Genomic DNA, 144,179 nt, shown 5'->3' on the forward strand with positions numbered 1-144,179 from the left:
CATTGAGATAATTTGCTGTTGATGTCAGTTGTACTCCCTGTTTTAGATAATTGATATTAATCCTTTTGCCAACTAACTGAGGCGTTTTGATTATTGAAGTATGAATAAAATCTGCATCCCCATCCATCTCCAGGGTAATTGCTACTCATCCTAAAGGGCTGAAGTTATTCAGTTCACAACTTTGTATTTTCTACTACCTTCATGTCCGTCTATTTCATTACGAGCCTCCACAACAACGTTTTGCTCTGTTCAGCTAACAATGAAGAATAGAACTGAATAAGATACTTACACTAGCTCTAATGACTTTTCTCTGTAAATGCTTTCACTTGAAATAATTAGAACCAAATTGACAAATTACTTTGCTTAACCAGATTAAATATGTAGGTTTACATCTGTTTGTTTTTCATGGACCAATGATAACTTTCCAACTTTGTCCTATTCCTGTTGTCTTTGCACTATGGGAATTTATAACATGTCTTTTTCTTCTCATAATTTTCTTACATGCCATTTTAAAATAAAACATTAACGCATTACTTTATCCAAATTACTACATTTATTTTTTACTCCCACGGTTGATTTTCTACTTTTTCAATCCTCAATAATTATGGGATCCATTCAACCATACCTTTACAAGGCTCAGTGTACGGAAGAGGAAATGTATGCGAGAGAAATTCACAGAAAAGATAGTGAATCCAGTGAAAGTCGTGATGATTGCTCGCAGGAACTTGATCCTCGTCGTATGGAAGACATTTCCACTTGGTGTACATGCCATTGATGTGTGGTAATGCCAACTTTGGTGGAGAAATGTTGTTGAGAAAGCTCTAGCTGCTAGCCCACCGTAGCTGATGGAGAACCTCCACAATGCGTGAACCAGCAGCAAGAATTCAGGGCAGCCTACCTGGCAAGATCCATGTTGAGAATGCTGATAGTGCAGATGCACAAACTTATAGAAACTGCTCGCCCTCAAGCTCCTAGTAAGGAGTTGTTGCCCTGATTCATGGAATTATTTGTGTGCAAAATAGGGATTTGCGTGCCATACTTCCCGCAAATCCCTGTTTTTGACAAATGGGGATTTGTGGGCAGACTGGCACGCAAATTCTTGTTTTATACACAAATAATTCCATGAATCATGGCTTGAGTCTGTTTGTTTTTATCTGTGCCAACCTTCCAATATAGCCTTTTGTGTTGTTCTTCTAGACCATTGTGATATTATGAGTTCACTCAGAATATATTTTGATATATTGAAAAATATGTTGTTCTTTGTTTATGCTAAACTATTACAAGATAGGCCAAAAAAGAGAATTGCAATTATTGGATTGATTCAACAAAACAATTTCTCATCTTTTACACAGATGATACAGGCTTGTGGCCTATCAAGTCTTTTCATTGTGAATACGCAGAAGACTGAGATTTTGCGTTTGATGTGTCATACCTGCCTGTGTCGTTTGAACTATTCGTGAACAATTTCCAAGTGCCTCCGGACAATACAATGGATTTTTACAGACAGTAACACTGCTGGATCATGAAGTGCAATTTTTATTAAAACATTTACTTTCAATAAAATATATTTATTTAATAATGTTGCATTGTTTACTTTCTAATTATTTCCCATTTGTGTATTTCATTTCAAGCTTTTAGTTTTCCTTGCAAATTTCAAGTTTGTCTCCTATGTTTCACAGCAACATAAAACAAGGCCCAAACCCTAAAGTTAAAACACAAAATACTCAGTACTTGCACTATAAGGGGGATTGCATTTCTTATTCTTATTATTTCTTCACATGGTAATTCTTAGTTTCAAGTACTCTAAATTTCATTCGATTCTATTTAGGAATAAACAAGTCTTTTATTAAATGTTAACAAGCATCACACTTTGAGAGTCATAGGAAATAAGAGCAATGAAGTAATACGAAGATAAGTGAATGGAAGTGTTTGTCCAAGTCACTGATGCCACAAAATCTACTAATAACAATGGTATGATATACCAGCAGAATAAACAAAGGTTATTGCTACTGCCCTGAATACGTTTCCAATATCAATCACACTTGATCATAATCTATTCAAACACTTCTCCCATATCAATGCACTGTTATAATTTTTTCAGTGCCTTTTCCTTTGGTTTGGGTTTAGGGTCAGCTGGTTCAACCAAGTGCAAGTCAATGTACAACTCAACCAGATCTTGCATCCATCCAGAATTGTCCACCTAGTACCTGGTGTCTACATACTTGCTTTTAAAGACCCTTCCCTTGTATCAACCTATCTGTGTGTCCTTTGACAAAGTGCCATGCCTATTGCACTCGCTACATCCACATCCATCATCCACCTTTATCAACAGCAGTTCTGACTTGGGTCAGGTGCTTGCAATGGGGCTGGGTGGATAGGACCAAACAGGGTGCCGAATACCATACACAAATCAAAGGTGTCTGACCTCTAGGGTCCAATGGCCACATAGCCACCCAGACCTGGTGTCTCCATCTTGCCCTTTGAAGACCCTGTCCCTGCAATCAACATATCTGTGTATCCTTATACAAAGTATCGGGCATATTATGCTTGCTACGTCCAAATCCATCCTCCCTCATTATCAAAGGTAGTTCTCGCTTGGGCCATGCTCTCTCAATGGAGGCGGATGGAAGGAAACGCACAAGGTACCAAATACCATGTACAACTGAAAGGGGTCTTTTGCATGGGGACCATTGGCCACATGGCCACCTCAGACACAATGTCTCCACCCTGCTCTTTGAAGACCACATCTCTGCAATCAACATATCTGTGTGTCCTTTGATAAGGTGCCTGGTCTATTGCGCTCACTACATTCACATCTATCCCCATCCCTTATCAAAGGCAGTTCACGCCTGGGCCATGCACTCTTAATGGAGGTGGATGTCATGGGAATGCACAAGGTGCCGAATACTGTGTACAGCTGAAACATATCTGGCCTCTAGGGACCAATGTCCACATGGCCATTCAGACTCAGTGTCTCTTTGAAGAACCTGTGCAATCAACATATCAGTTTGTCCTTTGACAAGGTGCTGGGCCTATCGCGCTCGCTACGTCTACATCCACCCCCACCCTTATCAAAGGCACTTCTCACTTGGTTCATGCACTCTCAATGTGGGTGGGTGGATAGGAATGCACAAGGTGCCAAATACCATGTAAAACTCAAAGGGGTCTGGCCTCTCGGGACTAATATCCACATAGCCACCCAGACCTTGTGTCTCCATACGCCCCTTTGAAGACCCTGCCCCTGCAATCATGATATCTGTGTGTCCTTTCACAAGATGCCGGGCCTATTCCGCTTGCTACGTACACATTCACCCCTGCCCTTAACAAAGGCAGTTCTCACTTGGACCATGCTCTCATAATAGTTGCTTTTAGGTGCCCGCATTCTTCTTTGAAATGTGACATCATCCATCCTTCACCTCTATCAATCTATACAGGTTTCCAGTATCCGAGATCGACAGCAGAGCCAAGGATATCTTTGAGGATGTGAGGGGCCATCGATTCCAGACCTGCAGCATGCACTTCTCGTAAGATATGTACAAACCATGCAAGTTCACCAAAAAGTGTTGCTGCAGACTCACTCGCAAGTTACTTCCTAATGCTGTTAAAACTGTGTTTCATCATACACAGAGTCGGTGAGTAGTAAACATAAATCATTTATGTATTTTTATATATACACACACATATATATATTTATACATATATATATATATATATTACATGGCCACGGTAGTGGCCATGTAGTTATGGTTAAGTTGGTGTTTCCATAGGAAGAGCACTTTTTGGGCGGCTTATAACTTCGCTCTCCCTAGACGAATCCTCACCAAACTTTGCAAAAAGAAGTATGTGGGTCACTCTGAATTATTTTGCAAAGTTTTGTGAGGATTCGTCCATGAGGGGCAAAGTTATAGGGGGGGTCCCAAAACTTTTTTTTTCCCCATAGACTGAATGGGAACAAAATTTTGCTCGCGTCTACAGCCCAAACTGCTGGACGGATTTTCACATGCAACGTGTTCGCTGATTGGATGGCGTGGAGCGTGAAGTGCGTCAGATTTTCGGTAGCGCCCGCCATCTTGGATTCGCGGTTGTTCCGCGGACAGCGCAGTGAAACTTTGTTCAAAATTTGTGTTTAGTAGAGTGTGTTGGTGTGTAGGAGTGTTTGGGGAGGGTGGGAGTGTATGAGATAGAATGAAAGTTGTGTTTTTTTATGTGTTAGACGTTCTTTTTGTGTTCGATTTGTCTGCGGACATCACGGGTGTTCTGAAATGTTCTAAATAAACTGAATGGGGGTGTTCTGAGGACTCAATATGTGTCCATTTTGTTCGCAAGCAAACTGAAACTGTTCTAAGAACACTCGCAGTGTCCTGAAATGTTCGCAAATAAACAAAATGGGGGTGTCCTGAGGACGCTGTCCGTATTGTTCGTTGTCAAGTTGAATATGTTCTAAGAACACTCGCGGTGTCCTGAAATGTTCGCAAATACACAAAATGGCGGTGTTCTGAAGACGTTGTCGAACACTCGGTGTGTCCTGAAATGTTCACAAATATGAATGGGGGTTGTGGCTGGCAAGTTGAATGTGTTCTAAGAACACTTGCGGTGTCCTGAAATGTTCGCAAATAAACAAAATGGGGGTGTTCTGAAGACGTTTCTAAGAACACTCACGGTGTCCGGGGAATGTTCTTAGGGGGTGTCCTGAGGACGCTGTCCGTATTATTCTCTGTCAAGTTGAATGTGTTCTAAGAACACTCGCGGTGTCCTGAAATGTTCGCAAATACACAAAATGGGGGTGTTCTGAAGACGTTGTCGAACACTCGCTGTGTCCTGAAATGTTCGCAAATATGAATGGGGGTTGTGGCTGGCAAGTTGAATGTGTTCTAAGAACTCTTGCGGTGTCCTGAAATGTTCACAAATAAACAAAATGGGGGTGTCCTGAGGACGCTGTCCGTATTGTTCTCTGTCAAGTTGAATGTGTTCTAAGAACACTCGCGGTGTCCTGAAATGTTCGCAAATAAACAAGATGGTGGTGTTCTGAAGACGCTTCTAAGAACACTCGCGGTGTCCTGAAATGTTCGCAAATAAACAAAATGGGGGTGTCCTGAGGACGCTGTCCGTATTGTTCTCTGTCAAGTTGAATGTGTTCTAAGAGCACTCGCGGTGTCCTGAAATGTTCGCAAATAAACAAAATGGGGGTGTTCTGAAGACGTTTCTAAGAACACTTGCGGTGTCCTGGAATGTTCGTACGGGGTGTCCTGAAGGCGTAGTCTGTATTGTTCGCTGGCAAGTTGAATGTGTTCTAAGAACACTCGCGGTGTCCTGAAATGTTCGCAAATAAACAAAATGGGGGTGTCCTGAGGACGCTGTCCGTATTGCTCTTTGTCAAGTTGAATGTGTTCTAAGAACTCTCGCGTTGTTCTGAAATGTTCGTAGGGGGTGTCCTGAAGATGCTGTTCATATTGTTCGATGGCAAGTTGAATGTGTTCTTAGAACACTCATGGTGTCCTGAAATGTTCACAAATAAACGAAATGGGGGTGTTCTGAGGACACTGTCCGTATTGTTCGTTGTCAAGTTGAAAGTGTTCTAAGAACTATCGCGTTGTACTGAAATGTTCGTAGGGGGTGTCCTGAAAACGCTGTCCGTATTCTTCGCTGGCAAGTTGAAAGTGTTCTAAGAACACTCATAATGTCCGCGGACATTAAAAGTTTCCATAGACCATAGTTGAAATGTTTGACTCTATGGATGTGATATGCTGCGGTGGTCGTTGCCAGGGCATAGAGTCTTGGGTGCATGACTCTATGCCCTGGCAACAACCACCGCAGCATATCACATTCATATTTGCTTATAACTTTGGGTGAAAAACAAATGTATAAGGAACAAAGGTATTAGATACTATGGATGTGATATGCTGCTATGGTTCTCCTTATTATTGTATACTTACTGTTTGGTCTAGTAACCGGAGTACATGTATTTCTAAAGAAAATAGCATGTTAGTATTAGTATTTTGTAATGACTTATTACATTGTATAATCAACATCATTTTTTTTTGGACCCTCATATTTAGTAGATTACAAATCAGAAGACCTTGGTCCCGGAAGCGTGCTTTGCTTTATTAGGTGTAAATCCGTCCAGTAGTTTTTAATAAAATGACAAAAATGTAAGTGAAAAAAATTAGTGATATCTGTGTTCGCTTTACGGACACACTTCCCTGTTCGCTCCACAGGACGGTGATTGGGCAAGCAGCTTGCGTGATGTCCGCGGACATCTGACGTGCTCTCTCATTGGATGCGGTGAAAGCGTGCAGTGCGTCTGGCTTCAGAGACGCCCGCCATCTTTGTTCCTCGCCGCCTGCCCAGTAAGTCTTGTGTCTGTCTCCTGTTCCCCCCACCCGCTCATGCCCCGTGTGTCCTTCTTGTCCCCCCCACCCCTACTCATGCTCCGTGTCTCCCCTGTTCCTCCAGCCCCCCGCTCACGCCATCGGCACACGGTGGCCAGCGGAGGGCCGAGGAGCGGGATCTGCCGCCTGCACACGAACGCCATGTGTCTCTCTCCCCACCACCCCCACTCATGCCCCGTGTGTCTCTCTCCCCTTCCCCAATGCCCACTCATGCCCCGTGTGTCTCTCTCCCTCCCCCCATCCCCGCTCATGCCCCGTGTGTCTCTCTCCCTCCCCCGACCCCAGCTCATGCCCCGTGTGTCTCTCTCCCTCCCGCCACCCCCGCTCATGTCCCGTGTGTCTCTCTCCCCTTCCCCCCAGCCCCGCTCATGCCCCGTGTGTCTCTCTCCCCTTCCCCCCACCCCCCGCTCATGCCCCATGTGTCTCTCTCCCTCCCCCCCACTCCCGCTCATGCCCCATGTGTCTCTCTTACTCCCCCCCACCCCCGCTCATGCCCCGTGTGTCTCTCCCCCTCCCGCCCCCCCTCTCATGCCCCGTGTCTCACTCCCCTTCCCCCCACCCCCCGCTCATGCCCCGTGTGTCTCTCTCCCTCCCCCCCACCCCCGCTCATGCCTCGTGTTTCTCTCTCCCTCCCCCCACCCCCTCTCATGCCCCGTGTGTCTCTCTCCCCTTCACCCCGCTCATGCCCCGTGTGTCTCTCTCCCCCCCACCCCCGCTCATGCCCCGTGTGTCTCTCTCCCCTTCCCCCCACCCCCTGCTCATGCCACGTGTGTCTCTCTCCCCTTCCCCCCCACCCCCGCTCATGCCCCGTGTGTCTCTCTCCCTCCTCCCACCCCCACTCATGCCCCGTGTGTCTCTCCCCCTCCTGCTCACCCCCCGCTCATGCCCTGTGTGTCTCTCCCCCTCCCACCCAGCCCCCACTCATGCCCCGTGTGTCTCTCCCCCTCCCGCCCACCCCCCGCTCATGCCCCGTGTGTCTCTCTCCCCACCCCACCCCTGCTCATGCCCCGTGTGTCTCTCTCCCTCCCCTCCACCCCCGTCATGCTCTGTGTCTCTCTCCCCTTCCCCCACCCCCCGCTCATGCCTCGTGTGTCTCTCTATCTCCCGCCCACCCCCGCTCTTGCCCCGTGTCTTTCCCCCTCCCACCCACCCCCGCTCTTGCCCCGTATCTTTCCCCCTCCCATCCACCCCTGCTCTTGCCCTGTGTCTTTCCCCCTCCTGCCCAACCCCGCTCTTGCCCTGTGTCTTTCCCCCTCCCACCCACCCCCGCTCTAGCCCCGTGTCTTTCCCCCTCCCGCCCATCCCCGCTCTTGCCCCATGTCTTTCCCCCTCCTGCCCACCCCCACTCTTAACCCGTGTCTTTCCCCCTCCCGCCCACCCCTGCTCTTGCCCCGTGTCTTTCCTGCTCCCGCCCACCCCTGCACTTGCCCCGTGTCCTTCCCCCTCCCGCCCACCCCCACTCTTGCCCCGTGTCTTTCCCCCTCCTGCCCACCCTCGCTCTTGCCCCGTGTCTTTCCCCCTCCTGCCCACCCCCGCTCTTGCCCCGTGTCTTTCCCCCTCCCGCCCACCCCCGCTCTTGCCCCCTCCTGCCCATCCCCGCTCTTGCCCCGTGTTTTCCCCCTACCACCCACCCCTGCTCTTGCCCTGTGTCTTCCCACTCCCGCCCACCCCCGCTCTTGCCCTGTGTCTTCCCCCTCCCGCCCACCCCCGCTCTTGCCCCGTGTCTTCCCCCCCCAGCCACCCCCGCTCTTGCCCCCTGTCTTTCCCCCTCCCGCCCACCCCCGCTCTTGCCCCGTGTCTTTCCCCCTCCCACTCACCCCCGCTCTTGCCCCATGTCTTTCCCCCTCTTGCCCACCCCCGCTCTTGCCCAGTGTCTTTCCCCCTCCCGCCCACCCCCGCTCTTGCCCCATGTCTTTCCCCCTCCTGCCCACCCCCGCTCTTGCGCAGTGTCTTTCAAACTCCCGCCCATCCCCGCTCTTGCCCTGTGTCTTTCCCCCTCCCGCCCACCCTTGCTCTTGCCCCGTGTCTTTCCCCCACCCGCTCACCCCCGCTCTTGCCCCGTGTCTTCCCCCTCTCACCCACCTCTGGTCTTGCCCCGTGTCTTCCCCCTCCCGCCCACCCCCGCTCTTGCCCCGTATCTTCCCCCTACCGCCCACCTCCGCTCTTGCCCTGTGTCTTCCCCCTCCCACCCACCCCTGCTCTTGCCCTGTGTCTTCCCCCTCCCGCCCACCCCCGCTCTTGCCCCGTGTCTTCCCCCCTCCCACCCACCCCCGCTCTTGCCCCCTGTCTTTCCCCCTCCCGCCCACCCCCACTCTTGCCCCGTGTCTTTCCCCCTCCCACCCGCCCCTGCTCTTGCCCCATGTCTTTCCCCCTCCTGCCCACCCCCGCTCTTGCCCAGTGTCTTTCCCCCTCCCGCCCACCCCCGCTCTTGCCCCATGTCTTTCCCCCTCCCGCCCACCCGTGCTCTTGCCCCGTGTCTTTCCCCCTCCCGCCCACCCCCGCTCTTGCCCTGTGTCTTTCCCCCTCCCGACCACCCCCACTCTTGCCCCATGTCTTTCCCCCTCCCGCCCACCCCCGCTCTTGCCCCGTGTCTCTCCCCCTCCCGCCCACCCCCCGCTCATGCCCTTTGTGTCTCTCCCCTTCCCCCCACCCCCGATCATGCCCCGTGTGTCTCTCCCCCTCCCGCCCACCCCCCGCTCATGCCCCGTTTGTCTCTCCCCCTCCCACCCACCCCCCGCTCATGCCCCGGGTGTCTCTCCCCTCCTGCCCACCCCCCGCTCATGCCCCGTGTGTCTCTCTCCCTCCCCCCACCCCTCGCTCATGCCCTGTGTGTCTCTCTCCCTTCCCCCACCCCCGCTCATGCCCCGTGTGTCTCTCTCCCCTTCCCCCCACCCCCCGCTCATGCCCCGTGTCTGTCTTCTGTTCCCCCCGCTCATGCCCCGTGTCTGTCTCCTGTTCTCCCCACCCCCCGCTCATGCCCCGTATCTGTCTCCTGTTCCCCTCATGTGCCATGTCTGTCTCCTGTTGCCCCCCACTACCCCCGCTCATGCCCCGTGTCTGTCTCCTGTTCTCCCCACCCCCCGCTCATGCCCCGTGTCTGTGTCCTGTTCCCCCACCCCCCGCTCATGCCCCGTGTCTATCTCCTGTTGCCCCCCACCCCCTGCTCATGCCCCGTGTCTCTCCTGTTCCCCCCACCCGCTCATGCCCCGTGTCTCTCTCTTGTTGCCCCCACCTCTCCGCTCATGCCCTGTGTCTGTCTCCAGTGTCTGTTCTCCCCACCCCCCGCTCATGCCCCATGTCTGTTGTTAATCCCCCACATCCCCGCTCATGCCCCGTGTCTGTCTCCTGTTCCCCCCACCTCTCGCTCATGCCCCATGTCTGTCTCCTGTTCCCCCCACCCCCCGCTCATGCCCTGTGTCTCTCCTGTTGCCCCCACCACCGCTTATGCCCCGTGTCTCCCCTGTTGCCCCCACCCCCCACTCATGCCCCGTGTCTGTCTCCTGTTCTCCCCACCCCCCGCTCATGCCCCGTGTCTGTGTCCTGTTCCCCCACCCCCCGCTCATGCCCCGTGTCTATCTCCTGTTGCCCCCCACACCCCCCGCTCATGCCCCGTGTCTGTCTCCTGTTCTCCCCACCCCCCGCTCATGCCCCGTGTCTGTGTCCTGTTCCCCCACCCCCGCTCATGCCCCGTGTCTATCTCCTGTTGCCCCCCACCCCCCGCTCATGCCCCGTGTCTGTCTGCTGTTGCCCCCCGCCCATGCCCCGTGTCTGTCTCCTGTTCTCCCCACCCCCTGCTCATGCTCCGTGTCTGTCTCCTGTTGCCCCCCACCCCCTGCTCATGCCCCGTGTCTGTCTCCTGTTGCCCCCCACCCCCTGCTCATGCCCCGTGTCTGTCTCCTGTTGCCCCCAACCCCCGCTCATGCCCCGTGTCTGTCTCCTGTTGCCCCCCCGCTCATGCCCCGTGTCTGTCTCCTGTTCCCCCCACCCGCTCATGCTCCGTGTCTCTCTCCTGTTGCCACCCGCTCATGCCCCGTGTCTGTGTCCTGTTCCCCCACCCCCCGCTCATGCCTCGTGTCTATCTCCTGTTGCCCCCCACCCCCCGCTCATGCCCCGTGTCTGTCTCCTGTTCTCCCCACCCCCCGCTCATGCTCCGTGTCTGTCTCCTGTTCCCCTCACCCCCGCTCATGCCCCGTGTCTGTCTCCTGTTGCCCCCCACCCATGCCCCGTGTCTGTCTCCTGTTCTCCCCACCCCCTGCTCATGCTCCGTGTCTGTCTCCTGTTGCCCCCCACCCCCTGCTCATGCCCCGTGTCTGTCTCCTGTTGCCCCCCCACCCCCTGCTCATGCCCTGTGTCTGTCTCCTGTTGCCCCCAACCCCCACTCATGCCCTGTGTCTGTCTACTGTTGCCCCCCACCCCCTGCTCATGCCCCGTGTCTGTCTCTGTTGTTCCCCCCACCCCCCGCTCATGCCCCGTGTCTGTCTCCTGTTGTCCCCCACCCCCGGCTCATGCCCCGTGTCTTTCTCCTGTTGTCCCCCGCTCATGCCCTGTGTCTGTCTCCTGTTCCCCCCACCCGCTCATGCTCCGTGTCTCTCTCCTGTTGCCCCCCGCTCATGCCCCGTGTCTGTCTCCTGTACCCCCCAGCCCCCGCTCATGCCCCTTGTCTCTCTCTTGTTGCCTCCCATCCCATGCTCATGCCCCGTGTCTGTCTCCTGTACCCCCCACCCCCGCTCATGCCCCGTGTCTCTCTCCTGTTGCCCCCCACGCCCCCTGCTCATGCCCCGTGTCTGTCTTCTGTTCCCCCCACCCCCCGCTCATGCCCCGTGTCTGTCTCCTGTTAACCCCACCCTGCGGTCATGCCCCGTGTCTGTCTCCTGTTGCCCCCACCCATGCCCTGTGTCTGTCTCCTGTACCCCCCACTCCGCGCTCATGTCCCGTGTCTCTCTCCTGTTGCCCCCCACCCCTCTGCTCATGCCCCGTGTCTGTCTCCTGTTGCCCCCCACCCCCCCGCTCATGCCCCCTGTCTGTCTCCTGTTCTCCCCACCCCCGCTCATGCCCTGTATCTGTCTCCTGTTCTCCCCATCCGCCGCTCATGCCCCGTGTCTGTCTCCTGTTCTCCCCACCCCCCCGTTCATGCCCCGTGTCTGTCTCCTGTTCTCCCCACCCCCGCTCATGCCCTGTGTCTCTCTCCTGTTGGCCCCACCCCCGCTCATGCCCCGTGTCTGTCACCTGTTGCCTCCCACCCCCCCGCTCATGCCCCGTGTCTCCCTCGTTTTCCCCTCACCCCCCGCTCATGCCCCGTGTCTCTCTCCTGTTGCTCCCCACCCCCCCGCTCATGCCCCGTGTCTGTCTTCTGTTCCCCCCACCCCCCGGTCATGCCCCGTGTCTGTCTCCTGTTAACCCTACCCATGCCCTGTGTCTGTCTCCTGTACCCCCCACTCCGCGCTCATGCCCCGTGTCTCTCTCCTGTTGCCCCCCGCTCATGCCCCGTGTCTGTCTCCTGTTGCCCCCCACCCCCCTGCTCATGCCCCGTGTCTGTCTCCTGTTCTCCCCCATCCCCCGCTCATGCCCCGTGTCTGTCTACTGTTCTCCCCACCCCCCTGCTCATGCCCCGTGTCTGTCTCCTGTTCTCCCCACCCCCCGCTCATGCCCCGTGTCTCTCTCCTGTTGGCCCCACCCCCCGCTCATGCCCCGTGTCTGTCTCCTGTTGCCCCCCATCCCTCCTCTCATGCCCCGTGTCTCCCTCGGTTACCCCCCAACCCCCCGTTCATGCCCTGTGTCTCCCTCGTGTCCCCCCACCCCCGCTCATGCCCCTTGTCTCTCTCCTTTCCCCCCTACCTCCGCTCATGTCCCGTGTGTGCCCTGTACCCCCGGCTCATGCCCCGTGTCTCCCTCGTGTTCCTCTCCACCCCCCGCTCATACCCTGTGTCTCCCTCAAGTTCCTCCCCACCCGCTGCTCATGCCCCGTGTCTCTCTCGTGTTTCCCCCACTACCGCTCATGCCCCGTGTTTCCTTCCTTTTCCCCCCCACCCCCTGCTCATGCCCCGTTTGTACCCTGTTCCCTCTCACCCCCCGCTCATGCCCATGTGTCTCCCCTGTTCCCCCCCACCCCCGCTCATGCCCTGTATCTGTCTCCTGTTCTCCCCCATCCCCCGCTCATGCCCCGTGTCTGTCTCCTGTTCTCCCCACCCCCCCACTCATGCCCCGTTTCTGTCTCCTGTTCTCCCCACCCCCCGCTCATGCCCCGTGTCTCTCTCCTGTTGGCCCCAGCCCCTGCTCATGCCCCTGTCTGTCTCCTGTTGCCTCCCACCCCCCGCTCATGCCCCGTGTCTCCCTCGTTTTCCCCCCACCCCCCGCTCATGCCCCGTGTTTCCCTCGTGTTACCCCCCGCTCATGCCCCGTGTCTCCCTCGTGTTCCCCCCACGCCCCGCTCATGCCCCGTGTCTCTCTCCTGTTGCCCCCCATGCCCCGTGTCTGTCTTCTGTTCCCCCCACCCCCCGCTCATGCCCCGTGTCTGTCTCCTGTTAACCCCACCCTGCGGTCATGCCCCGTGCCTGTCTCCTGTTGCCCCCACCCATGCCCCGTGTCTGTCTCCTGTACCCCCCACTCCGCGCTCATGCCCCGTGTCTCTCTCCTGTTTCCCCCCAACCCCCCGCTCATGCCCCATGTCTGTCTCCTGTTGCCCCCCCGCTCATGCCCCGTGTCTGTCTCCTGTTCTCCCCCATCCCCCGCTCATGCCCCGTGTCTGTCTCCTGTTGCCCCCATCCCCCCGCTCATGCCCCGTGTCTCCCTCGTTTTCCCCCCACCCCCCGCTCATGCCCCGTGTTTCCCTCGTGTTACCCCCACCCCCCGCTCATGCCCCGTGTCTCCCTCGTGTTCCTCTCCACCCCCCACTCATACCCTGTGTCTCCCTCAAGTTCCTCCCCACCCGCTGCTCATGCCCCGTGTCTCTCTCGTGTTTCCCCCATTACGGCTCATGCCCCTTGTTTCCTTCCTTTTCCCCCCCATCCCCTGCTCATGCCCCGTTTGTACCCTGTTCCCTCTCACCCCAAGCTCATGCCCATGTGTCTCACCTGTTCCCCCCACCCCCGCTCATGCCCTGTTGTGTTCTTTATACACCCCGCCTTCCCTTTCCATGGTGGCCATCTTGGTAAAAGATTTTCCTTCCTACTGCGGCGTCCCGGTGTAGGAAGGAAAATCTTTTTGTTTTTTTTACCACCCGGCGTTCCCACTTTGAGGACATAAGATGTTAGTGGTCTTCATCTATTGAAAAGGATGTTATGGTGACGTTGCACTAATAAAAACCTTTAAAACTTAGTTAAAAAAAATGTTACAGGGACGTTATGGTTAAGTTGCACTAATAAAAACCTATGAAATTCAATGAAAAAACTTTGTTAAAGGGACGTTATGGTTAAGTTGCGCTACTAAAAACCTATGAAATTCAGTGAAAAAACTTTGTCAAAGGGATGTTATGGTTCCAAGTAAAACCGAAAAACCCTTGAAATTCACCAGTTATGGTAAGCTAAGCAACCATAACTCGCGCCACCACCGTGCACTGCTAAGACTAACACCCAGGACATCAAAGATGACATCACAAATATCATTGATGACATCACTGATGACATCACATGTCTGGCTCACTCTTTTTTCTTTTGCTGACATATCTAGGCCACATGGTTTTCTTCAGTAACAGTCAGAAACTAAAAATGTTATTTTATTTGTAGACGTATCCTTCAAGTAGGTTCTTACAGTAATTCCCTTAGAGTCCAGTCACATCATATGAAACATATACATACGGGAAGACACAAGCTTGAAAGACAGCAATCCTTTTTGTGCATAAAGATAATCAATAGACTTATGAGCACTTTCTGATAGTTCTGTTCTTTTTTTTTATGACTGTACTTTCCCTGTATATGGTCATATTTGTATACATTGTACTCACACTACTTTCCTTAGGGTCCAATCACATCAAGTGATACATATACCTAGGGTAAATAGCAGCTTTGAAACAGAGCAATCATTTATTTGCATGAAAATAATTAGTTAAATTATGAATTGTTTCTGCTACTACTTGTGCTTTTTTGCTAACTTCACTTTCCCTGTATATACCCATATTGGTATGTGTTCTTGTGTCTTTGTGTTTTGTCTATAGTAATGTTATTATGTAATACATTTGTTTTATTAGCTACTTATTACATATTTCACAGTACACAAAAATCTATTAAGAAAACAATTATCATTTCATTATTCAACATATTAACATTACGAATATTATACCTTCATCTTGTACACTGCACACAATGTTATGTTTCTGTATGAGTAGCTTGGTATACTAGATAGAACCCCATAATAGAATGCTATTTATATCAATGCATCGTTCAATGCACTAATTAGGGTATGATATTTATTGCAATGATCCTTGACACTTGTTTCGCAACATTATAATAAGAATCCCTTGTACACATATTTCATGAAAAGTACATACACAAGTGATGTCATCAGTGATGTCATCAATGACATTTGTGATGTCATCTTTGATGTCCTGGGTGTTAGTCTTAGCAGTGCACGGTGGTGGCACGAGTTATGGTTGCTTAGCTTACCATAACTGGCGAATTTCAAGGGTTTTTCGGTTTTACTTGGAACCATAACATCCGTTTGACAAAGTTTTTTCATGAAATTTCATAGGTTTTTAGTAGCGCAACTTAACCATAACGTCCCTTTAACAAAGTTTTTTCACTGAATAAATATATATACATATATATTTATATATTACACAGCCACGGTAGTGGCGTGTACTTATGGTTAAGTTGCTGTTTCCATAGGAAGAGCACTTTTTGTTTTTGGGCAGCTTATAACTCTGCTCCCCCTGGACGAATCCTCACCAAACTTTGCAAAAAACGTATATGGGACACTCCGAATTTTTTTTGTAAAGTTTGGTGAGAAATTGTCCAGGGGGAGCGGAGGGGGGTCCCAAGACGTCTTTTTTTCCCATAGACTGAATGGGGGAAAAACTTTGCACATGGCTACAGGTGAAAGCGCTGGACGGATTTTGACAAAATCTGCGGCAGGTACAGGGGCTTGTCCAGAAAGCGTGCTTTTGTAAATTTTGTCACCATACGTTTATTTATAATTATGAAAAAGTACGTCTGAAATAATAAGTGATATCTATGTTCGCTCCGCGGTCACACTGCCCTGTACTGTCGACGAACAAGAAACCGATTGGCTAAGGGGTTGCCGTCATGACCGCGTATATGCAACGTCTCTGCCCATTGGCTGCTGCGAGACGTGTTCTGCGTCAGATGGTTTGTATGCGCCTGACATCTTGGATCCGCGGAAAGCGGAGCAACAACCAGCATACACATGTTTTTTTCATTACCCTATTTTGCTGTGTCACAGAGGATTGGGAAAGATTCACACAGTAAGAAATGGGTGATCTATGCATTTGTTCTTCGGCCGTCATGATGTAATTTCCATGGACACCTTGTACGTACAATAAATGTAGGGGGTAATAACTGTAGCACTTCAGTCCATATAGTGGGCAGGAAATTTGTAACACTTCAGTCCATGTAGTGGACAGGAAATGTGTAACTCTTGAAAGCACACGGGTATAGGTAGGCAACATTGAAATTGACAACATGCCGTGAACGCATTATTTTTCCCAATGGCTATTATTATATTCATTAGTACGCCGCAATGGGTGGCACATGCTACGGTGGTAGTGGCCAGGGGCTACAGTCTTAACATATGGGTGATTATTGCACTTGTTCTGGGGGTCGGTCGTCCTGATGTAATGTGTATGGACATCTTGTACGCACAGTACACTTATACCTACTTAATGGCGTATGCCCTATGGCCTCCTTGTACGCACAGAAAAGGAGGGGTCCAATAAGGCCAGTATTTGAGGGCATGCACTGCATGGGGGGGTTGTTACATTTGTAAGGACACGTGTGGTCTTAGGGAACATTGAAATTGCCTACATGCTGTGAATACAATACTGTTTCCAATGCCTATTATTATATTCATTAGTACGCTGCCATGGTTGGCACATGCTACGGTGTTTGTGGCCAGGGCCTAGAGTCTTGGATGCAGGGCCGTCGGCCGAAGGCCGAAGGCCTTACTTCCAAGACTCTAGGCCCTGGCCACAACCACCGCTGCATGTGGCACCCATGCATACACCCCTTGTGTTGCATTTTCATTGGCAAGTTGTGGGGAGTGCGTGCAGTGTTGGGTGCATGGCCAAAGGCCATACACCCAAGAACAAAGAGGTGGTTGTGGGGAGATCCTGCACTCTTGGGTGCAGGGCCGAAGGCCATGCACCCAATAATACACTAATACATACTTTATGACGTAAGTTCTGTGGCCTCCTTGTACGCACAGAAAATGAGGGGTCCAATAAGGCCAGTATTTCAGCCCGTACAGTGCACGGGGGAGTTGTTAGATTTGTAAGGACACATACATTACTGTTTCCAATGGCTATTATTATATTCATTAGTATGCTGCCATGGTTGGCACATGCTACGGAGGTTGTGGCCAGGGTCTAGAGACTTGGATGTATGGCCGTCGGCCGAAGGCCGAAGGCCTTACTTCCAAGACTGTAGGCCCTGGCCACAACCACCGCCGCATGTGGCACCCATGCATACACCCCTTGTGTTGCATTTTCATTGGCAAGTTGTGGGGAGTGCGTGCAGTGTTGGGTGCATGGCCGAAGGCCATGCATCCAAGAACAAAGAGGTGGTTGTGGGGAGATTCTGCACTCTTGGGTGCAGAGCCGAAGGCCATGCACCCAATAGTACACTTATACCTACTTTATGACATATGTCCTGTGGCCTCCTTTTACGCACAGAAAATAAGGGGTCCAATAAGGCCAGTATTTCAGCCCGTGCAGTGCACGGGGGAGTTGTTAGATTTGTAAGGACATGTGTGGTGTTAGGGAACATTGAAATTGACAACATGCAATGAATGCATTATTTTTTGTAATGGTTATCATTATATTCATTAGTACGCCACCATGGGTGGCACATGCTACGGTGGTTGTGGCCAGGGTCTAGAGACTTGGATGTATGGCCGTCGGCCGAAGGCCGAAGGCCTTACTTCCAAGACTGTAGGCCCTGGCCACAACCACCGCCGCATGTGGCACCCATGCATACACCCCTTGTGTTGCATTTTCATTGGCAAGTTGTGGGGAGTGCGTGCAGTGTTGGGTGCATGGCCGAAGGCCATGCATCCAAGAACAAAGAGGTGGTTGTGGGGAGATTCTGCACTCTTGGGTGCAGAGCCGAAGGCCATGCACCCAATAGTACACTTATACCTACTTTATGACATATGTCCTGTGGCCTCCTTTTACGCACAGAAAATGAGGGGTCCAATAAGGCCAGTATTTCAGCCCGTGCAGTGCACGGGGGAGTTGTTAGATTTGTAAGGACATGTGTGGTGTTAGGGAACATTGAAATTGACAACATGCAATGAATGCATTATTTTTTGTAATGGTTATCATTATATTCATTAGTACGCCACCATGGGTGGCACATGTGGCGGTGGTTGTGGCCAGGGCCTAGAGTCTTGGATGCATGGCCTTCGGCCAAAGGCCGAAGGCCTTACTTACAAGACTGTAGGCCCTGGCCACAACCACCGCCACATGTGCCACCCATGCACAGACCCGTAGTGTTGCATTTTGATTGGCAAGTTGTGGGGAGTGCGTGCAGTCTTGGGTGCATGGCCAAAGGCCATGCAACCAAGAACAATGTGGTAAGTACTAGACTTGGAAGACACTGCACACCCATCCCATGTAAGATCTACAGACATATACCTAGGAGGGAAGCCTCTGGGGAGAGGTACTGAAGGATAACACACCCATAGAATAACCCCCACTACCACACATCACCAAGGTGGTTGCAGGGAGACCCTGCAGTCTTGGGTGCATGGCTAAAGCCCATGCATGCACGACTGAAGTCATAAGCAGTGGAGTTACAAGTTAATATGGGTGTGGTGGATTGTGGTCGTTGTTTTGATGCCCTAGTTTCTTCACTTCATGGCTGCAGTCGATGGTCCGAAAAGTAAATTTATAACCAGCTAATTTACAAGGACCATGTTTTACATATGCAGCGATGGTTGTGAATAGGAACTGTACTCCTTGAAACTTTGTTGTAAGGCGTAGGTGGTAGGTTACTCACCGCAGACGAAAGGCCAGCCTACAGGCACTGCAGCATATTACTACCATAGATTAGACGAGTAGATTCCGATGTGTAGAAAATGCCTCCCAATATACTTACTCCTTACTTTGTTCAGAATCCATACACTTTTTTTAAATTGGTTTTCGTACTTGGCGGAATTATCACTTTTTCCATTTCTGTGATGAAAGAAAAAGGTGTGTTAATGTTTTCAGTTTTTCCACATTTAACACATTGCATAATAGACAGTAGACTTTTTTTGAGACCCTCATATTTAGTTTACAAACCAGTGTACTGTGCATTGCACTCAGTTTCTGTGTTTGCTTTTCTAATCCTTGGGTCTGGGGAAAAAAATCCTTGTCGGATTAAAAAAAAACTTAATTTCTTATGCAACTAAGTACTTCATTTTTTCCTTTCAGTGTTTCTTCATTTTTCTGATCAATGTTATGTTTGTTGCCTTCCTGCCCATTTTTAACAACAGTTAGATACCTGTAGGCGTATTCTAACTGTGCATTTGTTCCTACAGATTTTTGATACTCATTCATTTGTGTCGTTGTTACATCCTGTTTCCTTCATCTTTCCATTAATGTTTTCTTTGTTGCCTTCCTGTCGATTTTTAACAACACCTATATACCTATAGGCATATTCTACCTGTGCATTTGTTTCCAACGATCTCTGATAATCATTTATTTGTGTCATTCTTCCATCCTGTTGGGTAGTTAGATACCTGTAGGCGTATTCTAACTGTGCATTTGTTCCTACAGATTTGTGATACTCATTCATTTGAGTCGTTGACATATCCTGTTTCCTGTATCTTTGCCATTAATGTTTTCTTTGTTGCCTTCCTGCCGATTTTTAACAACAGTTAGATACGTATAGGCGTAGTCTGCCTGTGCATTTGTTTCCGACAATCTGTGATAATCATTTATTTGTGTCATTCTTCCATCCTGTTGGGTAGTTAGATACCTGTTGGCGTATTCTAACTGTTGTAGTCTTTCACTTACTTTGTTGACAATTTTGAAGTACACATTATTTCGTAAATTTTGGCTTCAAGAACATTAAATACGCATTTGTTAGGTTAGCTGGCAACATCTGCTTTAGATTAATGGTGCTATCATTACAGTCAAACCATCCAGAATTCTTTTTAATGTATTCAGTGTAGTGACCTGCATTGGTTGTAGCAAGTGCATGGTAGATTATTCGTACTGTTGTAAAGGTTTTCTTTCCAAGTGACACTTTAACTTGTATAAATCTAGTTAGTTTGCAGTTGTTTTTGGTGCCATCTGCATTATAACATAGCAGCATAAGTATTATGTAGGCACTATGTGATTGTATCAGTAAGGTAGAGCGATTGTCTGAATTGCAAATAATACATTATCTGCCATGGTTTGCATTTTGTACAAGTTGCTGAAATGGAATGCTCTCACAATTTGGTATGGAAATATACACAAATCGCTCATTTGGGATTTCTTTCTGTATCACTTTGTTACAGAGAGTGCATGTATGGATCCACATGTATGACATTTGGAAGATTTTGTTTACAGGTATGCTTTTGTTTTCCAATACTAATAGTATGTACATTAGAAATTCTTGTGGATTTTCTTGTGAGTTCATAGTGAATCTCACCATTCCAGCACAGTCGTCCAATTGTTGCCTTTACTCCATGAACACTGTATGTGTTGTCAGGATTGCTTGTTGCATTTCTATGCAGCACTAACATTTGTAAACACAATTAGTCTGTGCTGTGCAGGTAAATATTGTTAATAATTGGTGGCAATTGAAATATAATATTCATTGCTACATTTGCATAGCAACTTACCCCACTTTCATTTGTAAATTTGAATGGCCCAGCAAGTTCTGTATCTGAGTGCATTTTTTGTTTTTTCTGTTGCTTCTTTGCCGACGTGCCTGGTTTACATTCCCTAATAGGTTCTTCTATGTTTGGGGCAATTGATGAAACTTTAGCTTCTTTTCTTTTTTTTGCAGAATTTCCTGTTGCATTCTGTTGCATTTCGGTTTCATTTACTTTTCTTTTACCACATTTCACTTTATCTGGAACAGGATATTGTTTCAGATGAGGGGTGAACAGTGAACGCAATCTATTGGATTCTAGAATGGAAGGAATATCAGCTTTGACTTTACTTGAATCAAAGTTTATTAGCAATAGACTGTCAAGTGTACGTAAGCGTGCTAATGCTACATAGCTCATGCCTTCCTTAAACACTCTCTTTCCTATATTTATCAATGCTTTCTCTAGGGTAAGACCTTGGGATTTACGAATGGTAACTGCATATGCAAGAGTTAGAGAAAATTGCTCTCTACGTACATACATGTCTTTGAAGAGAAGAAATCGAGCCATTGAGCGCCCTATCCTTTTCACTTCTGAAGCTTTATCAAAGCGAATATTTACAAACTGAATGCTGCTATCACGTGGGTATGATTGAAAGCCAACAACTGTGCCCAGTGATCCATTAACTAGCCCTTGCTCTGTGTCAAGGTTACGTTTAAGCATTACTCTACAATTTAATGATAATTTCAATACTTTTTCCAACCCAGCTGTGTTGGAGATTGAATTGTCTAAACTATTTAGTCTTGTTGTGGCTTGCTCACACATGGGTACTTTCAAACCATGTATGTCTAGTTTGTCTGTGGCGCTAATTTCTATTATTGCTTGCATTTCTTTCTTTAACATTGTTTCATTGAATTTGAACAGCTTGCAAGAGTTGGCATTAAGGCCATACAATTGACATTTTTGCGCGCTATTTGTTCCATAACATCAGTTACACATGCATTATCGCCATAAAGTGCATGTTTATACTGCTTTTTCAATACAGCTTGTGCTTCTTGCGATAATACACCAACTCTAATACTTTTTAAGATGTTGGCATAAGTGAGATCTGCAGATTGCCGCATGTTCTCAGTTAATTCTCTGTATTGGAAATGTTGCCAAAGGTTAACATTACCTATGCTACCAACAGTTTTCCGGCAGAGTTTGTGGCCTAAGGTTTTAAAAATCGGTTCACCTTTTACTGGTGTCAATTGTAGAAGATCTCCGAAAACGATAATGTGTTTCCCTGCAAAGAGTTCTTCGTTATTACTTTTAAGTACTTCTTGCAATCTGAGATGAATCAAAGCCAACATTAGATTGGAGACCATGCTCACTTCATCTATTAGTAGCATTTTCATTTGTTTCAATACTCTAATTCCATTGCAGCTTCTGCAGAAAGTTTGTAGTAGTCTAATTTATTTTGATGCTCCAGTAGTAATCGGTGTAAAGTCACACCGCCTATGTTGTAGGCAGGTAAACCTGTGGGGGCTGTTACAACAGCTGACAGTCTGTTGTTTGTCAATTGTTGAAGGAACTTGCTGATAAATTTGATTAAGAATGTTATCCCTGATCCAGCTTCACCACTAACATACAGCAGTATAGGTTTGTAATTTTGGCAGGTACATTTTTCGTGTTGTATGCCATGTACAATTTGTTTTGTTACCTCTTCAAAAATGGTGCGCTGATCGTTATTAAATTTTCCTTGTTGTACAGTTAAGTCCTCTGCATCTTCTTGATACTGATACATGGTGTTGTCTACTTCTGCCATAGCAACTTTAGCCTCATTTGATATTAGTGGTTCGTGGCTTCCTGTTACAGAAGGTTGACTACTGTCGGAAGAGTCTTTATCTAGTTGGGCCTGAATTTCTTCTTCCTGTTGCTGCTCATTGTGTAACATTGTTTTGTACTGCGTAAAGTTAACATCGGTGATAGTGCTTTCATTTTCTTTGAAAGCATCTTCATATCACTCATAATTATCTAGTATGTCTTCCTCTTTTCTCTATGGTTTGAAAAGTTGTAACAGAGACACGTAATATAGTTCTTTCTGTTGAGGAGTTTTTAATGACAATTTCACATGATTAATTAAGCTTTGTTTGTTAAGTTTCACTAAGCTCCCTTCACAATCGCTCACTCTATATCTATGTTTGCTTTCATCGGGTTTTACATTATTTTTGTATGCAAAGTTTTGAGCTATATGGTATAGACACGTGCTTTCCAGAGTGGTACTCCTGTTCGGATAGTATGTGTCCAGTAAATTGTTTTTTAGAATGTCTTGGCTGTTGGGATCATTTCTGGCAATTGTTTCTATGTCCTCATATGATTTTAGCACTCTTTCTCTAGATTTTGCAGGACCAAGACTGAGCCATACTATGTTGTCTGATTTTCCATACAAGCAGTGCCGGTTAAACGATCTGCTGCTTCATAGGCCCCACATTCTCTATGAGAGAGCATTTTTATGCCTAGGCTGTACAATTTCTGTGATAATGTTTTGTCTGATGCTAGGTCATTCCAGAGGTCTTGAAGCTCTGTTTTTTCTGCTTTTGTTAAGTAGGCTGTAACATATTGTGCAGCAGCAGTTGAATTGTCTGCAATGTACTGCACATCTATGTTTGCATTCCATAATAGGGCAATGATTGCATTGTAATCATTGATATATTTTGATTCTTCCCTTCTTTTTATGTAATACGTGTTTTTAGGTGATTTACCTTCAATACTATGTCGAACTGAAGACATGAAGTTGTTTACTTCACCTGTTTCTATAACTGGTCTAGGGAAACCAAAGCAGGATTTGGTGTAGTATTTATCTTTGTTTTTGTATTTACGGAGACAATATTTGCCACATTTGTGTCTTTGAAATTTTAAAATCTGCCCATGCAGCTCACTATGTGTCTGTTGTGAAGGGATTTCACATGTGACATATTTTTGGATAAACTGCAAAACAGTGCTATCACTGTCATGCCCAAATTTCGGTGCACCTTTGATCCATAACAGCATGTGAATATGTGGTGCTCCTCTCGCTTGATATTCTTTTCTCCAAACAAAGTGTTGCACTTCTCCAAGGGGAGGAACAGTTTTATTGCAAATAAAGTGCAGCATTGCAATGAAATGATGGTGGAAATATATTGAGACATTAACTGGATCTAGAGAGCAATGTTCTCCAGGTGTTAATATATCTATGTTGTTTTTGTTGCTGTCTGTTATGCATAGGAACTCATGTAAATCTTCCCATGCATATTCTGCACAACTTAGCGTAACAAACCAAGTTGGTAGTCCAAGGTTTCTGATCATGCAACGCACGTCCCCGTGCCATCTAAACCAGTATTACTTTGTACCACGCATGTTTGCAAACAAATTTGTTATACTTGATTGTAAAACCTCATCTTTTTCTTGTACTTTTTGTATTAACTCCCTAGCTGACATATTTTGAAAGTGCGTTCCAGATGTAAGAATGTGTGCAACTCCATAACATAGTGTTGCTAATTCACTTTCATAGAGTAGGTGGAATATGTAATCCACATTTTGTCTAAATCTCAGATCTTGCGAATACATCCATAATGAGTGGTTTTCTGATGCCACAATCTGAGTGGGTCTATCATCGTATCTCCCACCTTTGCCAGTAGGAATAGAAAAGCACGTGCTTCTATACTTTTTTCCCAAATACTCATTGGTGACCCTTTGGTTTGTCGCATTTGGTAAGTTTCTAGTGCATCATCTATACTTTCATTGGAATGCAATGGATGAATTGTGTAATGGTCCAAAAGAGTGGATACTCTAGCTGGTTCCAAAAGTTTGAATTGTCCAGTTTCTGATGGCTCTTGAATTATTTCAGTTGTTTGCCTTAAGCTTTCATCAATATTTATTTCCTTGTAGTACTGATTGTTGTCTTTTAGATATTGCAATGCTTGTGTAACTTTGTGTAAGTCTACTAATTGTTGCCAAATTTTTTTGTCCTTTCTTGGTACTCCATTTACCCAGACTATTAAAGAATACTCTATTGAACGTTCCACTCCTAGAGTGTGCACATTTTCCGTTAGAACTATTGGCAAGTAAACTACTTTGCCACGAATGCCTTTCACCAATTCAGAGGAAGGTAAATTTGCTGTTTTGGATGAAGGTGTATAATTGCTTGAAATGGGTGAACTGTTTGAATTATTATGCTCTCATACAAATTGAGCTGTTGCAGGATCTTTGGTAATGGAAACAAGTCCAAATTATTTGTATTGCACGTGAAGGAGTGTGGTTGTTGTTTAATTTTGCAGTACAGTAACTGCAACACATTAGGCGTTCAGTTATTTCATATTTGCTTTCAGCTAAAAGGTACAGAGCTAATTCAAACCATTTAGAGTCTTCATTTTTTTCTATTTTGTATGCTATGTCCACATTTGTTGTGTTCCTTTTGTAAAACGTTCTGCGGCAACATACACACACATGGTTTGGCACTTCAGCCGATGACCTTTTACATTTTAGTATTTCTTTTCTGTTTGTGTGTAATAGAAGGTTGCTGTGTGCAGAATTGTCGCTAATATGCTCTAAAACTGTTGCATTTTCTACGTGGCTCTCACTTCCAAAATACCTTTTCTGAATACGGTCCATTTCTTCTTGTAAGTATTTGGATGTACCATGCAGAAGAGTGGTATTTAAATTGCCTAATTCTGAAGCTGGACTTTTTGCACAATATATTTTATACACTAAATGTCTTACTTTGGAATGATGTACTGATATTCTTTTGATATCATGGAAGGTACTTTTGCAAATAGGCCCAGAAATGCAGGCTAATGAATGGCCTTTTAGTCCTGTGTGTTTCCGCACTACACAAATATCCATATTTTGCAGCACTTTCATTTTACTTTTGTCTTTACCTTTTACATATTGATTGAGGAACAGACGTAAAGATCTGAAAGCTTTGTTTGGAATGGCACACATTGATGTGCACTGCCATTTGTATACTGGACGGTGTGGTTCTGCTGAATCGAGAGGTAATTCTTTTCAGAAGATAGTTTTGTAAGCAGTCTTTCCTGTTCCATGATGGTAGTATTGATTTTCTCATACCCTCGTCCCCTGCTATGGATGGCAATTGTGTTTGTTTGATTTTGTTTGTATGCTTCTTCATTAAAATATGGCTCTGTGGTTGTTATGTGACTCCATTCACCACCACAAACATGCAAAAAATTATTTTTGTTCACATTCCGTTTATTGCTGAGTTTCATTTGTAGTTTAGTACTTAGTTTTGTTAGTACTTTCATCCTTTTTAACACTAATATGAACAACTTCCTTTTGAGAAGGATTGCACTGTCCACAAGTGCTTGTAGAATTAACTTTCTACGGTACGTTTTACGGGGTGAGGATGATTTTGGTCCTCTTCTTAGTAGATTTTTGCTATAATTCTTTTTTAACTAGGGGTTCTTCTTACACTATCAGGATTCTTAGGAACATTGTTAGCTGTACTGGCAGCCGCTTTTTTGACAACATTTCTGTGTTTTGTGACACTTTTTGATGGAGGAGGTACAGTTTCAGTAGTTGAGACTTCTTTTATTATGTTACCCAACTGCATTAGGTGGTTTGTACCAAGATTTTCCACTAACTCTACAACAGGTGGATGCTTACATTGGGCACCTTTATTTTTATTTGCTCTAATTCTGCGTTCCTTTCTACAGAGCTGCTTTTTGGTAGGCATTCTTTGGTGTCTGTTGAGAAAAAAAAGTATACTTTGGTCTGTTGTCCAATGTATGTGTGCTGTGTGCATGTGTGTATAAGTGCGATGGGGAAGCTCTTTGGCATGGTGTGTCAAGGCACAGTGTCCTCTAACTATCATTTGGTAAGGCTACTTTACTGTTTGTATACTAGTACAATGTGCTTTAGATGAGAGTACAAAGTGCCCTACTTGTGACGAGAACCATTATTAATAACCGAAATGCCAAAAACTTGCTACCACAACTTATATTCACAATCTAACCTTCTAAGGATTTCCTATGTTATTTCAGTACCAAACACACAGGGATTTGTCAGCCATTCCACCTGTTATTCTTTGTTCAATAAATGGATATTTGTAGGTAGAAAGGTTTACAAATGAATGCTTCGTTTGGTGCCCAAAATAAACAAATAACCCACGCAGCCTCTTTAAGGAGTAGTTACAATATGAAGGTTGTACTGGACTTACTTTTTGTGCAAGATGACCAGGTTTCTTCAGATATGTCGTCTGCAGTGTAGATGCTGTTGATTCTCAGGAGAGTAGTCTTTACTGTGAATTAAAAAAACAATATAAATTACTTTGTGTGTTTGCAGCTGTCATGATACTGCAGACTTTACTTGTACTTCTTTCGTCAGAGGATTCAACTTTCATATTTCAACCCAGTCCACATGCACATTTCACTTCTCTCTGTGCAGTCTTTGCATACTACTTTCAATATGGTACTTGAAAGTCTTTCAAAATAACTACATTTTTTAAGGGTTTGCAAATGTCTTGTTCTTTAAAAATTGTAGTATGCATAGGAGAGAGGTTTGTAAGCGATAGGGCAAAGTAGTAGATGGGCAAACATTTTGTACTTCTTAATGAAAAGCACCAAATGTCCAAAAATCGGGAGACCCTCCGAAGGACATGTCAGCACCACAATCGGTAGAGATTACTATTCTCATACGATCACATTGCAAGTAGCATTACTGTTGGCAGTACAGAGTACAGAACTCTGACATTTTCACATAGAAAATTGAGGTCTGCCCTAAATTATACTTCACAACTCACATGCTTTTGGCGGGTGTCATCCGCCTTGTAAAGGGCAGACTCACCCGGCAAGCCTCCTGCACGGCCCTTCATTCCAATGGGCATCTCACCCGCCAAAAACAAAACCGGCTGATTTCACCCGCCTTTCAGACAAAAATGGTTGAGAGCTATGCCTAAATAGGCATGCTTGCAACGTATGTACAGGTTATGCAGAAGACAGTAAGCAGTCGTGCAAAACATTCCTGTACTCTATACTGATGCATGTGGACATGCATGGAGCTGTACGTAGAAATTTGCAATCCTTGGACAGTAGCTTGAGAAGTAGGTGCTTTGCAATGGTATGCCATTTCCATTAAGAATCATCAACAGTAATTTTGAAGTGTGCAATGTTGATGACGGAGTTAAAATTAGCGATGTTCTCTATGATTGGTGGATGATTGTGCGCCCGCTTAGTTGTGTCCAATGAGGGACTCGCTTTGGTACCGCTGTAGAAAGGGTGGAAGGACTGGGTAAGAGTTACTTGCCGCACGTAGGCAACGCTTGTCCGCTGGTAGGACGTGCCACGTACAGGTTTCTACAGCAAATCCTGCATGGAAAGACGACTGTAGGCATCAGCCAATCAGATGTTCACATTACTCTTTTGTGTCGAATGACGGTGCGCACACTGAAAATGGCAGAGGTGCAGAGGCTCAGGGTTTTGCTGCTTGGAGACATTATTGTGCAAGGCTTCCAACACTATGCCGAGAGTAGGCATGTGGCACACCATTTTGATGTGCGAGGAGTGGAGGTGGTGTGGAGCGCTGACACTTATGCCAATGCTGCAGTAATTCTGCAAGTTTGCAGAGACATGCGTAGAATGACCACTCCTCATGTGGTAATTTTGCACTGCGGTGCTTGCCAATTTGGATACCTGACTTCACGTATTTTGTTTGTTAGCAGATTTGGCACAGTTGGTTGAAGCACTCATGACCATCTTCCCAACATCAAAAGTTATTTTTTCTGCTTTACTCCCGAGACTACAATGGAACAACACGTCTGTTTTCTGTCCAGATCAAAGCATCGGGAGGTGCACCATCAATTGCGGCATGCGTGCAATCATGCTACGAGTTGGTATGTTTTTTTGTAGCCATGATAACATTGCTCCAAGCAATGTGCATTACTTTGAAGGAGATGGTGTTGCGCTATCCTCTTTGGGAAATGCGACGTTCTTTTGGAACATAAGGCTTGCTTTAGAGAAGGCTCTGTAATGTTTGCAAGAGTAAAGCAAGGACAAAAAAATACAAAAAAATACATAAAATACCACATGTCTGTACAATATGTGGACAAAAATAAAAATAACTGCTCTTTTCAGAGCCTACCTTAAAGGGGAAAAAGGGGAATAGTACTTTAATGTACCGTCGTCACGCTCTAATCTTGTACATGTCTGCGAACATGGCGGTAGTTAGCAGCCAGCACATATCACCACCAGGAATTGAAGGGTGGAGCCGCATGTAAATGAGTATGAGCGGAGCTAGGGATTGGTCCATAAAGTTCAGTAGGTGTGTTTTGACCGACGTACTTTAGTAAGACCGTCTTCTCCCTCACAGGACACCACACAGCCATGGCTTTGCATGCTCGAAAACAGATTATCTGGATTGTGGGAGACTCATGGATACATTGGTTGAAGGTGCATGCAGAAAGCTGCAGTTTATCTACAAATCTCAGATTTCCACATGCAGAAGTGCACTGGCATGGCGTGCGTGGCATGAGATGGCTGGACTTGGTTCCTCTTTGTGTTACTTTACAGACAGAGCGTCCTCCAGATATACTCATCATTCATTGTGGAGGAAACAGTTTAGGCCATGTATCTGGAATTTCTTTACAATTTGCCATGAAGGAAGGACTTGCGAAGCTCATGGACATGTTTCCAAATTGTCAAATACTTTTTTCCCGTATTGCCCAAACACAAATATGGTTGCGTTCTTCTGCATTTGGTCCACAAATGGAGAAAACGAGACGCAATGTGAATAAAGCTGTGTGTGCCTTTTTAAGAGATGTTGGCATGTCCTCTTTCCACAATGAAAGCATTTTCTTTCGTAGCCGTTTCATTTTCCGCAGAGATGGAGTCCATCTCACATATGCTGGCAATCAGATGTTTCTTCACAATTTACAAAATGCATTGCGCCCTCTTTTTCAATCACACTAACCTATCTGACAATCCGTTTTCCCCAATCCACTGTTTTTGACCCATGCAACACACCACCAAAAGGCTCTTTTCAGAGCCGCCACTTACTCCCAACGTACACTTTACTGAGTTTGCTCCGCTTGCACCCTGCCTTTTTCCCCTCTAGGACTGTCCGCAAACTTTTGCTGAACTCTGCAGGGGTCTGCGGCCATCACTTCATAGTTCTATTGTTACACTGAGAAAGGCGGCTCTAAAAAGAGCCTTTTCTGTAATTTGTGTTGTTTTTACGTTTGTTGATTAACAGCACTCAACACACTAAGAGAAGAGGCGATAGGAGGGTAAGGAAGGGACACCAGCCACGGGGATAAGAAAGGGCAACTAAACAGAGAAATATTAAGGGTGATCTTTATTTAGGTAAGGAGCAAATCTTCTGGTTGCTCGGTGACTGCAGCCTCAAAAGCACTTTGAAAACTCTCCCCCCTGCAGAGTACTGCGTCACAATACGTGCACACTACTGTCACCTTTGAAAGGTAAGGGTCCACAGCATTGCAAATGGCTTGTGAAGCAGCTGGAGGGAGGCGCTCCCCCGCAGGAGTGTCTCTTGTGGTGGGAGGATCGGATTCTGAGGATGCTGTGGAGGAACTCAAACGACTACGCTCTTCACATGGCACCACCTTGCGAATGTCCGCAGTGTGGAACGAAGTGGGGTGTCGCTTCATGGTTGTCGTACCAAAACTGTACGCACCAAATATCCCGCGACTCAACACCACATTGCACTGGTTACACTTCACCAGGTTTGCACGTGCTTTTGGTACGTTCCCATAAACGGAAAACAACCGCCACACCCACGACTCCCGCCGAGTGCTCCTAGTGTGGAGTTCCTCCACTTCATTCTCTTCCTCCTCTTCTTCCGCAATCTCTACATCCTCACCCATATATCTCTCTGCAGGCCCTTGGTGAGGTGGTGATGGTGGCGGGTTTGGGGATGGTGCAGAGGCTAATAACCCAACAGCAGCCATGGAGGCCATACCGATTAGTTTCCTTTTGGTCACTACAGCAGTAAATGCAACCTCAATCTGCTATAGCTAGAAGGACAATGAAGATGCGCTCGGGGGTGTGGCCTTTTGTAGGGGTGCAGGGGTGTGCCTCGTGACCGTCTTCATCCCTACAAAGTGGTACACACATTTTACACAGCAACTCCTGAGGTGGCCTATTGTTTGGAATGTGTGAAATTACATTTGTACACTCCACAATACTTTGCCTTGTGTCTACAAGTTCATTTTTGTTGCGGAAGCACACAAACCACGGAAACTAGTCCCCACGCTCAGCGTAGGTGCGGTCAAAAGATGACATCCTGAACACATCCGCCCCCGTAATGAAAGTCCCCTGGACAGCAAATGCAAAGAATCAAACATGCGCATGCGCACAAGTGTCCTACGGACAGTGTTCAGGTTCTGAAAGTACTTCAAAGTGCGACACAAGTGAGACGGACAGTTAGGAACTGGCACAATGTTCGCAATCCTTACGTTTGGACTGCGAATGGGCATGCATGCTATGTTCACTGTACGGACAGTTCCAGTATCCTTAGGACAACTCCATTTTGTTTGCCTACGAACTTGCCGGCCACCGTGCCTGTTCTACGGATGGCACCATTTTGACTGCGCCCAATACAGACCGCTATACTGTCCTTCACACACTCCCTTTTTACTCATTTACACCCATTCCAGACATCTTGTGTGTTCTACGACCATGTATTATCTTGTTTCCAAGCGGTACGCCGATGTAGTATATCCTTTGGACACCCCTTTCTGTTTATGTACACACATTTTGAAAAGATGGTGCAGTCACACATCACATCCGTCTTGCTTCGCATTAGACAGCACCCACATTCCATTGCTTGCGGATAGGTCGAACAGGCGCGCTGTTCGCGAACATTTTACGTCTTTTTTTTAAAAAATTCTACACACACATTCTTTCTCTAGAACTCCTGCAAAAAACATTTCAAACACACACACACATCAATCTAAAGAAATAGCGGGGGAAGCGGACACGGAAACAAATATGGGGGAATTAGGATTCAACACAGGCTGGTTGTGAGGAAAAGATTTGTGAGGGGAAGAAGGGATGGATATTTTGTCAAAACGTCTATTTTCCTGTTCAAGGTTTGGGGATGGTTCACTAGGGAATGGAGAAGCAGGGCAGGTGGTTTTCTTTTCCTAACTTCAGGTTTCCATATTTACTTATTACTACTTATAATATCTTTATGTCCTTATTCTATGTTGCACAATTTTTCTGTAAGACATTAGTACATTTTCAGCTATCCCCCGCCTCTTTGGGTAATGTTGATGCTGCCCAACCCTGTCTGCAAACAGCTGCTCAGTCCGTCCCTTTCCAATATCATTAAGGAGGGGGTTCTGTATGTTCTATGTTAAATCTATGTCAGGTACGTACATTGTACTACATATTTTTCAAAATCATATGATTACAGTGTATATTCTGCTGAACGACTTCATTGCCACAATTTCATGCTTAAGTTCTACCTTCCAAAAGCCTTTGCAATTCCCTACAAAAAAAAACTTTGTTACGGGGATGTTATGGTTAAGTTGCCCACCCAAAAACCAGTTAAATTCATTACAAAAAAAACGTTGTTGAGGGGACGTTATGGTTAAGTTGTCCTAACAAAAACCTGTACACTTCACTAAAAAAAAACTTTCCACCTCCCCTTTATGCTTCAAATTAAAACCGAAAAACCCCTGAAATTCGACAGTTATGGTAAACTAAGCCCTCAACCCTGCCACCACCCCTGCGCACTGCTAACACTAACACCCAGACCATGCAAAATGTCATCTCAAATGTCAATGATGACATCAATGACGACATCACTTGTTTAGCCCCTTTCTTTTCCTTCCCTGCCATGCATATATATGTGCATTCATTAAAAAGATATCACTAAAGGAATGTTATACTTCACAGTGCAACGAAACACCACTGCACATTCCCCCATTATAGTAAACTAAGCAACCATAACTCACACCATCTACGTGCATTGCTAACACTAACACCCAGGACATCAAAGATGACATCACAAATATCATTGATGACATCACTCATGACATCACATGTGAAAATAATATTCCTAAAAAATCCCTACCTACAAGGGGTTCCATCTATTATGTTGGTAACAAGAGGTCAGGGGTGATTGTGTAATGTTACACATGTAATAAGTAGCTCACAAATCTAGACTTAATACACACTTGTGCTACAACAAACAATACATATGACGACCCAATGCATATAACTGAGCGGAACATACAGGGAAACTGAAGAAGGGTAGAAAGAACTAGCAGCATCCCACAGTTTATCTTCCTGTATACAAATTAATTGTGTGTTTGAGGCGTGCTATTGCCCCATGCATGTGCATGTCGAATTTCAGGGGTTTTTCGCTTTTAATTTGAAGCATAAAGGGGAGGTGGAAAGTTTTTTTTAGTGAAGTGTACAGGTTTTTGTTAGGGCACCTTAATATATATATATATTTACAGGCCGATTCATGGAATAATTAGCGCGGCGCAAGTGGGCAAAAACGTGCGAATCGCAGTGGAATAGCGAAAATCGCAGTGCAAGTGCGTAAATCGCACGAAAAGCAGTGCACGTCGATTCATGGAAGGCCGTGCGCGAGAAAACCAGCGGATGTGCGATAAAAAAGTGCGCGGCGCACGTTGGCGCACAGGCCATCTAACAGCGTGCGCCAGGCCACAGCGAAAATCGCACAGGCCACAGCGAAATTCGCACATAGCGCGGCGCACGCAACAAAAGTAGGCGGAACACGGGCGTAACACTCGGAATGGGGAACAACTTGCCAAAACGTGGGCGTCACGGGGGAAGTACAGGGCACAAGTGCGCGGAACGCCCACACGCTCGCCTACAACACGTATTCATGGAATAGAATAGGTGAAAAAAGCGCATGCTCAAACAGGCACAAACACGACCGCCACAAGAAAGCAGGCGGTAGCGTCTCTGCGGCTGTAAGAAATGTGCGCCAAAAGGTGCGCCAACAAATAGCACCTATATACTGCCATGATGAATGTCCCATACTGTGGCCCTCCAGGAAAAATGATGTGCAAAGGGGTACCCACAAACACGGACACCCGCTGACAAAAAATAAGTGTGCGTGTATACCGGGGTGCGCGGGAAGTCTCACACGCGATTTGCAGGGTACGTGCATCACAGGGGTTCGCGTGAAGTTATTCACGCGATCGGGCCTGGGGGAGCGGGCTACGTGTATTTCAGGGGTTCGCGTGAAGTTTCTCACGCGATCGGGCCTGGGGGAGCGTGCTACGTGTATTTCAGGGGTTCGCGTGAAGTTTCACACGCGATCGGGCCTGGGGGAGCGGGCTACGTGTATTACAGGGGTTCGCGTGAAGTTCCTCACGCGATCGGGCCTGGGGGAGCGTGCTACGTGTTTTTCAGGGGTTCGCGTGAAGTTTCACACGCGATCGGGCCTGGGGGAGCGGGCTACGTGTATTACAGGGGTTCGCGTGAAGTTCCTCACGCGATCGTGCCTGGAGGAGCGGGCTTCGTGTATTACAGGGGTTCGCGTGAAGTTCCTCACGCGATCGGGCCTGGGGGAGCGGGCTACGTGTATTCCAGGGGTGCGCGGGAAGTTCCACGCGAGAATAGCCTGGGTGCGTGTATTTGAGGGGTGCGCGGGAAGTTCCACACGCGAATAGCCTGGGCGCGTGTATTTCAGGGGTGCGCGGGAAGTTCCACACGGGAATAGCCTGGGCGCGTGTATTTCAGGGGTGCGCGGGGAGTTCCACACGCGAATAGCCTGGGTGCGTGTATTTCAGGGGTGCGCGGGAAGTTCCACACGCGAATAGCCTGGGCGCGTGTATTTCAGGGGTGCGCGGGAAGTTCCACACGCGAATAGCCTGTGCGCGTGTATTTCAGGGGTGCGCGGGAAGTTCCAAACGCGAATAGCCTGGGGGCGTGTGTATTTCAGGGGTGCGCGGGGAGTTCCACACGCGAATAGCCTGGGTGCGTGTATTTCAGGGGTGCGCGGGAAGTTCCACACGCGAATAGCCTGGGCGCGTGTATTTCAGGGGTGCGCGGGAAGTTCCACACGCGAATAGCCTGGGCGCGTGTATTTCAGGGGTGCGCGGGAAGTTCCACACGCGAATAGCCTGGGCGCGTGTATTTCAGGGGTGCGCGGGAAGTTTTACACGCGAATAGCCTGGGTGCGTGTATTTCAGGGGTGCGCGGGAAGTTCCACACGCGAATAGCCTGGGCGCGTGTATTTCAGGGGTGCCCGGGAAGTTTTACACACGAATAGCCTGGGCGCGTGTATTTCAGGGGTGCGCTGGAAGTTCCACAAGCGAATAGCCTGGGCGCGTGTATTTCAGGGGTGCGCGGGAAGTTTTACACGCGATTTCTGCATGGTACGTGTATTTCAGGGGTGCCGGGGAGTCCCACATGTGATTTGACAGTGTGGGTCCTCCCAGGTGTACCCTGTACACCCTCCACGGCCCCTGCAGGCAGCCCACAAAACAGGGGACTACCCTGCACACCTGCTCATGTCCCCCTGCACCCCCACCCCCCAGCAGTGCAGGGGCAGCCTCCACCAGGCCCCCACCCATGTCTCCCACCACCCCCCAGCAGTGCAGGGGCACCCTCCACCAGGCCCCCACTCATGTCCCCTATCACCCCCACCCCCCCGCCACCAGGGGCACCCTCCACCAGGCCCCCATCCATGTCTCCCACCACCCCCACCCCCCAGCAGTGCAGGGGCAGCCTCCACCAGGCCCCCACCCATGTCTCCCACCACCCCCACCCCCCAGCAGTGCAGGGGCAGCCTCCACCAGGCCCCCACTCATGTCCCCTATCACCCCCACCCCCCCGCCACCAGGGGCACTCTCCACCAGGCCCCCACTCATGTCTCCCACCACCCCCACCCCCCAGCAGTGCAGGGGCAGCCTCCACCAGGCCCCCACTCATGTCTCCCACCACCCCCACCCCCCTGCCACCATGGGCAGCCCCCACCAGGCCCCCACTCATGTCTCCCACCACCCCCACCCCCCAGCAGTGCAGGGGCAGCCTCCACCAGGCCCCCACTCATGTCTCCCACCACCCCCACCCCCCCGCCACCAGGGGCACCCTCCACCAGGCCCCCATCCATGTCTCCCACCACCCCACCCCCCAGCAGTGCAGGGGCAGCCTCCACCAGGCCCCCACTCATGTCTCCCACCACCCCCACCCCCCAGCCACCAGGGTCACCCTCCACCAGGCCCCCACTCATGTCCCCTATCACCCCCACCCCCCCGCCACCAGGGTCACCCTCCACCAGGCCCCCATCCATGTCTCCCACCACCCCCACACCCCAGCAGTGCAGGGGCAGCCTCCACCAGGCCCCCACTCATGTCTCCCACCACCCCCACCCCCTGCCACCATGGGCAGCCCCCACCAGGCCCCCACTCCTGTCTCCCACCACCCCCACCCCCCAGCAGTGCAGGGTCAACCTCCACCAGGCCCCCACTCATGTCCTCTATCACCCCCACCCCCCCGCCACCAGGGGCACCCTCCACCAGGCCCCCATCCATGTCTCCCACCACCTCCACCCCCCAGCAGTGCAGGGGCAGCCTCCACCAGGCCCCCACTCATGTCTCCCACCACCCCCACCCCCCAGCAGTGCAGGGGCAGCCTCCACCAGGCCCCCACTCATGTCTCCCACCACCCCCACACCCCAGCAGTGCAGGGGCACCCTCCACCAGGCACCCACCCATGTCTCCCACCACCCCCAGCCCCCTGCCACCATGGGCAGCCCCCACCAGGCCCCCACTCATGTCTCCCACTACCCCCACCCCCATGCCACCATGGGCAGCCCCCACCAGGCCCCCACTCATGTCTCCCACCACCCCCACCCCCCAGCAGTGCAGGGGCAGCCTCCACCAGGCCCCCACTCATGTCTCCCACCACCCCCACCCCCCAGCAGTGCAGGGGCACCCTCCACCAGGCCCCCACTCATGTCCCCTATCACCCCCACCCTCCCGCCACCAGGGGCACCCTCCACCAGGCCCCCATCCATGTCTCCCACCACCCCCACCCCCAGCAGTGCAGGGGCAGCCTCCACCAGGCCCCCACTCATGTCTCCCACCACCCCCACCCCCCAGCCACCAGGGTCACCCTCCACCAGGCCCCCACTCATGTCCCCTATCACCCCCACCCCCCCGCCACCAGGGTCACCCTCCACGAGGCCCCCATCCATGTCTCCCACCACCCCCACCCCCCAGCAGTGCAGGGGCAGCCTCCACCAGGCCCCCACTCATGTCCCCTATCACCCCCACCCCCCCCCGCCACCAGGGTCACCCTCCACCAGGCCCCCACTCATGTCTCCCACCACCCCCCTGCCACCATGTGCAGCCCCCACCAGGTCCTCACAATCCCCAATCATGTGCGTAATGGTCAGCCTCCACAGCCAAAAAGCCCTACCAAGTAACCCATTCACCCACATGGAAATGAAAACACATGTTACACCCCCAATGTTCATGAAGCAAATGAACCCATGTCCGTCACACACATATTTTCCAATTGAATGGGAAAACACACAACATGACATGCATGAAAGCAATGAGATGAAACCACACAGTGAACAATGGAAAAAAAAATGTATTGGACAAAAATACGAATGCTAAAGAAAGAAAACTAACTACAATGTAAATGTGAAAAAATAAGCTGCATGTCCGCATAAAAACACAAAAGTAGAAAACCAAATCCCAAAAATTTTGTCCAAAGTGAAATGTAAAAACTCTCCATGCAACAAAGAACTATGTACAAAAATAACAAGGGTCCATCATCACAACTGAACTAAGGAAACCTCCTAAACAACCTACCTAAATATCAACTATATACAAAAAGTGGAGCAGTGTCCGTCGACTCCAAATCATAAGAAAAAACAAAGGAAACCTAAAACTAAAGAACTATATACAAAGGCGGCGGGCAAGTCCAGCGGCTCACTCTGTGGTGTTCCGGGCCAGGGCATCATCGAACTCCTGTTCGATGTCCCGGAGGCGGTCCAGTTCCATGGCCCGAGGGTCCGCAGGGACGACGCCGTGTCCTCCTCCAACCCCCTGCGGATTGCCTCGAGGCACTCGGCCCGCCTCAGGGCCCTCCGCATGGAGTTCTCCGCCCTGACCATTGTGAGCCGCGCCTCTTCCGCCCGCCGCCGCTCCGCACCTATGGCGTGGCCCAACCGCTGCCACACGGAAGACACTCTCAGTCCTGGGTCCTCCTGCCCTCCGGCCGATGCCTGCCCCTCCGATGTCGAAGGCCCCAAGCCTTCATGGCTCCCACCATGTTGCTGCTGCTGCTCTGCCTCTGCCCGTGCACTGCCTCCTGCTGCCTGCACATCCTCCGCCGGCTGGGGTGCAGTTGTTGATGTGGCCACCCCTGCTGGACGTCCGACTCCCGACTGTGGCAGGGATGCCTCCTCCACCAGCCTGGCCGCACTGTCAGAGGCAGCTCCACAGGGCACCCAGGTGACTGATGGGTGGGAAGATGGCACAGAGGACGACTGGCGCGTAGGGGGTCCAGTTGAGGAGGGGGTCCAGTTGAGGAGGGGGTCGGAACAAGCCCCATCAGACGGAGGAATCCGGTCTGGGTGACCAGTCCCAGCAGGCTGACGTGGTCAACGAGCCATTCGAGATGACGTGCAGTCTCTCCATGAAAAGACTGCAGGTCACCTCGCATGGCCCATTGACGCAACGCTACACCAGCCAGGACAGGCTCAACCCGGACCTGGATAGCCACGTCCGCAGGCAGAGGAAGGCCAGTTGACGTCAGCTCATCCCCTGCCTGGAAACGGGTCTGGACGTAGGCATCCCTGCTGGTGCAAGATGATGCAGGGACAGGATCGGGGACAGGATTGCACACAGGCACCTCCGCGGCGGCCTGTGCTGCCTCCTGTCCTTGGTCCTGGACTGCACCACTAGCACCAGTGGGATCCCCACCTCCAGACCCCGTCTCTGGTGCTTGCACAGCCTCCTCCTCCACCAGACCCCCCACCAACCTGGATGACTCCGTGCCATCTTCCCCTGTTGGGCCCTGTGGGGTCCCAGCTGCCCCTTCTGCTGCCGAGGAGTCCAACTCCAACCTCCGCCTCTTGGACCTCCCCCCGGCAGCTGCGGCCTGGGACGCGGCACCGGACTCCTCACTCCCCGACGAGATGACAACACGGGAGGGGAGCCGGGCCTTGCGTCTCCGGCTGGTGGTCGGATCCCCGCCGCTGTGCTCCACAGCACCTTCTCCGCCCTCTTCATCAGTTGACGCTGCAGACAGGGAGAAACAAAACACAGGCATCAGGGCACTGTACAATGGACACATACACACATGACAGTTGCACATGAGTGGCATTGGCAAACCTCAGACATGTCATCACAATCCCCAACACACATGTCATTGCAACTCGCACACATGAGCCATACCACAGCCATATCGCAACTGCCACCACCATCCATACACATACAACAGCATGAGCAGCCAAAGGTGACCCAGACATCACATGCAACACAGGAAGTGCACCACACATGTACACACACCACCACACTTGCATGCATGTGTACACCTCTGCCAAGTGTCGCACTGTTCAGACGGGCATCCATGTCACATCTGCCAATCAGGCTTACACATACCGCAGTCACATGCCTCCATGTTGCATCACTGTTGCACCCTTGTCAAATACACACACATGCACATGTACACAGTGCTCATACATGCAGCCCAAAACAACATACATGCGTGACATCACGGACATGTCTACTTACATACACATACATACAAACATGTGTGCACGCACAACTGCATTAGCCATGCAAGCCTACACACACAAGCACCATCCATGTCTCACACATTACAGCCCTCGCATGTGTCAGCACCACGGTCATGTACACCCCCACCCATACTCGACCCCATACAAACAGATGTGCAACCTGCACAATACCGAATAATCACCACACGCACTGCTCACAATCAGGATGCATGTACACTCACCGCTCGACTCCAGACGGGTCTGCTTCTCCAGGACCTGGACGTGGAGCGCTGGGTATATGCGTTCCAGGACCCCCATCTGTTCCTCCGACAAGTGGCCCCGGCGCCCCTTGGCATCCGCTGCCTTCAAGAGGCGCCGGGCCTTGTTCAGGGTCCTGGACCTGAAGTCCTCCCAGCGCTTCCTGACATGTTGTAAGTCCCGGACTGCCACCCCCTCCGCGTTGATGGCAGTCACGATGTCAGTCCAGATCCGAGTCCGTCCTTCCTTGTCGGCACGGGAACTTCCGAAGAGGGCATCATACTGCCCCAGGACATGCTCCACCAGGACACCAACTTCGGTGGCACTGAAGCTGGTGCCCCTCTGGCTCTCTGGCCGGGGGTTGTCAGTGGTCCCAGATGGTGTTTGCCCCGACATGACAACCCCAGAGGCAGGAGTGGGTGGGCAACTGGGTCCTGGGGCTGGGCTGTGGAGCGATGGAATCCCAGTCGGGAGTCTTCGGTTCCAGCAGGGGTGGTCACAGCAACAGCACCCCTGGCTGATGTGCAGGCAGCAAATGGCAGTGCACGTGGGCAGCAGGCAGTCAGGCAGCAGCAGATGGTAGGTGGGAGCGTGCTCGGGGCTCTGGGGGGCAGTAGTTCGGCCTTCTGGGCAGGAGCGTGGTCTTCCGTGTGCTTACGCGTGGCCAGCTTGGTACGGAGTGATTTGGCACGTGAAAATCCTGCACGTCAGCGTGAAAATCGAGGAAAGGCCATTAGCGCGTAAGCGCGTCAGCACGCATACGCGATTCTATTGGACCAAAGGCCCTCAGCGCGTAAGCGCGTCTGTGACGTGACCCGCACGGGTGTTTCCCACACAGCACGTGATGACAGAGCACACGTGGAAAGACTGCACGTCAGAGTCTCATCGCGTGTGATTGGTGGAAATGGCCCTACACGCAGAAGTGACAAAGCGTGTAATTGGTGGAAATGGCCCTACACGCAGAAGTGACAAAGCGTGTAATTGGTGGAAATGTCCCTACACGCAGAAGTGACAAAGCGTGTAATTGGTGGAAATGGCCCTAGCGCGTACACGCCGCGTAAGTGACGCTGGACGTGTGGCCCTGTATAAAAGGTATGTGTAGAACACGTTTTCCTTGTACGTGCTTTTCGTGGAGAGCGAGTGGGTGAATTCTGTACTTCTTGTCATTTCACACGCGATTTTCTTCACAGCGTTTCAAGTTCGTATTCCCTGTTACCTCTGACAGCTTTTTCTCTTTTTTCACTTTTACTGGTTTACCTGGGCCTGTTCCCTCAAACAGTGTTCCCTTCTACTGTTGTCCTGTCTCCTCAGACAGCGTACAAATCTTCTTTTGGCGGGGGTGTTGCCAACCAAACGTGCTCCTTTTACACGCTCGTTTACCAGGCAGACGGTGAGTCACGCACGTATCTAACATCTGTGCTTGCCCCGTGTGTAGCCTACCCCTTCAGAGGTCATTCTAGGCTGCGTGTGACACGCATACGTTCATTCTTGTGTTACTGGGTGCCACAGCGTAGTGCAGGTTTTACTTTCTGCACACGTGGTCTAGGAGGGGTTGCGTGCACGTCATCTCCCTTTTTTAGGGCTCCTGTGCGTAGCGTGACCCGTCATCTTTCCCCAGGGGTTACAATCAGCCTTGCAAGAGAACTAGGGTACAATTACCATCTGGTACCCAACCCCTTTGACCCCCTATTGGCCAGGACAATAGTTTCCAGCCACTCCCATACGCACATTTACATCAGTGCCATGGCTGGGCGGCGAGGATTCCGTAAGGGTGGCAAAGGTGGAAGAGCCACAAGTGGTGGCCGTGGTGGATCCGGTAGGGGACGTGGTCGTTACTTGCAGGGTGAGCCTGTCCCCCCATGTGTGGAGGACCAGTCAAGGGCACCCATAATCCCCCCCCCTCCCGTTGAGGCTGATGTGGCTGACACCATCCATGCTCAGCCCTTGTTGGACCAGCCCATTGTGGCACCAGATCTGGCTGACTCCATGGCTGACTTCCAGGTCAGCAGGCCTATGACACGTGCGCTGGTGCACGTTGATGTCACCATGCAACGTGCATCTGGGCCAGCAAGGTCATCTGCTGCACCAAGGAGGCAGGGCGGAGAGGCTGCAGGGGCAGCTGCGGCTCCATCCACCCCAGCCCTCACACACCCAGCCAGGACAGTGTCGGTCCTAGTCCATGCTGCTGACATTCCCCCTGACACCATCACACTAGAGCCAATGCCTGCACCAACTCCCATGCTGTGTGTGCAATCCCACACTCCTGATGCAGAGTCCACCAGGGCTCCTGCCCCTAGTGTCCAGAGCGGCGCAGGACACTCAGGATCACCACCACTTTCCAAGCGGAAGAGGAAGAGTGCTCGTCCGGCACAGGCTGATGCCCCAGACACGGCTACACAGTCCGGCCCATCCAGGAAGCCCAGCTTCACGGATGACGAACTGAATGCACTTGTCGAGTATGTGTCCGGACATGACAACGAGATGGTCATTGTAGCAGGATCCAAGACCACACCTGCACAACGCCAGGCACACTGGCAGACCGTTGCGGACATCGTAAGTGCCCTTGGAATCGTGAGGCGCACAGCCAATGATTGCTATAAGCGCTGGAATGACCTAAAGCGCAGGGCAAAGAGTAAGCTGGCCTCAAGTCATGCCGCAACTCTAGTGACTGGAGGTGGGTCTCCAGTAGTAGACATGGAACTCACTCCACATGGGTGCAGTCGATGGCACCTAGCACTTTGGGGAATCGTGCCACACCGTAAAAATCCAAGGCGGCAGCATGCCTTTCTGCAGGTGTTCTGGGCAGGTATATGTGCCTGCGGACTGATGGGCGTGCAGTCATGATGTTCAAGACCTGGTGTAGGCAGCGTGACTGGGTGGCCTGTGACACCCCACCCACTATGGCACTTGTCCGCTGAAATGATCCAGTGGCTAAGAAGTGCAGTACATTGAGGACCTTCTCCAGGGGGCTGAGTGCTTGGGAGCACAGGGTGGGTGATGTGAGGTCATCCTCCCACTCACTCACCAGGTCCAGTATAATGTGTGGTGGAAACCTGTACCTCCCATACACCTGGTCATCAGGCATCCCGAAAAGGCTGGTTCTGGGTGTGAATATTCTGCCCCTGAATATCCTTCTCCTCCTCCTTTGGTAGCCCACTGCCACTGCTGCTAGGAACGGTATGTTCATCCTGGCGTCTGAGCTTGTTTATTGTTAAAGTGCGGAAATTTATGCTTTGCGCGTGTTCTAGGCGAGCGTGTGACCCGCGCACCCCTGGAATCCAGTTCCCATTCCAATAGCGTGTGGAAATTCACACGCACCACGGGATACAGGTTCGCTGACGTACTTGCGTGTGTAAGTGCCCGCGCACCCATGAAATACACGTACATAGTCCAATCGCGTGTACGCGCACTTTTGTCCAATTACACGCGATGACACTCTGACGTGCAGTATTTCCACGTGTGCCCCGTCATCACGTGCTGAGTGGGGAACACCCGTGCGGGTCACGTCACAGACGCGCTTACGCGCTGAGGGACTCTGGTCCAATAGAATCGCGTATGTGTGCTGACGCGCTTACGCGCTAAGGGCCTTTCCTCGGATTTCACGCTGACGTGCAGGATTTTCACGTGCCAAATCACTCCGTATCAAGCTGGCCACGCGAAAACACACGGAAGACCACGCTCCTGCCCAGAAGGCCGAGTTACTGCCCCCCAGTGCCCCGAGCAGCCTCCCACGTGCCATCTGCTGCTGCCTGCCTGCCTGCTGCCACCGTGCCCTGCCATTTGGTGCCTGCACATCAGCCATCTGCAGGGGTCCAGTTGCTGTGTCCACCCCTGCTGGAACTGAAGACTCCCGACTGGGATTACATCGCTCCACAGCCCAGCCCCAGGACCCAGTTGCCCACCCACACCTGCCTCTGGGGTTGCCATGTCGGGCACTTCCACATCTGGCACCAGTGGCAACCCCAGGCCAGAGGGGCAGAGGGGCACCAGCTTCACTGCCACCGAAGTTGGTGTCCTGGTGGAGCATGTCCTGGGGCAGTATGATGCCCTCTTTGGATCGTCCCGCGCCAGCAAGGAAGGACGGGAGAGGATCTGGGCCGACTGTGTGGTTGCCATCAACGCGCAGGGGGTGGCAACCCGCGACGTCCTGAAGATCAAGAAGCGCTGGGAGGACTTGAGGTCCAGGACCCTTGTGAAGGCCCGGCGCCTCGTGGAGGGGGGCCGGGGCCGCATGAGTTCCATCCAGATGAGGGTCCTGGAACGCGTACGCCCAGCACTCCACGCCCAGATCCTTGAGAGGGAGGCCCGTCTGGAGTTGATCGGTAAGTGTCCAAGCATTACTGTGTGAGACAGGGCATGTTGCGGTGTGCTGGTTCTATGATACTTGCCTGTATGTGTGCCATAGGCCATGTATGCATGTATGTGTGCAGGGACATCATGGTAATGCATGTGCGACCAGTGATGTGTGACCCACATGGTTGTTGCATGTGTTCAAATGCCGCATGGGGAGCCCTATGCAGATTTTGAACATGAGAGCATGCCAGTCTCTGTACCTGGACATGGGTGGGGGTGAGGGATGGGTGCTGATGCCAGGTACATATATGGTAGCCATGTCTGTGTGCCTGACCTGCGTGTCTGTGACTTGTGCATGCCATGGATGCATGACACATGTGTGTGACAATGCACAGATTCAGTGAAGCAGCCAAATTACCCTTGTATCCGCTGTGTTTGGTGTGTTTGGGGCCAGATGGATGTGACTGAGGTGAAGTGTGTGCATGTGATAGGCATGAGCCATGATGCATGTGAGTTACATATCATTGAATGTTTCAAGAGTCCATTGGACATGCATGGAAATGTCCATGGCATGCACCATGCCTGTTACTGTGTGTGTTTTGCATGGACTGACCCATGTGTTGTGGAGGGACATGATGGAAGTGTACTTTGACAGTGGTGCTCATCTGCTATTGCTTCCTGTCTAGGGGACCATTGTACAGTGCCCTGATGCTTGTGTTCTTTGTCTCCCTCTACGCAGCGGCTAGTGAAGAAGAGGGCGGAGATGGCGCTGTGGAGCAAGGCGGCGGGGATGCCCCCACGGCTGCAGCGGAAGGGGTGGGTGAGCCCCCACAGGGGCCTGCTACGGTGGGAGACGGTGAGGAGCCATCCAGGTTGGTGGTTTGCACAGAGGAGGAGGAGGCCGCCACTGGGGCACACATGGGACCTGGTGGGGGCATCCCTGCTGGTGCAAGTGGTGCAGTCCAGGGCCAGGGGCAGGAGGCAGCACAGGTCACCGTGGAGGGGCCTGTGCATGTCGCTGTCCCTGACCCTGTGAGTGCACGACCATGCACCAGCAGGGATGCCCCGTCCCAGGCCCGTCCGCAGGTAGAGGGGATGTCCATGTCACCTGACTCCCCTCCACCTGCGGACGTGGGAACCCCTGGCCGTGTGGAGAAGGTCCTGATTGGGGTCGCGATGCGCACGGCTGTGATTCGTGATGCCGTGCGTGCTTCCCGGGAGGACGACGCACGTCATCACGAAGTGCACCGTGCCGACGTGGCCCAATTGGGATCGGCCATGTTCGGGGGTTTTCTGCATGTGTTGTCCAATCTGGCGGCCGTCTCCTCCTCTGTGCAGGCTATACACCAGTCGTTCTCCTTGCCGTCTTCCGGCCCAGATGCCACCAGGGCCCCCTGTGGACCTGCCCCGACCAATGCAGCCAGCTCGGTGGGGATCCCATCCCTGCCACAGTTGGGAGTCGGAGGTCCAGCAGGGGTGGACAACACAGCAACTGGACCCCAGCAGGTGGAATATGTGACAGCATCATCAGGCAGGGCACGTGCACGACGGCGTCGGTGGTTTCCATCAGCCTGGATGCCGTCGTGCTGGCAGAGGCAGTGGCGTCGGAGGCAGCAGCAGGCTCGACGTGGGAGGCATCATGGCTCGGGGCCTTCAAGATCAGAGGGGCAGGCATCGGCCGGAGGGCAGGGCAACCCTGGGATGGTGGTGTCTTCCGTGTGGGAGCAGTTGGTCCAGCGGATAGGTGCGGAGCGGCAGCGGGCGGAAGAGGAGCGGCTCACCATGGTCAGGGCGGAGTTCTCCATGCGTCGGGCGTTGAGGCGGGCTGAGTGCCTCGAGGAAGCTCGCAGGGAGTTTGAGCTGGACATGGGGTTATCCCTGCGAGACCTCGGGGCCAGGACAGAGTCCCGCCTCCAGGACATCGACATGGAGTTCGATGATGCCCTGGCCAGCAACATCACCGAGTGAGCCGCAGGACTTGCCCGCTGCCTTTGTATATAGTTATTTAGTTAGTTAGTGTTAGGTTTCCTTTATTAATTTTTGTTTTTTTGGACCGCTCGGACAATGCCCACTTTTCTGTATATATTATTTTCATTAGGTAGTAGTAGGTTTCATTTATGGTGTTGGGCTCATGGACCCTGGAATTTACGTGTATATAGTTTGCTTTTTGAAGAAACATTTTTTTCATTAATTATTGTGTTCACCATGAGGAAATGGTTTTTCATTATTTTACTTCCACATGATTTTGCTTTGGACAACATTTGTTTTTGGATTACTTTGTTTTTTTTATTTTTACATTTGTTCTCGGACATGGACCATTTATTTTGTTATCCCCATTGTTGTATGTTTGATTTTTTTACTTATTTTTCATCTTTAATACATGTTCTTTTTAACTTTCACTTGTGGTATTTTCTCATTGGTTTCATACATGTCATGATATGGGTTTTGACATTGACTTGCACCCATTGTGTATGTGTGTGACGGACATGTGTTCATTTACAGACTTGCCATTGGGGTTGTATCATGTTATTGCATTCACTATGTGGGTGGATGCAATCCTTGCCTGGGTGTTTGTGCTGGGTATGCTGCCATTTACTGCCATGATTGAGTATCGTCAGGACCTGGGGGCAGGGGGACATGTGTGGCTGCCTGGTGGAGGCTGCCCCTGCACTGCTGGGGTGTGGGGGTGGTGGAAGACATGAGCGGGGGCCTGGTGGAGGGTGACCCTGCACTGCTGGGGTGTGGGGGTGGTGGGTGACATGAGTGGGGGCCTGGTGGAGGCTGCCCCTGCACTGCTGGGGTGTGGGGGTGGTGGGAGACATGAGTGGGGGCCTGGTGGAGGGTGCCCCTGGTGGCTGAGGGGTGGGGGTGGTGGGTGACATGAGTGGGGGCCTGGTGGAGGCTGCCCCTGCACTGCTGGGGTGTGGGGGTGGTGGGAGACATGAGCGGGGGCCTGGTGGAGGGTGACCCTGCACTGCTGGGGTGTGGGGGTGGTGGGTGACATGAGTGGGGGCCTGGTGGAGGCTGCCCCTGCACTGCTGGGGTGTGGGGGTGGTGGGAGACATGAGTGGGGGCCTGGTGGAGGGTGCCCCTGGTGGCTGGGGTGTGGGGGTGGTGGGAGACATGAGTGGGGGCCTGGTGGAGGGTGCCCCTGGTGGCTGGAGGGTGGGGGTGGTGGGTGACATGAGTGGGGGCCTGGTGGAGGGTGACCCTGGTGGCTGTTGGGTGGGGGTGGTGGGAGACATGAGTTGGACATGGGTGGGGGCCTGCTGGCAGGTGCCCCACAGTGCTGGGGGGTGGGGGGGGGTGGGGGACATGAGTTGGACATGGGTCGGGGCCTGCTGGCAGGTGCCCCACAGTGCTGGGGGGTGGGGGTGCAAGGGGACATGAGTTGGTGTTCATTAGTTCAAGGAGACATGTGCCTTTGCTGGGGGGCATGCCCATGTTGGGTGGGCTGCCTGCGGGACATGACCAGGGATGCAGGGTAGTCCCCTGTGGTGTGGGCTGCCTGCAGGGGCCGTGGAGGGTGTACAGGGTACACCTGGGAGGACCCACACTGTAAAATCACATGTGGGACTCCCCGGCACCCCTGAAATACATGTACCGTGCAGAAATCGCGTGTAAAACTTCCCGCGCACCCCTGAAATACACGCGCCCAGGCTATTCGCGTGTGGAACTTCCCGCGCACCCCTGAAATACACGCGCCCAGGCTATTCGCGTGTAAAACTTCCCGGGCACCCCTGAAATACACGCGCCCAGGCTATTCGCGTGTGGAACTTCCCGCGCACCCCTGAAATACACGCGCCCAGGCTATTAGCGTGTAAAACTTCCCGCGCACCCCTGAAATACACGCGCCCAGGCTATTCGCGTGTGGAACTTCCCGCGCACCCCTGAAATACACGCGCCCAGGCTATTCGCGTGTGGAACTTCCCGCGCACCCCTGAAATACACGCGCCCAGGCTATTCGCGTGTGGAACTTCCCGCGCACCCCTGAAATACACGCACCCAGGCTATTCGCATGTGGAACTCCCCGCGCACCCCTGAAATACACGCGCCCCCAGGCTATTCGCGTGTGGAACTTCCCGCGCACCCCTGAAATACACGCGCACAGGCTATTCGCGTGTGGAACTTCCCGCGCACCCCTGAAATACACGCGCCCAGGCTATTCGCGTGTGGAACTTCCCGCGCACCCCTGAAATACACGCGCCCAGGCTATTCACGCGTGGAACTTCCCGCGCACCCCTGGAATACACGTAGCCCGCTCCCCCAGGCCCGATCGCGTGTGAAACTTCACGCGAACCCCTGAAATACACGTAGTACGCTCCCCCAGGCCCGATTGCGTGAGGAACTTCACGCGAACCCCTGTAATACACGTAGCCCGCTCCCCCAGGCCCGATCGCGTGTGAAACTTCACGCGAACCCCTAAAATACACGTAGCATGCTCCCCCAGGCCCGATCGCGTGAGAAACTTCACGCGAACCCCTGAAATACACATAGCCCGCTCCCCCAGGCCCGATCGCGTGAATAACTTCACGCAAACCCCTGTGATGCACGTACCCTGCAAATTGCGTGTGAGACTTCCCGCGCACCCCGGTATACACGCACACGTATTTTTTGTCAGCGGGTGTCCGTGTTTGTGGGTACCCCTTTGCACGTCATTTTTTCTGGAGGGCCACAGTATGGGACATTCATCATGGCAGTATATAGGTGCTATTTGTTGGCGCACCTTTTGGCGCACATTTCTTACAGCCGCAGAGACGCTACCGCCTGCTTTCTTGTGGCGGTCGTGTTTGTGCCTGTGCGCTGGTTTGAGCATGCGCTTTTTTCACCTATTCTATTCCATGAATACGTGTTGTAGGCGAGCGTGTGGGCGTTCCGCGCACTTGTGCCCTGTACTTCCCCCGTGACGCCCACGTTTTGGCAAGTTGTTCCCCATTCCGAGTGTTACGCCCGTGTTCCGCCTACTTTTGTTGCGTGCGCCGCGCTATGTGCGAATTTCGCTGTGGCCTGTGCGATTTTCGCTGTGGCCTGGCGCACGCTGTTAGATGGCCTGTGCGCCAACGTGCGCCGCGCACTTTTTTATCGCACATCCGCTGGTTTTCTCGCGCACGGCCTTCCATGAATCGACGTGCGCTGCTTTTCGTGCGATTTTCGCACTTGCACTGCGATTTTCGCTATTCCACTGCGATTCGCACGTTTTTGCCCACTTGCGCCGCGCTAATTATTCCATGAATCGGCCTGTGTGTAGTTATGGTTAAGTTGCTGTTTCCATAGGAAGAGCACTTTTTGGGCGGCTTATAACTCCGCTGTCCATGGACGAATCCTCACGAAACTTTGCAAAATAAGTATATGGCCCACTCTGCAAAGTTTGGTGAGGTTTGGTCCAGGGGGGGAATAGTCGTAGGTGGTGTCCCAAAACGTCTTTTTTACCATAGACTGAATGGGGGAAAAACTCGCCTAGAGGCCAAAACGCTGGATGGATTTTCACCAAGTTTGCGGCAGGGGTTTGGTCCCGAAAGCGTACTTTTATAAATTTGGTGACACTCCGTCCAGTAGTTTCCTTTTAAACGACTGAAAAGTATGTCTCTAATAATTAGTGATATCTATGTCCGCTCCGCGGTCACACTTCCCTGTTCGCTCCGCGGACAGGATACCAATTGGCTAAGGGGCTGACGTCTTGACCGCGGACACGCGAAGTCTCCGCCGATTGGCTGAAGTGAGCCGTGATTTGTGTTAGGTTGTTAGGATGCGCCCGACATCTTGGATCCGCCGACAGCGCGGTGGCGACCAGAGACGAAATGCTGTTTCCGAAACTGTGTTCATGATGTATTCCCTATGCCCGCCTTGTCTGGAATGCTTGTAAGTACTGAAAATTAGGGGTCTAATAAGGATAGTACTTCAGTCCGTGCTGTGCGTAGGCACCTTGAAAGTATTCTAAGGACACGCGTGGTGTCAGCGAACATTAAGATTGAGTACATGCTGTACTTAACATTTTAATTAGTATGAGGGGGCTCCTCATTTATATGCCACCAGGGGGGTAATATGCTACGGTGGTTGTGGCCAGGGCCTACAGTCTTGGTTGCATGGCCAAAGGCCATGCACCCAAGATGAAATTGATAGGTAGAGAAACTATAAGGCACTATGGGTGCGATATGCTGCGGTAGTTGTGGCCAGCACCTAGAGTCTTGGGTGCATGGTCGAAGGCCGTGCACCCAAGAACTAAGTTAAAAGCAGAGTTATTAGCCACAATGGTTTTCATACACTATACACCCACACCTTCAACTATTTATTCCCTTACACCCAAGCCTCTAGCCTCTGGGCACAACCACTTCAGCATATCACAGCTATAGATACACCAGGCCATGCACCAAACAACAAAGTTATAAGCACTGCAATTATTTGTCACTGCACACCTATACATTAAAATATGTATGGACAAACACCCAAGACTCTAGGGCCTGGCAACAACCACTCCAGCATATCACAGCTATGCATACACCCGTATTTTCGACCATCAAGGAGGTGGTTGTAGAAGGACGTAGAGTCTTGGATGCATGGTCGAAAGCCATGCACCTAAGACCAAACTTGTAAGTAGTGCAGTTAAAAGCCACAATTGGTGTGATATGCTGTGGTGGTTGTGGCCAGGACCTAGAGTCTTGGGTGCATGGCCAAAGGCCATGCCCCCAAAAACAAACCAATAAGCACTGTAGTTATAGGCCACTATGGTTTTGACATATTGCACACCCATACATTGCAATATCTATGGCATTACACCCAAGACTGTAGGATCTGGACACAACGACTACAGCATATTACTCAGCCACGGTAGTGGCTGTGCAGTTACGGTTAAGTTGCTGCTTCCATAGAAAGAGCACTTTTTGGGCGGCTTCCATGTCCACAGACATGTGGCCCCTTTACTGATTGGTTGTGGAACAGCGTGAAGTGCATGAGATTCTGTCGCTGCGGCCGCCATCTTTCGTTCGTGTTTTGGTGTACACAGACATCGCTCCTAACACATACAATCGCAGCCAGCTTTGCACTTGTTACACTTATGCAACACTGTTTCGGAAGGTGAGCGTTACTGAGGCTGGGATGGGCTGTGGCAGCAGTAAGTCCAAAAAGGGGTGTTTTCATGTCACCAAAGTCATACGGTACAGTGGCAGTAGATGCTCAATATACGGCGAAGAATCACTCTGTCTGTTTTGCAACGCTTTAACAATACTATTACTGTGAGACTGGCGTCCTACATTTTAAAATCTGAGACAGCCACCTGCGCTATTTGCTGCCAACAGTGGTTCACCACGTGTATGGGAGTAGCGATTCTCATGAATGGATTCTAATATGTTGTTGTAAAGTGAGAATGTATTTGCATTCTGAGTGAAGGTCACTTGATTTGCTTTTTTTGGTTTCCAGCACAGTAGGGCCATGCATCCAACTGTACCCATAAGGGTCCATTGTTTTTTTACCTTGAGCTTGAGCGAAAAAACAGTAAGAATGAGGGAGTGAAAGTTTGCAACACATACCATTTGATAAGGTTATGTTTCAAAAACATCTGTAAGGCACCTGAAATATCACTTCACTAAGAATCATTGAGCCAACAACATTGCTGGCTGACTTCACCTAAACCAATGGAGGCGGTACATATCATATAAGTTGAATTTTGACGACTGCACACCGCACTGAGTTTGAATTTTTATATTACCAGGCCATTATTTTTGACAATATTACTGATGTATTACCTTTCTATGCAGTTGTTATTTTTCCCCCCTTACCGAGAGTGCAGATTGTCCGCGTTCTCAGGCTATGCGTTCATTCACCCTTGTTGAACGCTAATATTTTCCCTTTAAAATGTCATGTTTGGCCATAGCAGTAGCTGTATCACTTTGCACGTTCTGTTGGTCTTTTCTGAAATCACAAGGTGGCATTTGCAAATGCTTGCACATTACTTTTGCCTTGGTAGCTGCAATAGTATCTTTGTGTATAGTTGTCATTTATTTAAAGTTATAGAAAGTGCAAATTGTTGACGTTTGTAGCCTGTCACTAGTTATACCCATGTTGAAACCTACTATTTACTTAAAACATTTTGTATGGCAACTTCGATTTGTCTCTTAGTTCCTATGTTCTTTTTGTCTATTTTTAAATTGTTTGGTAAAGGTTGGTTATTGATACATGTTTTCTTTACACTTTCCCGACCAGCTGCTTCCTTCCATACTGTGCATGTCATGGTTTCCAGTTTCTGAGTGATGGCTTCTTCAGCCACCAAATGCAGTTGCTGGTGACCGGGTGCCTGTCGTAATAATTCTGTGGGATGATTGCGCCGGCCCACTCTGTCCGTACGCTGAAGTGTCTACTAGGAGTAACATAACATCTTTTACGGTGTTGTAGCGAAAAGGTCATGGCGACGTTTTGACAATCATTGCGGAAACGCATAATTTTTGTTTGGAAAAAAAACAACATGTGCTTCACCATTAATATTTTCGATGACGACCGAAGAAATAAATTTATTATGTGATTGACAATGGGATTACTCCGATGTTCGTGCACAGTTTATTGTGAAATAAAAGTACTTTAGAAATTCAAAAATGTTACTCTTTCTTTTAAAAGCAAGTTTATTAGTTCAAAATGTCACATGCTACATTGTACATTCCTGTGTGTTAATTTTCAGGTGCTGCGTCACGGCACGTTGGTGCTTATGAGCGCATTTGGCTATGCTGGTGAGGATCGTCAATGAGAAAGGTACTGCATATCACTAGGGTCTTTTATGTAAGGGTCAAGGGCAGCCATTATATTTTATTGACGTCAGGCCCACTTATGTTAGGCAACTGCAGCAATGGCGAACATTACAACAGGATGAACACGCTCTGCTGTCAGATTTAGTATGTTTGTCAAAGAGGAAAAATGAGGTAAGGTACACTGCAAATGTTTGTGCTACATCAACGTTTCTGCAAACATACATGGTTGCATCCTCTGTACAATCTCATCTTCTGACCTTTCCACCTGGGCACCTTATGAAAATATGTGTACGAAGGTGAGTTCTAATGCTCATGGTTTCAATGTTTCTGCCATGATTGCGATTGAGGCCACAGAGTTTGTTGGGATTTTTTTCCACACGTAATATGACAATTCATTTGGGCAGTTATTTGACAGTTTTGGGGAAAAAAACTTGGTGCATTTACTGAAAATGTGTCTACGGCAGATTGGTAACGCCCGAAAAGACTGGTGTTGCAGATGTTGCAGTGTTTTGGTGTTTGACAAGTGTCGCTCTTTCAATAAAAAACAATGTTACAACTTCAATGGCTGAGGGGTAGGCTGTACCTATGGGTAGTGGCCACAGTGTCGGGGTCATGGTATAAGGTCCTGATGTGCGCAATGTGGCTACTGGCCATGACCAGAACGGAGAAAAGATAGCATTACAGTGGCAATGTCCACCTGGGACTGGCTTTGTGGTAAATTGTTGCACATAACCATACATTTCAATGGGAATAAAAATGTGCTCATGGCAATATGGTCACACAGTTTCCAATTTTTTTGTAGACTGCAATGGAAAGCGAAGAAGGACTATGTATGCAACACCCGCTTCCCTTTCTATGGTGGCCATCTTGGAAGAGGATTTTATTTCTTCAAGACACAAAATCATCTGTTTCAATACCACGGGTTACTGCTTTGGAAATGTACATAGCAAATGGCTTGCATCCCCCATTTTAGTAGTGGAAGGGGGGGTTAATGATCCAGAGACCTCGTAATGCACTTTCGGTTCCATTGCCCTCATAACTTGTCCTGCTGGCACTTTATCCACCGTTCCAGTCCCTGAAATGGAGGATGAACACTACAATATTCCCATTAGCATAACAAAAACTATAAATGGAACTGTTTGAAAATATTATTGCGTCTATGTACTTTACTACGACATATAAAACAGATGCAATGCATGTGTTTTTTTTTTCATTCCTTTTTGTGACTGAATGGTGGGTCCCCAAGGAACATTTCTTTTGTGTATGTATGGCGTTTGCTTGGAAGGATAGCTAAAACCGAAAGTTGCGGACGGAACTGAGGAAAGAGGCAGCAAACAGTAATATGGAGGGGTAGGTGGAAGGTGGAAAATGTAGTGGGTGTGTTATTTGTGAGTTGGGGCCAGTGTTTCTACAGCTGCTTCTTCACAGCACTACTGGTGTTTTTTGGGGAGGAAGGATGGCTTTAGCTAATGTCATTTTAAGATGAATAACAGTTTTATTAAAAGTCTGTGCTGTGTACTACGTTGTTATAAGCTGTGTACGATTAGGTGTTGGAATTGTGCACGGAAAATGTTGTGCTTGCATGTTCACACCAGCACAAAATGTACCTCCACACTGTCTACAAGGCACATATCTTATTGTGAATTGTATGTGGGTTTTCGGACACGTCACCATGCCGTTCGCCAGCATATGATCATGTGGTATTCTTCGGAAGGTGTGCAGTGAAAGCAAATGTTTGTAACTGGTATGGTTACGTGTCACTACTAGAAACCTATTGAATTTACTAGAAGAATTTTGTACAAGGCACAATATGGGTCAGTTGCCCTACTAAAAACCTATGAAATTCAGTAAAAAAAAACTTTGTTAAAGGGACGTTATGGTTCTAGGTAAAATCGAAAATACCCTGAAATTCGCCAGTTATGGTAGGCTAAGCAACCATACCTGCCCGCACCACTGTGCACTGCTATCACTAACACCCAGGACATGACAGATGGCATCACAAATGTCATTGATGACATCACTGATGATATCACATGTGAAAGGCCCTTTGTTTTTGTTCACTTCCATATATATATATATGTATATCAGTAAAAAAAAAACTTTGTTAAAGGGATTTTATGGTTCAAAGTCAAACCAAAAAACCCTTGACATTCGCATCACAACTTAAAGGTATGGTGGTATTAGAAGAAAAAGGCTACTAGCTTACCACAGAGAAACTCGAGATGGAGTCAATCAATGAGGAAAGTGCAGAAACAACAATGGTGTGGCTAAAATAACAAAAGGGAATGCTAGTGTAGGATACTCTCAGAAGGCCAGAAGACTTCAAGGCAACCAGGTAGAACAGGGACGTGACTTCCTTGGATTTTGACTCCTAAGCCGGGTTCTCCCAGAACCCCGGCCTCCTCAACTTGAGGGTTCTCTACTTTATGATACACCCCCCTGCTGTTATAGGTTAGACCGACAGAAGGGTTGATCACACAAAAGAGCGTGGAACACGTGCACCGCCAACCAATGCTGTAAGAAGGTAAAAAACAGATTAATATCAAATGACCAGTAAACTTGAATAAACTGTCACCAATAGTGCTCCGTAATATCTTAGGCTGTTGGCGTAAATGGTGTGTGGCTGGGGACCTAAAGAAAACCAAGAGGACCTGATTACCCCCCTAAATCTGGTACTGGTATGGTGGTATTAGAAGAAAAAGGCTACTAGCTTACCACAGAGAAACTCGAGAAGGAGTCAATCAATGAGGAAAGTCCAGATACAACAATGGTGTGGATAAAATAACAAAAGGGAGTGTTAGTGTAGGATACTCTCCCGGGTGGCATGAGGGTCGCACTAGTCACGGGTTGGTGCACTGTACTGCAGAGCGTTTGTGGTGCACGTGCTGTATTTCTGGATGTTTTGCAAGTAGAGTTCCCAGGAGGGTCGTGGATGGATGTTGAGTTGCAACTGGCCTGAATAGTAGCATGCTGAGTTATATGTGTCAAATACACGTGAACCCCTGAATTGATGTATCCCAGTTTACGGATTGAATTCAGTTTGGTTAGAGATTTTAAATGTTACCTCCGTAGTGTAATAAGGCAGTTCTTAAGTGCAGCAGTACGCAACAAATGAGGGGTACGGCTCCTGCAATGAAGCATAAGGAAGAGGACAGCCCTCTGAAGTAGACTGTGGAATGCGTACCCCTGGGATGAGCGCTAGGAAGCAGGAGTCCTTTGGAAGCAGGAAGTTCTTCAGAAGGAAGAACTTCGGGGAAGCTGCTGACGGAAAACAGCGATTCGAGGGAAGCAGGAGAAGTCTGTGTAACGTTCCGAGTTGTCTTTAGCTGGTCATAAGCAAGGTACAGGGATTAGGCAATAGCAAGTCGGAAAAGGGTAGCCGGGGTCAGAAATCTCATAGAATGAAAATGTGGCAAAGTAACGCTGCAAATAGAAGCAGCGAGTCAACGCAGGAACATTGTTTTAAAGTTAATGCGGGAGGTGGAGTCTACGGGCCCGCGTCGTGGGTGGAATCAGCTGACGCCTCACGTGACTTGGCATACAAGTTTGTACCATGGAGAACAGAGCTAATACCAACTCGAAGGCAACCACCAATGCTGCCAGACCGGAGCAGCCAAGCGAGGGGCTGAATGATGTAAACGCCTGCTGGTACAGGGAGAATGAAGACCCCTAGGTGTAACAGCACCCTCCCCAAAAGGCAGGGGCAACCCCTTGGAGGCATAGAAGGCACGTAGGAGACCCAGGGAATGGATATGAGCCAAAGGCTCCCAAGTCCTGTCCTCAAGACCATAGCCCTTCCAATCAAAAAGATAGTAAGGCATACACCGTGACAGCTTGTAATCCAAAATACGAGAAACCTCGTACTCCTCCTCACATCCACCAGAACAGGCACGGGGAGCTAGTGCAATCGGGTGGCAGGGAAGCAGGGCGGCAGGGCTTCACCAAGGACAGGTGGAAAACCGGGTTTGTGCACTGTACTGCAGAGCGTTTGTGATGCATGTGCTGTATTTCTGGATGTTTTGCAAGTAGAGTTCCCTGGAGGATCATGGATGGATGTTGAGTTGCAACTGGCATGAATAGCACCAAGCTGAATTATATGTGTTGAATACACATGAACCCCTGAACTGATGTATCCCAGGTTACGGATTGAATTCAGTTTGGTTAGAGATTTAAACGTTACCTCCGTAGTGTAAAAAGGCAGTTCTTAAGTGAATTGACTTACTGAGCAGTACACAACAAATGAGGGGTGCGGCTCCTGGAACAAAGCGCAAGGAAGAGGACAGCCCTCTGAAGTAAACTGTGGAAAACGTACACCTGGGATGAGCGTTAGGAAGCAGGAGTCCTTCGGAGGCAGGAAGTTCTTCAGAAGCAGGAAGAACTTCGGGGAAGCTTCCAAAGGAAAACAGCGATTCGAGGGAAGCAGGAGAAGTCTGTGTAACATTCCGAGTCGTCTTTAGCTGGTCATAAGCAAGGTACAGGGATTAGGCAATAGCAAGTCAGAAAAGGGTAGCTGTGGTCAGAAATCTCGTAGAATGCAAATGTGGAAAAGTAATGCTGAAAATAGAAGCAGCGAGTCAATGCAGGAACAATGTTTTAAAGTTAATGCGGGAGGCGGAGTCTATGGGCCCGCGTTGTGGGTGGAATCAGCTGATGCCTCACGTGACTTGGCATACAAGTTCGTACCATGGAGAACAGAGCTAATACCATCTCGAAGGCAACCACCAACACTGTCAGACCGGAGCAGCCAAGCGAGGGGCTGAATTATGCAAACACCTGCTGGTACAGGGATAATGAAGACCCCTAGGTGTAACAGCACCGGCCCCGAAAGGCAGGGGCAACCCCTTGAAGGCATAGAAGGCACGCAGGAGACCCGGGGAATGGGTATGAGCCAAAGGCTCCCATGTTCAGTACTCAGGGCATTAGCCCTTCCAATCAAAAAGATAGTAAGGCATACCCCGTGACAGCTTGTAATCCAAAATACGAGAAACCTTGTACTCCTCCTTAACATCCACCAGAACAGGCACAGGGGGTGAGTGCAGTCGGGTGGCAGGGAGGCAGGGCGGAGGGGCTTCACCAAGGACACGTGGAAAACCGGGTGCACACACGAGGAGACAGGCAGAGAGAGCCCAACGGCCACCAGATTCACCACCGACTCAATCTTGTAAGGACCCCCAAAGCGAGGCAACAGGGACTTCTTATCGGGAATTCACAGATGACGAGTGGACAACCACACCATCATGCAGACATGATAAACAGGAGCCGGTATACAATGGGTATCGGCGAATTTCTTGGCCTGCACTTGTGCACACAGAAGATGGAATCGGACGTCCCGATGCAACTGGTCCATGTTACGCACACAGGAGACAGCAGCAGGATTATCGGTAGGCAGAACAGGGTCCAATTGTAATAATCGAGGATGGAAACTGAAAAGAGCAAATAAAAGGCGCTACGCCTGTAACTGTATGCATCAAGATATTCTAGGCAAATTCTGCCTGGAACAAGGCCGAGAACCAAGACTGCTGGAATTGAAGGCACAAACACTGCAGATACTGCTCCAGAGTGGCATTAGCCCTCTTTGTCTGACCGTCTGTATGAGGATGGTAAGAAGACGAGTAACGGTCATCAATGAGAAGAGTGACGGTGAGGGCCTTCCAAAATCGAGAGGTGAATTGGGGACCCCAGTCAAAAATTATGATGGATGGTAATCCGAAGTGTCGGAAGACGTATGTAAGGAATAAATTGGCCAACACAGGCACTGACGGGAGACCTGAACAAGGAATGAATACTGCATACTTCGTGAAGTAGTCCACTATCACCAAGATAGTGTGGAAACCTTTAACCCTGGGAAGATCTGTCACAAAATCAATTGACACCATTTGCCAGGGTTTGTAAGGGACAGGTAGTGGTTGGAGAAGACCCATCAGTTTAGTTCTGGATGTTTTGCATTGTGCACATATAGAACAAGTCACAAGATAGTCTGTGATGTCCCGGGACATGCACAGCCACCAAGACCAACGTTGCAAGGATTCCAGGGTTTTTTGTTAACCAGGCTGTGCAGCAAATACAGAGTCATGAGCCCACTGTAGAGCATGGGAACGAGCCTGCCCCGGAGGTATGAACACCCATCATTGTATAAACGGCAGCCCTTGGATAACGTCCAGGTTTAAGTTTGCGACCTCAGTTGGGTGCGAATATTCCCATTCCTCGATAAGAGAGCGCAAAGAAGGCTGGACGGAGCTCCCACACACCACTCTATTAGGTAGGGGAGGAAGTGGTTCCTTGTATGATGGGCGTTCTTCAGCATGCAGGCGGGAAAGAGCATCTGCAGAGGCATGCAATCGCGCTGGAAGATACGTGATGATAAACTGAAACTGTGAAAAAAACAAATGCCAACAGGCTTGCTGAGCAGTGAGGTATTTCATGGACTGAAAGGCCAGGAGACTCAGGTGGTCCGAATAGACCGTTACTTGGTGACGGTCACCTAACAGATGTTGTCTCCATTTACCAATGCGTCCCTGATGGCCAACAATTCACCCTCCATGATGGTGTAGTTCCTCTCATAGATAGACAGCTTCCTAGAGTAAAAAGGGACAGGATAGACCTCCCCGGACTGGGGACATGGATGAGATAGTATAGCTCCCACAGCAAAACCAGAGGCATCGGCTTCTACTTAGAAAGGCAGTTCTGGGTTTGGATTCTGCAAAACTGGTGCCGGCGTAAATGCTGCCTTCAATTGGTGAAATGCACTTTGTGCCTTCAAAAAACAAGAAAAGGGTACCTTCACGCTGGTGAGAGCCATGAGAGGTGCTGCGATAGAGAATGAATGGATGAAGTGCCTATAAAAATTAGCGAAGCTAAGAAAAGACTGTAAGGCCTTCACTGATATGGGCACTGGCCATTCCATGCCCGCTTTGACTTCACTCGAACTCCTATGGATGCCTCGGTTGGTGAGGTCATAATCGAGGAATTCCACTGTGGTTGCATGAAAAATGCATTTCTCCACTTTTACGAACAGGTGGTTTTTGCGGAGACGCTGTACAATAGTATATGCGTGTTGGATGTGGTCATTCAAGGTAGGAGAGTAAATCAATATGTCGTCTAAACAAACCACCACATACTGATCCAGGATGTCATGGAACAGATCGTTCATAAATGCCTGGTAGGTGGCAGGGGCATTACAAAGCCCAAAAGGCATTACTAGGTATTCATAGAGGCCGAACCGGTTCCTGAAGGCAGTTTTCCACTCATCTCCTTCTTTTACACGCACAAGATCGTGCGCTTCTCTAAGGTCTAATTTGGTGAACACCTGGGAGTTACCCAGTTGGTCGAGAAGTACCGAGATTAAAGGAAGCGGGTACTGGTTCTTTACTGTCACTGCGTTTAATGCCCTGTAGTCTATACACGGTCTTAGGTCTCACTCTTTCTTCTGCATAAAAAAAGAGCAGAGAGGCCACAGGAGAGCTGGAAGGATGTATACATCGAATGGCCAGAGCCTTACCTATATACTCCTTGAGAATCTTATCTTCCTTTAGTGTCAAAGAACACACTCTCCCTGAAGGAATCTTTGCCCCCATTACAAGGTCTATAGGGCAGTCATAAATCTGATGAGGAGGAAGCGTCTCTGCGATACCTTTGTTGAAAACATCCCGATATTCTGAATACTCAGAAAGGATGTTGATTGTGGGGGCGACAGAGACAGCCCCAATGAGAGAGGAAGTAGTAACTAGTGCTTGACAGGGTGTCCCTGTGGTGATACTGTTTGAAAGCATGCATTGGCTGTTGCATAATGTAGACCAGTAACTGGACCAGCCTCAAAGCCCAGTCGATAACGGGGTTATGATGTTGGAGCAAAGGGATACCCAGTATGATTTTGTACGCCAGAGCTTTGATTATGTCAAAGGTGATTTCCTCTGAATGACCTTCGGCCGTACACATGATGATAGGTACTGGTTGTTGGGTCACTAAGCCTGAGACCAGAGCGGAGCCATCCACTGCACTAACCGACTCAGGTTGCTCTTTAGCTACGAATGGAATCCCTGATGAAAAGGCAAATTGTTGATCAATGTAGTTGCCAGTAGCCCCAGAGTCTATAATAGCCAAAGCAGGAGAAGGCACGCCAGAAGCCACTGTGAAAGTGACAGGGAGATGGAACAAGACTGCTTGGCCAACAACCAGTGAGTCTAGAACAGGCTTTCCTGACATAGCGACTCTATCTACTGCTAGGATTTGGCGTTTCCCGCCTTCTTCTTGGGTCTTTTGGGACACTCTGGGAGAAGATGGTCTGCTGAACTGCTATACATGCAGAGGTTATGTGATCTGCAATATTCCCTCTGTGCTGGAGTCAAAGGTCCCTGAAAAGCTCCAATCTACATAGGTTCCGGAGCAGATATCTGAGGAACAGGAGTATCTGAAGCCATTGGAATAGGGACGGGTTTTTTCCCTCCCCATATCTCCCCCCTTCGGGCATCGATTTGCAACACTAAATCGAGCAGTTCCCCAAACGCAGTAAGAATGACATGGACAGCTGAAAGGGTATCTTTTAGCTCTTTTGACAGCCCCTGATAGAAAACTGCTGACTTCTCCTCTGGCTAGACAGTCTCTGCGGCTAACTGGTTGGAATGGGCCAAACAGGTGAGGAGAGAAGTATTGGCTTGTTTATGCTTCAGAAGCTCTAGATCGGCTGCCTGGGTGGTATAACGTGTGTCGAATACTCTGCTCATAGCCAATATCAGGGCATCACACTTGTATAAGACGTGACTGTTTGACTCCTAAAGCAGATTTCCCCAACAGCTGCTGTATCCCCTAAGTGAGACAAGACAAAAGCAGCATTTGTGGTTGATATAGAGATTAAAAAGGGCGGCAGAGGAAATGCAACTTATATTAATTGATAAAAGTCCTATATTGTTTGGGGTCACCCATGAAGCGTTCTCGAGGAGCCAATGGGAATTGCGTGGACACAACAACTGGGGTAGGTTCCTGCCGAGGGAGAAGAAACCCAGAACCCGAGGCGGTAGCCTCAGACGCGCCAGCCCTTTGAGGAGGAGGTGTAGTGACCATTGACTGAAGAGTGTTGAGGCGCTTTTGTAACAGCTTCTATTTCTGTTACTCACCAGGGAACAGGCCAGGGCGGTGACCAGACGATTTCAAGGAAACCAGGTAGAACAGGGACGTGACTTTGTCGGATTTCGACTCCTAAACCGGGTTCTCCCAGAACCTCAGCCTCCTCAATTTGAGGGAACTCTTCTTTATGATACACCCCTCTGCTGTTATAGGTTAGACAGACAGAAGAGTTCATCACACAAAAGAGCGGGGAACACGCGCACCACCAACCAATGCTGTAAGAAGGTAAAAAACAGATTAATATCAAATGACCAGTAAACTTGAATAAACTGTCACCAAAAGTGCTACGTAATACCTTAAACTGTTGGCGTATATGGTGTGTGGCTGCGGACCTAAAGAAAACCAAGAGGACATGATTACCCCCCTAAATCTGGAACTTAAAGGTATGGTGGTATTACAAGAAAAATGGAACGGTGTGGGTGAAAAAAACAAAAGGGAATGTTAGTATAGGATACTCTCCCGGGCGGCACGAGGGTCGCACTAGTCATGGGTTGGTGCACTGTACTGCAAAGCGTTCATGGTGCACGTGCTGCATTTCTGGATGTTTTGCAAGCAGAATTCCCTGGATGATCGCGGGTGGATGTTGAGTTGCAACTGGGCTGAATAGTAGCAAACTGAGTTATATGTGTCGATTACATGTGAACCCCTGAACTGATGTATCCCAGGTTACGGATTGAATTCAGTTTGGTTAGAGATTTTAAACGTTAACTCTAGTGTAATAAGTCAGTTCTTAAGTGAATTGACTTACCGAGCAGTACGCAACAAATGAGGGGTGTGGCTCCTGGAACGAAGCGCAAGGAAGAGGACAGCCCTCTGAAGTAGACTGTGGAATGCGTACCCATGGGATGAGCGCTAGGAAGCAGGAGTCCTTCGGAAGCAGGAAGTTCTTCAGAAGGAGAAAGAACTTCGGGGAAGTTGCCGACGGAAAACAGCGATTCGAAGGAAGCACGAGAAGTCCGTGTAACATTCCATGTCATCTTTAGCTGGTCTTAACCAAGGTACAGGGATTAGGCAATAGCAGGTCAGATAAGGGTAGCTGAGATCAGAAATCTCATAGACTACAAATGTGGCAAAGTAACGCTGCAAATAGAAGCAGCGAGACAATGCAGGAACAGCATTTTAAAGTTAATGCGGAAGGCAGAGTCTACGGGCCTGCGTCGTGGGTGGAATCAGCTGATGCCTAACGTGACTTGACATACGAGTTCGTACCATGGAGAAAGGATCTAATACCTGTCTCCAAGGCAACCGCCAACGCTGCCAGACTGAAGCAGCCAAGCGATGTGCTGAATGATGCAAACTCCTGCCGGTACAGGGAAAATGAAGACCCCTAGGTGTAAAAGTAACACGTAATATCATATTAATTTGCATTGGAACTATTTTTTTCAAAAATATAACATGTATGAGAAAATAATCAAAGTTATCTTGGATTGTGGAAATAATTGAAAGTTTCACATTTTTTCTAAAAGTAATAACAATTTCAAAAAAAGGGAATGCATGCAATCGGTCATTCACCTTCCAACATGCAACATTGACAGTAATCCATTCCTTAAAGTATGATTGTAGATCAATTACATGGATTATTTTATTCTCCAAATGCTCTATGTATGTATTTTTATAGTGTTGCTGTACAAGTGCAAGAAATGAAAATTAACATTATAATACAACATATTTTTGATGAAAAGAATTGATTCAATTTTATTTTAAAGGGTAAGAGTATTGAACTAACTCTAACGCCAATCCCTGTGACAGCAGTGAAATTCAACAGGTACATTTCAAATTCAATTCAGCATCAAAAAATGTAGTTAGTTATAATGGTTGACTTTCTCTTCATAAAAAAATGTTATTTCAATTATAAAAAAGTTTCTTTTTCAATATATTTACCTTTTCTTTGGTGTTTGCATTACTTGTTGAAATTTGTCAAGCATACAAGTTCACTTATCAAGATATAATTTTTGTTATCAAACAAGTTAACATTAGATTTGCTAATTATTATACAATGTTTATTGCATGTGTGTTCATGTACAAGGAGCCTACTACTGAAGCGGTCAAAATTGAAGAGACACACGGACCATATGTATAGAAATAATAGTGACTTTTGTCATTTTTCATAAATTTGAGTTTAAGTGTTCCATTCATTGTGTAAAGGGTTTATAAAAGTGAAATAGTCTACTTGTTATAAATGTATTCTACGGTTGTTCAGAACTTTTTGTGATCGTTCTGTTACAGATGGGGGATGAATTCGGGACACCAAGATTGGCTGTATCAAAACTCATTCAGAAAACCAGGGCAAATACGATAGTCTTTTTATTTTTTTTCAAAGTGATTATTTGGGAATGTGCTTGTTGGTATTAGATTGAAATGTTGGTCTTCATCTGTTTTGTGAGTGTGAAAGAAAGAATGCTTGTTTTTTTTTTATCTATTAGAGGCCTAGAAAGAAGAAGAACAGGAAGATTCAGACCACAACACTAACAACTGATGTTGCTTGGAAGAAAATGATTTTTGAGGTTGAGAATGCTCATCCCAAGGTTCAGAATCAGGATGCCGGAGTGCAGTGGCCGGAAATTTAACTGAATATCAATAAGGAGCCATGTAAAGTAACGATTGATCATTGTTACAGTACACAACGTGACAGGCAACACAGAAGATACTTCATCATTACTTGCCGATTCCCTCACCCAATCCACACCTTTGAAACAATAACTGTCAAAGAAAGACATAATCTTCCCAATTTCCCCAATACATTCTGAAAATCATGAAATATCACAGATTTAAATCACTGAGGCATCTTCAGAATTGTTTGACAACGATGTGCATGACCCTGACTACACCATGGATAGTGCAGAGGACTTATCCACCACCACTGAATCTCAAACCACCATATTGCTGGATGGGAATCAAAATACATTGTTTATGACAGATACCGGCTACAGATTTACAAATGATTAAATAAATCTATGGGATACGTAGGAGGATTTGTGTGGAGCCATTGCAGAAGTTTACTCGAGCAGACAAAGGCACCAACCTGAAGATCAAGGGGAGCTGTGTGCATGACCATCACACATTTTCATGGTCTGCGCAACCCATTCTTGGAAAAGTATCTGCTAGAAATGTGCTTTGTTCTTGTGCTGTGTTGCTCAGTAGTTCCATGTTTAGTAAGATATCAAATTTGTAGGACTTGAGTTCATGGTTAAAACTGCATACTACAAATATCAGAGACAGTTCTTGTTCCCTGCTATTGGTCAGGCCTGGAACCTCAAACAGATAACCATAGACAATGCTATTGCAGGCAAAAGTGTCAAGCTTGTTGGTGTTGGACAGTGAAACAGTCCTGTATTCTTGGCCAGGTAATGCATTTACCACTCCCAGGACATGGAAACCTAAAAAATAGCGAATTCTGCCGTGGTGCAAGTGTCAGAATGCACATACTCTGATGCCATGGAGAAATATGGTTTAATTAAATCCATTGAACTTCTGCAATCAAGGGGATTGCAAAAATAATTGATAGACACTGACAGACATGCTGCAATAGCAAAGGTCATGGAAGAGCAGTTCCAGCACATAAAGCATCAATTTGGTGTATAGAACATCACCAAATCATTATCCAAAAAAAGCACAGACGCTGGTAATTAAAAGGGGCCCGAAGAAATGTTTAAATGGTCACAGTCAACCAACAACATCTTTGGTGGTATTCAAAAACTTGTGAGGGTTCCATACAGATTCTGGTTGAAAAGTGGAGTTCAATGCTCTGTCATATTTCAAACATACACTCATGGGAGGATAACAAGCATTTTCAGGCATGTCTATATGGACCTTTGAGTAAAGAGCATTATTGTAAGAAAAAGTGGTTGGTGCAAGGCTTCCGTCCTCACATAGCCCTACAAATGATTGTGCGCGACAAAATGCTTACCAGAGATTTGACGGGCCTAACTGAATTTTGCCACACTGGTCATTTTGAAGTTTTCCATAATATGTGGCTAAAGTTCAGCCCTGAACGGTTGCATTTCAGCAGACAGTATGGAGGCCATAACTAGGCTGGCTGTACTTGCTCATAATGAAAACATTGGTAGATAACAGGATAGAACAGGATGTGCGTTTGGTATGCTTTGTTGCACCATGGTGTTTACAAAAAGAAAAAACAATGGGTGGTGAAGCCAATATTAGATCCGATGGAATTTGACTTTGTGAAAGATCTGACGTTAACTGTACTGGCCATGCACACGCATGGACTGACAACATGTTATGTTTCCAGGGGGGAAGTCTATGCCACCACAGAACATTGCTAATGTGGTTCGTCCTCCAAAAGGTGACATTTTTGAAAAGTTGACTTCAAGATTCAAATTAAGTGGTGTGGTCTCTTCAAGTGTAAATCATTTGGTATTAAAGAAAAATATGATCATATAAAAAAGCATGTTTTAAAACATTTTAACTACATATTTTTTACAAATATATCCATTTGTTTAAATGCATTTTTTCATAAAATAAATGTGAGCCTCTATTTCTTATTAATGTGTATTTGTATGAAATTCTGCATATCTACTCTCAAAAATATATGCAAATAAATGTGAATGGAAAAAATGTATTTCTGTACTTATTGGTCGTAATCATTACAAAGTATATTGATTCTATTAGAGTCACATAGGCGACAGATGTGACTTTAAATTGTTGTTTGGTTTCCATAATGCATGTCTAAAGAACCGAAGAAATGCGTTTCCCACCTTGAAAAAAAAAAATATATATATATATACCACATACACAAGGGAGGACTTTAAACATTTGGTCTGGGTTTGACGCTGGATGCAATAACCATATGTCTGGGGCATATCCTCTTCACCATCCTTATTAGTCAATGTGCATGCCCATGTATGGTGGCCGACTAGGTACACCAGCAACATTGCTGAAATTGAAACCAGTCGATCACCGCATCTTATCGCTAGCATTGCAAAAGCATTGAGGCATTGAAGCAATATTGACTGACTCTTCCTCCACGCTTCTTCAGTACCAAATGCTACCTCTTGCCTATATATAATGATCTCCATCTATATGTATCCATCTCTGCTACCTTTCCCCCTCATTCCCTCTCTGCCCCCCTTCGGCTCTTTCAACACCTCCTCTGATCAGTACTCCTCCCCGGAAGTCCTTCAAGGATGGCAACCTTCTCCACATTGCCACTCTTAACTCTCGCTCAGATGTCAAACACCCCTCCGACATCTGCCGCCTATGTCTCGATGTCCTCAGTCTATTCGAGACATAGCTCACTGCCAGATTGTTCACAAGCTTTGACACGCTCCTCCCTGACGGCTACAAGATCCTCTCTGCGCCCAGGTCCAACCGCTCCAGAGGGGTTGTAGTCCTGATCTTGCCCTAGTGGATTCCTGCCTCTGTCATCCCTCCACAGGCCTACTCCTCTTTTTAATGCCTCGTCTGCAGACTCTCTCTCTCCCCTGGCCATTCCTTTACTGTGGCTACTATTTATTGGCCTTGGCTGACTTCTGCAACCACTCCGTCGCCACTGGAGTCTTCCCATCCCCCCTGAAGCACTCCATTGTGCATCCTCTTCTTAAGAAACCCTCTGCTGATCCCTCCTGCCCGGCCAACTATCGCCCAATCTCATTCACTCCCTTCCTGGGCAAGCTCCTGGAAAAACTGCCCATCTCCCAGCTTAATCTCCACACTGAATCTGTTGGTTGTCTTTATGACCATAAGTCTGGCTTCAGAGCTGCCAGAAGCATGGAAACTGCTCTCCTGAACATCTGTGAAGACCTGCTCTCCAACCTTGACTCTAACACCCCCTGTGTCCTAATCTTGCTTGATCTCTCTTCTGCCTTTGACACTGTCAACCATGCCATCCTGCTAAAGTGTCTCCGTGATAACCTAGGTATCACCCGTCAGGCACTGGCGTGGCTGACTTCCTTCCTCTCTCACTGACCCTCCCAGGTCCAACTTGGGTCCATCCTCTCTGCTATATTTTTCTTTACCTTTGGTGTCCCCCAGGGGTCTAACCTCTCTCCCTGGCTGTTCAACCAATACTTGGCACTCCTTGCCCAGCTCATTGACACTCTCTGCCCCAACTTTCAGTGCTATGCAGATGACACTCAGCTCATTTTCAGGCTACTTTCAGCCACCTCTTCCCCCTCCCTCATCTCTGACTGTCTGTCTGCTATCCAGGAGTTGTGTGCCGCCAATGACCTCTGCCTTAATTTCATTAAGAATGAGATTCTCCTCATCGGCACACCCACTCCCTCCTTTCCTGTAGCTCTCTGGCCGGCCTCTCTTGGCCCTCTTCCTGCTCCCACCTGCAAGGCTAAAAACCTGGGGTTCATGTTAGTCTCCACACTCTCCTTCTCCCCTCACATCTCTGACATCTCTAAGAAGTCACACTACCAGCTGCATCTCCACAGAGGTATTCTTCCTTTCCTCTCCTTCCCCCAGAAGCTCACTGTTTCCAGAGCTCTGGTTCTCTACAGGCTGGACTACTGCAACAGCCTCTTTCTAAATCTGCCTGCTTATACTCTACGCCCTCTGCAACTTATCCAGAACAGGACTGCAAGACTTGTCCTTGGCCTCAAGCCCAGGGATCATATCCCTCCAGGACGGAAATCTCTGCACTGGCTCCCTGTGGCTGCGAGGATTAAGTTAAAAACCCTTTGCATCGTCCACAAGGCCTTCTGGGGCCTGGGGCCTGAATACCTTCAACTCTCTCTTCCTAAATATCTTCCCTCTCGAGCTCTTCGCTCATCTGCCTCCAACTCCCTCAGGGTCAGTCGCTTCTCCAAGCAACAAGTTGGTGGTAGATTTCTCTCTTCGTCTGGGTCCTCCCTCTGGAACAGCCTCCTCGACCCCCTGAAACTTGAGGAGAACCATCTTCGGTTCCAGAAGCACCTACAAACCTTCCTCTTTGCTTCTGCTTTCTCTCCCCCTCTCCCTTGACGAAGTCCTGGCCAACAATGATACTGCATGGGTTACCTGGCCACCCATCTGAACTCAGGCCCTAGCCCTGCCAGTTGCACACTTGCGCTGCCTCCCTTGCAATCCCAGCACCTGGGGACTGTTTTCTGTATTCCTACAGTCCCCAAACCAGCACTTAAGTCTGCCCTCACCCTGCACTTGCCACCAGCTGGCCGTTCTTTATTTATTTTATCTGATTATTTATTATCCCATGTACTGCACTTTTCCCTCCCCCTGCGCACTTTTCTTTTTCCCTCTTCCCTTGCACTTGCGCGATCTGAACAACACCTGGCCTAGAAAGATCATTGTCTGTCTTCCCTCCTTGAAACACTTGTATAAGCGTGTTATAAATGTCATATCATATCTCTCTATGTCCATCCACGTCTTTTTCTCCATCTCTGTCTATGCATCTCTATATCTCACAGTATCCATCTCTCTATGTCTGTCCTTGCCGACCTGTCTTTGCATGTCTCTATATAAACAGTTCCATCGAGCTCCATCATTCTCTCTGTCTACAACTCTAGTAATCTTTCCATATGTATATGAATCTCTCCATCTACCTATATCCATCTGTGGCTCTGCATCTCCATGCATTCATACTTCTCCCTCTATCAATCTCTCTATCTACATTCAACTCTATGTCCACGTGCATATTTATTTTCATCTTTATTTATGTATTGTGCATTTGTTAGGCGCTTATACAACAAGTAAATTGTGTTTCAAAGCGCCCACATGGCAACAGGGAGGGAACATGGGATTGAAAAACAAAATATATACTGGAGGATAAAAGACAAATCTACTAGGCCGTGTGAGTATTCAGAATGTGCAAGTGCAGAGAGAGCAGAGGGGTAGAGGGAGTGGGGGTAACTGCTGGAGTGTCCATGCTCATGGGTGAGCAGCAGATCTAAGTGCCAAGTATAGCAAGTGCTCAAGTGCATTGAGCTGCAATATGTGGGTAAGTGCAAACCTACAGTGGCATAGGCCAGTGAGTGCCGAGGCAAGTGGTGTGTGTAGGCAGAAGCTTGGAAGACTGGGTGTGAGAGGCTAGGGCCCCGAGTACACATAAGGGCATGGCCACCAATTAGGAGAGGAGGGAAGAAGGGAAGGAGGAAGTGAAAAGGAAAGTCTTGAGGAGCTTCCGGAATTTGAGGAGGTCCGGCTCAAGACGAAGAGGAAGGGGGAGGTTGTTCAACAAGAGGGAGCCAGCTGAAGCAAGAGATCAGTCTCCAGACCTATGTCTAGTGAAACGCTTCACACACAGAGAATTAGTACCAGAGGAACCTAGAGGTCTAGAGGGAGAATAGTTAGTAATAGCAAGTTGCAGATACCATGGTCCCCAGCCGCAGTCAGCCTTGTGGATGATGGAGAGGGATTTGAATTTAATCCATGCAGCAACCGGGAGCCAGTGAAGAGTTTTTAGGGCAGGAGAGATGCTGTCCCTGTGCGTGAGGCCAAGGATATGTCTCCCTGCCCTAGTCTGGATTAGCTGGAGGGGTCGTAGGGAGGGGGAAGGTACATTCAAGAGAAGGCTATTACAGTAGTCACGCCTGGAGAGAACCAGAGCTCTGGTAACATTGAGCTTCTGGGGAAAGGGAAAAAACTGAGAATACCTTTAAGAAGGAAGTTTTGAAAGGTGGACTTCTTGGCAATGTCCTGGATGTGAGGAAGGAGAGAGAGGAGTTGAAGGTAGCTCCAAGGTTTCTGTATTTGGATGAAGGAGAAGGGGGAGAGCCCATAGCGGATGGCCAGAGTGAGGGGAAGAAAGAGGGAGCAGGGGTCCCAATAGGAAGGATCTCAGTCTTGCTGGCGTGGAGGAAGAGATCATTAGAAATGCACCTGGACTGGATAGCAGATAGGCAGTCCGGGATGATGGAAGAAGCAAGAGGGTCAGCAGGAAGTCTGAAGAAGAGTTGAGTGTTGTTTTCATAGCACTGGAAGTCGGGGAAGAAGGAGGAAATGATGTGTGCAAGTGGAGCAAGGTAAGTCTTAAAGAGCCAGGGGGAGAGGTTGGATCATTGGGGCACACTCCAGATGGAGAAGGAGCTAGGAGAGGAAAAGGTTCCCAGAAAACCTGGGACAGACGGTCAGTTAGGAAGGAGGTCAGCCAGTCCAGTGCCCGCTCCCAGATACCAAGGATATCATGGAGCCGTTTTATGAGGATGGAGTGGTTGACAGTGTCAAAGGCAGAGGAGAGATCAAGTATAATGAGGACAGCTGCAGAGTTTGAATCCAGGTATGCAAGCAGCTCTTCACAGGTGTTCAGAAGAACAGTTTCCGTACCTCTGGATTCATGGAATCCTGATTGATGGTCATGGAGACCGCCAACAAGTTCAGTGTGTGAGTTAAGTTGGGGGAAGGCCCGCTTCTCAAGGAGTTTCCTAAGGAAGGGGTAAGAGAAATAGGGCAGTAGTTAGCTGGACAAGTAGGGTCTGGTGAAGGTTTTTACAGGAAGGGGCGCACAAGGGAGTGCTTGAGGGAGGATGGGAAAGATCCAGTAGCAAAAGACTGGTTGCAGAAATCAACAAGAGCGCAGGCCAGATAGCCAATGTTGTCCTTGATGGTTCTGGAGGAGCAAGGAGAAACCTGTTTGGTGGAGGCCATCATAGAGCGGACAACTATGGTGACCTCATGAGGTGTGATAGAGGAGAAGAAGGAAAGAGAGGAAGAAGGAGGAATAAGGAGGGTGGGAAGCCATAGGAGGCAATGGGCTGGGGAGGGGTTGGGGAGAGGATAGCAAGGGTGCTCAGGATTTCATGGGTTTTGATGGTGAAGAGTGTGGCCAGTTGGTTGGCTAGTTCCCTGCACATTTTAAAGAGTTCAGCTGTGTTGTTGGATGCTCCAGATACCCGTGCCTGGATGTGGGCCCGTTTCTTGGCATGGATGTAGAGTCTGTATTACCTTTGGAGCAGGCGGGAGGCCAGTTTGTTAGAGGGTAAGCCTGAGATTTGCCACTTCCATTCAACAGCTCTGCACTTGCATTTCCGGGCTGCAGGTTCAGAGTCTTACCAGGTATTATGCTTAGAGGCAGGTTTCAGGCGGATCCTCATGACTGGGGCAAGAACATTCAGAGTGTTAGGAATGGTCAGATGAAGAGCAGAGTAAGGGGTAGAGTCAGGGGTGGTTGGAAAGGGGTTGATGAAGGTTCATGTGAAGGCAGCAGCTGACACTCATTTCATTGGACGGATGTTTATGAATGAGGTTGGCAGGGCTGGAGGAGGTGCAGTCAGAGGGCTGAAGGGACCCAGGTAAGAAGAGAGGAGAAAGTGGTCTGACCAGGAGAGAGGCGTGACCCAAGGGCGGGGAGAGTGAAAGATTCAAATGGATGAGGGCATCAAGAGTGTGTCCTGCTAAGTGGGTTGGTCCAGACAGGAGAAGGGAGAGGGAGAGCGAGGTGCAGGGATCAAGGAAGAGGGTGGATGCTGTGATAGAGGAGTTCAAATGGATGTTAAAGTCATCCAAGGAGTTTGGAGGTAGTAGTGAAGAGAGAGGAGCAGAAATCAGCCCATTCAGAGAGGAACAGGGTGGCAGTGCCAGGGGGGCCTGTAGATAGTGGAAATGGTCAGAGAGCAGGAGGAAGAGATGACCAATTTGCAGACCAAGCTCCCAAAGGAAGAATAAGTCTGGGCGGGTATTAGGGAGGAAGGAACCCACTCAGGGAAGATAAAGGCAACCCCACCGCCATCACGGTTAAGTGGTGGATTGGAAATGATCTTATAACCCTCAGGGAGAAGAGAGTCAAAATGATTGACTGAGCTGGCATTGAACCATGTCTCCTTAAGAGGTAGAATGTCGTGGTCAATGACTTCAAGAAGGAGGCAGATGTCAGGGGAGTGTTTGTTAGCTGAACAGGCGTTAAGTGTGGCCAGGTGATGGAGGTCTCCGCCTTTGAAGGTTTTCTGAGGAGGGGTACAGGGGCATGGTACACCAGTCGGAGGGGGAGAGACAGACAAAGTTGTTGGGGGAGAGGAAGGTGAGGAAAGGAAATTAATGAGGGATGGCAGGCACTGCTTAAAGAGAAGGAGGTTGGGTTGAGGACCCTGAACCAGGATAGTACCAGTGTGATAGACATTAATGATACAGCGTGTTGATCAGAAGCCCGCCAGGAGGATTTCCCACTTGGTGCCACCATTAATGGGATGGGATGTGAAAGGGGAGAGAGTAGAGAAATGATGAGGAGCCCATAGATCTGGGGAGGGGACAGAGAAGAGGATATCAGTGAAAACCTTTCTGGAAGTTGTGCTGACATAGATGTCTGCGATGGGTAGGCCAGGGTTGGCACTCAGGATTTCTTTTTTGTGGTTCTTCCTTCAAAATTTCATGAGAGAGGCAGGGTAGGTGATAGAGTAGCAGTTAAAGAGGATAGGAGAGGTGGTAAGTGCCATCAGAGTGGTAGAGTATAGTTGAAGGAAAGAGGGGTTTCTGCACTGAACAGTCCTTGCCCAAACTCACCAGGTGGCCTAGTAGTTATAGGAGGGGCACAAACATGTAATACAAAATGTGGGGTGCAGGAAGTTACAAAACACACACACCTATGTTCGAAAATCAAACTGGATACAAAATGTGATGCAAAATGTGGGGTGCAAGAAGTTGCAAACACACACACCTAGGTTCGAAAATCAAACTGGGCACAAAAATGCAATGCAGAATGTGGGGTGCAAGAAGTTACAAACACACACTTATGTTCGAAAACCAAACTGGGCACAAAAGTTCAATGCAAAATGTGAGGTGCAAGAAGTTACAAACACACACATATAGTTTTGAAAATTAAACTGGGCAAAAAAATGCAATGCAAAATGTGGGATACAAGAAGTTATAAACACACTTAGGTTTGAGAATCAAACTGGGCACAACAAATGCAATGCAAAATGTGAGGTGCTAGAGGTTACAAACACACAGACCTAGGTTCGAAAATTAAGCTGGGAAAAAATGCAAAGAAGAGGAAGAAGATTGGGTCAGGCAGAAAATCAGAGTGAGACGGACAGTTAAGGTTCAGGTTTGTTCGTGAAGGAGGCAGTGGAAGATTTCAGCCATCACTAACTTGACGATATGGGGAGAGCGTGGAGGTGCAAGAGCACAAATTTGTGTGGGCACTGGGTGCATTGGGAGGCTCTTCATGATTCAGGGGAAAAAGGTGGGTGCCCTCCAGTCCCTCCTCTGCCCAGACAGGCACAGACAGGAGTGGGGCCTTTAGGTGGGGGGCCAGCTGAGTTACCTGTCAGCACCAGATTGGTGGTATAAGGACACAGTAGGCCAACCAGGTGCAACGCAACTTTGTTACCAAGGCAACCTTTGCAGGCACTCTGGTGCCAATGAAGAGTTTAGCCACGTTGATGAAGTCACTTCCCCGCCCAATGTTGCCTAGCACGCCTTTGTTGTTCTATTAAATTTCAGGCTGAAAGCCTCTCCGGAAGCCCAGAGCCTCCTTGATGCTGTGCTCGATCAATGCAGCAGAAATAAACACACATAACCACGGATAGACGAGGCATCCACGTGTGTGCTTGCAAAAGCATCACCTCCCTGTATGGATAGCAGGCCCCCTTCTGGAGCAGGTGGAGTGTGCTGGGAGGGTGGGGTAGAGGTGTTGGGTCACAGCCTCCTTGCTAGTTGCCTGCAGCAGATATGAGGGCCCAGACAGGAGCCTTAGGTGTGGGGCCTTTGGGTGGGGGGCCAGCTTAGTCACCTGCCAGCACCAGATTGGTGGTATAAGAATTCAATGGGGGCAATCAGGCATGACACAACCTTGTTAGCAAGGCAACTGAACCCTTATGGTCCTTTTAATTGAGGTAACACATCGTACGATGGATGGGATACAGAATAACTCACAGCTCGCTCAACACATTTCATAAAAAAGCATTCTTATATACCAAAAATGTGTCATGCATGACATCATACTATGCGGCAAACTAAGAAAGCCTACATGGGATTGTGATTGGCTTAAGGGGAACATCTAAGTATACTTTCTATACTGGGTGGGATTGTGTCCACCACTAGCGCAAGTCATCTTCGACAGTTATTAGATACACAGTACATTATTGGCTCTCAAATTATAAGGCCCTTCATTATATAGCCTCCTAAAATTGGTTGGCACGCTTGTGCCCTTCTAGAACATTCAACTCACTAGCAGCACGTAAACTGGTACCCCAGGTGTCAGTGGGGAGATCTGGCCATGTCTCCCCACCCATTTAGCCCAATGTCTCTCATCACTCATGCCTTCTGTCATTCAGATTGTCTTTGAACTTGGCCTTGTAGTTGCTTCTTGCTCCTGGCAATATAAGGGAGTGTGAGCACTTTCTTATCAAGTTTCAGGTCTGCATGCCCACTTTTATTTCCATCCTGGACTCACGTGACAGGAGACCATGAATGGGGCCATATTATAGCATTTAATTGTCTTAATTTATTTATTTTCAAATTTCTTTATTGGCATTTATATAAGAGACAGTTGCATCATAGCATTGTGCGATCACAGTGGTATAAGTCAGGATTAAACAAAATAGGCCAAATAGAAATTAACAATTAAACAGAAACAACAAAACGTAAACAACATTAACAAGTCTCCATGTGGTCAGTAGTGTAAGCAACGTGGGGAGGTCAGGCAACAAATAAGTTCAGGTTAGGGACTGCGCAAGTATTCCGTGTCAGATAGCATGTGTCAATAGGGGCAAGTTACTCAAGGGGGTTTATCGTCATTAGGGGGGTTAAGTAAGGCCCAGGTGAGAGTTTTCCAGGCAGAAAGTGCCAAGCTCGTGTCTTCGGGGGATGTGGTAACACCATCCTCCCAAGCAGAGGTTTCTGCCCCTATCCAGCGCTCCAGTTCGTTACGCCATACCTGGTATCGTGGGCCTCCAGGTCGCTTCCAGGCCATGGCAATGGTCCTTTTGACCAGAATGCATACTAGGTCCATGAGCTTAACTGAGTGTTTGAACTTGGCCAGTCTGGGATACGTTCCAAGAAGGCACTCTTTTGGGGTCCACTCATATCTGGTCATGCCTGCCTCGCTACAGAGGAGTTCCACTCTCGCCCAGAGTTGCCGTACCTGGACGCATCCCCAGAACATGTGTATAAGATTTGCTTCATCTCTGCCGCACCAAGGGCAGTTATGTTGGGGTAGCTCATATATTTTGGCTATTCTAAGTGGTGTCAGGTACGAGCGGTATAACATATTAAGCTGAATCAATTTAAATCTAGAGTTTCTAGATACCACGTTGGGAAACGCTAGTGCTCTACCCCATTCAGCTTCAGACAATTCATGTCCCAAGTCTCCTTCCCATTTGAGTTTGAGATCCCGACTGCGGGGATTGGGCCTATCGATTAGGTGGCTGTATATACGGGACACAGGCCTCCATCCATCTCCCAAACTATATAGGTGTGTTATGAAGGGGTCAGTTTCAGGTTCTTCTGGCCACGCGTCCCATTTGGTCCGAGCAAATTTACGGATCTTTAAGTACCAAAGGAATTGGCCAGCCGGGACGCCATCGACAGACTGCAAGGAGGAGAAATCCCGGAAGGAGCCCTCGTTGTATAGATCCCCCCAAGTGTACACTCCCAGCCTTTCCCAGTATCTAATGGAAGCAAGGTCTACAGAGTTCTGACACAGGTCGGCAAGGAGCGGTGTGTCCGGAGTATATCTATGTTTCAAGTGGACAAGAATTTTAACCCTTTGCCATATCTGACGACCCAGGGTAGCTAAATATGGAATCCCATTCACAAGACATTGAGGGGCCCAGATGAGTTCGTTTAGCCGGATCGGAGCAATTGAGCATTGTAAAAGCATTGTTTCGGGGGTATCATCATCGGCTAGCCATTTAGCCACAAAGCTTAGTTGGGCAGCCAGGTAGTATCGTTCCAGATCAGGGAGCCGAATGCCTCCCTGATCATAGGGTAGGGTCAGCGTGGATAATGCAAATTTGTGCCTACTAATTCCCCACAGGAAGTCTTTGAGTATCTTCCCCAAAAGGCGAAAGAAGGGTGTCCTAATATAATAAAAAATGTTTTGGAAACCATAAAGAAATCTGGGGAGAACAATCATCTTGATGATGGAAGCCCTACCCATCATGGATAGGGGGAGGCGAGCCCAAAACCTAATCGACTTGCGCAAGGGAGGCAGCGCCGCTGCCGTGTTATTGACGTGCATAAGTTCGGGCGTGTGATAGATATTAATGCCCAGATAGCGGAACGTGATGGGGCGCCAACTTATACCCAGCAAGGGGAGGTCATCGACGTGTGTGTTTTGGAGGGCACCCAACGGGAACAGACAAGACTTATGTCTGCTGAAGTGTATGCCTGATACCTTGGCAAAGTTGTCGAGGACCTCCAGCATGGTTGGGACATTCAACTGCGGGTCCCTCACATAAAGGAGGACATCATCTGCATACAGGGAAATTATGTGGTCCACCCCGTCTAGCCTTATACCAGCATCGAAGAACTGTCTCCTAAAAAAAATGGCGATGGGTTCGAGCCCAAGTATATATAGCATAGGGGAGAGCGGGCAGCCCTGCCTTGTGCCCCTTTGTATGTCATATGCCGTGGAGATGAGCCGGCCAGATTTTACTCGTGCTCGTGGTTTAGTGTAGAGAACTGTGATCCATCTAACGAATCGTTCTCCAAAGCCAAACTCCCGAAGCACCGCAATCAGCCATTCCCAGAAAATAGAATCGAATGCTTTGATGGCGTCCAAAGAGAGCAAAGCATAAGGTTCCCCTACATGAGTGGAATGTGTTAATACATGTTGTAGCCTACGAAGATTGGCAGTGGTGTTGCGACCCGGCACAAAGCCGCTCTGGTCGGGGTGCACCACTCCTCCGATCACCCTGGACAGCCGCTTAGCCAGAATGGTTGTAAGGATTTTAACATCATAATTGAGCATCGCAAGAGGGCGATAGGAGTCACAGTCATCTGCAGGTTTACCTGGCTTGAGGAGCGGAACCACCAAAGTCTCACGCATACTCCCAGGCAGGATACCCGACTCATAGGCTTCTAGGAACACCTCGTGCAGCAGTGGAGTCAATTCCGGCTCGTAGGTTTTGTAAAATTCGGCAGGTAGCCCATCACTGCCCGGGGCCTTACAAGTGGCCAGAGACTTGATGGCATTGGTTATATCGTCTATGGTGATATCAGCATCCAAAGCCTCCTTATGTGACAGCGGGAGTAGGGGCAGGCCAATTTCATCCAAGGTGTTTGAGATTTCCTCAGGGGGCACCATGCCATTATGGGAGTATAGTTGGGCATAAAACTGCCCGAAAGTGTCATTAATCCCATGTTGGGTCCGATGTAGCGTGCCATCAGCATCTCTTAAGGCTGTGGTCGAATGTTTAGGGTGTTCTTTCCTACACAGCCAGGCGAGCAGTCTACCAGGTTTATCAGCGTGGGCGTGTGCTTTATTGGTTCTGGTGATGTAATCAAATTTGGCCAGTCTGTCCTAAGCTTCCTTGCAGGTGGCCCTAGTACTGGCAAGTACTGGCAAGCCTGTATTCCTGCGGTTGGGGGTCCAGGGTGTTGGATTCTAGCTGTTCTATTTCAGTTTCTAGTAATTCAAGTTCAGTTCTTAGGCGTTTCCTCATTCCTCCAGCCTTTGCTATGACCTCTCCCCAACCACTTTGAGAGCATCCCAGACTGTGCTTAGGTGGTCAACACTGTCTTTATTCTCACGAATGTAGTTCTCTAGGGATTCCCTGAGATCTTCCCTGAACTCCGAGTCTTTAAATGCCTCGGTGGGCATCCTCCATGTAGGTATAGGAGGTCTGGGGCCAGTGATGTTCCATTCAATTACCAGGGGAGAGTGATCAGAGATGGTGCGGCCCAAATAATTGGAAGAAGCAATCTGGGGAAAGCTTTCTCTGCCGGTAAAGAGGTAGTCAATTCTGGTGTGGAGATTATGTGGCGAGGAGTAGAAGGAATAGCCTCGATCCTCTGGGTGTTGTTCCCGCCAGATTTCTACCAGGTCTAGGCGGTTCAGCATGACATTCATAGCGGCGGTAGCGGTCGACGGGCCCCGCAAGGGAGGAGCAGATCTGTCAAGCACTGAGTCACTGACGCAATTAAAATCGCCTCCCCAGATAAAGAATGTATCTCTATACAGTGTAATCTTTGTGTACAACATAGCGAGGTACGCAGGGATATTGTTGTTGGGGAGGTATGAATTGACAATGCACATCTCTGTTTGTTCGATGTGGCCCCAGAGTATCACGTACCTTCCTTCCGGGTCCTGTTCAGCTTTTTTAAGCTGGAAGGGGATGTGAGGGCTGATCCAAGTGAACACCCCTCTTGCGAATTTAGAATAGGCGGCCCCGAACCCCTGTCCACCCCAGTATGATTGGAGCATCGCGGTGGATTCCTTGGTTAAGTGGGTTTCTTGTAATAGGGCCAGCCCTATCTTCTTCCTGTGTAGATAGGATTTAACTCTGTTGCGGCGTAAGTAGGTACCCAAACCCCTCACATTCCAAGTGGCGATCTTAAGGCGTGTTGACATGATGGTGGCAGAGGAGTTGGAGCGCCGAACTCATGGCAGTCTCGTCCGTCTTCAAGTCGGCTTCGTGTGCTGAGCAATTGCCCCCTGGGTCGGCCGTCAGCAATGCGCATTGTAACCTTCCTGTTGACCATGATTGTTGTGTTGATGTATTAAACGGAGACTTATGAACAAATTTAACTTCCACTCGAACAGGTGGATCGAATATGAAAGATAACTGTGTGTTGCCCCCACCAGCCGTTCTGGGAGGACAACGCTCGGGGGCTTCCGCTACCCATTGGCCGATCCGGGTCGTGAGGTGCGGATGTGGTGTTGGCCGTAGGCCAGCCATGCTTGGGGTGGGGTGGGTTGTGACAATGTCCGTGGGTAGTCCATATAGCTCCCGTCCTTGAAAGAACTAATTGATCATTACAGCAAAGAGATCCGTTTGTGATCAGCCGTTGGGCGTCAGGGCGTGATCTTCTCCCTCAGCCAAATTATTGTGCTCCATCCACATAGTGGCTGCTGCCGGAGTCTCCATGAAGACAGCTTTGCCTTTGTATAGTATCTTAAGGCGCGAGGGGTACAGGAGCATGTATTTAAGATCAAGCTTCCGCAGTTGGGCTTTGACAGGTATAAATGAGTTCCTGGCGCGCTGCACTTGCGGGGTATAATCTGGGTAGATAACGATCTTGGAGCCATTACGTCTGATCTCGCCTCCGTCCCTCGAGAATTTGAGTATCGTCTCTCTATCGCGAAAGTTTAAGATCCTGGCTATCATCGGGCGTGGGTGTGATCCCGGTGGGGGTCGTTTCTGTAGGGAGCGGTGGGCTCTCTCGACGGAGAATCCCTGTGTAAGCTTGCCAGCTCCAACCTCTTGCATTAATAGGGACTCAATAAATTCCGTGGGGTCAGTACCTTCCATCCCTTCCGGAACGCCAAGGACTCGGATGTTACTGCGGCGGGCCCTTCCCTCTGCTTCCTCAGACCTCGCCTCGAGTTGAGCCACTTGTTTCTCAAGTGCGATAACTTTGTGCTTTAAGTCCTTGGCAGTGTCTGTGGTGTCCTGCAGATTTATTTCCACCGTTTTTATTCTTTCTGCTAGGTTACGGGCATCTTGGCGGATGAGCTGCATGTCCACCTTGAGTTCATCTATCTTGGTCTCCATGCACGTTTGGAGTGTAGCAATGGCCTGCAGCACTTGGGCGTTGCTGGGGTCATCAACTGTTGCAGGGGGTTCCGTCTGTGTGGGGATCTCGTATTGGCTGGGCTGTTTAGGTTTAGCCCCTGAGAACGAGTCCATGATTGTTGCACCCCTGTTTTTGTTTCGTGAAGTAGACATTAGTCCCTCCTGGTGTTTTGACGGCAGATATGAGCCCTTAGTCAGTGTGTAACAAGGTGAGCCTCACAGGTCAGCGTTATGCAGTGATACTCAGTGATAGTCAGTGATGGCACTGGGGGGTGCAATTAAGTATACGCTCCTGCGCAGGGTATTCTCCCAGTTGGGCAATGGAGTGCTCTGCGATCTCTCGCTGGGCCACTGTCCTGTAACCCTGCTGGGCCCTGCTGTCTGCGGCACGGGCGAGTTCCTGCTCCCCGGTGTTGGGTTAGGGTCTACAAGTCTTCCGGCTCGTCCGAGCGTGGGCTGTTCCCCTTTCAACCGCTCGGTTGCCTGTTCAGGGAGGGAGGAGGGCCCCGTGCAGTTCGCTGTAACGACAGCGGCAAGCAGTTCACCGACGGGTCTCCCTCGAAATGGCAGCGGTCTGCTCACCCCCTGTGTCTCCTCTGCAGCGGTCCCAGGGCCTCGGATGTAGTTCCGTTCGCTCCCCTGGGTAATGCGGAGGCTCTCCTGTGCGCTCGGGGGCTTCTGGGGGGGAGGGAGATCCAAGGGTGGCCGTTCCTGCGCTTGGTTTCCACTGGGGTCTTTCCGCTCTACTCACAGGGACTCCTTCGACGCGACGAAGGAGGCAGCGCCCGTTGGACCGTCTCCCCGCTGCCTCGCTGCCGGCTTAAACTGCTCTTCCTTCAGGCCTCGGCGCCGTCCGCCATCTTGTTTCTCCCGGGGGTACCAGTTCGGGTGCTGCGTTTTCAGGGACGCCGGCTCCGTTTCTCTTCGTTCCTGCGCCGAACAGGGCCAGAATCGCTTCCCCCACCGGAGTATGGGTTTGGATCTTGTTCAGGTCAAAAATATCGATCGGATTAAGGATCTAGGCCAGGATCGAGACGGGAGCTCCTCACAGACACGTCTTTACGCCATCAGCGCTGGCCACGCCCCCCCAGCATTTAATTGTCTTAAATGAAGAAACCTGGCACTCATGGTGTTCTCTCTCTGCAACTTAACAAGGGATACCTCAGTGTCTCATATTCACTCTTCTTCAAGGACTGGTAACCAGTTTTGGCTGCTTCAGCCTTTAACATCAAGCCAGACAACCTTTGTGGTCTTGCTTTGAGCTTTAGCTAATTCTTTGCTGCAACACAAGCACAGCTATCATCCTTCTATCTCCACGGGCTTGAGCTTACTAAAATTGTCACATCAAATATCCAGAATTCTATATAATGGCGGCACCGCCTGCAATCTATTTCACTACGTATTGCCAGCCTTATGAATACTTGCGTTACTGCATCTGTACAGTTATAAAACAGCTTACATTTTCTGCAGTGCTCTTCACATATGCAATCTTCAATCCGCATATGAGAGTTCACTCGATTCTGTACTTTCGTCATCAGATTCTATAAGGTCTATGCATCTTTTTCTTTGACCATACTTATGAGTGCATCATGCTCACTTTTTGGGACGTCACCAGCTTCTCTTCAGCTTATTTTCATATTCTTTCGGGGATTTCTTCCAGGAGACTGTCAGTTCTCCAGGGATACATCAGATAATGTTTCCTCAATGTATATCTCATTTAAAAGACTCTCCTTGGAATGGTCACAGTCACTGGTGTCGTGCATGTCACAACGTCTGGTTACCAGCATATAGGATGCATGGGGCGGGACTTCCTGTAGAGGCATTTGGCTCCTCCGCTACCCTCCTCCCTCTGGTTGATCCATCAACCACACCTTCATTGATCTTCACATCAAGACATCCTCTTTTGAAGAAGTACTTCTTTGGGGTCCAGATCTTGACTGCTCCCTTCAGGAATCCTTCTGATTTCATGTGCTTATCAACACTCGAAGTCATATAGCTGCATTGTCCATTCAGTTTGCAGTAGACCCATCAGCCTACGTACTTCTTGAGATTCCTGGGATACAGGAACTTCGTTCCCTCAGGTGCTACAATGCTGGTCTCCATGCACTTTCTGGTTTCTTCATCTGTCAACTTCTTCGGTCCCAACCGTGATTCAACATCGATCATGATCTACATTCCTACTGTTTTTCTTGCTGTCTTCTTGCACTGTATTATTATCCTTATCACACAGAATCCAAACATGATCATCACCAGTACTTCCCCAAGAAACTTGAAGATGTTCGCCATCCATTGTGAAACCCATGAGAAGATCAACGTGAACAATCTCTGGACCCACAAGCACAATAGTGCTCCATCAGAACTACTGTTCCATCCTTCATGTCTGGTACATCAAAAATTCGGCCACACTGGTGATTCTTTCCAACCTTTCTCGTACCATTATTTCTGAAATAAAAAGCTGCACTTGCTAGTGGTACTATCTGTAATGGTCCTCCTTTATCGTCGACCCATGTCAACAACTTTGCAATCTTTGGCCATTGATTCTTGCATTCCTTCTATACATATATATAACTCTAACTATCAGCGCTATTCCAACACCTTTGCTACCATCACTGTCTCCCTACAAAATGCGTATAAACACTAAGACATTGCTTAAGTATGCAGACCTGCTTTTTGAACCTCTGTATACTACTTACCTAGCCTACCTCACTTGTCTTACATGCGCCCCTCACACTAGGCCTATCTGTTGGGCTGCAACACACTCCTACCCGCTATTTATGATTCAGAGGTGCTCTATGGATTCTAGCCCTCTTGCCACATTTGAACCAATTGATGCACCATGCATCTTTAGCCTCTTTGCCATGTACTATTGATTCTGCATTGCCCTAGCTAGTTGAATCTGCCTACCATTGATTTTGCATTGCCTTTAGCTAACTTGAATCTGCCTACCACTGATTTTGCACTGCCTTTAGCTAAATTGAATCTGCCTACCACTGATTTTGCATTGCCTTTAGCTAAATTGAATCTGCCTACCACTGATTTTACATTGGCTTTAGCTAAATTGAATCTGCCTACCATTGATTCGGCATTGCCCTAGCTAAACTGAATCTACCTACCACTGATTTTGCATTGCCTTTAGCTAAATTGAATCTGCCTACCACTGATTTTGCATTGGCTTTAGCTAAATTGAATCTGCCTACCATTGATTCGGCATTGCCCTAGCTAAATTGAATCTGCCTACCACTGATTCTGCATTGCCCTAGCTAGTTGAATCTGCCTACCATTGATTTTGCATTACCTTTAGCTAAATTGAATCTGCCTACCACTGATTTTGCATTGCCTTTAGCTAAATTGAATTTGCCTACCACTGATTTTGCATTGCCTTTAGCTAAATTGAATCTGCCTACCATTGATTCTGCATTGCCCTAGCTAAGTTGAATCTGCCCACTGTTGCGAAGTCTCCCCCCTAGGTGCGTATCTACCATGCTCCTCAGGGCGCTCCTCCTTATACTGTACCGCATTCTGCCCTCTGAAGTAACAATTATCACTCAGCTACGGCTGACACACCCTCAGCCATCAGACACCTTGTCTCCCCTCAGTCTTGTCTCCCGGACTCTGCACCTGGCAACCCCCACAATGGACCCCACGACACCCACCATAGGCATCCTTCACCGCAACACCGACATTAACCCATACCTCAATGACCCAGCCCTCTGGCTGGAACATTTCGCTAACAAACCTACCCCTAACCAACCGTGCTCCTTACCTCTTAGAAACAAAAGATTAGGAACCAGATTCCGCATTCGCCCAACCCGTAGTAACTTCCCCAAGCAAATACGACATACACCACCATGCTCACCCAATGCACCCATCAACAGCAAACCCATCTCTACCGAGGCGAAATCCCTGGTTATCAAGGGCGCCGTCATCAACGCCAGATCCATCCCAGCGCACGCTTTAGATATAGCAGACCTCATAACTTCATCTGATCTTGACTTCATCGCCATAGCTGAAACCTGACTACATGCCGCATCTGGCCCTTCATTGTCCCTTGCCCTTCCACCCGGCTTCAGCATAATGAGATGTGACCGTACCTCGGCCTCCTACTCTAGAGGTGGTGGTCTAGCCATCATACACAAAATCACTCTGGATTTAAGAGAATTGACCAACACTAAACTTGAGTCTGCTGAACTACTATCAGTCAAACTCACACTAACACCTAATCAAACAGCCACCCTCCACCTAATCTACAGGCCTCCAGGCCCCGCATTCTCCTTTGACGGCGAAATATCCACCCTCCTCCTTGACAATGCAAAAACAAACTCACAAATTATCATCCTCGGCAATCTTAACCTGGGACTTGGCGACCCCAAAAATCCTATGGCACTAGGTTTGGAAAATGCCCTCTCTAACTCTGGCTTCACCTTGCACATCCAAAAGCCTACGCACTTTAAAGGCAGGACCCTAGACTGGCTAGCCAGCACTAACTGCAATATTAATGTCCTGGCCATTACCCCTTGCCTATGGTCAGACCACCACATTATCACCTTTAATATTGAAGCTTCTCCCCGCATCCCGACCTTGATAGCACCTGCTCTCCCGACCAGAAACAAAAAGGACATAACTAAGGAGAAACTTCTCCCTTTGCTACTCCCTACGCTAAAAACGGCCACTGACACTTGCAATTACCCTACCACCTTAGCTGACATCTATAACCGCAGCATGCTCACAGCCATAGACTCTATGGCCCCCATCAAACTGAGGAAGGCCAAACCACGTGCACATCTGAACTCTTGGTTTACTCCACAGTTAAGAGTACTCCGCAAAACTAAACGCTGTGCCGAGAACCGTTGGAAAAGCCACCCCTCCGACGCGCACAAAGATGACTTCTTCCTGGCACCGCTCACCTACAAAGCAGCCATTATAGAGGCGAAAAAAGAGTCCCTTAATAATCGTATCGTGCAAGCTGACTCCAACGCTAAAGAACTCTTCAAGATCCTAAAAGAGCTCGAAACTCCCGTTACCACCCCCCCCGACACCTGCATTAAAGACAGCAAATGGTGCGCTAACATTCAGGCAGCGTTACTGAATGAAATCACCATGCTTCAATCTAAAATCACTGCTAAACAAGACAGCCTAAAATTGGATAATCACTCTCCTACCCCAGCTGAGGTCCTCTCCCCTGACTTGCCCAACCTCAAACGGTTTGCCTTCTCACCGCTCACCACCACGGAGGTGGAAAACGTCATCCTGAGGATCAAACCTTCCAACTGCCAGGGTGATCCCTGCCCGCCCCCAATTATCAAGGAATCTGCCCACGACCTGGCCCCATTTATCACATCCTTTATCAACGCTTCATTTAAAACAGGAATTGTCCCAGACAACCTTAAAGATGCATGGGTGATCCTCCTGCTCAGAAAACCTTCCCTCGACCCTAGCATACCTACCAATTACCGACCAATTACGACTGTACCATTCCTGCTAAATATCTTAGACCGTGCAGCTTACTTACAAATCCAAGAGTACCTGGAAGCCAATAATCTTCTAGGTCTTAGACAATCCGGTTTCCACCCCAAACACGGAAAAGAGACAGCTTTACTTGACTTAAAAACTCAAATTGAAGTTCTAAAGGACAATGGCAAACTTGCCTTGCTACTTCTACTCGACCTCTCTGCGGCCTTCGATTTGGTCAATCATCAAATCTTATGCAAGCATCTTCATTCCGCCGCCCAATTCTCGCCATCTGCTACGGCCTGGATCAAATCATTCTTGAGTAATAGATCTATGCGGGTCTTTTCTCAATCTGCAGCTGCAGATCCCTCTCCATTCTCTGCGGCGTCCCCCAGGGCTCTATTGTGTCGCCAACACTCTATAATGTCTTTCCAAAACCACTCTTTGATGTACTTGACTATCTGGGTGTCTCCTATACGAATTACGCTGACGACACCCAGATACTCATTCCTATCACTGGAGACTATTTGGCTGACACCAAGGCCCTGAACGAGGTCTACCTGGTCATCCAAGCCTGGATGGTACAACACCAATTATGTCTCAATGATGACAAGACTGAGCTCCTCATCTTGGGCACTACGCAATGTCTTAGTAAACTTGAGCCGTCCTACCAATCATTTATCATTGATGGCAACACCATCCAAGTCTCGAAAGACACCAAAACTTTAGGTGTCTACCTTGCCGCCACCCTATCCCTATCCCGACAAACCAATGCAGTCAGATCGGCTTCAGCATACACCTGCAAACTCATTGCAGCTTGCAGGCCATTTCTGACAACCCCAAATACGGTCACATTGGCCAGAACTCTCATCATGGCCAAAATCGACTAGGGGAGCGCCCTCTACCTAGGAACCAGCCAAGAGAACATAAACAAACTGCAAATCGCCCAGAATAACGCCGTCAGAGCGGCCTTAAATATCATGCGAAACCACCATATCTCGGAATCTAGATCCAACCTACATTGGCTACCGGTCAAACAGAGAATTTCATTGAAAGCCTTAGGTCTTACCCACAAATGCCTAGCCAACCAAGCCCCCCGTACCTTTGCAGCTGGCTATCCAGCCACGTGCCTACCCATCCTCAAAGAACTGCCCAGACCCACTGTCTAACCATCCCCAGGTTCAAACTACAAAAAGCGGGTGGATCTAGCTTCCCCGTTTTAGCTTCCAAACTCTGGAATGCCCTCCCCCTTACCATCAGATCTGAAGAATATTTTAGTGCATTCAAATCCAAAACAAAATCCTGGCTCTTCAACCAGCCCTGAAACCCGGACCTCTTATGCTCCTGGGAGCCTGTCCCAGGAATACACCTGCCCTAACTTCCACGTTGTAAATATGTATATTACTGTATGCCTTGTATACTTGCATTGTCTTATAAGCTGAATATATGTATGCATTTGTAACCATGTCTAAAGTTGCGCCTGGATGCCTCTGGGCCTGAAGGTGCGCGTTACAAATAAAACAAATACAAATACAGTATCTATAACTGGCTCAAAGTATCCAGTAATTGCAGCTGTTTTGCACACAATCAAGCCTTTAGCCCATCCTTCTGGGGTCAGCACTGTTCCTTTGATCTGCTATTAGCCTCTTTCCCAACATCTCTGTATCTCTTCTCTATTCTTGCCTTGACAGTTTAGCATCTTGTTTTATCCCATCCGGATTCTAACTCCGCTCATTCCAGGCTGTTCATATCTGATCACTAAATGCCTGGTTTCTGGCTTCCCTCTTGTCTTCAAGTCTTGCACATAGTTATCTTCTCTTTGAGATGTCTTCCAAGTCACCCATGTCATGGATGGTGTTCTGCCCTGAAACTGTCCTCTTGTCTTGCAGAGTGTGAGTTTCGTCAGGCAATGAGCTCTTTGTACTGGTACTTCTTTTTTTTCTTTTTTTTATTTGTCTTAGTTGAAATTAATCAACCTTTCAAAACAGATTTAAACACACTCATTACAACATATCATTTCATAAAATTTAGAACATTAAAAAGTATAGATTTCTGATTTTGCAGACATATAAAAGAGACTAATAATAAAACGTAATGAAATAGAAAATAGGGGGAAGGGAGAAGAGAAAGGGAAAAGGAAAACGTAATATTGAAATAAAAAGTAAAATAAAACATAGAGCTGGAACCTTAAAGATCATTTGTTACATGCAGTGCCATCTTAATCTATGAACAATTTAGAAATACACTATTGCCATTTGAGCAATGTTGAAGTCACTGCAAAATAAATCCATATTAAACTTATATTATACTGAATTTGTCATCACATTATGTATTCGAGTCCAATCATTTGTGTCATATTAGATACTCTCCCCTCATTGATTCAATTCTCAACCATTTAGGAAGTTTATCGCGGATATTTGAATAGGTAAATATGTGCAATTCAAAATAATCGTCCAAGATTGTTTCTGATCTAAACTCCTCAGGTATGTACAATGTCTTGAAAAGTGAATCTCTCTTTGAGAAGTTAACTGCAAACATTGTGTGACCAGATGTTCGAGTGTTTCCTTTTCCAATTGCAAATTATAAAAAAGCGACAAATGTTCAATTCAGGATCTAACAATTTTCGTCTGACATTTACATCCTTGGTTATCCACAGGTTGAAGCGCATACGTAGAATGTCCGAGCGATAAGCCATTGATGGGGCTTTAATCATGTATAATGGCAGAATTTTCCTTTTTTTGGGGGGAAAGCGATAGAGATCGCCATCTCTATATTGTAGACATCTTTCATGAGTTTTTATCCAATCACAGTCATATAACTTTTCTTTTGCCTTCATTGGATTATTAATGAGTAAATCAATGGTAATGTCTGCCTCGGCCAATTTCCGATATGCGCTCTGCATCCATGTGGTTACAAACTTATGTTTAGACAAGAATATATATTTAGTCAGGGTTTATAAGATTACATCCATGGAAGTTGACAACAGACACTTTCTAAACAATGAGCATAAGCGCCAAGAGTAATGTGCTTCCAATGAAGTCAATCCCAATTCATAGAGTATTCACACGATAGGGACACACTGAGGCAGATGCAAGATCTGCTTCCAGTATTTCCCTTCCCATTTCTCAAAATCAAAACGTGTGTTACTTGGCAGAGATTCTAAGCCGTAAATTATGCTCGGTACTGCTTTTTGGACCCAATAGTGAAGGGCCGGTTTGATAGAAAATTTACCGAATCTATGCATAATTTATTTATTTATTTATTTATTCGCATTTGTTTAGCGCACATGCAGCCCGGGGGCATCGTGGCGCTTGTTACAGATATGATTTGTTGTACATACATTGAAGTCATTAATTAGTTGCAGGAGAAGATTGCAGCTATGAGAAATGGCTAGTTGTGCATACATAGAAATCATTACTTAGTTGCAAGAGAACGAGAAATAGCTTACTTAGTTGCAAGAGAACGAGAAATAGCTACAGGAGAGGAAGAGAGGGGAGGGGATAGGTGAGGAGAGCGTAGCGAACTAGAAGAAGAGGAATTAGTTAAACAAGGTGGTTTTCAGCTGTTTTCGGAAGGCAATGAGAGAGGTTTCTGCTCTGAGCGTGCTAGGTAGAGCGTTCCATAGCTTAGGGGCAATGTAAGGGAAGCTTATTCCCCCTGCTCTAGCTCGTTTGATGCGTGGGACCCTGAGCTGATTGGAGTGGCATTGCCTAGTTGGTCTGGAGGAGCGGGATCTGACTAGGGTGTCAGACAGGTATGAGGGTGCAGATAGGTTGATACATTTGTGCGCAATGGTAAGTATTTTAAATGTAATGCGATCTTTGACAGGTAGCCAGTGTGCTGCCTTTCTGGCTTGTGCAATGTGGTCCCTTTTTGGTATATTGAGAGCTGCTCTTAGAGCATTATTTTGTGTTGTTTGGAGTTTAATGAGATTGGAATTGGAGGTGCCAGCCAGTAACGCATTACAATAATCTAGTTTGGCTCCAATGGTGGCTCTGGCGATAGAGAGGCAATTATCTTTGGTTAGGAAAGGTTTGATGGCATTGATGAGCTTAGTGCTCAAAGCGGAGGCAGAAACAATGGAGTTGACTTGTTTGTCCATGGAGAGTGAGGCGTCAATGTGTACTCCTAGTGTTTTTACAGAAGGTAGAACTGAGATGATGCAATTGTCTATGGAGAAGTTGGAGTAGAGTGGGTCGAGGTTAGTGAGGGTGGATTTTTGACCAAGGATGAGAATTTCTGTCTTGTCTCCGTTAAGACATAAGCCGTTTGTGGCCATCCAAGCTTGGATGGTGGCGTATATGTTCTGGAGGGTGGCTGCGTCCTGATGGTAGAGTCCTGTGAGCGGGAGGAGTACTTGGGTATCGTCGGCGTAATTGGTGTATGTGATCCCAAGTGCATCCAGTTTATCAAAGAGAGGTTTGGTAAACAAGTAATAGAGGGTAGGCGCCGTGCATGAGCCCTGCGGGACTCAATGCTTGATGGTAGTAAGCTCTGCATTAGCTATATTGGAGAACACTTTCATTACTCTTCCTTTGAGGAAGGAGGTGATCCAGTTTGTGGCTTGTATGGAGAAATGTGCGGCCTGGGTGAGATGGTTTGTGAGGATGGCATGATCAACTAGATCAAATGCCGCCGAGAGGTCTAGGAGGAGCAGAAGGGCCAATTTCCCTTTGTCTAGTATTAGGGTAATTTGGTTCTACAGATCTAGTAGGGCGGTTTCAGTGCCATGATCTTTGCAAAATCCGGACTGCCTTTTACCTAGGACAGAGTTGTTTTCCAGGTAGGACTGTATCTGCATGTGTGCCGCTTTATCTAAGATTTTCAGAAGAAATGGGACCGTTGTGATGGGTCGGTAATTGTTAGGTTGAGCAGGATCCAGGGTTGGTTTCTTTAAGAGCGGACGCACCCTAGCCTCTTTAAGGCTGTCAGGAACTATGCCCGTCTTGAATGAGGCGTTGAAGAATGCTGTGATGATCGGTGTGAGGGGTGCTGCGCATTCTTTAATGTTGTTAGGGGGGCATATATCGCCTTTGCATTGAGATGGCTTAAGCTGTTTAAGGATTTGGAGAACATCTGCTTCGCTGATTGGAGAAAAATTAAATTTGGAGACGTGCTGGTCGTTAGCGGTATTGGCGACAGGGGTCTGTTGGGGGTGCAGAGCCTTGAAGTGTTCTGCTATTTTATTTTGAAGAAGGTCTATTTTATTTAACATCGCTGTTTGGATGCTATTGCACCAGGCTTCATCCTTAACAATCTCATCTGTACAGATTGGGGGGATAGTGAAGATGCTAAAAGATGGTGAAGTGCTCTTTTGAGTGGGAGTTGGCTTCCAGAATACGTTTATTGTATGTTTCAGACTTAGCCTGAAATATAGCACTTTTGTACTTTTTGGAAATATGCAGAAAGTCTATTTTGGTGGCATCACAGGGATTGGCCTGCCATGTTTTGAGGGCTTGGCGCTTGCTCTGGCGTAGGTTTAATAGGTCATCTGTGAACAATGAGTTGGAATGAAACAATTTTTTTTCTTTTTTGCTTTCAAGAGGAGCTGCTAATGATTTTGGAATGGGAGATTGCGGTCTCCAGTTTGATACCAATACGTTCTAACTGTGCAGAGTTAGTTATATTATATTCAAAGAGCATGCCTAAATAGGTATATTGTTTCACTACGCTCAAACGTGTGTCATTTATTGTCCATGCATACGATGCCCGTACGGTTTTGTCTGGCTGATAAACCAAGACTTGTGTTTTGTTTGGATTGACTTTTAGTTTGTTTTGATAAATGGAGGTGTTAAATGCAATAAGAAGTTTCTGCAATCCCAGTGGAGTTTTTGAAAACAAACACTAAATCGTCTGCATACATGAGACTTTTAACAAACTTATCATTACATTTTGGAGAATCAGAAGATAGTGTCTCAAAGATATGTTTTAAATCATACATAAAATAATTAAAAATAGAGGATGCCAATAAAAAGCCTTGTTTCACCCCACGTGAACTAGGTATAGGATCAGATAATAAACCATTCAGTGATAAATGAATGCGAACTGACGTATTAGAGTGTAATGCAAAAATAAGATCGTATAGGGTCATAGGACACTTATCCCTCTGCAATTTCTGAAATAGAATTGCACGCGAGACCGAATCAAAAGCAGAAAATCAGTCAACACTGATACTTCTGCCGCTATGAATATCTTAGAGGTTCCCATGGCATAAGGTATGAGTACACAGACATATCAACTCTCCTTGGACGTTCTCTCCCCTACCTTTTTCATGTGTTGATACTACATATTATTGCCCAGGTGTGCTGTGCTATCTAAACAAATGTTCATCGCATTATCGCCTTCCTCTGTACTTCTCTTGTGCCTCCCTCTCAAAATGTTAGCAGCCCATGGAAACAACTCTAAAGCAGCTCTGCTGTGGGAAGATAACACAAAGGACTTTGACTCCTTGTTAATGGGTAAATCAACATTAGTTTCTGAAGTGGGGAGAATCAGAGGGACTTCTGCCGTCTTTGGACCAACAAAATAGATAGTGCGAACCAGGAGAAACAGGAAGACAAAGATAGAAACTGAGCATGCATATATTATACACCAAATATTAACCCAAACCCTTTATGGCAATCTGGAATCTCATGACCTGGTTTATTCTCTAAAACCGTAACATTTTCAGCATTCATCATGTTTGCTGTACTCATTTAAGGAAGGAAAACCCTTTATTCTGACAACTGTAATGGATTTGATAGCTGCAACAACTACTCTACTATTGCTATAAGCAATCTTCTAATCACAGGGCCATTCTTAGGATCCTGTAAGAAACAGTGAACGTCCACATCTCTTCTAACAAGGGCACGATAGGCTCGAAGAATAAACACAAAGACAGCAAGTACGAGTCGATGCATATCGCCTTCTGGGACGACCATAAGGTTAGCCAAACAGATATGCTGTAAGAAACGAATCAGTATACTGCTCACGCTTCCAATAATCAAATCTGTACTCAAATCAGTATGTGCATCAACAACTTTCTAAAGTTAATTTTCAAAGATTCCTGTGGCTCAAACAAAGAATCACACTCCTTCTATAATATCTATAAATAGTGTCCAAGCCACAGTCCAAATGCAATCTGCATGTATTTATCAGTAACTTTATTGTCCTTCTTCTTCGTCATTGATCGAGTCTGCACATACTGAACTTCTTCTTCTTGTCTTGCTTCTGAATCGATCATTGGGGGTGCTGCAGCCTTGCCAGTGTAGAGCTTCACGTTGTTCAAATGGATCCAAGCTCATCTGCCTTGGACCTTTACTGCTGAAGGAGTAACATTCTCAATGACAAAAGGACCAACAAACCTCGGCTCATGCCACTTCCTAGTGAAGTTTCTGATAAGCACAGTGTCGCCGTTAAACTGTCTTGTAGCTGATAAAAAGTTCAGAAAATCTGGGCGCTAAATGGTTTTGATCTCTGTTCTGAGACCGACCCCCCCCCTAGCGCTTGAGTTGATCTGAACTGACAGAGATACTAGCGGTCATACATGTCAAATACATATGTAGCTCATTTCCTAACAATTCTGCAGTATTCTGGGCATCACTTCTACTCCTCGATGAAAGAGTCAAAGCCGTTCTCATTTGCCTTCCTGTCACTAGTTCATGGGGTGTGAGGTGGTGGTTTGAGCCAGGCCGATTCCTTTGGGCATATAGAGGTAGCGGCAGACAATGTAGCCATCCCTTCTTCAAAGTTAACTTGAGTTTGGAAGGAGTCAGTTAAGTCTCTCACATATTCCGTTCGCTTGAGAGTGATAAGCAGAAGAAAACGTGTGTCTAATATTTAATAACAGACTTATCTACTCAAATACTTCATTGACTAAATGTGGCCCATTATCGGATCTCAGCACCTCACACACACCCCATCTTGAGAAGACTTCACATGCTAAAAACTTTGCAGCGCAAGTGGCATCAGGGTGTGTACACGGACCTGCTTCGATCCACCTGGAGAAGGGACACACCACCACTATCAAATACCTGTATCTACTACATACTTGCAGCATATCAACATAATCAATATGTAAATGCTAAAAAATGGAACATTCGGTCAAGGAATCACTCATCTAATCATTCACACTGTATGCCCAGCAGTAAACCTTTGACATACGATGCAATTTACTACATAAAAGGCAACGTGTTCTAACAAATTTGGCACAAACCATTCTTCTGCAATTGTTGCAGCACGACTTTCCCTAGTTACATGCACAGGGTAGTGTAGCCGCCCAAGCGCTACCCTCAGTAATGCAACTGGCATCACCGGCTTTCCAGTGCTGTTCTGTCACCACAATGCTTCTGTGGGGGATAAAGAACACCTTCTTCGTTTCCATAATTCCTGCTCTTCCTGTGGTGCACTGCCTTGAATCTCCATTAACTGGGTTCTCGCTAAATGCTAAAACCCTATTGTCACTACCATAATCGTGACCACTTTCTCCTTTACATCGGGAGTATCAAAACTTGAAATATCTGACGAATATACAACCGTTTTGGCCTCTGCATCTACGGCTTCATTCCCGCAAGAGATAAAGTCAGTTTGCTTAGTATGCACTGCGCATTTAACTATCGCTATGGCTACTGGGAGTTGTAGTACCTTAATAAGCCTGTCCAATAAAGATGCGTGCTGCACTGGAGTGCCGTCCGATCAGAGGTAGCCCCTCCTTTATCAATGTGCTAGCCCTGCATGCACGGTTGAATCACATAGGCAGAGTGACTGTACACCATCACTTCCTGTTGTGCATGATTATCGAGCGTGACAATGAGCCCTACTAATTCTGCTGCTTGCGCAGAAAAGTGAGACCGTCGTCTTGCACTTGCTAAAATCTCAAACTTGGCATTTGCTCTATGCATTACTACTGGAGCACCAGAATGCCTTTCTCCTCTCGTTTGATCAATTTTCGAAGAACTATCAATAAAAGGAATTTCCCCTCCTGCTAACGCATTTTCTTTAACGTATGGTATATCATCCTAAAACTCTACATAATTAGCACATTCATGCATTTGCTCGCCTTCCGCTATTGGTTCAGCTACAAATGTGGCAGGATTCACTATTTTACATCTGACCATTTTAATCGCTGGGTTTGAGATCATTACTTCATACACAGAAACTCTCTTAGTTGTCAATGTGTCTTTGGGTTTCTCTAAAATGGCAAATAAAGCATGTTCTACAAAAAGCACCATAGAGCAGCCCGTTACAATACTTGCAGATTTCTCACTTGCGAACATGGTACCTGCCAATGACTGTTTGCACGGAAAGTGTCCTTTCATAACTGGGTCTAATATCCTACTATAATAAGCTAAAGGCTTACACCCCAATGTGGTCCTCTGTGTAAGCACTGCAGTCATGACTGTCCCATTCGTGTGCGAAAACAAGAACAACTCCTCAGTATAATTGTGAATTCCTAAAACAGGAGCTGTACAAATAGCTTTTTTCAACTCTTCAAACCCTTCCTCCATTTCCTCAATCCATTTTATTTTTTCTTTGTTCACCTGTGTTTTCTTTAGAGCCTGCTAAAGGGGTCTTGTGTACAATCTGTAATCAAACATACATGCTCTCACACAAAAAAACAGTCCCAAAAATGATTGCACCTGCTTTACCATGTGCGATTTTGCAGTTTTCATGATCTCCTCAGCTCTTTCAGGTGTCACTTTCTTTCCCTCATGTGAGATCAACTAGACCATGTATAACACCTCTTCTTGACAATACTTTTGAGTCTTTATACAACGGGATTGAGAAAAACACATTTTTCAAATCAATCACTGAAATGTTGAGCTACCACTGGGATACTGCATAGTATTGTCTCTGGATTAGGAACCAAAGAAAACTCTGAATCTACAATCTGGTTAATCGGTCTCATGTCTTGTATGAATCCCGACGACCCTCCCTTTGATTTCTTCACAGGGTACACCGCAGTATTACACAAGCTTTCTGACAGTACCAGAATACCTTGTTCCATCAGTGCTGAAATAGTGTTGAAAATTCCCTCATCAGTCTCTCGAGACATTGGGTACTGGTTTGCACGAGGTAAAATTGCTCCTGGTTTCAACTTTATCTTTACCTCCCATATTCCATTCAATAGACCTACGTCGTATGGGCCTGTAGTCTACAAATCCCTTGGCATTTCTCCAAGTCTTTGTCAAAAAATACTGGACGCTGTTGGATTATCGCCATTCACTGCGGAATCTCCCCTTTCTCTATTTTGATCCAATATGTAATGCTCATGAAGAACACCACTTCATCATCTGTTGGGTCATCTCTAAACATGCCATCATCAGTGGCGTCAGTGAATCTGCACCCTTCACAAAAGGCAATCACTGTTCTCCATGGCCAACCCTCGTCATCTGTTCCTTCGAGCATTGCAATTTCCCCTCATACTATGGCTGCATCTAACTCTAGAGGGATTATCTGTCCCCCCTCTTTGTCCATAGGTATCTGTGGCCTAAACAAGAATTTTTCAGGTATCCTCATAGTTCTTCCCATTAAGCCAGGTAGCCATGTTAACAGAATGCTCACCTCATATAGACACATAAAGGAAAACTTCTGGCTCCATCGGTATGCCTTGCAGAGCCACTTGCCCTGTGAATGCCAGTATCAATTCGCCAACATTCATGTAATGTATTCCAGGAGTGGAACACACTATGCCTTCGTCAGTAAAATAAATCATCATGTTAAGCTTCGTCATTATGTCTCTTCCCATGAATGTTAACTGGTGTCTGCCGTGAATACAACAATGGAACAGACCTGTCAAATTCTCTTATGGACACTGGTTATTCATCAGTAAAAGGAACTCGACTCGTAGCTCCAGAGAACCCTTGAGCATTCATGGCAATTCCCGAAACAGGATATTTTCCCTCTCTTATACATGGGCATGCAACTCCAGTGTCTGCTAAAAACAAAAAAGATGTGCCTCCTATCGTCACATCGACCCATGGTTCCTCCTGTGGCTCTGGCGTCACAGATAGTAGTGAACACATCAAGTCGGATTGTGAGCTGTCCTATTGTAGATACATGCATACCCCGGTACCTGTGAAAGGATTTCCTCCTACCACAGTGATACCCCCTATTCTAGGTGTCAATAACGGTCCTGTGTTTGCATTCTGTTGCATCTGCATGGGGGCTTGCTGTGACTGCCCTTGCAGTGGATTCAATGGTGCTTGCTGTGGTTGCTGTTCCTGTTGTGTTTGCGGCGTTTGTGCCTGATACACTGTTTGATCCTGGGCAAACCCTTGCCTAGCTTGTGAGCTATATGCTAGAGGGTAAGATGTCCCCCCTCTTGAAAAGTCACCATTCTGTACATACCCCTGGCTCCCGCATGTGTGCGCGAATGTGCCCTGTCATTCCGTATGTCCAACATATAGGAGGAGCCCGTTTGACTAGTCCCCCTTGGCTGAACCTTCCTTACGCATTCTGATTCTCATTCTGCACGTTTTGAGACCCACCTTGATTGTTTTGAAATCCATCCCTGCCTCTGTAACCAATATCTCTACCTTGTGGCATAAAGCCATACACTCCTTGGTCCATCGGGCACTGGTTATCCGCCTGTGATGTACTCACTGTTTGCTATATCCCCAATCCTTCTCTGCTTGTCAATACTGCTCCCTCTATGGCATATTTTGACAATTTTTTCTGAACTAACTTGGCTTCCTCAAGTATTCTAGCATCCTCTTTCTTCTTATTTTTCTCCTGCAACAGCCAACAGTGATGCACTTTTGTCAACTGTATTACTGCCCATGGCTTCGCTTCCATACCCACTAACTTCTTAAGTTGCCTTTGTACCTGATCTGGCAATCCTTGACATAAAATGTAATAAAATACTGCCCCTGTTTTTCCCCACGGCTCACGCCTTTTTCAAGAGTCCAGCGCTCTTGAATGTCATGAGTATAAGCAAGAGGATCCTTGTCTTCTTTCATTTTACGTGTCATAATTGCACCCATATCTGACGTGTCAGGACACTGTACTCTGAGTGCCCTCGAGACATCTGCTCTACAATTATCAAAAGGCGCTCCATCATACGCTAGGTTCTGTGCTGTCACACTTGAATAGCCTGCCCTCATTCAAATGTCATCAGCTCTTTCCCCAAGAATGGCTGCATTTTTTCTAATTCTTAAATCCATTTCCTTGCACCTGCCATTAAACTGGGGAGTTTGCACCTTAAATTATCGTTATCGGACGGCCAGCAGTGGGCTCACAGGCGATGGCAGCCTGAGTGCCGAACTCCATCAAGGCAGGGAAGCAAAGGGATTTGAGCCCCCCCCTTGGTAACTCCCCAAGGAGCATCATAGAATGGAACACGCAAGGGTACCACCCGGAGCAGCACCAGAAAAAATCCCGATGTTGGAAGACCTCAGGAAGTGAGGGAACGGGCCCTCACCAGCCAGGACTGACAAGCAACCTGAGGGGAGGCCCGCACGGGAAGGCCCAGCCCAGATTGTGTGGTGAGAGGCTGCTGATCCGGGACCCCTCCGGACCCATCCCCATCAGGGAGTAGCGCCCCCCCGCTGATGAGGGAGTGGGAGATGGGAGGGGGCCGCTCCAACCCAAAATAAATAAAAAATAAATAAGAGGTTTCTGCGGCATGGAGCGGGCAGCCCCGCGGGAGATGTGAGGAGGAGCCCAGGGGCCGTGTGGCATCGGAGCTTGCCTGCATCCCAGGCGGTTCCAATAAGGCATCCCGGGGAGTACAGAGAGAGCTGGAGACTTCTGAAACCCCAGACGGGCCCCAGTGTGGAATACAGGCAAGAAAGCAGAGGAAATAGGAGAAAGGGAGCCCCAGGTGAATAAGCCGGTCCCCGTCTAAGGACTAGAGAGGAGACTGGGGGGGGGGAGAAAAAGACACCCACCTCCCCAACACAACTCGTGAGGAGCACAAAAAACAAAGAGGGAGACAGACACCGAGAGATCCTCAGAGGGCCTGGGGCGGCATTCAGAGTCCACTGCACCACCACCGGGCCAAAGCAACATGTGGGGGCAAACCACATAGTGGGGAGAAGAATAGCAAGAGGTGTAGGACAGCAGGGCGGAGAAAGCGGGGCCAGATCAGCCCAGGCCTGGAACGTTGACGGAATGAAATGGACAGAAGCACTGAGAGGGTCAACACTGCATAAACCCTGGGGCGAACACAGTAAGAACCAGACATCTTTAACTGAGTGTTTTCCCCCGCTCAGACAATACAACACATTCAGCTGACACGGGTGGCCTTAGAGCTCCTGTGTGACATTGGACCCACTGGTGCCACACATACTTGCACTCCTGGCTGGGAAGTGGGAGGCCCACACAGTCGGGGCGCTCCCCATCGAAGCACATATTGCAGCAAGTCTACAGGACAGCGGCCCACAACTCCTGGGGCAAGGGGAGGGTGGAGAGCACACTTTGCGGCCGCAGCCACAGAACTGGGACGGTGCCGGGTGGGAGTCGGCACCCCCCCTTACGAATACCCAGGGTGCAGAGGTAACATCAGGTGCACTCGAAAGGATGAGGTGACCAGACATAGGCCAGGGCACCAGCAGAGCCAGTCAACACGCCGTGGGTGGTGACCCCCTAACTTGCATCCTAGAATGGTGGTGGCCCCCGGGATCTGACCCGGGGCATGTGCCCACCACAGAACAATAAGCTCCATAGCGGGATCACCACATGACGAGACACCCCCTTTGTAAGAAAGAGCTGGCTGGAGACACCCTTCCTCCCCCCCCCCCACAAGGCAAACAGGACCTCCGGAAGATACAGAGGCTAAAGGAGACCCTACCCACACATCAATTAACCCCAGCCCCTGGTCACCGGCAGCCGGGAGTGGCAAGGGGGAAGGCGCCCACGGACAGGGGTATGAATCAATAAGGTGGAGACCTGAGGAGCTGGGCTGAACCCGGCAAAAGGAGCACCCTGACAGCCAAGAAAGATCCCCAGAACACCAACTGGTACACCTAGGCACTGCTATGGGGCTGCAGAGTCTGGTGTGATCACCCAGGCTAGGTGAGGGCCCCCGGGTTCCAGTACCGGGGCATTTGCCTACCTTGTAAACCCCTACTTCCAACAGCACTCAACCCCAGGGAGGAACAGAGCGATACACACAGACTCAGGTAGCCTGAAGAGTGACAGAGATCAGCCCACCTAGCCTGCTCTGCGATCAGATGCCCAACACTCAGGAATCCGCCAAACCAGAGCCGTATGAACTGGAAGGAGACCCTCCAGGAATTCCGATTCCGAGAAGAGACAAGGCCTCATGGGGTCCTGACCCCAGAAGAGAAAATGGAACATGCTGAGAAACTCACGAAAGAAACCACAACCATGGAAAGGGGCTTTGCAGCTGTGCTACAGGAGATAAGGGACATGCGGTCTGACATAAGCCAGAAATTTGAGAAAATGGATCAGAGAGTGGACAGAGTGGAGGACAGGCTACACCAGTTGGAGTCCAACCAATCATCATCAGCAATCTTGGAAGCGCAGATGGATTCTAAAATGGCAGCCCTGGAGAGGAATGATGAAGAGAGAGCCCTTCGGATAGATGACTTCGAGAACAGGGAAAGGAGGAATAACCTCTGCTTTTTTGGTGTACCAGAAATGGAAGGTGAGACGAAGAGAGACATATGTAAAGTGGTCAGGGACGTGGTTCGCCTTCTGTTTGGGAACAAGGTGACAACGAAACCCAAAATAGACAGAGCGCACAGAGCAGGGGCAGGGCTGGGGGCCCCAGGTCGATCCTGGTGCGGTTCCATTATTATGCAGAGAAGATGAAAATCTTGGATGAAGCCAGGAAAGCTAGCAACATCACTTACAACAATGCACAAATATCTATTTTCCAAGATTTCTCCGCCTTCATGTTGGCTAGATGGAGACTATGCCGTCATCTAACGCAATGCCTAAAGGAGAAAGGGTTTCGATACCGATGGAGGTATCCCGTTTCCCTCTCGTTCAAGCACATGGTGCAGCGATTGTGCCTGGTAATGGAGGAAGACATCAGATTAGCTATCCGGGAATACGTGGAAGCCGACTGCGACCAGAGACAACCCACGGGGACGCGGCGGGGCAATGGCAGAAAAAGGCAATGGGAGGGACAGGAGGAAAAATCCAGGTTCTAGAAAATTTAAGAAGCTGAACACCCCCCCTCCTCCATGCGACGAGGGCTCAAGAAATTCCAATGGATGACAGGATACCATACTGTGACCGAGGAAGCAGATCTGAGGACTCAATCCAGAGGGGGGCGAGATCCCCCAACGAACAGCAAGTATGGGAAGATCCTTAGCTAAGGGAAAAAGCTGGGAAAATGCCAACTAGGGGGGTGGGAAACAAAGGGGGGGTTTAGGGGAGTCTTTGGGGGCTCAAAATATGAGGTTGACCCAATGAAAGGCCCTGCCAAAGCGGGCTCGGCGGTGGTCCAGTCAAGCACCAGGAAAGGGTAGGCTACTTGGCTGGGCGCCGGGGATGGGGTGGGAAGTAACAGGGATTGTTTTTCATAGGGATGGGGAGCAGTTGGGGTCACGCTTCACCCTGGAGAGAGGAGGGAATGGGACGAAAGAAGGAAGGAAAGGGGGTCAAACTGTTCATTAAAGCTTTCGAGCAAGCAGTGGTTCACAACAACGATTCGATAGCTATAGGAAATACAATGGGGAGACAAACCAGGGATGATAGAAAGCAAAAATCGAAAACTTGAAAATGGATGAACATGTACCGGTGCTGGAGATAGGCTCCCTAAATGTCAGAGGGATGAACTCTCTCCCTAAAAGATCCCTAATAAGCAGGGAATTTAGGCACGCAAAACTGGACCTGCTCTTCCTACAAGAATCCCACTGGGTCGAGTGGGGAGGATAGGGGAAATGTTCTATGCCTCGCACAAATCCAAAAAGAGGGCGGTGGCTATTTTGGTGGCGAAGGACCCGGGATTCAAAATAGAGGCCTTGCAGAAAGATCCGGAGGGTCGCTATTCATTCATCAAAGGCAGTTTACAGGGAACAGAAATAACTCTGCCAACAATATACGGACCAAATGAAGGTCAGGCCCAATTCTGGGAGAAAGTGAAGGGTAAGCTACAGCTATTCATTGTATGGCACTAGACCGATCAAGGGACAAGAAAAGGTTGTCCCTCCAGGCACCTAAGGTGGCCGATGACCCAACCTCACAACGTTTCTGCAAAAGCAACCAAGAGTTGGACCTGGAAAACATGCTCCTGTGCACAACTATAGGAGATCCTCCATACACGTACTATTCCAGGATACACAAATCCTTCTCAAGGATTGACTATATCCTGATAGACAGCTCCCTCCTTCCACATGTGACGGACCACAGGGTAGACCCAGTTCCCTGGGGTCGGCAATGGAAGGGTAGGTGGAAATGCAACGATGCTCCACTGAAAGGTAAGGTAACCGCTAAGATGGTGCTAGAGAGCATTATAGAATATTTTGCGTTGAATGATAATGGGGAAGTCCGCCCACACATACTATGGGACGCATTCAAGGTGACCATACGGGGGGTCCTGATAAAAATAGGAGCTAAAAAAAGGGAGAGGAGGTTTTACAAAAAAAGCCCTCAGAGAGAAAATAACAGAACTGCAACCGGGCACGTCCCGGGCATCTCTTTCACCCCAGCCCAGCCAGCAGCACTTGACCAGTACATGATCCAACTGAAGGAGCTCCTGCTGAATAAGACGGAGAGGAGCCTCCAGCTTCTAAAACTAAAATACCACAAAAAGGGGGACAGGGCGGATAACATACTGCCATGGAAACTTAGGGAGGCCCAGAAGAGCAGAATGGTGAAAGCCTCAAAAACCGAGGAGGGGTCGCTGAGATACGACACCCCAAGAATCGGCAAAGCCTTTAGGTGTTACTATGAGAGGCTTTACGAGTCTGAATTTGGGGGTGACGACTCCCAAGTTGAGGACTTTAAGACAATACCAATAGCGGGCCTAGCGAAGGCGGCCGCTGACAACTTAGATACCCCAATATTGGAAGAGGAAATAATTCAGGTAATTAAGGGGAGGAAAAGAGGTACAACGCCAGGGGAGGATGGGTTATCAGTGAAATTCTACAAAACATATCACTCCATGCTTGCCCCCCACCTAGCCAAAGTGTTTAATGCAGTCCTCTCAGGGGATATCTTACCCGATACAATGATGGGAGCCATCAAGGCGGTACTACCCAAGGAAGGAAAAGACCCAGCTGAATGCTCCTCCTACAGACCGATATCACTGCTTAATACCGATGCCAAGATCTTAGTGAAGATACTCGGCAAAAGGATGGAGGGGATCTTGCCGTCACTGGTCCATGGAGACCAAGTGGGGTCATAAGAGGGCGCCAGGGATTGGACAACATCCGGAAAACCATAAACCTAGCCCACTATGCTCAGATGTCCAACCTAGATGCATGTTTGCTTTCCCTAGATACGGAGAAAGCATTCGATAGAGAGGAATGGAGGTACTTGATGCTACTCCTCCGGAAGATGGGATTTGGGGAACATATGAGAAAGTGGGTGGCGGCACTGTATAGGGCCCCAACAGCAAAAGTACGAGTAAATGGAGAGCTGACAACCTCCTTTAGCCTATCCCGGGGTACGAGACAGGGATGTCCACTGTCCCCCTTGATATATGCCCTTACAATGGAACCCCTAGCTATAGCAGTGAGATCACACCCGGGAATTCAGAGAATTCAAAGAGGTCAGGTGGAATTCAAACTCTCCTTGTTTGCAGATGATATTTTGGGGTACTTGGTGGAACCACACTTGTCGCTCCCACCCCTTCTCTCCCTGATAGAAGCCTCTGGGGAGTTCTCAGAGCTGAAAATTAGCAGATCTAAATCCATGATTCTCCCCATTCATGCTTGGGACGAAACATTGGACCCCCTGGCCACATTCTTGGGGATTAGAGTTGAGAAGGCCTCAATCCGCTATCTGGGCATTCACCCTACTAGAGATCTCTCAAAGCTGGCTCAGGCCAATTACGAACCCATAATGACTGAGATCAAGACAGACACTGCACAATGGGGCAACATGATTCTGTCCTGGTATGGACGTATGACCGCAGTAAAGATGAATGTCTTACCAAGACTGCTATATCTTTTTACGGCCCTCCTCACACGAGTCCCAGATCGGATATTTAGGGAACTCCAGAAAGCAGTCCAGGCCTTTATCTGGCAGGGTAGGACCCTGAGGACTACGAGAACAACTCTCACCCTCCCAAGGGAGGAACGGGGCTTCGGCCTGCCAGACTTCCATCACTATTTTAGCGCTGCGCAGCTCTGGGTCCTCCTGGAACACATGAAAGAGGACAATGGCACATATTGGACCTACTTGGAAGGCATGGACACCCACCCCCTCAAGGTACGGGACCTCCTCTGGGCCCCCCGTAGGGCCATCCCGAGCAAGATAATGAATCACCCAACCCTGGGGGTACTGTGGTCCCTGTGGAGGGAAGGGGTACACACTGAGCATCTGTCAACATGGCTCTCTCCATTGGCCTCGCTATGGGGCCCAGTATTTAGGCTGGGAAACAGGGAATTCAGGAAAGCACAGTCATGGTCAGACAAAGGTACGGAAAGGGTGGGTCAACTGTTCCATGAGGGGGAATTCCTAACATATGAGGAAGTGGCGGAAGCTCTGGGCCCAGGATGATCTCACTATTTGAGTATCTAAGGCTGAAGGGCCTTTTATCTGGCTAGGAATGGGGGGGGGAAAGCTCAAGAGATCACTGACACCCTTTGAAAAAGTTTTTGACTCAGCAGACTCAAGGAAGGGGATGGTGTTGAAACTGTATAAGATAATAAATACCAACAATCTTGCAGAGAGGCAGGGGTTCCTTCAATATTGGAATGACCTGGTTGGGGAGGAACTCACGGAAGAGGGATGGAACACGGTTTTTAAAATAGATGTCCATGGGAATCTGTTCACAGAGGACATGGAGCATAACCATAAAATCCTCCAGCGATGGCACAGAGACCCACTCAAACTGTCCAAAATGTTCACAGGGTTTTCCCCAAAATGCCCGAGTGGATGTGGGCAGGTCGGATCAAGGGGTCACATTTGGTGGCACTGCCCGCAAATACAAAAATATTGGGAAGACTTGAAGGGATGGATGGCAGAGGTCACAGGGGAATTGCTCCCACAGAACCCATTAACAATGCTACTAGGTCTCCCCCCGAAAGACTCGGACATGCATAGATATCCCAGAATGTGGGAAACCATGTTAAGGGCAGGGAGGGTAGCCCCCGCACAGAAATGGAAGAGCCCAATGACCCTGAGTAAAGAAGAGTGGCAGAACAAAGTGAAAAACATGTTCCTCATGGACAAGCTGACCAATCTGGTGAACGATGACCCAGACACCTTCCAAGCAGAGTGGGTCGGGGTGAGAAAGAAATGGGGATGGGAAGTGCACTGAAGGAATGGTCAGCCCAAGGGGCAATGGGGATGGGTGGAGGTGGGATGGTGGGAGAAGTCAGTGGGGGCTAATATTCAGTCCAAGGTGGTGCAATTTAAAGGTATGGCATGAGGAAGCTTTATCTGTGAAGTCGAGTTCTGGAAACATCATCCCCGGTAGGGGACGTAAAATTATTAAACAGCACCCATTGTTCTAGACAATTTTTTGCATACTCAAGAAACTACTGTTCATGGTAACTTATCGGGGGGCAGGGGGAAGGGGGAACAGTTAAATGTTATTATGATAATTAGTAGGTCAACAACCCCTGTTTCACATGTTATTGTTATTGTTCTCTATGAATGCCAATAAAAACTAAAGTAAAAAATAAAAAAAGATCCTTATCCATTTGCAGCCATGGAAAATACTGTGGTCTCACTCCTCATTTTTCCAATAAGGGGAACTGTGTAAATCCTGACCCACAATCGGCTCACATCGTCTGCCTATCCATAGTCGGGACAATGGTTGTTGATCGTCTCCTCCCTGGCAACGATCTTAACCTGCTGACATATGGCAATGATTCTCCCTTCTCACTATACCATCGTCCTTTGGGATGGTCCTGATATGCTATAGGTTCTAGCGTGCTATCCTTAGGTTGCTCTAGATCGGACCATCTCACTTCCTTGTCCGCCTGCAAGTTTCCCTTGGGAGCACATGCACCTTCTGCCCCTTCCCCACGGAAGGATTCTCTCTCTTCGTCTGACATATCTAGTCCACAACTAGTGAGGCTTTCGTCCCCTTCACCTTTGTCTAAGGTCAGTCTGCTTAAGGATAAAGCTCTATGCTCGAGACTGAATGGATTCTCTTCTTCACTTCGTGATTGGAAAACCAGTGAATGATTTCCCTTCCTTCGGCTTCCTGATTTGCTTTGTTCCCTTAAGTCTTGATAGGGCTGACCAATCCAACCTCCGATGCTTCCTATATTGAAGTTCTCATCTAAGGTTACTCTGGATGGTCCTGATGCTGCTCCCTGTAACATGAGGAACTCCTCTATACTGCGCCATTGTATTGCTGTACTCCGTTCCATTAGTTCCTTTTGAATGAGATTAATCTCATGCTCCTGCTGTCTCCTCTTGCGCTCTAATTATTCATATAATTCTCTTCACTTCCCTGCTTCCCATCTAACTCTTTTCTCTCTGTGTCTTATCTCTTCTCTCCTTACTTCCTCTTCTTTTTGTCTCTGTATTCTTTTATCTTTGTATTCGTTTATCCCTTAATTTTTGCGCTTCCTCCTCTCTTTTCCTTTCTTGCCTATCCCATTCTTCTATTGCTCTCTGTCTGTTGTCATGCCTTCTTTGCTCTTCTGCCCTTTCTTCTTTCTTTTGTTGCGCTTCCTGATACATCTGTTCTCACAGCTGTTTGCTCTTTCTTTTGCATTTGTCGTTTTCTCGTTCCCTGTCCTTTCTATCTTGTTCTTCCTTATCTTCCTTTTGCCTTACTTCCTCAATGCTTTTCCCATCTAGCTTGAGTAATATCTGTCCTCCCATCCATTTGTTCTGCACGAGCGTTACCTCGTCAGCTTTATCCTTTTCTCCTTTCCATCTCTTGATTTCTCGTTCTATCTTTGTCAATACATTTGATCGCTCACTCTTCTCTTCTTTGTCTTGTATGATCTTAAAGATCTCTTCTCTTCTCCTACTCTCCTCTGGACTATCATCACTGCTATAAGCAGGAGGTTCGTATATTGGATTACTAAACCCCGTTGCCATTTTCAGTTTCCTTTAACGGATACAACCCTTCATTTTCTATTTGTATTTGTATTTGCATTCGTATTTTATTATTTATATAGCGCTTTACTCTAAAGCGCTTTACAGCATAACAACCAGAAAACATTAAACATGGAACATAGAAGCAATAAAATATACATGATTCAAACCAGAAAAACAGCATGTGGAACAATTTGCATTTGGGAAGGAAGAGTAGAGGAGAGGAATGGGAAGGGGGAAAGTGAAAGGGGAAAGGGAGTAGAGGGAGTAGAGGGGAGGGTGGAGATCAGAGGGGAGAGAGGGAGAGATAAAGGAACAGGAAGATGGAGTGGGGAGGAGAAAGAAGAGGAGGAAGGGGAGAGGAGTCAGGGAGGGGGTGAAGAAGGAATGATTTTAAGTAGGAACGGAAGGAGGAATAGGTGGAGATGGAGTGGATAGAGAAAGGGAGGGAGTTCCAATGTAGGGGGGCAAGGAGCTGGAAGGAGCGGAAATGAGAAGAGGCACAAGGAGAGGGGGGACAGAGAGAAAAAAGTGATTAGCCGAGTGTAGAGAGTGAGAGGGGGCATATAAAGAGAGAAGAGAGGAGAGGTAAGGAGGGGCAAGGTCATGAAGAGATTTAAAAATGAGACAAAGGAAGTGGTATTTAAGTTGGGAGTGGAAGGGAAGCCAGCCTAGGGTGGCAAGTGACTTGGAGATGGAATTATAGGGAGAGAGAAGGCAGAGGGTACAGACGGCAGAGTGGTAAAGGGATTTAAGGGGGGCAAAATGGGTAGAGGGGAGACCGAAAAAGAGAGAAGAACAGTAGAAAAGGAGAGAAAAGATGAGGGAAGAGATTAAGAGTTTGGTAGCATGGAAAGTAAGAGAGGAACAGACTTTACGGATAATAAAGAGGTGATAGCGACAAGAGTGAGTAGTGAGGGAAATGTGGTAAGTGAAGGAAAGGGAAGAGTCAAAGTAGATTCGTAGATTCCTTGCATGAGCGGAAATTGGAAGATCGGCTGGGGTGAAATGAATGGAAGGAGGGGGGAGGGAGGAGGAAGCGTGTTGGAAGGGAAGAAAAGGACTTCAGTGTTGTCCATATTTAGAGAGAGAAAATGCGATGACATTCAGTTTTTAATGGCAGTGAGACAGGAGGCGAGTTTAAGATGAAGGTCAGGGGTGAAGGAAGAGAAGGAGAGGAACAGTTGAGCATCATCGGCATAGAAATAGTGAGAAATTCCAAAAGAGGGGATGAGAGGAGCGAGAAGTGAAGTATAGAGAGAGAATAAGAAGGGTCCAAGGGCTGAAGCTTGGGGAACATCACTGTTCAGAGGGAAGGTGGAGGAGGTTTGATGGCCCCAAGAGATGGCCAATGAGCTATTTCTACTCTTTTCACTTCTGGTGAGGTAAGGGGAGCAGAAGTCTTGACCTCCCTCCTTACACTGATTAAGCATCCACTCCTCAGGTGACGGATCCTCTCTCTCTTCCTGATACATCTTCCAGAGCTCTAAAATAGCCAATTGTTTCTCCAATTTCTTCCCCGTGTACACAGCGTGCAAATATGTGGTCATGTGTTGCAGTACCACTTTTGACAGTGATCCCCCTTGTGGCCATGGCATGAACATCTTATCTGCCGTGCCTTTCACCCATTCCACACTATACTGTTTGAGCTTTGGTATGTGCTTTGGTAATGTCTTTTGCAATATAGGGGGGTATGTAGTCCTCTTTTTTGATGAGGGGGGCCTATGTCGTGAGGGGATTTAACAATTTTAGAGAAACAGGGACATAGGCTACCCCACCTGTCTGGCACTTGCCGGGGATGGATCCAGCACACGTTTACAATTCACAGCATGTGGTCTGTTCATCAGAGAGCACCCAATTTGCGTGTAGCACAGTAACAATATTTATTATTCAAGTGATTTAAAAAATATATCATGACAGGGTTATAATCAAAACCTTTTTCTTGCCCGTGGTTACCAGGGATATACAATGTTTAAGGCAACTCAAAAACCTCATACATTGACTTTTTGCATTCAGTTTTTTACAGTGTGGGTTAGTACATATAGTGACTTAGAATGTGGTCATGATGACCTAACATCTGTCTAATCAGGTAATGTCTAACATAAATGCATCAAAGGAGTAATATCTCCCATTGTGACGCGTCTTAATTGACTGTCAATACTTACCAGTGTTTATAAAAATACCTTCACAAAAACAACAAATATGAGCACACTCCAATAATCGCCGCTCAAAACCTCTATATCTCATTGATCTCAATCTACCTCTAGGTTTGTACCAAAAATGTCCCTGGATAAATAATATAACCTCTTAACTTTTTCTCACTCTCCTTACACATATGTCGCTCTTCGGTACTTTGATTTTGACATAAATACACAGACAAACTAGTCGACTCTTCACATTAATCCTTAATGATCACTCTTAATTTATGCCACTAATAATACCCTGATTACAGGGTTTAAATCGTTATCTTATACGGGCCTGTAAGTGTACTGCAATTTCTTCTAAAACCCCTTGGGTTAGGAATGTCAGGCACTCTTCTCTCTCTCTTGTTACACATAAGAAATCTCCTTGTTACTTTCCTGTTACTTTACCCGTTACTTTCCCACGTTACTTTCCAGTTGCTTTCTAAATTATCACGATCCCATCCCCTCAGTTTGCCATTTCCCTCAATCTAATCACCATTCGTTTGATAAGCTCCAGGCCTTCAGTATCAAATCCTTCTCCAATTGACCGCTTCGCCTTCCGTCCACAAAGTGCCTGTGGAAATCAGGTAGGGGTTTCGTCAAAGAGGGACCCTGCCCACCGTCTCGATTGTTCTTGCAATAATTCTATATAGGCTGCTCTCCACAGGAACCCCTGCAATCTTCCAGCTAGATGGTGAAAGACATTCGATTATCCGAAACTCTAGAGTCTACAGGTCGATGGGTCTTGTTTCCAACCACCCGACATGCTAAGTGAACCCTTATGGTCCTTTTAATTGAGGTAACACATTGTAGGATGGATGGGATGCACAATAACTCTTACACCAAATAATAACACTGAAGTTGGCAAAATGTCCCGTCAGACTGTTTTATTTTCAATTGTGTAAAACAGGGAATTAAAACGGACATCAACGGACGTCGCACAGCTCGCTCAACCCATTTCATAAAAAAGCAAGTGTGTCATACATTGTGTCATACTATGTGGCAAACTAAGAAAACCTGTGTGGGATTGTGACTGGCTTTAGGGGAACATCTAAGTATACTTCATATACTGGGTGGGATTGTGATTGGGTGCCTACAGTCAGGTGGACAACGTATGCCCACCACTAGTGCAAGTCATCTTCGACAGTTATTAGATACAGGGTACATCATTGGCTCACAAACTATTAGGCCCTTTGTTATATGACCTCCTACAATTGGTTGGCACACTTGTACCCTTCTAGAACATTCGATTCACTAGCAGCACGTAAGCTGGTATCCCAGGTGTCTGTGGGTGGATTTGACCGTGTCTCTCCACCCAATCAGCCCCATATCGCTCTTCGCTCATTCCTTCTGTCATTCAGATTGTCTTTGAACTTGGTCTTGTTGTTGCATCTTGCTCCTGGGAATATAAGGGAGTGTGAGCACGTTCTTATGAAGTTTCAGGTCTGCATGCCCACTTCTATTTCCATCCTGGACTCACGTGACAGGAAACTGTGAATCGGGCCATATTATAACATTTAATTTACTTAAGTGAAGAAACTTGGCACTCATGGTGTTGTCTCTTTGCAACTTAACAAGGGATGACTCAGCGTCTCATAGTCACTGTTCTTCAATGACTGATAACCAGTTTTGGCTGCTTCAGCCTTTGACACCAAGCCAGACACACACATAGCTTTCCATACTTCTTTCTCCACGGGCTTGAGCTTCCTAAATTTGTGACCTCGAATATCCAAAATTCGATATAATGGCGGCACCGTCTACAGTCTATTTCACTACATATAGATAGCTTTATGAATACTTAGTCTACTTCCGTTACTGCATCTGTATAGTTATAAAACAGCTAACATTTTCTGCATTGCTCTTCAAACGTGCAATCTTCGATCCGCATATGAAAGTTCACTCGATTCTTTACTTTGTCATGAGATTCTATGTGGTCTATGCATCTTCTTCTTTGACCATTCTTCTCAGTGCGTCATGCTCACTTTTTGTGACGTCACCAGCTTCTCTTCAGCTTATTTTCATATTCCTTCGGGGACTTCTTCAGGGGACTGTCAGTTCTCCAAGGATACATCAGATAAGGTTTTCTCAATGGATATCACGTTTCGAAGACTCTCCTCGGAATGGTCACAGTCACTGGTGTCATACATATCGCAACTTCTGGTTCCCAGCATATAGGTAGCATGGGGCGGACTTCCTGTAGAGGCATTTGGCTCCTCCTCTACACAACCATTGGAGACACTCAGGTGCTGATGGAGAGGGAGGCCATGTTGATGAAATCACTTCCCCGCCCAGCGCTGCCTCGCGCACTTTCGTTTTTCTTTTAAATTTCAGACTGAATGCCTCTCTGGAAGACTGCAGCCTCCTTGATGCTGTGCTTGATAAATGCAGCAGAAATAAACACACATAACCACGGAGGGACGAGGCGTCCACGTGTGTGCTTGCAAAAGCCTCACTTCCCTGCACGGCTAGCAGGCTCTCTTCTGGTTGTGCTGGGAGGGTTGGGGGAACATCGGGAAACATCCACCGTGCTAGTTGCCTGCAGTGGATATGAGGGCCCAGACAGGAGCCTTAGGAGGGGGGGCTTTGGCTGAGGGTCCGGCTTTGTCGCCTGCCGGCACCAGATTGGTGGTATAAGGATGCAGTGGGCCAATCAGGCATGTCGCAACTTCATTGCCTAGGCAACCCTTGGAGGCACTCTGGTTCCGATGAAGAGGACGGCCATGTTGATGAAGTTACTTCCCTGCCCAGTGCTTCCTCACATGCTTTTGTTGTACTTTTAAATTTCAGGCTGAAAGCCTCTCCACAAGCCCGCAGCCTTCTTGATGCTGCACTCAATCAATGTAGCAGAAATAAACACACATAACCACGGACAGATGGACGGACGGACGGACGAGACATCTGTGTGTGTGCTTGCAAAAGCCTCACCTCCATGCATGGCTAGCAGGCTCCCTTCCGGAGCAGTTGGAGTGTGCTGGGAGGGTGAGGGGGATGTCAGGTCACAGCCTCCTTGATAGTTGCCTGCTTATGCTTCTCAGTGTATAAATAAATCTCTTTATTTTGTCCATGTCTCTATACATCCATATCCAGCACAATCAATGCATGTCTCATATCTACCTAGTTGGCTATGTATACATCTATCTATATAAATTCCCATCTATGTGTTAATCTACGTCTAGCCATATCTCTCTAGACATGTCAATCTATGTATCTCTTTATATATATCAATGTACATATCTGTCTATCTGTATACCTTTATACATTGCAAATTATGCATGTCTCTGTGGCTCTCTATCCACCTCTGCCTGCAAATGTAACTGTATGTATCTCTTTTTATATATATATATCAATATATCCATTGATTGCTCTCTATCCATATACATGTATTCATTTCCCTAGATGGATCACTCTATATCCCTCTATCCATTTCTCTGTATAGATCTATGTCTGTGCATATCTGTCTGTCTACATATGTATTATATATAAATCTACATAGGAAGGTGCTCAGCATGGGTGTAGTTTTAGGGGGGGCAGGAGTGTTTGTCCCCCCCCAACTTTCATGGCACACCATTTTGTCCCCATTCATTTGGCTGGGGCACCTTTTCTTCAGATGTCATGTCCCCCCCCCCCAACATTTTCAGCAAAGTTACTCCACTGGCAGTTATACGACTCACCTGTTAGTGACTGGGAGAATAACATACATCAAAACTACTGTTGGGACACAGAGAGGAAATAACTTTTCCTAAAACAAAAATACCACGAAAAAAGGAAAAGGCAGATAAGATTTTGGCCTGGAAGATGAGGGGAAAAAAGAAAATCCAAAATGGTATTGGCAATCCGTTCAGTAAACAGCCAAGTGGTATACAACACTAAAAGCATTTGGAAGGAATTGAGACAATATTATGAAATACAATACAAGGCCAAATATAAGGGGGACGGAACCCAATTCAACCACTCTCTAGATCAGTTGACGATCCCAGGTATGACATCGGAGATGTCTGATACCTTAGTTGTCCTATTTCTAATGAAGAATGATCCGACCTAAAGAGAATGAAAGGGGGCACTACCCCAGAAGATGATGGATTCTCAGTCTGCTTCTACAAAATGTATCGCTCCACCTTGACATCATACCTGACCATAGTGTTTAATGCTGGTCTCGACAGTGGACGGTTGCCGGATTCAATTCTTGGTGCCATAATCGTGGTAAACCACAAAGAATGCAAAGACCCTAAATCCCATGCTTTCCATAGACTCATCTACCTTCTGAACACAGATATTTTTCATTTGTCTAGAGGTACGAGTCAGGGTGGCTCCTTATCCCCATTGATATACAAGTTGACAATAGAACCTCTAGCAATAGTCAGTAGGAGAATCCAGGGAATTAGAGGCATGCAATGTGGGGAGGTGGACTTTAAATTATCCCTCTTTGCAGATTACATATTCGGATACCTAGGAGATATACCATACTCCCTCCCAGAGCTTCTGGCACAGATCAGCACATTTGGAGGCTGCTCAGGCCTGAGGATCAACATAGCTAAATCTAGCGCTATGCTGATGCAGCAGATGGGATCCAGTCTAGAACATAAAAATGAGGTCGTAGGCATGAGGGTGGAGAGAGCTTTGGGATATTCTTTTCATGAAGTGTGGGGATCATTCATAACTAAATGGGGTGCCACTAGACCCTAGACAGGGGCCAGCTGAGGTATGGGTAGACCTGGAAATAAAAGGACTGTGTACAACATCAGAGTACCTATAAGTAAAGGGATTGATTTGACCATACATTGACCTCTGTGGGAGGGAATCTTTATTGAGAATGGTGAGGTCATAAGGATTTATGCACAATCAAAGAGAGAAGAGACATGATTTTAGGATGTATAATCTATCACTCCATAGTCACGTTACAAAACATTATTGCTAAGTAAAATATCAGAAACATATATGACTGCTTGTTGGGGGAGTGTGGGTATTTGCTTTTTGTTATTTTCTATTCAGAGTTAAAGTGCTCGTACTTTGATGGGAAAAAAACAAAACAAAATAAAGTAAATACTGCACCTGACAGATTGTTTTCTCTATTTAATGTTATAAATAAACTTGTATTTTTTCATTGCAACATTCATATTGAATAGTTGGTGTTAAGTGAGCTCCAAAGATTTCCCATCAGGTAGGCAGTAAGGCCTCCAGAGTCACAGTGGTTTTGATACATATTTATCTATCCATCTCTCACTGTGCATCTGTCTATACCTCTATCCATATGTCTGTGTAACTATGCACACTTGTTTTACTCTGTTACTTGATAGACCTTTCACCCCCCAGACCTGTCACACACATCCTCTGTATGCCTGTCTGTCTCTCTGTATGTCTGAAGTACTGTGTCTTTCACCGTATGTAGTGTGTAGCCTGCTATAATATACCAAGTGCTGCCTCAAATGCCCCATTAATGCCATTTTATAGTTGATAGAGTTACCATTTGTTGGGTAAAGCCCCACAAGTCTGAACTCAAATGACCCAACACTACCAAGACCCAGGGGAGTTGCTAGGTCTGGAAAAGACCCGGGACTACGCTGATGTCGGAACTGTTGGGACTGGGGGCTAGCTAGTCTTTTGGCTGTAGCTCCTGAGATTCTATCCGGGGCTACAACCAAAAGATCAGGGGCTATAGCACCCTAAAGCCCCCCTAGCAATGTCCCTGCCAAGACCCAGTGCACAAACCCCCATACCTCACATTCTGCCCCCACCACCCCATGCACAAGCCTCATACCTGGCATCCTGTACACACCACCCAGTGCACAACACCCATACCTGGCATCCTGCCCCTCCACTACCAAGATTTCAATCCGCATACCTGTAATCCTGCCCCTCCAGCAACCAGAGCGCAAGTCCCATACCTGGCATCATGCCCCCTACTACCCCGAGCACAAGCCCTATACCTGTCATCCTTCCCACTATCACCAAGATTGCACGCTACACACAAGACCCTTTTCCCCCCCAACAGCCAAAGCAGGAACACAGTACTGGGCACCTATGTGTGCCTAGGTGTCAGCAGGTAAGTGCATTCCATTTCTATTGTATGCCTTCTTTCTCCATAGAGAGGATGCCTGCACGGTAACACAGGCCCACACCTTCCGCCTGGGTTGGAGAGCGTGGTGGTGGGCATCAACAAGGGAGGCACAACATTTTGTAGGTGAAGCGTGTGTCCTCCCCGGCTCTACCATTGAGACATAACTGTGTAAGAGAGTCCTTGGTTTTTGCAATTGTAGACCGAGATTACTTTATATTGTGAACCATTACCATTTTATTCAAATAATATTACAAATTGTATTGAATTATCGTTGTTAGTAGAGGACACTGTTTTAATTGGGTTAAAACAAGTTAGTCGTTATTATGTTAACCAAATAAATTTGACTTGGAAAACCAGTAATAATCTATTTGCATTGAAAAAGTGGCAGATCAGATGTTACACCAGAACACTCTCCTGCATGTGAAAGTAGTCTTGTTTGATACATTAATCATATTTTAACATGGTTTGGTTAAGAGTGTGTATATTAATAGTAAAGCTGAAAGTAAATATTATGTGCTTGTGAAGAATAAAAATAGTGTCTTCTTTGTTTTGTAGAGGTCACACTTCAAATAGGAACATAATATTTTTCATATCTGTGGTAAAGGCGAAACCGAAAGCAAAGGGACCCTTGGAATTGTGAGCACACATTGGAGAGGCTTTTTGTAAGTTGTCCCTGAATCCCTCCTAGGAAAAATGCCAAGGATAAAATATAATAGGTAAGCTGAAAGAAAAGATGAGATGGACTTGAAAGAAAGAGAATGGATGAAATGTAAGTTTCTATTCATAAGAGCTTTCACACAATAACGACCTGCATTTAAAATTGCTAAACTGGAAAGTCAGCCAATCATGTAAGCAAAGTTTTCGGTTTTATTATAATATTTCTGAAAATGTGTGTTTGACGAGAAACAATATGCCAAATTGATCTTCAAGGTGGCACATTGTTTTTATCTAAATATAACGCATAAAATATAAAGTTACTTTTTTATTGAAATGTAGTTAATTATGTAATTTATTTTGCCAAAGGGTACTAAAATATATTTTTCCTTTCTCAAATGCATAGTTATGTCATGAAGATGTGTGTATGTCATGGCAACCATCTGCCCGTCAATGGGTTCTTCTACCAGAATTGGATTTTCGCCATCACAAACGGGACAAGGATTTGCATCTTCTGGGACTATCGAGCTGCCCATGTTTGCTCATTTGCAGTGTCCGCCATCTGGAAGAACATACACGCATATATTCAATGAAGACATGGTGATAGCAACATTTAGTTGTCTATGTGTAGCAAAAAGTTTTTTCTCACAAAGAGAAAGCTATGTGCTTCGATAGAAAATAGATGAACTTCAAAGAATGGAATTGGAAAGATTGCATGGAATGTGACCGTTGACCTTGTTTGCTTTTTCTGTGGAAAGTGAGTAAACATTTACTCTGTGTGTATGTGTGTGTGTGTGTTCATCTTCTGGGTTGTGCCTTAGGTCACATGATGATGTAGTTGATGACAGCATACATTTGGCTACCCTGTGCACCAACATCATGAGAAGAGGCGTAGCATATTGGTTTGACATGTCGATGTCAGCTTGAGGGGTGGGTGTTAATATTTACTGCCACAAGGGCACTTGAACTTTGGTTGATTGATCAACAGGTAAGATTATCAAAAGATGGCGGTTTATCACTTGTGAGGTTTGCATGTTTAATGGCAGAAAATCTAAGGTAAGATGCATTGGGGAAAAAATGAAGATCGATCAATATATGTTATGTTATGCTATGTTAATAAAACTTATAAAGCACACGTAGACCCAGAGGCATCTTTGCACTGAAACACACAGACGGCCAGCAAGCATTTTGACTTAGAAGAGTAGAGTTTTCAACAGACGTTTGAATTTCAGATGGTTCTGGGTGCGTCTCAGGGAAAGTGGTAGCATATTCCACATCTTAGCAGCCGCAATCAAAAAGGCTTGGGTCCCCACTCTAGCAAGACGAAACCTAGGAACTACAACTAAACATGCATCTCCAGAACGGAGAGCCCAACTGCTCCATTCGCCTATGCACCAGGAGCCAGTGAAGAGACTGTAAAACCAGAGGAATGTGAATTCCGTAAGGTGAACTAGTAACCACCCGAGGAGCTAAATTCTGCAACACCTGTAATCGATAAGGCCAACAGGCTGAGCTAAAAACAAGGCACTGCAGTAATCAATTCTCTTATGGTCTAATGAGGCCACAGAGGACACAAATGACTGGGAAAAAATGGTAGGCCCGTACGCAATATCCTCCGATGGAAGTGACCGGCATTGCAGATCGCACCAACTTGGGCAGCCATGGAAAGACTTGAACACAGGATTACCCCTAAATTTCTCACCACTGTCAATGGAGCAGGAAAATCACCAAGTACAGAGGGTCAGAAAGACAGAGTCCAAATAGAGGGATTAGGAGAGGAACCCACCACCAGAATCTGCATCTTGTCCCCATTCATCTTCAACCAATTGCTGTTCATCCACCCACCCCCATGGCCACCAGGCACCGGCACAAGCACAAAGACACCTCAGCCCTGCCAAGATCGAGTCGAGGCACCGGAGGCCGAAGCAGCGAACAAGACAGACAAGAGGTTGGAAATAGATGTTCAAATGTAAGGGGTGCAATGCGGAAACCCTGTGGAACACCACACGTCAGCGAGTAAGAGTGAGAGAAAAAAGGAGGAAGAGAGAGAGATTGGCCCTTGTCTGCCAGGAAGGAGGCAAACCAGGCTAGGATGGGCATTCAGATGCCCACCAAGACCAGGCAACAACAGGATAGAGCGTGTCGAAGGTGGCCGAAAGATACATGCTCAAAAATACATGCCCTATCCATTGGCCCTAAACACAAGCAACCCTAGGCATGTTTTGACCTTTTAGAACCTCGTTAGTGAGGAGCAGCTCGGATCATCATGGAGCAGCAGACAAGGGATTCACTCCTGGACCTACCGATTATCACTCTATCCAATTACTGACAATGTGTAACGCAGTCACCCTCTTTTCCGAGCAGTTACATTCCTAAATATATGAAATTACATGACATACTTTCAGACATATAAACGTAAATAAATGTCCGCTCACAGACTTTGCTATCACAGTCTCAATCCTATGGATCTGCCCTGAACATCGTTCTTTGGCAGACCCTGCAACCGTATCTTTCCTCTGAATTAGTCTCGCTGACCTTGGTATGCACTGTCACCTGGATTCTGTATCATGCTTGCCCCAACCCTAGATTTATATGTGCGTCCATCTCACTAAATCTCCTAAACCTGCACTTTGTTTTTCCCTTACATCAAGATCTGCTTCCCATGTCTGTCGTATGAACCCAATTCCAGCCACAGAAGGTTGCTTGGTGCAGCGCATGATGTATGTGGGTCTGGGCAGTTTAATTTCAAGTTGTGTTTAATAAGATTCAGACATAATTCCAGCAGCACTTATTCCCAGACTATGGCAACCTGCCAATAACCACAGAAAATGCTACTTTCCTGTTCATCTTGATTTTACCTGATATTGTGAATAGTGTTTATATTTGTTTAACACCCTCTTTACCGAGGTGGTTTCGTATTCCTGATCAGATGCTGTTTTTGTGTTTACACAATGACCTATTTGGAGCATGTCTATTTCCATAACCTTATAGTTTATATGGACATGCACAGAGAGATCCCCATTGGTGCATCCACTTTAGCTATTAGTATTAATAATATATATCACGAAATTAGATATCCAAAACTAAACATTTTGCTACTTGAATTAGTATAGTACAGATATCTAGCAATAATACAGATATCCAATACTAATACCAATATAGATATCACTAAAATAAATGCAATGGTGGCAAATATCTTAAAAACGAACATAGTTACTACCCAGAAAAACGTTCAACTTTACAAATGTTTGGAATGCCAATGTTAAGGTTTAACATATTATTAAACACTCAAAATAGCACAAAACCAACATTGAAACCAACATTGTTGAAACCTTAATTCACCCTCCTGATTTGGATGATTTGGATTATTGTTAATTTGTTAATGTGTCAATAGTATTGTGTGTTGTGTATGCATAGTCATTGCTTAAGTGTGTTTGATTGTAGTTTGTTTGTGAATGTTAAATGTAAAGGTGTGATGTGAATGTGATTTGAAGATGTTAGTAAGAGTATATGTTGTTGTGAGCATTCTATTTTAGTAATTATGGGTACATGTTTTGAGTTAATTTAATGTAAGGTGTAATTGTAAGTGTATGCTTTGAGATAGTTGAATATGGGGTGACTATTATTACTGTTTATTTAAAGGGTAATTCTGTTTGTTTTTAGAACCAACACATTTGTATTTGTATGTATTGAAGAAGAACATTGTCATTTGGAACAAATATTACTTATAAAATGGGCAATATCTGGTAGTGGCAGACCTTGGGTAAGGTGGCTTTACACAAAAACAAAAATTATTGTATAGATTTAGTTAAGTCAGGTGATGAAGAAGTTAGAGTGAGGACATATAACAGGGACAAGAGGACAATATTTACATATTTATAAACTACAAAGTAGTTCTGAGGTCCAAGTGGAAAAGAGGTGTGTTAGGGTGATTACTTGCTATAGGAAGGTGGGGGCTGTGGAAGAGGGTTCTCCTTCTATCGCCAGCAGATAGTCTTTAGACTTGTTTTGAAGAGTTCCACTGAACAGTTGGATTTGACGGCCATGGGGTGAGTATTCCAGTGGAGCTGGGAAAGTAGCTAATAGGAGCAGAAGTTGGAAGAGGTGAAGGTGGGGCAGGTTACTGGTAGGTTGTAAATAGACGAGGAATGGAGAGTTTGAGAGGGAGTGTATAATAAGATGACATCATTGAGTTAATGGGTTGCATTTTAAGTTGATATGCAGCAAATGACCTTAAAGAGAGAACAATTGTGAATTCAGAACCATCCAGCATGGTAATGGTGAGTCGACGTGGGAGGATCTGGGTAGGTTGAAAAGGGTGTGGAAGACCAAGTTGAGAAACTTATTCAGGGGGGAAAAGGAGTAGAGAGATAGACCGATAAATAGGCATATGTGGTAGTCCAGCTTGCTGAGCACAACAGTAGAGATAATGGTTTTTGTTGTCTGATGTATGAGGTGTGGACAGATTTGTTTGTTATGGAGGTTGAGTTTGGTGTGAAAGCTTTGACCTTTATGAACTGGGGGAGTTTCAGTTTGCTATTAGAGAGAACCCCCAGGTTGCAAGCCATGGGGGAAAAGGTGAGAAAGTCAGGGATGAAGAGGATGGCAGAAGGGATAGTGGGGTTGACGGTAGAGGGAGCAAGAAAGATTACTTCCATCTTTGAAGAGTTGAGCATGGGCCAGCATGAAGCCACCCAGTGGGACCTGGTAGTTAGGCAGCTGCTCATGTGTTCTGAGATGGCATGGGCAAATGATAGGAAGGAGAAGACAATGTTACAGTTGCCAGTGAAGAGTTGATAGTGAAAGACAAAGGAAAGGAAATTGATGAGGTGGGAGGGGAACAGGTTTAAGAGGAATGGGCTTTAGATTGGTCCTTGAGGGAACCATGGGAGGAAAGTGTTTGGAAGGACATGACAGAGTTCCAGAAGATGGAGGAGTGGTCATAGACATAAGAGGGCATCCAGTCTAGTTCAGTTTCCCCAAAGCCAAGAAGTGGGAGTTTGATGGAGGGAGAGAGGATCCAAAGTCTTTAAGGCTACAGAAAGGTCTAGAAAAAATTGGTTTTGAGGAGCAGTGAAATTGGTGGGCAGTGGTGAGAGCAGTCTTCCTGGAGTATTTGACTGGAGCAGATATTTGAGAGTCCAGCAAATTACTGAATGGTGAAATAGGTGCCTATTCGGTGAAGATAGCCCCCTCAAGGATTTTAGAGTGCAGGGGAAGGAGGAAGACAGTTCTATGAAATATGGGGCTGTTGAGGTCTCCACTTAATTTCCTTACAGGAGATCTGACTATTGCTGTCTTGTAAAAAATTGCGAAAATGCTCCTTGAGAGAAATAAGTTGAACAGGGTGGCGAGGTTAGCAGAATTGACAAGTGCAATTTCCTTAATAGTTTGTTGTTCAAAGGGGTCAATTGCAACACAGGACAAGTTGGCAGATGGACGTGTAAGCAGATTCAATTCAACACTACAGCTAAGTCAATGCCTAGTCTGGGATGCTGAGGGAAACCCTTATTGATATATTTTTATGTCCAGTTCGTTTACTCTGGATGACAACCCTTATATAACACCCCTCTCTTAGAATACCCCTGACCCCACTGAGCCAAGAAGTAGGTTTGTTTTGCAAATTAAAAGGTTTATTTGAAAATTAAACTATATATATATATCACACTTTTATAATAAATTAATATTTGATATCACACTTGAGAATATGATGTTGATCAACAATGGATAATGTTATAGGGGTACACTCTTTTTAATGGCTTAGAAGTTGATATAGAGAGGATAAAGTAGCTGAGAATGCTCATATGGCTTCAAAGACAATGCAATGATGAATGAAATGCAGTACAGAAAATAAACTTGATATGATTTCAACCAAAACAATGTAATCACTTTTCCCCCTGGTAGCAATTCACCCCCCCCCCCTTTATGCAATGTAAAGAGATGGAAGGAAAGCACACAGTTCTCAGGAATGCAATCAAATATAATTCAGTTCCCCCCCAGCAAGCTTAGAGGAAAACAGGTAGAAGTTTTAAACACAGGCCCAAAATGCTTTGAATGTGATGACAATGAAGTGAGAAATGTGCTAAAATTGCTTTTAATTCCCTATAGGAAGTTCAGGGTAGGTGATAGATACTTGGAATGAGTTCAGGTCCACTTTAGCAATGCTCTACGAATGAGTGTCAGGTTGCAAACGAATTTCAGCAAAGAAAAGCAAGGAGCTGCTATTTTGACACAAGAAGAAATTTGAGCCAAACCGCAAATCGCGGCAACTTTTTCGAGTGCGTCGAGCGCGATTACAGAAAAAGTATAATGAATAGAAAGTTTGTTGGAAAGATTAGAATCTTAGCTTTAAGATGACAGTTAAAACTCGCTCCTAGCACAAACGGTTCCGGAGACACGGACGATTTTGTGAAGGTAGTTTCTCAAAAGAAAAGTCAAGCTCAGAATGACAGGTGACAATTTTCAGATTTGAGATCACAGAAGGAACACAAGATTTCTAGGATGCAGTTCTCAACAGGTTAAAATAGTTTGAATTAGATTATTTTAAACTAAGAGATTGGGTTTTGCACAGTTCTAGCTGGGTACTCACACTAGATTTTGGACAGGAATGCGACTTCGTCACGGATCGGGTCAGGATTGGACTGCGGTTCCCTTGCCACGGACGGTCTCTGCCTGGTTCTGCTCACTGGATAATTCTGCCTTCTGGGTCTGTCAGGCACCGTTTCTGCTCACAGCGGTCTGGTCTGGGTACAGCTCTGCTTTCTGGTCTAGTCTGTGGTTCTGGATTCAGCACTGCTTTCTGGGTACTGGCACAGGGTACTAGCCAGAATCAGACAGCTCAGCCCGGCTGTCTGAATAGTTTGGTTTGGTTGCTAGGTTTTGAAGGCCTGCTGATAGGAGTTCAGCTGTTGGGTTCTAGAGTTCTTGGAGTTTTGTTCTGGAGTTAGGAGTCTCTGGATGTGAAGTCTGAAGTCTGGATGTGGAGTTGTCTGTCAAAATGCTCCACAGAAATTGAAAAAGAAAGTCCCTATCTGGCTTCCAGTGGCTCTTTTTATGTGTTTTGAAAGTGGGTGGGTCGGCTAATTCTGCATGCCCAACCCTCTCAAGATTTGATAGGCCAAAGGATTCTTTGGTCCCTGATTTGAGAAAGGATAGTGTGTCAGAGTGATGTCAGCCATTTACGATCTATTGAAGAACGTCCCTTTACTTTTGCTTAGAAAATCATTTTTCATAACTACACATACTTCCCAGATACACAATTGTTTGACATTACATGTACATATTACAGATTACGTATGCTCCATGCTTGTTCAACTCTGATCTTCCTGGGGGCTTGCATTCAAAAATGACAACTTATTTTCGTTTTTAGTTGATTTACCAATATCAGACGTTTACCAAAAATGGCACACATGTATACCGCCTTTCTACCCATATTCCATTAACTTACTAGGTCTCTAGCATAAACACAGTGTCTGTAATATCAATAAATAGCGGGGTTTTGGCTCAGAACATCACAGAGCAACCAGCCTAGTTTTGAACTGGGAGTGAATGTGTCAATTTAAAGATCCTAACGTTGTACATTTCTGTCATCTGGTTACAATTAGTTATCAGTGTTTTTATAAAACATATATTTGCCTTCAATTCAATTCACTTCAGTGTTTGGGTCTGCCCCCAGAAACTTGGGAGTCAGGGTCCACATGTCTCTTCTGCCAGGCAGAGCTCTGTTTACAGTCCACGCCCAAATTAACATACCCCATTCAATTGCAAGAGTCTATTGTGTCGGCTGAGGTCAGCAGGCCAGGGGGCCACTCTGCATTTGGTTAGCATGTCCATGTGATCTCCTGGCTTCTTGTGTGTAGTTCTGAGGTGAGAAGGTTTCCCAGCCTCTTGCAATGTTAATTGAATCAGCCTGTCTTCAGGGAACAGCAGGTGTTTAAATTCTTAATTAACCAAAAAGGCTTTGAAGTTTCCAGCTGTCTCAGGAGGCTGATTAGCTTCTGAACTAGCAGTACTCCTGTCAGAGTTTAGACCGCTAATGCCGGTTTGTGGACAAAGCTGGTACTGCACCCATTTTTTTTTAGCAACTTTTTGACATCAAGAAAATGAATTCCCAACAGCTCTGGGTTGCTTTTGGCAATCAGCCTTGCCATTCCCAATGGTTTCAGGCTACTGTGTGTGTAGCCCAATGGTGGTTTTAGGCAGTGCCCTCCTGTGATCACAACATAGGCAAAAATGGGTGGCAGCCTATTCTTCATGTTTTCCCTGTGCATTTTCTGGGGAGTTCTGGCCATCATGATGTTTTCAATGCCAGTAATGCACAGTTTTTGTGGTAGGGCTCGGTTGCATGGGTAAAACATCCCACAAGCCCCCCCTCTTGCGATGGCCATTCTGATCTTTCACTGATGGAACTCGCAAGATCTGGGATGTTCCCCTCATCTTCTTCCAGTAGATGGCACAGTTCTGTATCTTTTCCTCCATCAGGTGGATCGATCGGTTCTCCTCGCCGGTCCTGATGGGAATATTGGGCGGTACCCCGGGCCCCTCGGATCTCTGCTCCCGGTCCCCATATCGTTCTCCTTGGTCAATCTCCATGGTTTCATCTCTTCTAGGATGATAAAGCAAAAGCGGCAATACCTATTCGTAGACATTTCTCCCCCACTATTGATATAGTGGGGCGGCATGTACATTTTATAAATCAAGAGACATAGCATTCTTATTTTGAAAAACAAGATATAATTCAAAGACAGTTGCACACAAGAATCATAATATTTTAGAGACTATATGTGGGATATTTTAGGGTTGGAACTGAATTAATCTGGAGCGGTCCCCTCTGGTATTGCAGAGGACTCCTCCAGTTGCTGCAGAGTGTGCCTGGGATGGCAACACTTTAGCTGATTTATATTGACCCACTTGTCTTCCCCTTCCACCAAACTACCTTTTGGGATGTGGCTCTTATAAGCTACTGGGGAGATCTTGTCTATAATTTCAAACGGTCCCTTCCATGAAGGCAAAAATTTTCGGTGTTTGGCCTGGTTCCTTTGGAAATTGTATACATAGACCCGGTCTCCAACATTATATACTTTCCTGGAGGTTTTCAGGTCGTAGTGGGTCTTCATGCTATCAGCTGATCTTTCTAGATTCCGCTGAGCATAGGCAAAAGCATGTTGAAGGTGTTTCCTTAAATTCTCCACATACTCATGAGTTTGGAGGCATTTATCAGTGTCTGCTCTTGGGTCCTGCAGAGCAAATGCTGGGGAAGCACCATCTTGTGTCCGGTCATCAACTCAAATGGTGACATTTTAGTTGCAGATGAAGGGGTAGATCTGATGGCCATTAGGACCAGAGGTAATCGGATATCCCAACTTGGCCCAGAATCTGCCACAAACTTTTTTAAGATGCTCACAATGGTCCGGTTGTAGCGTTCTACTGACCCAGAAGAAGCTGGCCGGTAAGCAATATGTAACTTCCTTTTGACCCCCAGTATCTCCCACATCTTTGTCATTACCTCGCTGGTGAAATGGCTACCTCTGTCTGACTCAATCCTTTGAGGTAGACCAAAACGGGAAAAGATGTGGTTAATCATCAGGGCATCTGCTGTTTCTGCCTTGCAATTTGGGGCTGGGAGACATTCCACCCACTTGGTAAACAAGCATGTAACCATCAACATGTACTTGTTCCCCCTAGCGGAGCGAATCACAGGGCCTACAAAATGGATTTGTAAATCTGACCATGGCAGTGTCATTCCCCTCTTTTGGAGAGGCGCCCGTTGTGTGAGGGATGTTGGCTGAAATTGTGCACACACAAGACACCCCTTCAAGTATTAGTTGAGGTCCTGGCCCATATGTGGCTAGTATGCAATCTCTCATAAGATTTCAAGTGTTGTATGAAACCCCCTATGACCGGCGGTGGCCGCATCATGGGCGTGACTTAACATCAGGCTTCGGAATGAGGTAGGAACCACCCACTGATCATGGCCAGCTTGGGATTCCCTTACCAACAAACCGTCTTGGATTCGGAACCTTTTTGGACATTTCATCAACACTGTTAGGTCCTCTTTCCCAATGTAATCGGTATACGTCAGGGGAAAGTTCTCAGGGTCCTCAATGTGTTGGTAAAACTTACCAATTATTGGATCCCCCTTTTGAGCCGTAATTAAATCAGCATCAGGGGTCTACTTACTCCATTGTGCAGTTGAAAGATCATTGTGAGCATTTGTCTGGGACCTATTGATAGCAGTGACCTGGATTTCCCCCAACAGGGACTCTATTTCGATTAGATCCCCTTGGATGGCCCCGGTGTTGGCCAGCTGATCAGCTAAGTAATTTCCAGTTTTGTCTGGTCCCTCTACTTTGGAATGACCCTTGATCTTTTTCCAGTAGATGGTCATCCCATTCGATGTGACCAGATCATCAATGTTTTGGATTAACTTCCCATGTTTCAGGGGTTTGTTATTAGCACATAACATGCCTCTGCTTTTCCAATTGACCAGGTGCTCCACGAACCCGTTCCGTACATAATCCGAATCTGTGATTATGGCCAGTTCGTGGAGTTGATGTTGGACAGCAGTGAGGATGGCTTGATGCACAGCCATCAACTCTGCTACCTGACTACTTCGGGGACCAATTTTGTACCCAGAGGAGGGTTCTGGGGACTCATTCACCCATGCATTCCCTACGCCGGCCACCAGTTCTTTCTCCCCGTTGTTGTCAACATGGTAAGAGCATCCATCCAGATAGACAGTGGGCATTCCCTCACACTTGTCTCCTTCAAAGACTTTGTGTGGGGAATTAAGGTATGCCTCCATGTTGTCCTTGATTTTTAGACTTTCGTCCTCGAGACAGTTTTCTCTGGCACAATCATGCAAGTCAGCCAGACCTTGCGCGAGGGGACTCTTCTTGTTTTGGCCATATCTGACCTCCACAGGAAAGCTTTGCATTGACAGAATCCAGGAAGTAATTCGGGAATTACTCACATTTCCGGCCCGGATTCTGTCACTTTGGAGGTATTGCAGAGGCTAGTGTGGAGTCTCCACTAGGATGTGTTCCCCCTGGATGAACGGGCGGTAATTCTTCAATGCCCACACCGTTGCCAGGAGTGTCTTCTCACAATCGTTGAATGTTTCCTCCACAGAGGATAAAGTTTTGCTCGCATAGGAGATTACTTTATTGACCTTTTCATGCTTTTGGTATAATACTGCCGTCAAGCACGTAATAGAGAACCCTGTCTCCAGGAAGAACTCCTTGTTTCTTACAGGGTAAGCTAGGCAAGGCGCTTGTAAGAGGCTTCTTTTGAGTTGTCTTACTGCCTCGGATTGTTCTGGACCCCATTCCCACTTGACCCCCCCCCTTCAAGAGATGAATCAGGGGTCTGGTGATCTCTGCGTAGCCCTCAATGAACTTTCTGCTGTAATTAGTCAGTCCAAGGTGGCTCCTTAGTTCCCGCAGAGTTGTGGGATCCTTCAGTTTCTGAAGTGCTTCCACTTTCTTTTCTTGGGGACAGAGACCCTGAGGAGTAATCTCATGCCCCAAGAAATTAACACGGGTTCTACACCACTGTGCTTTCTGAAAGGAAAGTTTTGCTCCGGCGGCCCTCAACTGTGTCAGAACATAACGGATCTCCGCTATGTGTTCTTCCACAGATGAACTTTTGATGAAGACATCATCTACATAAGCCAGGTTACCCCTCGCACCCAGGTCGGGCATGGCCTTATGTAGGAAAATGTTGAATTCATTGCCGCAGTTGAGGTATCCAAAGGGAGTCCGGGTCCATGTGTACTGCTGGCCCCCAAAGGTAAAAGCCAGTTTGTATTGGTCCTCCCTACTGACATGCGCGGTCCAGTATCCATTGGTCAGGTCTATTGCAGTGAATACCTGTGACCCCTGAATCTGGGTCAGCCCTTGGTCAATGTAGGGCAGAGACCATCGGGAAGTATGGACCTGTTTATTGAGCTCCCTAAGGTCGGCACAGAGTCTCCACTGGCCGTTTGGCTTCAATATTCCCAGCACCGGATTATTGAAGGTGCTGTGTACTGGATGGATTATTCCCCGGGACTCAAGGTTCTTAATTATTTCAGTAAGGGACTCCATGGATGCGAGAGGCAAACGATATTGCTTCACAAACACTGGAGTCATTCCAGGGTCCGTGGGAATTGTTGTTGTGTGGATGTCGGTGCGACCACAGTCATATGAGTCTACCGCCAAGAGATCTTGGAAATCCAAGAAAACTTGTTTCAACTTTTGCTTCTGTTCCAGAGTCACGCAGGCATCAGCTAGGTTGACTCTCTCTTCCACCATCTGCCTGAAGCCTGGAAAGACTTCTGGTTTTGCTATCTCAGCGGCCTCCTCCAGCTGGGTGGAGAAGTCCCTGGTCAGAGTGCTGATTTGGACTGGAGGCTTTAGGTGGGAAAGGCAGCCCTCATGGACCTGGAAAATCACCTCATCCCTTCTGAAGTCACAAGTAACGTCTTCCTTACCATAAGGGCAAGAAGTGTACACCAGGAAGTTCCCCCCATGCCGGGTAATGATCCTGTCTGGTGTTGTATTGTCATCACTGTCACTGTCAAAACAGTCCTTGGGGATTGGTCCTAACAGTTAATTTCCTAAATCAATGGAGAAATGTCAGTCATCAACCGCCATTCCAATAATGGTGCCTGCGGCTAGAGTAATACTCTTTAAGTCGCTGTTATCCACCTCTATTGGAATGGTGTCATGTTCTATGTTGACTAATGGTGTTGGGTTTACCCCTAACCCTTGCTGTTGAAGGAAAGCATTTAGATGAATATAAGCATCAGGGTTTTTCAATTTTTGTCCTCTTTTAACTTTCACTTCCAGGGAGAATTGTCGGGTCCTTTCTGGGATGGCGACTTCCTCTTTAATCTGAATTTCAACTGCATAAGGTAGCAATTGAGCTGACCTAAATGTTTTTTCTGGATCATCAAAGCCCATGGGATTATCCGCTAATCGGGACCAAGCTTTGAAGTTTATTAGGTCCAAACTAATGGCAAAGCGATTGAGAATGTCACTGCCTAAGTAAAAGGCGGCAGTGACGTCTCGCACGACCCAACAATTATGGACTATGCTCTTGTTGCTAATGGAGATTTTGAGCATACACCTGCTTGGCAGCAGATGTTTCGAATTGGGTGTTTCCAGATCCATTTCCCATTTGTCTATCAGTTTGAATGTGGGAATGGCTGGATCTTTTGGGAGTTGGCGGAACATGGCTTCACTGATGAAGCTCTTACCGTTGTTCACACACACTCGAGCGAGAACAGAGTCCTTCCCATCATTTAACTGAACAGGGATGAACAATTGCTCTCCAATTTGCTGAATATCAGCCAGGCTCTGAGCTGATTTCACATCCTTCTGGACTATAGGAGTGGGGGTGTCTGATTGTGGATTGGTAACGAATTTCAGAGTGTTTCCTTCCAGTGTGGAATACCACCTTAAACTGGAAGGAAGGTTGATTTTCAGAAATAGAGAGGACCCCCATCACCAGTCTGTTGTCCTACTGCTATTACTGTCACGTCTGGAATTTGGTTGTTCTGGAAGTGAAATTCTACTTGGTCAGATTTTTGTTCAACCATGTGGCACATGCCGTTAAAACTAACATGGTTGACACTCTGCTTTAATTTTATTGGTCGGCTAGTCTGGGTACAGAGGACCTTGTTTACGCAATCTATTAGGGGTGACAACCTTCTCAGGAGGTCATTCCCTAGTAAACAAGGGGTGCCCTCTGGAGTCACTACTATGACCGGGTGTTTCACCTTGTGTCGCCCAATTTTGATGTCCAAATCTGCAGTCCCTTCGACGGGAATTTCCTTCCTGTCAAAGTTCTGCAGTTGTCCAGGAAGAGAGGTGAGGGGAATTTGGTACTTCTCCCCCCTACCTGAATTCAGTTCATCAAAGACCCTTTTGGACAGAAGGGTAGCTTGAGATCCAGTGTCCACCAGCGCCAAGATTGTACCCTGCCCCTGTACTTGTACCAGAGCATAATATCTTCCCTCCTTCTCCTCAAGGGGGCACAGATAATGTACATTTTTGGACAACTGGTGGGCCAATTTTTTAGTTTTGGACATTGAGAGAGAAGAGATTTGGGCAGAATTCTGTGGAGAGTCTCGGGGATCTGAAAGAAAAAGTTGGCAATTTGATATGGTTTTGGGTTCCCCTGGTTCCAGTTCTGGGCCGCCTTCCCCCTTTTTGGAGGCAGTCATCAGGATGGGTTTGACCCATGGGATTTTGGTATTGTCGGTTCTGGGATAGAATGATCGGCAGCGACAGCTTAATCCCCACATCTACCCAGTCTATTGATGCGGTTTTGGGTTCCCCTGGTTCTAGTTCTGGGCCGCCCCCCCCCTTTTTGGAGGCAGTCACCAGGATGGGTTTGAACCAGGGGTTTTCGGTCTTGTTGGTTCTGGGATAGAATGATGGGCGGCGACAGCTCAATCCCCACATCTACCCAGTCTGGATTGGAATCCCTCGGGACCCATTTTTCCTTGGGAGGAGTTCCCCCATCTCTGAAGGAGAAGATCCTTTTCCCAGGATCCTCTGAGGATCCCTCTCCCTCAAATTGGAAGACCTGTACCTCCTCCACAAAGTGGGTCTGTTTGGGTCCTTTGTTTCTCCTTCCTCCTCTCTGTTCCTTGGGGGGCAGACTTTCAGGGGTAGGAGATTTTGTTTCCGGTTCCTGGGTTTCCAGGGGCTGTTTACAAGTGAGGAAGGAAGCTTCCTCCCAGGCTTTACAACCCCCTTCCCCTTGTGCCTCCTCCCGGGGAACCGGTGGGTTGTCGGGGTGCTGCCCCCGTCATTGTTCTGGAGCACCAGGTCCAGAGTTTGGGGCGTTCTGTGCCGGCATGCCCATCTGAGGGTTCTGTTGCGCCCTCAGCATGTGACCCAGATCCCGTGCCATGTTTTGGACCTGGCGCTCAAGTTGTGAAACCCGCTCAGGCTGATACGAGGCTCTATTTTCTCCCTTGGGCTGATCCCGGGAAGGGTAGCTATCCTTTCTCTGGTAATATCCCGGGTTGGGAAGATTTGGGTACCCCTCCACCCTTGGCCTCCCCTCTCCTGGATTAGGTTGTCCGGGCTCAGGGAATTGGGGAAAGAAGGATGGATGAGTTTGGGGCTGGAAACCTTGTGGATACCTGGGGAAAAAGTTTGGCCCAGGGTTTTGTGAATTTCTGCCCTCCTGTGGGAAGTTTGGAGGGAAGTTCTCTGGGTTAGGTGATTGACTGGATCCCCCCCTTGGGCTGGAGCAGTCCACACATAACCCAGGATGGGTCGGTTTCCCTTGTAGCGGGGACTTACATAATCAGGGGAGCGAGGGACCCCATTTGTGGGACTACCTCCTTGACTCCCTGTCTGTGACTGGCCCGAGGGCCTTCTGGTGTTAGAGTTATTCTGCGCAGGCAGGTTTTAGGCCCCCCCATCTCCAAATCTAAAACGGGGGCAACCTTTACCTCTGCCACCTTGGCAGCAGCAGGGGTGCTGTTGGTTTTGGAGGTTTTCTGCGCATTACTTTTATTTTCTATGGGCTTCTGCGCCTCATAGATCTGGGTGGCTTGCTCAATGACCCAGTCTAAAGATCTTTTCTCATGAAAATCTCTCATGAGTTGGGTCATTATGTACTTGGGAATAGCATGGAAAAATGTGTTGATGAATTCTCTGCTGTCCGTGCGCACCCTTCTGGTGGTCTGCGCAAAGGCACGCTTCAATTCTTGCACAAATTCTTGTGGGGCCTGATCCTCCCCACATTGCAAATTGTAGGCTGCCTTGCAAGCCTCTTGGGGATTTCTATGTACAGAAAAATGTTTCAAGATGGCCGCCCTATATGTGGACCATCTTAAATGGTTTTGGTCCTCCAGCCCCGCAAACAAACTGGAGTATTCAGGGGAGAATGTCCATTTGACGTACTGGATGCAGCTACTGCTGTCCTTCAAATGGAAAGTCTCCATCATTTGCTCATAGAGCTCCAAGTGTTCCCAAACAGAATACTTGGCGTTCTTATGATAAGGCGTGATGACACTCCTGATTGCCTTAATCTGTTTTAAGGGGTCCTTAAGCAAGGCCCTTTTCACCTTATTGGCCTTTTTGGTTTGGGTAACCCTGGTCCATTCATCCTCTGATTCAGAAGCACTGCTCCCAGAGGTGCCCGTCTGATCTTCCAGGTTTTCCTGGATTCTGCGAGCCTGGGAATAGCTGGCAGAATGTGGGGACCTGGTCTCCTGTGTCCTGTGACGCTCAGAGGAGTCTTCAGATCCCTCCTTGCTACCAGGATTTGATGGGTACCCCCCACTGACCTAAATGGGCAGAGGTTTTCAGGATGCCCTTAGTGGGCCTACCCCACTAAATTGCACTGTACTTAGGTGCCCATACCCGGATGCCCGCCCATCCATTCCTGGGTGGTACTGGCCTATGAGCCCCATACTTTCGGCTGGATAGTAATCTGCCATCCCTGTAGCCCTGTGCTCATGTGCGCCAGGGGACATGGGGGTGGCAGAGTCCAGGGACTGGGAGAGATGAAGGCCTCTGGTACTAGGGCTCCTGAGGTTATGCTGAGGCGTTTCCCTTTCCCAGCGAATCTCATCTCTATCAGCCCCTGCTCCCTGTTGCAATGCAAGAGCCTGCGCTTTCAGTTCCTCAGTTAAGGCCTTACTAGACTCTATCAGTCTCTCCTGCATGGCTACCTGTTGCTGGAGCCTATCATTGTGCTGGCAGAGAGCCTCATTCTCTCTCTGTGCCTCCTGATTGGTCCTGGAGTACTGGGCCAGTCTTTGCTGCAGGAGGGTTACCTCCTGAGTCCCATCCCTACTGGCCTGCTCCTTTCTTGCCAGAGCCTCTTCCACTCTCCTGGTGTGCTCTAACAAGTTCTGATGCTCTTTTTGGAGGTCACTCAGCCCCTGGAGGGCCAAGTGATTTTCTTCAGTTTTTCTTTTTAAATGGCAGACTTCCTGGCCTAAGGTGTCCCTTTCCTGACTACGAGTCTGCATCTGTGCCGCCAGGTCGTCCCTTTGCCTTTGAAAGGCACCAGCTTTCTGGCGCTCCTGATCAAACTGTGCCTGGGTATCCAGGTATTTCAGGATCAGTTTATTGCTCTCTGCCTTTTCCCTATCTAGGTGGCTTTGCAGGGTAACTATCTGCTCAGCACATACCCTATTGAAATCTAATTGTTGCTCCAGCTTTTTCTGGCTCTGCAGTAGGGAGTCCAAACCTTCTTGGTACTCCTTCTGCAAGGCCAGAAATCTGGTATCCTGGTCAGACTTTTCCTGTTGCAGGATACACATGTCCTCTTTGATTTTAATGAGATACTGTCTGCTCTCATTTTCTGACTCCTGGCGTCTGTGCATCCTCTGCTCAGAAGAGACCAGGTCAGATTGGGCCTTCTCTAACGTGATCTGTTGCCTATTTTCCAGATCTTGGCCTTCAGCACATTTGTCCTGCATGGTTCCCATATATAGATAGAAATATGCTGCTATCCTAACCATCTTGTCGTGTTCATCGTTAGCTGTAGGAGCCATGTATAGTTCACTCAGGGCCACATGTAAGGGACCCTGATCTCTCCAGATATCTAACCCAGTTGCAGTGACCTGTTGTGTGATTGCCTGCAACCACGCATCCTGGCCCTGCTCAGTCCATTCACCTCTCACAAATAGCTTATGTAAGAAGTACTGTCTACCTATTTTGATGTCTACCAGTGTCGTCATTCTGGAATTTGAGTTCCTTCCTGACTTACAGAAGTTTGTATTTTATTTTGCAAAACAGACTGTTTCCTTAGAGCGTTCCTTTGAGGGGTGCTTTCACAGTGTAAAACAGTGTGGTGATCTAACCGGCTATGTGTATCCGGTCAGTTGGCACACTGTATTAAGCTGCACAAGTGGTAATTCTAACCCAGAATCTCCCGGCTCCGAGCCCCCACTCTGTAAGAGGATTCAATTCAACACTACAGCTAAGTCAATGCCTAGTCTGGGATGCTGAGGGAAACCCTTATTGATATATTTCTATGTCCAGTTCGTTTACTCTGGATGACAACCCTTATATAACACCCCTCTCTTAGAATCCCCCTGACCCCACTGAGCCAAGAAGTAGGTTTATTTTGCAAATTAAAAGGTTTCATTGAAAATTAAACAATATATATATATATCACACTTTTATTATAAATTAATATTTGATATCACACTTGAGAATATGATGTTGATCAACAATGGATAATGTTATAGTGGTACACTCTTTTTAATGGCTTAGAAGTTGATATAGAGAGGATAAAGTAGCTGAGAATGCTCATATGGCTTCAAAGACAATGCAATGATGAATGAAATGCAGTACAGAAAATAAACTTGATATGATTTCAACCAAAACAATGTAATCACTTTTCCCCCTGGTAGCAATTCCCCCCCCTTTATGCAATGTAAAAAGATGGAAGGAAAGCACACAGTTCTCAGGAATGCAATCAAATATAATTCAGTTCCCCCTCTAGCAAGCTTAGAGGAAAACAGGTTGAAGTTTTAAACACAGGCCCAAAATGCTTTGAATGTGATGACAATGAAGTGAGAAATGTGCTAAAATTGCTTTTAATTCCCTATAGGAGGTTCAGGGTAGGTGATAGATACTTGGAATGAGTTTAGCTCCACTTTAGCAATGCTCTACGAATGAGTGTCAGGTTGAAAACGAATTTCAGCAAAGGAAAGCAAGGAGCTGCTATTTTGACACAAGGAGAAATTTGAGCCAAATCGCAAATCGCTGCAATGTTTCTGTGTGCGTCGAGCGCGATTACGGAAAAAGTGTAATGAATAGAAAGTCGGTTCTGGGTTTGTTGGAAAGCTTAGAATCTTAGCTTTAAGATGACAGTTAAAACTCGTACAAACGGTACGGAGATACGGACGACTTTGTGAAGGTAGTTTCTCAAAAGAAAAGTCAAGCTCAGAATGACAGGTGACAATTTTCAGGTTTGAGATCACAGAAGGAACACAAGATTTCTAGGATGCAGTTCTCAATAGGTTAAAATAGTTTGAATTAGATTGTTTTAAACTAAGAGATTAGGTTTTGCACAGTTCTAGCTGGGTACTCATACTAGATTTTGAACAGGAATGCGACTTCGTCACGGATCGGGTCAGGATTGGACTGCGGTTCCCTCGCCACGGACGGTCTCTGCCTGGTTCTGCTCACTGGATAATTCTGCCTTCTGGGTCTGTCAGGCACCGTTTCTGCTCACAGCGGTCTGGTCTGGGTACAGCTCTGCTTTCTGGTCTAGTCTGTGGTTCTGGATTCAGCACTGCTTTCTGGGTACTGGCACAGGGTACTAGCCAGAATCAGACAGCTCAGCCCGGCTGTCTGAATAGTTTGGTTTGGTTGCTAGGTTTTGAAGGCCTGCTGATAGGAGTTCAGCTGTTGGGTTCTAGAGTTCTTGGAGTTTTGTTCTGGAGTTAGGAGTCTCTGGATGTGAAGTCTGAAGTCTGGATGTGGAGTTGTCTGTCAAAATGCTCCGCAGAAAGTGAAAAAAAAAGTCCCTATCTGGCTTCCAGTGGCTCTTTTTATGTGTTTAGAAAGTGGGTGGGTCAGCTAATTCTGCATGCCCAACCCTCTCAAGATTTGATAGGCCAAAGGATTCTTTGGTCCCTGATTTGAGAAAGGATAGTGTGTTAGAGTGATGTCAGCCATTTACGATCTATTGAAGAACGCCCCTTTACTTTTGCTTAGAAAATCATTTTTCATAACTACACATACTTCCCAGATACACAATTGTTTGACATTACAAGTACATATTACAGATTACTTACGGTCCATGCTTGTTCAACTCTGATCTTCCTGGGGGCTTGAATTCAAAAGTGACAACTTATTTTCGTTTTTAGTTGATTTACCAATATCGGACGTTTACCAAAAATGGCACACATGCACACCGTCTTTCTACCCATATTCCATTAATTTACTAGGTCTCTAGCATAAACACAGTGTCTGTAATATCAATAAATAGTGGGGTTTTGGCTCCGAACATCACAGAGCGACCAGCCTCGTTTTGAACTGGGAGTGAATGTGTCAATTTAAAGATCCCAACGTTGTACATTCCTGTCATCTGGTTACAATTAGTTATCAGTGTTTTTATAACACATATATTTGCCTTCAATTCAATTCACTTCAGTGTTTGGGTCCGCCCCCAGAAACTTAGGAGTCAGGGACCACATGTCTCTTCTGCCAGGCAGAGCTCTGTTTACAGTCCACGCCCAAATTAACATACCCCATTCAATTGCAAGAGTATATTGTGTCGGCTGAGGTCAGCAGGCCAGGGGGGCACTCTGCATTTGGTTAGCATGTCCATGTGCTCTCCTGGCTTCTTGTGTGTAGTTCTGAGGTGAGAAGGTTTCCCAGCCTCTTGCAATGTTAATTGAATCAGCCTGTCTTCAGGGAACAGCAGGTGTTTAAATTCTTAATTAACCAAAAAGGCTTTGAAGTTTCCAGCTGTCTCAGGAGGCTGATTAGCTTCTGAAGTAGCAGTTCTCCTGTCGGAGTTTAGACCGCTAGCACCGGTTTGTGGACAAAGCTGGTACTGCACCCATTTTTTTAGCAACTTTTCTGACATCAAGAAAATGAATTCCCAACAGCTCTGGGTTGCTTTGGCAATCAGCCTTGCCATTCCCAATGGTTTCAGGCTACTGTGTGTGTAGCCCAATGGTGGTTTTAGGCAGTGCCCTCCTGTGATCACAACATAGGCAAAAATGGGTGGCAGCCTATACTTCATGTTTTCCCTGTGCATTTTCTGGGGAGTTCTGGCCATCATGATGTTTTCAATGCCAGTAATGCACAGTTTTTGTGGTAGGGCTCGGTTGCATGGTTAAAACATCCCACAGACAGATGGGTAGAAGTGGAGCTAGTGAGATGTGGGACATGTAAGAGATGATAGTGTAGGGGAGATGACAGGGCAGGAGAAAAGGGGGCTGTGCCAGAGACTAAGAAGGTTGGGTAGGTTGTCCTGTGCTTTGGTGACATCTGAGAAGAAACATGAGGCAAATTTGTCACCAGTGAGAGAGGATGAAATGGAGTGGCTTTTAGGGGTGAAAGCGTGGAGAGTCATGGCCAGTTTGCAAGGGGAGCAAGTGGCAAAAGGAAACAAGATTGGTGTAGTTGGAGGATTTGATAGCGTTGAGAGGTCTGGTCATTGTCCATAGATCTTCCTTGTACTTTGTGGAGAGCGTGGGGGATTGGACTTTGTACTGTGAGCATAGGCAGTAATGCCAGGTTGTTCTCAGTGGCAGCTCGAGTGATGCATTTTTGAATGGGCAGAAGAGCGTGGATAAAAGGACAGACAGGGTAGTGAGCATTTATGATGGTGGACAGTGCATAATTGAATTTGATAAAGGTAAGTTCAATGCAATTAGTAGATGGAGTAAAGAGCTTTGAGTGAGATTTTTACTTGGTCGACGGAGGTGGAAAGTGAGGGGATAGAAATGGTGAAGGGAATGAGTGAGTGATCAGAGGAGGAGAGGTTAATTGTGAGAGTAGAAGATTGAATATGAGATTGAGGGAATTGCTTGAGGTGTGGGGGGAAAGGTTATGTAGATTCACCACTTTCTTGTAGAGAGAGTGGAATCAAGTTAGAGCTGATGGGCCTTAGCCGTATTGGAAAGGTTGAGGTTTGTGTTGTATCTGTATTATGCATTTCTTATGTATTTATGTCTGTGTAGGTCAGTGTTGAAATGTATGACGTCAGAAAGAGTGTGATGTCACATATACAATGTGTATATTATGAATTGAAGAGATGGAACCTGGGTGGTAGGCACCAGAGGGTCCTCGCTTTAACAATTGGTGGGCTTGCTGATGTAACTTTGTCAACTTAGTAAAGCACTTATAGTGACTTGCCTGAGACTCTGAGGAAGGTGCTTTACAAGCTATGGAGAGAACTGAAGATGAAGGGAGACAAATTGCTCTAGCAAGAGATAAGGAAGGAGCCGAATAACACCTAGCAGCTTGAACAGAGAAAAAGGAAAAAATTAATTGTATGGTGGAGGAGGCAGCTGATTTAGGACTTACGAGTGAGCTGTCTCATATGAGAATTTGTTAGGAATGTACGCAGGTGAAGAAATGGGTACGCTGCCATCAGCAGAGAGAGAATACTATGGGGAGAAGAGCAACCCAGCTGGCCAGAAAGAAAAACCCAGCTGGCCAGAATGAGAAACCCAGCAGGCCAGAATGAAAAACCCTGCTGCCCATAATTAGACTGACCCATGAGGACAGATTGCGACAATACATGAGGCATCAAGGACGCTCGGAGGTGAGTTATGAACCGGCAGTTTGTTGTTTGCGTGTAGTTGGAGTGCTGTGGAGGGTCGTTTGGCTAAGACCAGTTCTGCGGGATACTGGTGCACCACAGCGTGACTTTGGTCTCTGACCAGCTCTGTAACCAAAGTGACATGTAAACAGTGTCAGGGCACCGGAGAGAGCTGTTTGTGCAATCTCAGGAGCTCCGATCGGATGACTGGCCTGAGGAGAATGATGATGCTGCAGCTGGGACATGTGGACTCTTCGGAGTAAAGGACCATGTGGCCACCAGTGTACGTAGTGATGAATGCTCAGTGAATCAGGTGAAGGAGAGCACCTCAGCGGACCATTGCGAATGATGCCATAGACCAAGGGAAGAGAAGATGGTGAAAATTGCCTAAAAATGTTGGTGACACAGGGAGAGCTGGGAAAGAGATGTAGCCAAATTAGCAGTCATTGCTTTTTGTCTCTGGTGCAGAGGCTGTGGATTGCTACTTTCTGTACGTTGTTCCTTTGAGGTTCATTACGTTGTCATGTAAAACAACTGAAAAAGCTGTGTTGGTGGAGGCCTGGTAAAAGGGGATGCCTACTAGAGTATAATGTAGTTGCAGGATGTTCAGGTTAGAAGTTGCCATGCTCCTACTTGGACTCCTAGGGAGGTATTGAAAAACCCTGTGTGATGTTTAATGACATGAGTATCATGGGAGTGATGCAATGAAAATGAGCTTAGGTTGGTGAAGTGTGTCAGGATACTTGATGCAGTTCTGGTGCAACATGGTAAAAGATTGATTTCTATTATCAATAGTAAGTAAAGTAATACATGCAGCGAGATATATGTTTAGGTTTGCGTGTTCACCGAGCCGCTGAGTTATTGTGGATGTGGTAGATTTACATGCTGCGTTTTTGGTGATATGGTGATGTAAAGAGCGTTGCTAGAGCGCAAGTTAGCAATATCATGGCATGGGAGATGTACATGCCTTGCTTGGTGAGATGGTGATGTAAGAGGTGTTGCACACCAGAGATATTGTGGCATGGTAGATGTTCATGCCGTATTTAGTGAGATGGTGATCTAAAGAGCATTGCTAGACTGCTTGACAGAGATAACATGTGGTTTTTGTTGAGATGGTGATGTAAGGAGTGTTGCTAAAGTGCATGCTAGAGCTATCATAGCATGGTAGATGTACAGACACTGTTTGGTGGTTTGGTGATGTGAGGAGCTTTGCCAGAGTGCACGCCGGAGGTATTGTAGACATAATAAGTGAACATGCCATGTTTAGAGAATAGGGGATGTTGGGGAGCATTGGCATAGGTGTTGTAGTGGCAGAGTAGACATATGCTGTGCTTGGCATTTGGGTGATGTGAGTTTGCATGAAAGGTGGTGTAAGTACAGGATGAAAACATTGTGAAGGATGTTTAAGCAGAAATTGTGAATGTCGTTTTAAATCGGATGAAGAATGTGTGAATGTTTGTTGTCTGACTGTAAGTGTGCTTGGGAAAGAAGGGAAGTGTGTTGTATCTGTCTTGTGTATTTCTGTCTGTGTAGGTGGGTATTGAAGTGTAGGATGCCATAGTGAGTGTGATGTTAGATATATAATGTGTATGTTATTCAAGGGAGCGGAAGGAAGACTCGGACAAAAAATGGCATGTATTTGGCTATAAACCTGTATTACCCAATGCACAGGTAGGAACAATGCCTCTTTATCCCTCAATGCTAGGATGGGTTTGCCTGCCTCAATGGAAACTAAAGAATATGTCAGGATGTCAAAACAATAAGTCTGTTACTGTTGTGTCCCAAAACCCTACTTCTGTCTCTAGGCGTCACAGACAGGGCACTGGCATGGCTGTAACGCTCACCTGATTCTCGCAGAGGCGCCGGTCTTGACTGGGCGACTACCGTATCTTCAAAGGTGATGTGTAGCACCCGGTTGGCTCTTTGGGCTGGACCTCTGTGCACTGTATGCCTGACGTGTAGAGTAAGATGTCTGCAGATAGAAAATATGGGGTTAATGAACTGGGGTTATTGGGGTGTCCCTATCTCTTTCCTCTTCTCCTCTCCTGTAGACCCCCAAAGGTTAACGCTCTCACCTTAGGTAAGTGAATGCCGAGCTCTCCATCTGCCTCGGGGCAGGGTGCTGTAACCAGTTTCTTCACTGGATAGGTAGCGCAGGCCTCTTGACTTCAGAGGACTGCTGTCCGTCGTTTACTGCACGAACGGTAAGTTTCGAGTCATTCAAATGTCTTTAAAGTCTTTAGTAATGATGTCTCTTGTTTTGCAGGGTTCCGGCGATGGCGGATGACGGGCTGAAGTGAGTTGAAGATGGAGCCCGTGTGATGAATAGAAGCGCCTGGAAGTACCTAAGTAAGCGCTTGTTGCCTGCTTCACGATGCGCTCTAACTGTCTTTTTATTTTGCAGGTACGAGTTCGGAGCGGCTGCAGGGTGCCGGAATACCCACTGGATTAGAGGTGGAAAGGAGTAATGGCACGTGAGTATTAAAGTTCCCCAATGTCTTTAAACGCACCTTGTTTTGTCTTTCAGATGCGGGATGCAGCGCCGAAGGCCTCCGGAGCGTGCGAAGAGATGGTAAGCTTTTGTCTTTCAGATGCCGGAATGCAGTGTGAAGACCTCCGGAGCGCACGAAGAGTAGGTAAGCCTTTGCCTTTCAGATGCCGGAATGCTAACCTGTTCTTTCTTGTCTTTATAGGTGTTGCTGAAGACTGGATTCAGGATGGTAAGCATTTTTCCTTATGCCCAGGACCGGATGCAGAAGACACGATGAGCGTTCTGCTGCAGAGGTTACAGAATAACGCAAAGCAAGATTCATCCACCGGGTGTGGTTTAAATAGCCTCCTGTAGTGCTTAGGTGTCTCCTTCCACAGCCACGCCTAAGTAAGAAAAGAGTTCCTGGTAAGAAAAGAGTTCCTGCCTTCCAGAAGAGTTCCAGTGTTCTGAATCTAGGGAGTGGCTCCAGCCCCACCCAACAGGAAAAGTAGTTCCAAACAGAAGAGGATCCGAGGCTCAACTGGCAGGCAAGTAAGCAGCATGGTCTGCTGCAGGTAAGTCCACCCAAGCATTATGAGCCCGGCGCTTCCAGCGCTGGGACTGGGCATAATTATGAGCCTGGTGCCACTGGCGCCAGGACTGGGTCCAAAAGGTCCCAATTGGGACTGGTTGGCACTCGGAACCTGGGTTATGGATCTGCTTCCAAGGGAGTTGGGAAAACCCTGACCTTTTGGAAGCAGAGATCATGACAGTACCCCCCCTCAAGGCCCCTCCCAAACCGGGCTTCTCCGGGGGTTTTGGCTTGTCAGGAAATGTTCGGTGAAATCTTTTGATTAGGCGAGGAGCGTGGACATATTCAGCAGGTTCCCAGGATCTCTCTTGGGGGCCGTAGCCTTTCCAGTCAATTAGGTAGAATAGTTTAGATTTGGAGATCTTGGAGTCCAGAATGCTTTTGACTTCAAACTCGAGTTCTTCATCAACTAGGATAGGTTTTGGAGATTTGGTTAGTCGGGTTTGAGGTTGCACGGGTTTTAATAGAGAGACGTGGAAGACCGGATGTATCTTCATGTGCGGGGGCAAGTCCAACTTGACCGCTACTGGGTTTACCATGGTAGTGATGAAATAGGGACCAAGGTATCTTGGGTTGAATGTGCGTGGCCCTTTTAGAGATAGATATTTGGTGGATAACCAGACTTGATCCTCTACTTGATAGTGAGGGGCTTCCTTCCGATGTTGATCTGCTCCTTTCTTGTATTGTTCTTTAGCCCTTTGAAGGTGAGAAACAGCTTCCTTAAAGGCTTGGGTGATTGTAGAATGCAGGTAGTCTACTGCTGGTGTTTCAAGATCTTGGAGGGGATCCAACTCCGAGGTTCGAGGGTGACTGCCGTACAAAAGAAAAAACAGGGTTTTCCCAGTTCCCGAATGGACAGAGTTATTGTAGGCATACTCGGCTATCCAAAGAATATCTTTCCAAGTTTTTTCAGTTTGTTGCAGCATGCAGCGTAAATACTGTTCCAGAGTTTGATTGGTCCTCTCGGTTTGTCCGTCGGTCTGAGGGTGGTGACTGGTCGATAGTCTCACATCAATTTGAGCCGACCGACAGCAACTTCGCCAAAAATGAGAAATAAATTGACTACCTCGATCCGAAATTAGAACCGAAGGAAAACCGTGCAGTCGGACGATGTTTTCGAGAAATTCTCGGGCCAGAGTTGCTGCTGTTGGCAAGCCTTTGAGCGGAATGAAATGCGCCATCTTGGAGAATAAGTCCACGATTACTAGAATCGTATTGTATCCGGAGCATGGAGATAGATCGGTGATGAAGTCCATAGAAAGCGTATGCCAAGGGCGAGGTGGGATGTCAATAGGGCGTAAGAGGCCTGCTGGTCTTTCCTTTTGACTCTTGTTTTGGGCGCATACTCCACAGGACATTATAAAGTCTCTGATATCTTTTTTCCAAGACGGCCACCAGAAGTAGCGCTTGATCTTTTCTGAGGTCTTGGCTATACCGGGATGACCTTCCATTAAAGAGTCGTGATAACAAGAGATTACTTTTTTCTGTAAATCTGTGCTGGGTAGGTATAATCGTTCTTGGAAATACAATAAGTTGTCCTTTACTGCAAAGTCCTTTCCCTGCAGATGCCAATTCTGTATGTCTGCTGGAGTTACAAGTTGCCTGGCTTTATCCTTAACTTCCTCTATGGATTCTGTGGCGATTACACCCAGAATTCTTTGTTCGGGAATGATTGGTACAGGTTTAGGGTTGATCAAGTGTTCTTCCACTCCCATCCGAGAAAGGGCATCGGCTTTACCGTTCTTTGTACCAGGTCGATAGGTAATTATGAAGTCAAACTCGGCAAAGAATAATGCCCAACGGAGTTGTCTAGAGGATTGGGCTTTTGCGGTTTTCAAATATTGCAGGTTTCGGTGATCCGTAATCACAGTAACGGTGTGTCGGGCCCCCAGCAGATAATGCCGCCAAGCCTTAAAGGCAGACTTGATAGCCAGAAGTTCCTTGTCAGTAATCGTGTAATTGACTTCAGGAGGCGAGAATTTGCGGGACCAAAATGCCACGGGATGCAACTGATTGGTTACCGGGTCCTTTTGTGATATAACTGCCCCCATGGCAAGGCTTGAAGCATCAGTTTCCACGATGTAGGGGAGTTCGAGGCGAGGGTGTTTTAAGATTGGTGCAGAGATAAATTTAGTCTTCAAATCCTGGAAAGCTTGTTCCGCCTCGGTAGACCATTCAAAACGTTTGTTTTTCTTTAACAAGGCAGTGATGGGCTGGACTATTCGAGAGAACTCGGGGATAAACCTGCGGTAAAAGTTAGCGAAGCCTAACATGCTTTGCACACCTTTTACGGAGGATGGTGATGGCCATTTGAGAACTGCATCGACCTTCTTTGAATCCATACGCACTCCGCCAGGTGATAATATGAATCCCAAGAATTCAACTTCAGTCACGTTGAAAACACATTTTTCCAACTTAGCGAAAAGTTTGTGTTGACGCAATCTTTCGAGGACCATTTTCACGTGTTTCCGATGTTCAGATTCCGATGAAGAATAAACGAGAATGTCGTCGATGTAAACAACAACACACACATCTATGAGCTCTCTGAGGACATCGTTCATAAAATATTGAAAGGCGGCCGGGGCATTACAAAGTCCGAAGGGCATGACCTGATATTCAAATAGCCCATACTTGGTGCGGAATGCCGTCTTCCATTCATCGCCCTCTTTTACTCGTACCAAGTGGTAAGCTCCTCTAAGATCCAGCTTTGTATATATGCATGCTTTTCTGACTTGGTCCAGGAGTTCAGGGATCAAAGGTAACGGATATCTATTCTTAACTGTGATCTGGTTCAGGGAGCGATAATCGATACAAGTTCTAAGGTCTCCTTCCTTTTTTGGAACGAAGAACAAAGCTGAAGAGGCAGGGGACTTGGAAGGACGAATAAACCCATTTGCCAGGTATTGATCCAGGTATTGTCGAAGGTGGAGGTTCTCAGGCTCGGTGAGGGCATAAATTCTACTACAAGGAGGAGTAGATCCAGGTATCAGGTCTATCTGGCAGTCATAAGACCTATGAGGAGGTAGAGAGTTAGCCTGCTCCTTCCGGAAAACATCTTGGTATTCTAGGTATTCGGGAGGTAACTGGGGAGTCTCTGAAGAAATTGCTGCCAGTGCCACACCAGGTGGAGGGTGACAAGTAGAGACACATTCTGGAAACTGGACCGTTCTTGCTCGCCAATCGATCAGAGGATTGTGTTTCTCTAACCAAGGTATTCCTAGAATAATCTGGAACTGAGGGGCCTTGATCACATCGAACACGATCTTCTCATGGTGTCCATCTTGACTTACTAGCGTCACCTCTTGAGTGGTATGCGTTACTGGCCCGGAGGCTATCTCCGTACCATCCACCGTAGTAATGACG

Source organism: Ambystoma mexicanum, chromosome 6q, assembly GCF_040938575.1.
Source record: "Ambystoma mexicanum isolate Mex_15411 chromosome 6q, UKY_AmexF1_1, whole genome shotgun sequence".
Classification (NCBI taxonomy): domain Eukaryota; kingdom Metazoa; phylum Chordata; class Amphibia; order Caudata; family Ambystomatidae; genus Ambystoma; species Ambystoma mexicanum.